The sequence below is a fragment of the Cavia porcellus genome, unplaced genomic scaffold (genome assembly GCF_034190915.1).
Source record: "Cavia porcellus strain 051 isolate PalLab524CR breed Dunkin Hartley unplaced genomic scaffold, mCavPor4.1 scaffold_21, whole genome shotgun sequence".
NCBI lineage: Eukaryota > Metazoa > Chordata > Mammalia > Rodentia > Caviidae > Cavia > Cavia porcellus.
In genome coordinates this window covers 61,163,640-61,286,744 of record NW_026947504.1, presented here as the reverse complement: position 1 = coordinate 61,286,744, position 123,105 = coordinate 61,163,640, and the positions used below count along the sequence as shown (strand labels likewise).

At 43.6% G+C, this 123,105-nt stretch overlaps 1 protein-coding gene across 1 annotated transcript; it reads left to right on the top strand.

Annotated features, from left to right (window-relative positions):
• Positions 1–19,174: 19,174 nt before the first annotated feature.
• Positions 19,175–82,129, top strand: Siah3 (siah E3 ubiquitin protein ligase family member 3). Its single transcript, XM_003477307.5, has 2 exons — positions 19,175–19,444; positions 78,004–82,129. Exons 1-2 carry the CDS (start codon positions 19,310–19,312, stop codon positions 78,667–78,669), a joined length of 801 nt encoding a protein of 266 aa, XP_003477355.3. The 5' UTR covers positions 19,175–19,309; the 3' UTR covers positions 78,670–82,129.
• Positions 82,130–123,105: the final 40,976 nt, after the last annotated feature.

Sequence of the window (123,105 nt, the reverse complement as noted above, 5' to 3'; positions counted from 1 at the left end):
GTGGGAATTCAGGGGTCTGCTTTATTAGTAACAAAAACATGTAAATAGTGTGTATGCTGCTCGGAGTTTCATTTATTTCACAATAAGAATAAAGGCTAAGAAATATGTTTCATCCGAGTACCCAATCTTCATATGTCTGTGTGTGTGCATACAGGAGAACAGAAACATCACGAAGGAGCTGACCTTTGCTGCATGAAGGCACTCTTCCACGTTTACTCTACTTTATATGGTTCAATTCTTTTTATTCCAGTTGTAAACTACTAAACTGATTTCAAAGTTCACCTGATGCATTATGACCTATAGTTTTACCTGCTTTTAGACTAATAAGAAATCACAAAATTCTCTCCTTGTTGGATTAGAAGGGCTATTTGAAGTACTGGAAAAGTCCAGTGTGGCAAAGATGCCTTGTTCTAAGTCAGCCTTTTGCATTTCAACAGCCGAACTTTGCCTTTGGGGAGCCCATCCAAAAGTGACCATGGGGCATGGTACTGCAGAATCAACCTCCTTATAACTGAGAACTATGATTATTATTATTATAAAAGGCCAAATGCAATGGCTTGGGTACTGGGTTTCTATGGTAGAACAACAGGGACAAACCAAGAGCAGCCTCAGGAAACAAGCAGTGACTATTTACAGGTGCAGCAGGGGTGAGGGCACACCTGCAGGACCAGGAGGCTGAGATGACACACAGCCGTATGGAGCACAGCAGAAAGAGCACTGAGTCCAGGGACTGTCCTGTTGTGCTGCGTAAATTACGTGGAGAGGCGCTAGCGATGAAAGAGCCACTTGCTGGCCAGATAACACAGCAGCAGTAGAAACAATCAATAGACAACTAGTGAACTCTGCTTTAGTGCTGAAATTGCTCGTAACATTCCTCTTCAGGCTTTAGCACTAACACTGTGCTTTCGTGTGTGTGTGTGTGTGTGTGTGTGTGTGTGTGTGTGTGTGTCTGTCTGTCTGTCTGTCTGTCTGTGTGTTATGGAAAGTTCAACCCAGGGCTTTCACACTTGAGGTACATCCCCAGCCATCATCATCATCATCATCAATTACTACTATTATTATTAGCAGTAGTAGTAGTTTAAATTTTGGCAAAATTATCACTAAGTTATCCCTTCAGAACACGTAATGCTTCTCTGCTTGCACTGCGGGTGAAGGCTGTCACACTGCAGCTGGATGCATGCATACAGGTGTGCCTGAGCACAAGCGAGTGTGCACACATTTACCCATAAATCACAGAGAGAATGAGCTCAGAGAGAAAGGCCGGTGAAGGAACCCTGGCTGTTAGCAGACAGCAGAGTCGAGCCAGGTGCCGTCTCCCAGGCAGGGGCTTCCGCCTTCCAGCCCCTCCCTGCTCGGGGGTCCCGGCCAGCCGCAGTCTCTCATCAGCAAGGCCTGCTCTAACCTCCTGTATAGGGAAGGCTCCCACATACATTATAGGTAGCCCTTAAAAAGAAAATTGAGGTTTAAGAAGTGAAGTATATCATGAAAGCTTTGTTAAACAAAGACAGTGTGTTCACAGTAATGCACACTTCTTGGTAAAAGCAAAGATTAAGCGGCCGTGGCTTTTTCCTGTCCTACTTGTAAATGTACCCAGAGGGTAATAAGCCATGAGCACATCCAATAACTCTAATAATTGAATAATAAATAAGCGTCGCGTCAGGGCAGCCTGTGTGAGGGAGTAATGCCAACGAAGTGGACATGTGTCCCCAGGGCAGCGCAGAGCAGGGTGAGACGGATCAAAGAGGAAACATTAGGATAACCCTCCATAGATTCCCTGACCCTGGCGTCTGTCCAGGGAAGCGCCCACGTGAAAACAAGAGCACAGCTAGCAGACGGCCAGACTCCTTGAGGCCCTGATGAGCCTGGTGACTGTGTGTGTGTGTGTGTGTGTGTGTGCACGAGCATGCACACGTATGTGTATGGGGGGGGGTGTAGCTTGAGCTCACAACCACCCCTGGCAGCTGCAAGCCAATTGCTGTGAGTATTTAGACCATCACAAAATTGGATGGATTCTGACTCCAGCATCAATCAGCTTCTTCACTAAGAACAAGAAAAATGTTCACGATGAGGGGAAGGGAATTGGGTTATTGAGTTGAAGGAATTAACATAATGGAAGGCAATGAGGGGCTACATGGACTATGAATTCATCGCCATATATAACTCACTCCTGGAAGCGTTTTTTTCCCCCCTTATGATTCCTGGCAGGTTTGGCCTAACAATTTGGGCAATGCACACGGCTCCATTTAAATAAGAAGCAGGCAAGGGGGGGGGGGGCTCCCCCACTGGAGGGAGGACTGTGTGCGACTGTGAGGGAGGAAGGAATATGGGTGCATGTACTGACACGCACAGCACACGCTTCTTGAAGGTGCCAGCAAGCAGGGTCAGAACACAAGCGAAGGGCAGCGTCCCCCTCTCGGGACCCTCGGTCAGGCTCCGTTGGCCGTGATTGACAGAGGCTCCCAGAGCTTTCCTCCGGCCTTGCAGCTCAGGCCGGGGAGTGGGAGAGCAGGAGAGGGACCTGGTGCCAGAAACTGCGGGACAGCCAGCTAATGCGTTAGCGCTTGGCGCACTGCGCTGCCCAGGGCAGCAGGGGCTGCTGAAATGGAAGGCGCAGCCTCTGTGCAAGTCCACAGCGCAACCAGGGCCACGGCCACACACGGACGGATCTAACAGATCCCTGTGTTCTTTCGACACACTCGGCATAGCGTTGCGAGTGCACGGGCCTTTGGTAAGTGAGTACGAAGAGAAACGGGCCAGGTAGAGTCCTCCAGCAATGAGCCTGTGGTTCCCCTCCTGCCACAGGGACTCCGTGTTTGCTGCTCTTTGGGAAACAGTGGCTTTTCAGCCCTCTGCTTTGTGAAATTCCAAGACCACTTCAAGGGCTCTTAACATTTGTTCAGCAAAAACATTCCGTCTCTGACTCCTAGTCGGCAGCTCAGGAGGAGAGCAGGGAAGAGTGATTACACTGAGCTGCCTGCAGCACCCAGTCTGGAAAGTACTGGCTGTCTTCTGGGTAATGCACACCCTGAGCCCTCTGCAAGGACTGTCCAGCACTATCCAGAAGGTGTCACTTCCCACCCTCTTATTCCTTGCAGCACGAATAGCAGCAATCAGAGCCCACAAAAAGGAAGAAGTCAGCTGTCCTCACCAATGTGCATGCACACACACAGCACTCCTCACCAACACACACACAACATGCAGCACTTTCACAACACACAAGCACATAGCACTCCTCAGCAACAGACAGCGCACACGTGTGCACCCTGAAGGCTTTCCTCTACTACCTTTATTTATGTTCACGGCTTCTGGTGTATGGCATTAGCCCCAGAACCTGATTGATTGATTTAGGTTAACAAATTCCAAGGAAATACAGTCTGTCTTTTCAGGGTCACTCAGGGAACTGGATGGCCGCTTTGCTTCACTACAGTACACAAGCCGATCCAGGCACAGATACCTGTATTGGTATCTGTGAGGATTCTGTTTTGAGAGAGACAGACATCAGTCTGAGAACCTACCATCAACACTGATGTTAAAATGCCAGTGGAAGGTAAAAGAAAACAAAATAATTTTCCTCCCCAGATACCCTCATGGGACTCAAGCACTCAGCAAAACCCTTCTAATAAAGAGTAGGCAGATCAGTGCACAGCCAGTGTTAATCTCTGGGAAGGGTACTCCTCCCCTGGTTTAAACACACCAGTAACATATAGTCAGTGTAGAAAAATAGGTGAGTAAATAAAACAACCAAACAAAATTCTATTACCCAGAGAAAACCACTAAATATTTTGGTGTACATTAATCAAAATATTTCCCATGTATAGATAAATTCAACATGCAACATTTTGTGACTCGCTTCCCCATTAATGTGTGATGAATATCTTTGCACATGTAGACACATATACTTATATTCATATATACATACATACATGAATATCATTTTATTATTTTTAACAGCTTATTCTATTTTCAAGATGGAAGAGGATTCATTTATTTGATCCTTTATATGGTTGGGCATTTATGTTGCTTTTAGTTTTTCACTATCAGAAAAATACATTGAGTATCCTTGTACATATATGTTGCACATTGTCTATATTTTCTTGGAGTTTCTTAGAGTAGAATTGCTAGGCACACACACACACATCTCTGATGCATTTGTTATGTATTTGTAAATTATACACCAGGAAAACTTCTGCTGTCCACTTTCAGCACAGAGTCTGAGAGGTCCTGTTCCTGTTCCTTAGACCCCAAGGGACTCTTTCTGAAACTCTGGGTGTCACCTCTTCCTGTGGCCTGTGACCAGAGCATGGTCCTTTCTGCCAGCAGATTGCAGAGGCAGCTCTGCCCTGTACACTTGTTCACTTGTGTGCCCCACACAAAGGAAAACAGGCGGGAGCCGTAAAGGGGAGAAGGCATGAGGGGGCAGTCGGGACCTAGTGAGATCTTGTGGGAAGAGAGAAAAGAGAAGGTGTCATCCTCAGAGAGAGGCAGCCCACTCTGGTTTCCTTCCTTCTTTTCTGTTTAAAAACAGCTATATGTTGTCTACATAGCATCATTTTTCTCAGAGTCACAATACCTCAGCAAAGTTTCATCCTCCTACGTTTTACTTGGACCTAGTGTAACTGACGCAGGTAACTAGCAAATCTTCCCCACTTCCCTGGTCAGCACAGGTAGGACGATCTGCTTCACTAAGGCTGCCCAGATGGCAGACTCAATTGTGGAGCTTCTGGCCCCAAATTCAGGGCTCCCTTCAAATATTTTCCTTTTTCACTTAATATGTAAGAGATTGGAAAAAATACAAATTAGCCCTAGGCTCTGTGGTGGGAATCGCCTTTTGATATGATTCTCAGTGTAGAGGTTTTTTTTTTTTTATGTTTTCTGTCTTATTTCCTCCTAAAGAAAGCACAAACAAAAGAAAACTAATATCTGATCCAAGATATTCTGTGGAAGCTGTACCCCTAACTGTGTCAGACAGACTACATTCATTGTTCAGGTGACTCTTTGACATCATGTTTTCGGACGCACCTAAAGGTTCACTCACAAGGTAAGAATGCCCAACACTGGAGCAGTGCTTGGAGGGTACTGTCAAGGCTAAGTCTGTGTGTCAACTTGCGTAGGCCACAGTATCTGGAGATTTGGTCAAACACTAACCTAGATGTTTCTGTAAAAATAATTTTTAATGAGATTTAACATGTAAAAGAAGATTGCCTTCCGTGATGTGAATGAGCCTCATCTAAGCAGTTGGAGACCTTGAAAACAGAAAGACCGATCTCTCTAAAGAAGGAATTCTGCCTGAAGATTGCCTTTGAGCTTGTCACCCCATCAGCTCTTCCTCAGCCTCCAGCCTGCCTGCTTCCAAAATCACTTTCACCAATTTTTTAAAATCACAATCTCTCCCCTCTCCTGTATCTTCTTGGTCTTTTCTCTAGTGAAGACTCACACGCACAAAACCTCTTGCCAATTTGTAACAGAGCTTCTTGGTCGGGGTTCCTACCTTATCTGCTCTCACTCTTAAATCCAAGAAGCAAGTCAGTGGAGCCCCCGTTCCTTCCTAGTTTTGGAACACTGCTCAAATGAGAATGGCGATCAGTAATATCCTGGATGCTATGGCCAGTCCGTAACTCACCATCACAAAGTTGCCCTCAGCCCCCTATTTACAGTTGAGAGAGTGGGGAGACTAGAGAAGCTGGCTTCCTGACTCCTGCCTGGGCATTACACCTCCCGGGACACAGCAGTGTGCTCACCTAAGGTCTAGGTCCCCTGACTGCATCCCTCCCATATTTGGACCATTTTATCTAGGTGTCCGCATGGCTTGGCTTTTTTATAAAATATTCAGACTGAATTGGGTACAAGCAGGACTACAAGTTCTCTCTTCTTTTGGGCAAGTGAGAACCGCACGAGGACTAGCGGAAGTAAACACTCTAGATGAGGCTTGGACAGGAGACTCTTTCCTTGGGCCCTGAGTCACACCTCTCGGTGTCTCTAGCTTGAGACGATTTAGAATGAGATGCTCCATCTCCTCTTCACGCCATGCTTTCCATTCTCCTCCCTTCCCCTTTCACTCTGCTCCCTCTCTAAGAAGTGCCCCGACTGGAGAGCCCTGGCCAGGACCCTCTCCTGCTGCCCTGCATCTGGGGAGCCTGGCGGTTAGGGTTAGGGTTGCTGCTCGCCCCTGCAGGTCACATGTGCTGTCTCTGGCACATTCCCCACTGGGGCTCCTGTTCCCTGCTTGCTGCCTCCTTCCCCTCCCTCCATCCTTTTCCTCTGCGGATGAAACCTTTTGGAGATGAGAGCAAAAGTAAGGAGAGGAGGATCAATGCGACTCTTTCCTCTCATGTCCAAGCGCAGTAAAAACATAATAAGCATCTTTCCACCACATAAACAGACGCCACTGCTGTCACAGAAAAACATCAGTGTGTTTTTACACTCAAGGGCACAAAGCTGTAAGCAAGTCTGTCCACCACTGTTTGGAGATGCGGAAGGGAAACAGACAAGAAGAACTGGGCTCCCCTTTGGCGCCGGGCAGATTATAATGTGAACAGTCTCATTTGCTCTTTGTTGCTGACACTTTGGTAACACAGAAGTAGGCCCACCCAGATAATGTCCGCTATTTCACAGTCTTTCTTCCTGGGTCCCGAGGAAAGACTTCCAGGATCATCCTGCCTCTTTATTTGTACGGTTTTACCCCTCCCCCCACTGTCTTTGATGCCAGAAGCAGCTGCTGTTGCCTTGGCAACATTACAGAATAAACTTGTTGCTCTTAGACCATCTGTACCCAACCTGCGTGATACGAGGCTGTTTGCTTCTTTTCCTGCCTGTCATCTACCAAAAGGCAGACTCCATCGCTCACATGCGACCTGCTAGGACAGGACTGTGAGGGCCAACAGAGCTCTCACGCCTCTCAGCCTGAAAGCAAGCCCGGTTCATTCCTTCTTGGCTCTTTCCCACAAGGCTTTCATGAAATACTGTTACTAGGGAGACAGGACCCATCAACACTCTATGGTCCAGGGGGATCAGTTCCTTGTCTTATAGAAATAGAATCTCAGTGCATGGCAGCACAGGTCACCATGTGAAAAAGGAGGGGAGGAAGGAAGGAAGGAAGGAAGGGAGGGAGGGAGGGAGGGAGGGAGACTTTTAACGTGTGATTTTTCTGTGTCTGTGTATGTTTACTAACTGTTAAAACCAAATTATTCATTCTCCTATTCCAAAGTTCTTGGGCCTTGAAACACAAAAATAAACTTTTTAGATTACCAACAATCCTGCAACTCAGAAACAATACTGTTACTACTTTTGTATGTTTTCTAAATTTTGTACTACATATTCTTTTTAAATTAATATAGATTTGTTTTCGAAATACAAATGTAATTCATGACTTTTTAAAATGTATGTTGAGCAGTTTTGCATATTGCTTAAAGCATAACTTCTCTTCCTTCCCTCTGCCTGATTAATATCTCTCTATTCTCTCTCTCTCTCTCTCTCTCTCTCTCTCTCTCTTTCTCTAGTCTTTTTGATACGGGGTCTTGCGATACAGTTCAGGCTGAACTTGAGCTCACTTTGTAGCCCAAGCTGGCCTCAAACTCACAATGATCCTCCTACCTCAGGCTCCCGAGGGCTGGGATTACAGGCATGCGCCAGCACGCCCAGAACCTTTCTTTTTGCAATGCATTTGTGAGCAATGGGGTCATTTTTCCTAGAGCTCCTCCATTTTGGATTTTGCTAGTTAGGTTCAACTGTAGTCATCCATTCCTACATTTCCTAAAGATGAGTAGCTGAATCCAGAGGTTTGCTCAGATTCATGCTGGTTACTTTGGCAAGATCCTTCATGAGCAGGACTGTCTGCAGCCCTGGTGACACACACCACCTGGATGTCTGTATCTGTTCAAGCAGCAGCCATTGATCATCACTGCCCAGATCTGTCATTTCATTGCAAATATTTTTTAAAATTCCCCCTTTACTGTTATTTCTTCATTTATTAACTAGAATATTTCTAGATAAAGAAATTTCTCATTCACTATTTGATTCTGTGGAAGCTCATACTGGAAAGGCAGGATAAATACTCGTGTAGTCTCTTTACTTACTAATTATCAAAATAATAAATTAAGTCCCAAATATAATCCAAAGGGAATTAATCCATTTTTAGTATCATTATGGACACATGGATTGAAACATTTTTGATGCGTTTTAATCCACTGCAGTCAGGATCTTAATGATGCTCTAAATGTCCCGTTCTCCGCAGGGAGAGCCTCTTCGTGTTGGCTTCTGAGTATTTAACAAGGCCTGGCTTTTTTTCCCATCTTCATTCATTGCTTCCCTAGTTTCTGGGGTTAAGAGATGATTCAGGTTCATGTTACACATTTTCTGCTCTATATCTAGAACTAGCTATTTCCTAGCTCTAAGCTGTGAGTTTATTAAGCAGGAAATCTGGGCGCTATGGTATTCGCTCTGTAAGGTTGTTTCAGTGAGCAGAGTTAAGTAATATCCTTTCTCCTCCTCTCTTCATCCCCTGCTTCATCTCCTTCCTCATCCTCTTTACCGTCACACCTTTCTGACTAAATCATACCACTCCAGAACATTACAACACAACTTTAACTGTATCCATCTTGCAGCTGTAGCTAATTTACACCAATCATGCCTACAGAATTATGCCTTCATTTCATCAACAATACCCATGCATCAGATTACCACAAAACTTAGTGGCTCACAACAACTGTGAAGACTAATTATGTATATCACAGTCTCTGTAGATCAGCTAATCTTAAGCAATTTAGCTTAGAGTCTGGGCCACAGTCTCCCATGATATTGCAAACAAAATGCTGGCCAGGTCTGCACTCATCCAAGGCTCAGCTAGAGCCAGAGATCTGTCTACCTTGGGGCCTGCTCCCTTAGCGGGCGAGCTGGCTGCCAACAGTTTCCATGCCCTCACAGGAGGGGTTCTGGGTGCCCCCAAAGTGCTTGGTGCTGGGAGGAAGCAGCAATGCCTTTGATGGCCCAGCCTCAGAAATCACACGCCACGGTTTCTATCACATTCTGTTCTTGTGAGTTGCTGCGTCTGTATACATTTAAAGGGAGAAGAATTAGTCTTTACTTGTTAAAAGTACACTATCAGGCATGTTTCTTTTTACTCTATGGCTAGAATTTACATTCTTCTCACATGTAAAATACACTCACCTATTTAAAAGACTCTCCCAGAGTCTCATCCTTTCCAGAATCCCCAGAATAAGTCGGGTCAGGCCCAGGTGTGGTGGAGAGTTCTCAGGTGTGGGCCCTTGAATTCTGCTCCCTAATACAAGTCCTCAGTATCTGAAGACCTATGATCTAAAGAGACAAGTTCTTTCCACCCCTCCTCACATATATTTAACGTAGGATGATGACATAAGCCCAGGAGGACCTTTATAAACCCCACCGCTGCCATTTAAAATGAGAAAATGGGAGACACCCAGCAGTCTATCCATAGCAATCCTGAGATCCATCGGGGCAAATTTTGGAAATTCCTTTGTTAGGACTCAAGCTTGGAGTCTCCATTGCTCCCAGTTCTGGGTTTGGACTCTTGGTTCCGCCCTCCAGGGGGTCTGTTCTTGTGCATAAAAAGCAGCCAATGTTTTCTCCTGACCAGAGTCTCTTCTTGTTAATGGTCTATAGAAACTTGCGTTCCTTCCTTTACCTTATCCAGATTCAGCCTCTTGATAAATTGCCCTAGAATTTAGAGACTTGACTCAACACAAAATTTTTTGACTCAACTCAAAAAAAATTTTTTGAGGCAGCGTCTTGCTTTGCAGTTCAGGCTGGTCCTGAACTCACTAGATAACCCAGTCTATCTCTGAACTCAGGCAAATCCTCCTGCCTCAGCCTTCCATGTGCGGGGATTACAGGTGTGTGTCACCACACCTGGTAACATGAAATACGTGTTCTGTCACAGTCTCTGTGAGTTAGAAATTTGGAGCAGGTCAGTTGAGTGATTTGGGTGGGGAGATTCTTGTGAAGTGGACTAAGGAATTTGGCCAGGGTTGCACTTATCTGAAGGTTTGGCCAACATGGAGGGATCTTCCTCCAAAGAGTCTCATTTACAGTATACAGCTGACAAGTGGTTGCTGGATGTTGGAGCAGGGGGATATTTCTTTTCCATGTGGTCCTCTCCAGAGAGCTGGTGGAATGTCCTCACGGCAGAAAGGCTGAACCCAGAGCAAAGCTTGAGGACTGCGGGACTGCACTTCCGGTGAAGACCTGGCCTGTGGGGTCTCTTATCACTTCCATATTTCCCAGTAGAGGAGTCTCTAAGCTTGGCTCATAGTCAAACAAGGGGCCTTGGGTTCCACGGCTTCCAAGGGCTGCGTTTCCTCCTCAAACGCTGCCACCAACGATGCAGTTAACAAAAGTAATTGCGTCTTTCATACTTTCTGGATTTAGTGTTTCTTATTAAGGATTTGTGATCAAGTTACTGTGCTCCAAATTCACAAAAAATTGCCTGGTGTGCAAATGCTGCCAACCTAAAAGGCAGTTACCTTGCTTTCTTTTGGTTTTGACTTTGAGGATATCTTGTTTTGATTTTTGACTTTATAAAATAACTTTAAGGCACCAAAATCAGATGAAACACGTGCTATATTCAGAGATATTTAGCTTCCTTCTGTACCATCTGCATCCCTTTCTCCTCCATGTTGTTTCCTTTTAGCTATGTATTCTTCCTTTTTAAAACATAAAGACTACTGAAATGCACATTTCCCATTGCAAAGTAAATATTTAAAATTATGCACACTGTTATTTGTATTTTTTAAAATACCAATACAACTAGAATTCATTCCACTATTCAAAATGTATTACTTTTGATAACTCTCACTTACATGGCTAATAGTTACTATTGCACAAATATTTATGGTTTATTCAGTCAAACTCCTATAAATGGGGATAGTCTGGGTATTTCTGGTCTTTTAGCATTTGTTTAAGCTTTTTCACTATTGTAAATAGTGCTGCAATGAATAGCTCTCTGCATACCTTTCTGAATTTTTTCAGACATATAATTTTTTCTCAAATCAATTTTATTTCAAGGAAGAAAAAAAAAGAAGAAAGAACTAAAACGAAATTTCGAAACATGTCAATCAGGAGGCAATAATGACACATACAATGTGCATTGTCATCCCCAAATCATTCACCCAGAGCACAAGACACCTGCATTCAATTGTCCAAACAATACCAGCACAAATCTTTCTCTTTGGTGAACTCAAGAGAGATCAGTAATATAACTATCTTAACTATTTTTATATACATATACATATGTTGTTTCAGCTGCTCACACTAATGAGACAATACAATGTTTATACATGTTCCTAATTTATTTCACTAATTAATGTGGTCTCAAGTTGCATCCGTTTACCTATAAAAGTTTCCACTTTATCTTTTTTGATGGCTGAGTATTGTATAACAATACATCTTTTTATCCATTCCTCAGTGGATAGGTATTTAGGTTGTTCCCAAACTGTGCTGCTATAAACATGGGTGCACATGTATCACTGCGATATGATGTTTTTAATTCTTTTGGGAAGATACTCAGAAGAGGAATAGCTGGGTTAAATGGGACCTCTAGTCCTAGTTTTCCTGAGCAATCTGCACACTGATTTATGCAGTAATTGCACCAGTCTGCATTCCCACCAGCAGTGGAGAAGGGTTCCTTTTCCCCCACAGCTTCTCTAGCATTTATTAGTTGATTTCTTGATAATAGCCATTCTTTCTGGAGTGAGGTGAAATCTCAGTGTTGTTTTAATTTGCATTTCTCAAATGATCATTGATGGTGAACATTTTTTCACATATTTATTTGCTGTTAATATTTATTCATCTGAGAAGTGTGTATTCATCTCAGATGCCCATTTTTGGATTGGGTCTTTAAATCTGGAAGCACTGATATTTTTGAGTTTTTTGTATGTTCTTGATAATAATCCTTTGTCTGAGATACAGGCAAACATTTTCTCCCACATTGTGGCTTGTCTCTTCCCTCTGTTGGTGGTTTCTCTTGCTGTGCAAAAGCTTTTCAGTACTGGGTGAGGTCCCAGTTGTTGATTCTTTGTGAGAATTCCTGTGCAATTGGGGTTTTCATAAAGTCTTTGCCTATATAAATATCTTCAAAGTTTTATCTACTTTATTTTTCTTCCAGAAGATTTAATATTTCTATTTTAACATTAAAATCTTTGATTCATTCTAACTTTAGCTTACTACATAGTGGAAGATATGGAAGACATAACATGATATAGCTGTAATTTTAATCATTACTGTAGATTGTCTAAATGTAAAAAGTACATACAGTTTACCAGATGAAAGATAGTATCCTGTTTTAATTTACATTTCTTTGATTTATAGATACATTAAACATTTTTCTTTTGTTTGTTTGTTTAATACCAGGAATCGAACTCAAGACCTTACTCTTGCCAAGCAGGCACTGTGCTAGATCTATGTCTCTGACTGAACATTTGTATTTGCTGTTTAATCTTTATTTTAAAATCACATTATGGAGGTGTGACTAAGATAAAAAAGCTGAACAAACTGTATTCTAAAGCTTTCCTGCAAGTGTTTTCAATCTGCAGACAGTTGTTAAATTTGTGTTTCTAGCAGAGGGGGTAGTGCGGGCTGGGACCCATGCTCTGCTATTTTGCTAACTCACTTCCTCCTTGTTCATCTTTTTATTTCTTTGTGTGTGTGTGTACTCAATATTTTTGTCCATTTTTTTGTACTACAATTCTTTATTAACATAAATCCTTTATGATAATTGCTGAAAATATATCTTCAAAATTTTGTTTCCTTTTCAATTTCATTTGTTAGACATTAATTTGACACAGTTAATATTTTACATAATCATTTTCCTGTTATTACTTCAAGATCTTTTAAAAGTCCTTTACAAAGTATGTCATTATTTTAAAAGTCAGTTGTACGCTCATCAACCTGTTACACTAGTATTCATTAATTTGCGTATTCTTTCGTACCGCAAAGTGCACTGATCACAGGTCCACAAGCTGGTGAGTTCCATGACATGGCATCCTCATCGCACTAGCTTTCCAGGACTGCCATAATAAAGTGCCGTAGCCTGGGGAGATAGAGCAACAGAAAAGAATCATCTCAGGAGTCTAAGACCAAGGTATCAAGAGAACTTGTTCCTTCTGAGGGCTGTGAGGGAGAATCTTTTCCCTGCATCTCTCCTAGCTTCTGGTGCTGCTTGGTCATCTTTTGTGTTCCTTTGCTTGTAAATATATCACCCCAGCCTGTATCTTCTGGTTTGTATGTGATTTTCATTGTGTGTATGTCATTCTGTCAAAATTTTCTTGTTTTATAAGGTCACCATTATATTTGATTTGGCTCCAGCCTACTGACCTCAACTTAACTTGATGACTTCTATGAAGGTCCTGCTACTAAGTAAGATCATACTCTGAGCCCTGGAGTTTAGGGCTTCAGCACATATTTAGGGGCAGGAAAACAATTCAGCCCACATGACTCATGGAACCAAGAACATGGATCAAAAAGCAGATTATTACTTGCTTTCTAAAAGCAATTATGTATCCCCCTCAGTCATAATGTTCCCACTCTCCTAATTTTCTATATTCTTTAACTTTATGTAAATGGAAGCATGTTCTGTCTGACTTTTCTACCTCAAAACTTTACCTGTGAGCTCCTTCCATGTTACTGCATTATTTCATGAAGCTATAGTTTATTCTTTTTCATGTTTATGTAGAATTTAACAAGGGAAGCAAAAGAAAGTATTTTATCTTCCTTTAAATTATTGGTAGATACTTTGTTTTTCTTCACTTTTAATTATCACAAATGTTGCTATGAAAATCCTTCAGCAATGCTTAAATTTTTGTTAAGTATATGGAGTAGAATTTTGAGGTCATATATGTTTAGGTTTAGTAAATGACAGCAAGTTTCCAAAGTGATTTCCAGCCCATCTGAGGGCTTTGATGTTTTATTTCCCTATCAATACTTAGTGGTAACTTGCACAAATGATTTTTCAGTAAGACGATAAAGAGGATGGTGATCATGACAACCTCTCATTGCCACAGTTATGTAAACTAGACTTTCTGGTCATTTTGCCTATATTATCTTATTTCATCTTTATATGGCATGATTAGCTTCATTTTACAGAAAACAAATCTGAATACCGGGGGATTAGGTAATTTGATCAATGTAACACTAAGTAACATTGTAGCATTTGTCTCATTGCTAATCCAAGACACTTTCTAGTATAGACTAAACCCAGACACGGTTGTTCTGGAAGACACAGGGAATCCCTAAGCCACAGGGCACAGTGTGAAAGGAGCATGTGGCTTCTGTAGAGGCGGCTTAGTGCTGAGATGTGGATGCCGCTCAAAATCTCTGCCTGCAGATTACCACCCTCTAGTGAGACATTAAACACGAACTTTCCTCATTAGGGTCAACTCTGACCGTTAGCCAATGGATAATGATTTTTAGGACTAAAAGAATAGATGAGTGTGCTTTACAGTCTATAAATACAGTGAAATAAACAAATAGTTTTTGTGAAAAGTTAAAGCAAGGAGTCAAATCTGAGCCAGCCAGGGAAGAGCATCCATAGTCCGAGGTCTGTCACTGTTTTTACAGCTGATCTGGATGTGCACGCTTCAGGCCTTCTGCCCACAACTTCCCCAGTGTGAGCTCTAAGCAGTATGGGAGCATCCACCCCTCTAGGAATTTAGCCAGGAGCCAGGTCACTGCTATCAACCCTTCTTCTTTATTGATCCTGATGGTAGTAGAGTGAATGTCAATGGGGGGAAATATTTCATGGAACCGAAATAAAAAATATGCCCCTTCCACCACAGACACACAGTAGAAATGTGTATTGAGAGGTCACTTTGATTATTTAGCACTGAACTAGCTACATCCAGGTATAATATTTAATTTTCACAATGACGCTGGGAAAGAAAGAGTGTCCATGCTCCACATTACAGGCACGGGAACTGAACCTCAGGAAGGTTGAGAAAACCTGCAGGGGTTCTACAAAGAGAGAATAAAACAGTACATTAATGAATTATCCTCGCATGTAAATTTGATTCAATATTCGCAAATCAGTTAGTGCAATTTATCACATCAATTAGCTAAAAAAGAAAAATCACATGATTACAATAAATGCACAAAAGCATCTGGCAAAATCCAGCACCATTTATGGTTAAAACTCTCAGTGAATAATGAAGAGAGGAGCTTCCTCAACTTGATAAATAATATCCATAAAAACCTACGGTGTCTGGGGATGTAATCCTGCGGTAGAGCACCTGCCTGGCATATTCAAAGCTGGAGGTTCCATCCTCATTCCTACCAAACAGCAAAACAGACAGACAACAATGACAGCAAAAAACACGAACAGTTAACATTATTAACAGTAAGAAACTAAAAGTTTTCCCATTGAGGCCAGAAGCAAGAATAATTTTATTTTCCTTTCTTGCCTTAATTATTTTAGCTAGAACTTTCAGTGCAAGAATTAATGAGATAGTCTTTTCAATATATGATGCCGGAAAAATGACATCCACATTCAAAAAAAAAAAGTTTATAGACACATAATTTAAATCCTTCACACACACACACACACACACACACACACACACACACACACACACTCACAATGAATGATGCACCAGACACAAACTATAAAACTCATCGAAGACAACATACAAGAAAATATAGAGGAACTTGGACATGTCAATGACTTTTAAAGTACAACATCAAAGGCATAAACCATGAAAGAAGCAACTGATAAGGTAGACTTCATTGAAATTAAAAACTTCTTTTCTGTAAATATAATGATAAGATGAGGAAACAGGCCATAGGCTGGGAGAAATATTTGCACATCTGTTAAAGGACTAATATCAAAAACACAAAGAACTTTTAAAAATTCAACAAAAAAGGAACAATTTGATAAGAAGTGAGTCAAAGATTTGCACACCTCATCAGAGATTGCAAAAAAAAAGCATATGAAAATGTTCCATATCATTTGAGATCAAGAAAATATGCATTAAAAAACAGTGTGACACCACCACATACCCACTGGAGTAATTCAAAATCCAGAACAGCGACATCAAATGCCTCTGATGGTGTAGGACAAGAGGAAGTCACCCATTGCTCTGAGAATGCAAACAGGCACAACCATTCTGGAGTATATTTATCGCCAAACTGTTGTGCAGTAAATATTCCCTTTCCATGTAACCCATAGAAAGTAGCAATAACACGCCTTTGTATTCACTTAAAGGAATAGAAAAATTATTTCCACATAAAAACCTGCAGATGAATGATTATAGCAGCTTTATTCATCATTGTCAGAACTTAAAGCAACACAGATGAATGGATAAAGTGTGGTATATTCAGAAAAAAAAGAATATTATTCAGCACTAAAATATAAATGAGCTATCAAGCCCTAAAAAGACATAGAGGGACCTTAATGCATTTATCAAGGGAATTATAGCCAACTTGAAAAGCTTACAAACGGTCTGGTTCTTACTAAGCAATTTTCTGGGAAAGTTAAAACTAGGGAGATGGTTAAAAAGTCAAAGGTTGCCTGAAGTTAGGGGGGGAGATGAATAAAGGGGCCCGCAGGAATTTTAGGGCAGTGGCGCTCTCCCGCATGATTCCACAGTAGTGGGTATGTGTCCTTATTCACTTGTGCAAACCCACAGCATGCTATGAACCCTAATGGAAACTGTGGGTTACAATGGTGTCGGTGGAGGTGACCGATGGTGACAAGGTCCTACAGCGCTGCGATGGCAGATGTTGGGAGCAGAAGCAGCTAAGCTTGTGAGTGGGAGAGGAGGCCTATGGCACCTCTCTCCTTTCCGTTTTGTTATGAATCTAAAACTACTGTTAAAAATAACCTTCAATAAAATTTTAAAAATAAAAGAAACACTGATTTCTCTATCTTAAGCACAACCATGGGATTATCAGCACAAAGTAATAGACTGATGTCCTGTTTGATGGCATCCTCAGTTTGCGTGTAATTATTTTATTATAAATAAATCTTTCCAAAAACAGTGAAAGCTTCATCCTCGTGAGATTTATATCCAACAGGGTGAAAAAACAATAAACAAGTGAACAAAAAAATGTAAATGGAAACATAATGAAACAAGACCCCAACATAGTAGTTCCATTCTAACCAAGGACGTGAAAGAAGTGTGGACCTTTCTGAAGTATGAAATGTGTCTTTAAGGAATCCCTGGGTGTCCCAGCTCACTTCTATTTTTTAAAAAGTAAGAAAATAAAAGCACAAAATACGTTTTCCTGCTGAATTGCAGAAAGCATGTCCCAGACAATACAAACTTTAGACAGCAGATTCCTATATTGTAGACCAGCACTCCTTGCTGACAAACCAAGGACTCGTATCTCCTAGAAACATCAATAAGTGTCTAATCGGTTTAAATGGTATCATCTAGTTTTATGCTAGTGCACTTTTATTTGAGACAGGGTCTCATATGTAGTACAGGCTGGCCTTCAAACTCACTTACACAGCCCAGGCTGGCCTGAAACTCAAGGCAATCCTTCTGCCTCAGCCTCCCTAATGCTAGCATTAAAAGCACATGCACCATGCATACACTGGCTCCAGTGCTATCATTGTTTAAAGAGCAACACTTAAATTTTATATACTGTTCTGCTTGTCCTTTAAGATATTGCACCAGTTTTCTTGTTTTTTGTTTTCTTTTTTGATACCTGGGATCAGACTCATGACCTCATGCTCACAGGCACTGAGCTACATCCCTAGCGTGGACCAGTTTTAATTTTAAATTAAAATAGCCTTGGGTCTGTCTGGTCTCATTAAGCATGTACATCCCTCCCCCTCCCCCTTATTTTAATCTGTTCTTAGTTTCCAGGCTGGAGCAGGTCACAAACTTGGCTATCTCAGGTACCCAGTGCTCCCTATGCATTGCAGTCTAAACAGCACAGGCAGATGAGAGCGAGAGGCTTTCGGGAAGGGCAGGTGGAATGGGCTCACACTCAGGCTGATCTGGCCCCAGGCAGCAGTGGATTTGCTCTGACTGCTCAACAGAGAAACAGCCGAGAAGAGGGAAAGCACAGTGCACCTAACTCTCCTGGCTTTAGTGGCAAAAATTAAACAAGCCGTAAGAGCTCATTCTCAGAAACCCTAAATCCCTCTAAGTCCTGCCGGGAGGCTTTCTTCAAGATCCAAGGGTGGGGGCGGCCTTAGGGCTCCACCAGCCCAGCTGGGAAGGCAGTGGAGAGGGAGTGCTGGGTAGCAGTGCGAGGACTCCAATGTCCCTTTGCCTGCTCCAGCACGTAAATGTGCTACTAGCATTTGCAGCAAGAGATGTGTGTGTGTTTTTCTCTCTTTTCTAATGTCTTCAACTACCTCGTGGTTAATTAGCAATTTGCTGCCCACCAATATGCAAATGAATGACAAGCAAAGGTTCTCTGCATCTGAAATTATTTTGCTGATTTACAAGACACTTTCTTCTCTGTGTAGATTTTTCTCTGTGTGTGCATTCATGCATCAGAAATTTCATTATTTTTAGAAGCATTCCTGTGTACTTTTATGCATTAATATAAAAGATTTTAGTAATTACAGTATTCTGGAAGAAATACATGTATGCATTCCATTGCCTCACCTCCACATGCAATGGTTGTTTTTGTTTTGTGGATTTTTTTGTTTTGTTTTGTTTTGTTTTTTTATAAAAAGTAGAGAGAGATTTATTAAGGGACTGTAATCCAAATTACAGAATGTTAGAGCGCAAGATTGAATGACACACATTTGTGCTATGCCAAATTCTTATCTGGAATCAGAGTCTTGTAATATTTGATTTTCTCCCAAGCAGCTCTGGTGAGTCGAGCCATGATCTGCGTTATCCATCTGCCTAGTTTGGAGCGAGGTGTTTTACTATTTGGCGGTTTAAATGCTTTACGTTTTTTGCCAGGGCGTTAAGAAAGGCTCTCATGTTAAATTAAGTCAATTAATAAATGGAGACACATTAAGCAATCAATTTTGTCAGCCTATCTCCCCAGCATTATGTATGGTTGGCTGTAATCACAAGATAAATGCAATGTGCTGATCTATGGTAATGTTCAATAATACATTCCCCGTCAGGCTCAATTCATCAGGGAGTTTCAGTAGGGGAGGCATTTGTTATTGGCTGTCTCTGCACCTCAAGGATAACATTTCTGTCCTTTTGATTGGCTGCCTCACTGCTGCAAGATTCTAACCGTCTTATTTTGATGATGAATATGAAGGCAGGCTAAGCCGGGCTGGAGCGGAGTGTCTCGGAGACTGCACTGCTTCCCGAGCCCAAGGACTTACAGCTTCCTTCACGGTGCCCACAACCCCCCAAAAGTTGTGATGCTTTTCTTTACTCAGTGCTTTGGGGCTGTGCTGGATCTCATTCACCTCCGGTTCCAACACTACAAGGCTAAACGGGTTTTCTCTGCCGCCGGGCAACTTGTCTGTGTAGTCAACCCCACACACAACCTAAAGGTGAGTGGCTGCCTTTCATCATTTTGTATTTATTCCGCTTGGGTTCTAGTTCTTTCTCGGAGGTGTCAGTCACCCTCCAGCATGCACGTGGAGCTCTGGAAAACACTGTTTTGCTGGTGCTAGGATGCATTACAGCCGGGGATGCTTGCTTTGGCTCATTTCTGCCTCTCTGGGTGGCTTGGTGCTCTTGCTGACAGTGTGCTGTTTTCCTGACTGGCAGGAAGCACTGGAGTCAAGGGCCAGTGTCTTTCCCCTGCTGCTGTCAGCTGAGAGGGGTGGGGGACAGAAGTGAGGGTGACGGAATGCCTCTCTCCCAAATATTTGTTTGCAAGTGTTCAGAAGACAGGATTTGAAAAGTTACCCAAATCGCTGTCTGCCTCTGTGTTGAGAAAGGTAGCTAAGTACAGGAATTTCGGAAGTCCCTCTGGCTAATGCAGAAGTAGCTACAGGGCAGAGGCAAGGGGGCGCTTTCTGCAAAGTGTTTACCCTTGACTCTGTGTGTGTGTGTGTGTGTGTGTGTGTGTGTGTGTGTGTGTGTGTGGTATTGAGAGTTTAGATTATTCCTTTTTGCCTGCTAGTTGTGTGCTTTGCATGAAGCACAAGAGGAAGAGGAGGAGGAGCAGGAGGAGGAGGAGGAGGACGAGGAGGAGGAGGGCTGTGTTTCAATTGTATAAGGCGGAGAGCAGCTTGGAGCTGCTGCCACTGGGAGCCCTGCAGGCGACTGATGCTGAGTTACCTCGGCTGCCTCCTGCTTGGCTACCACCTCTGTACCGTTACCTTCAGGTCAATGCTCTTTAAGAGAACATTTAAAACACGAAACCTAGAGGGATGGCTACTGGCGTCGCAGCCGCGCCTGAGGGGTGTATGCATGTCCACCTGTGAGGGGTGGTAGGGAAGAAGGTGGGTAAGGGGTGTGGAGGACCCAGCTGAACTCCCCACGTGCAAAACTCTGAGCCCCTTGGCTGTGCTTTCCGGTCCTCCTCAGTGTACTGAAGGGAGGGGTCGTGTCTGCAGCAGGACCCCCAGGCGTCTCTGTGAAGACAAATCTGTAATTCAGACCACTGTGGGCAGTGCTGTGTATTGCTCGTCACTTTGCAAACTCACCAGTCAGACTGTCCGCAGCTGGAACCCTGCAAGTCAGTGCTGAGGGCTGCCCCTCCTCCCATTCCTCGAAGTCTCTAGGAACTGCCTGGAGCTCCTGAGGTCATTCGCCAAGGCCAGTCCTAAGTAGAGTCTATGGACTGTATTTTGTCTCTACACCTTGCTCTGTCCAGGAACAGGCTTTCTGCAGTCTCCAAACTGTGACTAATACATCTCACCTACCATTCACACATTCATGCTCTCTCTACTCTGTCTCTGTGTCTCTTTCTGTCTCTCTGCCTCTGCCTCTGTCTTTCTCTGACTCTGTCTTTCTCTTTCTCTCTCTCTGTTCTCATCCCACTTTCTTATTTCCTTTATGGCTTAGTTTTACAAATGAGAGTCCTCTCGCAGTCATTCTTAACAAAGCAATGTATAGTATACATATTAAAATACAAATCGGAATTCCATGTTATAGCCACTTTTGAGACACATCTGAACTCTCATATTTTGTCACTTTGCATTAGTTAGTTCCCTGCGGCAAGAAATTTTGTTTACTCCTGCTTTGCATTTTAATACCTTTAAAATTGTTTGTGAGACAGAATTTCTAAAGTTTGAATTTATGCAGTTCATTGGCTGCAGCTGATGATGGGGAAGAACGAGGTGCTAAGGTCTAGGTGCAGGGCTCAGGGAAGCAGTCTATGTATATTTTTCAGCAATGTCTGCCTGATGCTAATCTTCCTGCCCCCATCCAGGGGTCCTGAATCAGGGCTGGATGCCTTAAATTCGCGCTGGTCAGCTGTGTGAGTTCACCCTTGCTCAGCTTTCCTTTCCTCCACAGCCTTGGGAGACCACCAAGAGACACCAGGAGGGTACTCTGTAACACTCTCCTCTTTCCAAAAATGTATGTTTTGGGATGTAATTTTTAGGAATTTCAAAAATTGTCATTTAAAGTCTTTAAGCAAATTAGAAATCATATAAGCAAAAACATAAAAATAGGTGACACACGCTTTAAGGGGCTACTTCCCAGGCTCACTATTTCACATACACTCTCATTTGACTTTTTATTTCCTATTAAAAAAAAACACTTCAGAATTCTGCTCACAAAAGCATTGCTGTGAGTAAAGAAAACACATCAAGTCTGCTAATGCTGCCAGGACTTGGGGCCCAGTACCCAAGATGCAGGGGCTGTTCCCAGGCAGCGGGGCTGGCAGGGTTCTCCACGAGCACTGTGCACGCTCCCAAAGTCCAGGTGGCTCGGTGGGTAAGTTCACGCACTCATCTCACCAGAAGGCAAACAGCCTTTTGCAGTGTCTACAGGAACAACCACTTAGAAGAATTGCTGCCTATTTCTTAGATTAAAAAGTACACAGAAGCTCAGAAAAAGTTCTCTTTCCAAACCTGATTACCATAAGTAGACCACAGAAATGTGTCTTCAGTGCATTAAGCTGTGGTTTATGTTTTTTTTTTTTTTCTTTTTAAGTCCTTCTTTTCTTTTAAAGAAAAAACGGAGAGCTGTGGCAATGTGAACCCAGAATAGCTATTGATCTGTGGTGCTTCCCCGCACTTTGTATGACAGGCTGGTACATGAAATGGTGACCAAGGACGGGGAGACTGCAACCTTGCTTTCAATTTTCTGAGTTGCATGTAGGTACAAAGAAGGTTGGGCAGCCTGTGGTTTTCTTTGTCGAAGCATTTTTAGCTTTATCTTTTACATTTTACATCTTTCTTGAGAATTCTAACAGCATTTAAGGACCTGAGGCCAGTGTTCAATTATAATCAAAATTCACTTACTAGAAAGAGAAATTATATATTTACCATGCTTCTAGAAGTCACCTTGATTCCCAGTCTTATGGTGATTACTCGTTAAGCTGGGATGCCTTGATGCCTGACACCTTTCTTCCTACACCGAAGGCAGAGCCTTCCCAGGCCATACAGATATCCTGTTTATACGCATTACACACTAAATGCACCCTAATGGAAAGGATCCTTTAAAGTAGCTAGGTTTGAGCGTGGGAGACTTCAGCTTTAAGAAAAGTGGTCCCAGTCTGTCCATGGTGCTGTAGAAGGTGGAGCAAATAAGATTCTGTTTCCCCATATCTGTTGGTCTCTGCCTGTGAGGGTGATTCCTTGCACAGAGCAGAGCTCCTAATGATGCCTGCACTTCTCTTTCCCTCCCCATGAAAAGTGGCCCCCAGACAGCCAGCGCTCTTGGCAGGCTGCCTCTGCTTCTGTGTTCTCAGAGGTTATTGCAATGTAGGAGCCAACGGCAAGCTGTGACTCCTGCGGTTCTGGCGCGGGGTCCTGACTCAGCACTCCTTCCTCCCTGTTATCCTTTGCCTGTTTCCAAATCAAGGAGTCCTTCTTTCCTGGCTCCTCTCCCGTAGGCCACTCCCCTGGGCAGCCTTGCCTGCTACCTCGACTGCAGAGGTGCCCTTTGTGGAGTGGGACTGCTGGGCACCACAGCTAGGTTGCTCCAGGAAAGGGTCTGCAGTGTCCACCTGAGACTCTGAAGTCAGTCTTCAGCACTTCTCAAGTGGACAATGGCTAAACCAAGGTGGCTGTAAGACGTCCTCCTCTTAACCACAGGCTCTGATAAACAAGTTTCTGAAAAAAGACACAAAGTGCTTGCTGGCAAACTTCTGAATGATTCCCTCTCTGATACTTCCACCCAGTGCCAGCACCACCCTGCAAACCTCAGTCCTCTCCTCTGCATCCAGACCTGACAGCTTAGTCTCTCCTCCTCCCTGGGGAGAGAAGACTGCTCCTGCCTCCAGCCAGCCAGGTGCCTGCAGCTTTTGCCAGCTATAATCCATTAACCTTGGGATTATCCTCAGAACCACACACACACACACACACACACACACACACACACACAACTTATGTGCATGCATGAATGGAATGGAATGGGAGGGGCTATAGGACAATGGGGTTTAATTTAAGTGTCTGACAGATGCAAAATCTAAAAGGGGGCATTTCAGCGCCATTCCTCGTAGCATCCATGTGCCTGTGTGGGTGGATGTGTGTTGAATGAGTTGGGGAATGGGGAGCTGTATGGGGAGGGGTTCTAGATATCTCAGAGGAGAGAAAGAAAGAGATACGAGTTGCACAGTAAAGCCAAACACTGCCTCTATGATTCTGGGGTAACCTTTGGAAATCCTGAGTCACCCTGGGGCTTCATTAACTCTGCTTGACACAGTACATCAAATGGCAGGAGGAGAGCAGAAGACCTGAGCAGAGTTTTTAGAAATTTAAAAGCAGACTTTGGAGTACTCAGAAAAATGCCTACTTTAAAGCAGAGAAAGGCTTCTGACAGGATTAACAGCTGGTATAAGGGTTTCCCAGGTCTTCTGCGCACAGCCACGTCTTCAGGTCCCACTCCGGGTCCTGTGAACACTTCCCGTCATCTTCCTTTGCCAGCCTGGAGCCCTTTCCCTGCTCATTAGCACCTGATGAAGGGCTGGGAGAGGGGACAGGAGGGGCATGGCTCTGGGCTGGTGGTTGCACACTGTGAGCTTCATTCTTTAGCCTCTGCGGCCTCTTCCACACCCGTGGCTTCAGGGATATTGTATGACACTCAATTCTATTGGGCACAGAGCAGGCATGCAGCTTTTCCGGTTAATGATGATTGTGAATGAGGCTCCTGGGCCACGTAACAGGAGGCTCCAGCCCGGAGCAGTCATTTGGTTAACTGTGTGCAAGTGATTGGGTTGCAGAGGAGACCAAAGCAGGCAGCCAAGAAGAGGGGAGCTCGTTACCTCCATACTGCATTTATCCAGCACCCCCAAGCACACTCCCTGGCGTTCCTTCAGCCACAGTCCCCCAAGCTGCAAGGACTGACATTGAAAGCTTCTGTTGAAACCCACAGAGAGGTCAGAGGGACTTGAACGGAAGGGGGGGGTGATTTTTCAGCAATTAACAATAAGGAGAAAAGTAAGTGTCTTCAGTGAGGTGTTAGCCTTAAGTAGTCACCTTGGCCTGACCGTCTCTGTTTCCTAAAGAGGACAATGACCTGTTTAGAGGTTTGGAGAATGGAGACCTGTCCTACCATGGGGTACATGGCTCAGGGAATGATAGGGAGGATGTCAGAACTGGGAGGTTCAATCTTGTTTTACAATTGAGGAAACTGAAACCAGAGGGGGAAATGAGTTGCCTTTGGCTGCCGTAATGAATTCCTCATTGGACAGCTTAAAAACACAGGAGTGTACTGCCTCACTGTTCTGGAGGCCGGAGGTCTGAAATCAAGGCATTGGCAGAGCAATGCTCCCTCAGAAATCTCTGGGACAGACTCTTTCCTCGCCCTTTCTGACTTTCTCATGGCTGCCTGTGTTTCTTGGCTTGAGACAGCAGTGTGCCCATCTCTACTTTAGTGGTCACATCGCCCTCTCTGTCCTCTGTGTGTTTATGAGAACACATGCGAGTGCATTTGGGGCCCATCTGAAGAATCCAAGATAAACTTCTCCTACCACCAAGCTTAATTTACCCACACCCTTGGAAATGCAAGATAACCGATGCTAATATTCTCAGGGTCCAGGCATTACAATGTGGACTCATCTTTAGGGGCAACTACTGGACTCTCTATATGACTTTTGCAAACTCAACCTATTTACTGACAGAATTAAGATGAGAAGTTAAGAATCTTGATGCCAGATCTATGTCTCTGAACTGCCCCCCAGAAACCTTCAAATGATCCCAAAGTAAGTGTCCCTTGTCCAGGTACGGGGCTGTTGTCCCCCGTGGGGTGGCAGCATGACCTCATACACTGGACTGCGTCCCTTTGCAGATCAGAGCATCAACATCATCCTTCTCCCTTATCCCTTTACTCTCTCTATAAATTTTCCTCGTTTTCTTTTCAAATTCTTTTTTAAAAAAGTACAATGTATGCATGCGTCATATTTTTAAAACCAAATGATAAAGCAGGTGCAGTGTAAAAGAATTTTATTTTGTGCTTGGTGCCTATTTATAAATCCACAAGACCAATGCATGAAGAAGTAACACATATTGGGAAAACTCATGCGCTCCGGGGGAGACAGGTTCCAGTTCAGTCCTGACTGTGTCACTTGCTGACACATGACCTTGAAGTAATGACTTGGCCTCTTAGCAGCTCCATTTCCTCATCTATAAAGGAGAGGAAATAAAGTCCCCTTCTCTAGTGGCTGCAGCATTGGATGAGCTCCCATCAAACAAATGTCTGCAGTGGAGGAGAAGCGGCGGCAGCGGCAGACACTGCTGACACCATCATTAGGACTGAAGTGTTTCTGGGAACTGCTTCTCTCCCCTCCTCCCCTCCTGGCCACCTCTCTCTCCTTCCCTCCTTTTCTGCAAGCCTTGTGTTCAAAATTACTTTCTGCTGTTTGTGAATTGCCTTTAGCTTTGAAGGGAATTTTGTATAGAATAATTTTTGCTTTATGCAGAAGTCAGATTTTTCTTCAATGCTTAGCTTCAAAGGAAACAACAATTCCTATGGTTCTGAGACCAGAAGTCCAGTGGGTGAGGGGCTGGGTCTTGAGAGGACACGACCCAGGTGTGGGATAAGAGCTAGGTGAGCCAGGAGCTCTGTCATTCTCAGAGCCAGAAGGCCTGCAGATAAATCCCCTTCTCCATGCATCCTGAAAACTTGCCCCTCGTGACCCACGCATGGCTGCTTCTCATTAACAGCAGCCTGAGCGGCGCACAGATGGGGGCTCTGGGAGAGGGCCTGGTTCTGAGGATCTGCGTCTTCATGCTCATCGCCAGGGTGGGCAGCCTTGGGAGCAGGGCCTGCAGCTCCCTGTGATCTCCTGTTGCTCGGGTCACTGCACCTTGAGCAAGTGGCTTCTCTTTACACCAGCCAGGGATAGTCGAGGTGATGGGCAGTGGAAGCTTCCGCCCTAACCAGGGAGTGTGTGAGACAGAAGCCCTGACCCGTGCTAGCTATGAGAGGATTATCAATTCCCACTGTTGTTAGAGAATTAAAAGGCCCGATCTCGCCCCTACACCTGGGTTCCTCCACCCCACCCACCCGACGCACTCACTCACACGCACATCCTGAGACCCTCTGGGGCAGGCAATGGTCTCTGCACAGTAGTGTAAGATCCCAGGGCACAGAGCCCAGCAGATGCACACCTGGGCCCAGCACAGTGGGAGAAAGGACGGAACCGAACACGCCCCCCTCCTCACCTATCTGTTACTGCCAGTCCCGTCTCAGGGGAGAGGTGAAGGGGCCTAGCCGTGCTGAGAAAGAAATGGTAATATGGTAGTTGGCTTTGACTTTCAGAATCAAGACAGATCTAAGTTTGAATCTAATGGTGCTTTCCTTGAGTAATATTTCCTTTTTAATTTCTAATTGACACACACCTATTGTATATTTGAAATTCAGCACCTGTATATCATGTGCCATGGTCAAGTCAGGGTAATTAGTATTTCTGCCTCCTTGGATATTGATCTTTTCTGTGTGATGGGGAACAATGGACTTTAGCAAAGCTTTTACCTCATTTTCTCACCTACAAGTGATTGTTGTGGAGGGTAAATAACATGGCAAACATATGATACTCACCATCCAGCCTACTCCATCCATGGTAGCTATAGTAGCAATGCTATTGAGTTCCTCCAACATGTTATGTGATACTTAAAATCTGACCACGTTGTTTGGCCAGATTTCTCAAACCAGATTTTAGGGACTAGGGGAAAGGTACGGCAGTCAAAGGACTTACCTGTCGAGGTACCAAGATTTGAAGCAAAGTGTGATCAAGCTAAGAACTCCAGAGTGATGGTCTAGCTCAAGCTCTGAGTCTAACAAATGAGGCTCAGTGGGATAAAATGATTTGTCCAAGGTTACAGCTGACAGACCTGAAGAAAGGCCAGCTGTAATGCTCATGCTCTGCCTTCGAATCCCTGTTCACCCCATGCTACCACTGCAAGAGGACAGGCACTCTGGGTGGTGCCCTCTGATACATCCTCACGGCAGTGTTGGGCATCTTCCCAGAGGGGCCTTGTCCCGGATATGTTGACAAGTGATAAACCAGGGGTCCTTAAAAAGGCAAATGTGCCTTGTATCCTTAGTGCTGGCACAGATGTGTTGAGGGTTAGAGATGAAGCTCCACAGGAAGCCACTGAGCCGTGCATCCATAACTGTCAAAGAGCAGGATGGATCAAATTCAACCAAAGGCTACATTTCATCTTGACCCTGGACCCAGTGTGAAAACCTCAGCAGAAACCAGATCAGAAACCAGCCTAATGTGTTTCGCAGAGGAACAGGGTCTATCTGGATAATTTAAGATAGTGGTCTAACTGGAAATGTCAGTTGAGCTTGCAAGATGCTGTACTTCTAATACTTTCTTGGTCCTTTAACGTATTTTTAATCATGAATCCACAATGAGGAGGGAATACACGCGGCCAGGTGATCTCCAACACCCTGAGGCATGGCACTCCTGCAGGAAGAGCGATCAAAGAAGGTTGTGGCAGGGCTTGGCACCCCAGGATGAAGCAAGGAGGATCCTCTGAGAAGAGCATATTTGGCGAGGGAAGATGGGGATAGCTTGGCATTGGGAAGGCCCCCACAAAGATGGAACTAAATCCAACTCACGAATGTAGATTTTATAACCGACTCACTAGCAAGAACAGCTACCTGCTGGCTTTGCTACCAGACTTAATGGCTCCTCAGATTTAGCTCAACAAACTTGGTCTAGATGTGCCAGGAAGTCCAAGGCAAGTAGCCCCACAGAACCCCAGTCCTTTTCTGTCAAATAGGAGCGTACAGTTCCATCAGCTCCACATCATGAAGTTTTCTGTCTCAGTTATGCACACAGTGATATCATGACAGTAACAATCAGAAACCATTACCATGTACTGAAGGCATGCTATGTCCAAGGACTCCGTTTAATGCTGATACATTTCACTGTCACTGAGATGTAGTTTATTACTATCATTCTCCACTCTGCAGAAGAACAAAATACATGGAGGTCAAAGAGCCGGCTCAGTGTCACTTTGTTCTTTGTGGGAGAGCTTTTTCTTTATTAAGTGAAAACCTTGTGCTCTTAAGCACCTCTTGATCTATCATCCTTTGAGTTCACTTTTCAACAACAACTTGTTTGGCCTTAGGACTAATATTGAATACATGATATTTCATCTTAAAACATTGAGCCTGAGCCCTGTCTCTTACCCTAGCGTGTATACACACATGCAGGTGTTCCAGTTGTTGCTGGGTGACCCTGGGCAGTGTTCTCCAAGCTGCTTTTGAAGTTGAACACTTGGGGTTACAGTAGCGATTTTTTCCCATTCTCTGCTTTCTGGGATCCAGTAAACTACTGCATCTGAGTCCTTGTCTCAGGCTTTGCTCCGAGAGGTTCCGAATGAAGACCTTCTGTATGTGTGTGTTCTATCTGATGTTTATTGAGTGCTTATTAAGTGCCAAGCATTGTGTTGAGTGATTTACTTGACCTACTTTAAAAAATCTTCTGGGTTTTAAACCCTGAGCTTATGCTCAATTTGCACATGAAGAAACTGAGGCACAGAGATTAACTAACTTGCCCAAGAACTGATCCCATGAATGCAGAATTTAGTTTGTGTTTTTAACTTTTCCGTAAAGTCACCTCTTTTTTGAACTCAGTTTTTTGAACTGAGTTGTCTGCATTCATCTACAAAGAGTCCAGCCCTCTGATTCAAGCTGCATAAAATGAACCATTTGCATAAAATACTTCAAGGAAAACTTTGCCACAACTTTGCCTAAATGCCCAACTCAAAATGATTCTGTTAAAATGGACATCTGTACTGTGAGACCATGTTGAAAACAAAGATGAGTTACCTGGCTTACTGGATAGACACAATGTCTGACTCCCATCTGGGACACCAAATTGTCCTGGAAGCATCTGACTTGCTTCTCAATCACAATGAGGCTCAGAAAGGATCACTGGGAATGCAGATGCCTTCTATGCACTGGGATGATGTTCCATAGGCCACTTTTTCCTCTGAAAAAAAGACAAGAAAGTATCTTTTTATACAAAAAAGTCTCTCTAAAGGAGCATGGCTTTTTCCACAGAGTGCCTGATCTCTTAAAGAACCACAGGCATTTGAAATGTCCTTCTGTGAGCAGCCACACTCCACCACTATATTTGGAGTATTTCCTAAAATCAAATAGACAAGAATTTTTAAAATTAATTTTATTGGTACATTTTAGATATACATAATGATATGGAATTTATATCTGTACTCGATATATTTTGATTTTTTCTTTTCCCTTTCTCACCCTTCCCTTCAATCTCTCTTCCACTCCTTATTTATAAAATCTTTGTTTTCATTTTGTAATTCTTTTTTCCTTTTCACCTTCTTCCTTTGTTTTCCTTCCCATTTGAGTAATTTTTTTCTACTTCCCAAATCTGCCATACATGTGGGTCTTTACTGTTCACACCAGAGAAACCATGTAATATTTGAACATGTGAATCTGATTCATTTCACTTGAAGAATATGGTTCAACGTTCATCTATTTATCTAGAAATGTCTCAAGTTTATCCTTCTTTATGGCAGAGGAGTACTCCATTGTGTTTTTTTTAAATTTTATTTAAGGAAAAAAAGAAAAAAAAAACAGAAAAATAGTACAAGTTATACAGAATTTCAAAAAATAAACAGTGGGAAACACTAGTTAATAGGTTACATATTGTCATCTTAGAAATAGTTGTTCAAGTTACAAAATTAAAGCATATATAGTGGACATTCATACAGTGAGACTGAAATTCTGTTCAATGATCCAACAAAGACTCAGAAATATGGTTATCTATCTTACATGCTTAAATATACATGCAGTTATATCCTTTAGAGCATTTTTTCCTTTCTTTTTTACAATGAGAATTACACATTTTGGGTTTTATTACTCCCACAGTTCTTATTGCTTTTTTTGAAGAGAATAAAACCAAATGTGACATAACAAAACAGAGTCAGTCAAATCAAAAGGATGGCTATAGTACATAATGTAAAAACAGAATATGAGGTGATCAACATTGGTTACCATAATGCTTCTTGCTATCTTAAAAAGAATTGCCTATATCATCAGTTATAATAAAATTGAAAACAGAAAAGAGCAAAACCAATAAAACCAAAACATTGTAAACATTACAGGACTTCAAAAGAAGATAATAGTCAAACCAGAATGGGCATCATAGTGAATCCTATTGTCTTCACAGTTGTTGCCTATACTCTCAAGCTTGGTACTATCAAGCAAAACAGAATAGAGTAAAATCAGTCAAAACAAGATGGTGAGAACAATACAGGGTTTCAAATCAAGTTAATAGGAAATCAAAGTGGGTTACTATAATATATCCTGCTATGTTTAATTTATTTTTCCCTTATCTAAAAAGATAAAAATAAAAAAATAAATAATGAAAAAGGAGATTGAGATAAAAGAGGACATAACAACAAAACAGCACAGGTCAGAACATAACTATTTAAGCAAAATAGTGTTTCGTCACAAGATTTCCCGACATAAAAGTAGTTACCATAGTGTCTCTTTCCTTGAAATCTTTGAATATAACTTCATATACTGTAGCATCAGACATATAAAGACAATGTAAAACCATTCAAGAGAATGACAGTATTACAGGGTATGCCTTTGTATTTTTACTGCTTGTTTCCTTGTTATTTTAAGTTTTTTCATTTCATGCTCCCACATTATAAATCTGTCCTCCAGTTCAGATAATCTATTCTCAGTTTCTTTCAAGCTGTTATTCCAGTTTTCAATAGTTTTTAGTTTCCTGGTAATCTCTTTGAACCTGCTTCATGTATTCTATGTTTTCTCTATTTTCTCCATCAAACAATTCTCCCCTTTTTTTCTGTTCTTCCATTCCACTATCTGTTTTTTCTTGGGAGATGCTTAGCATTTCTTTAACTATTCTACTTATATCTTGCTTTACTTGGTTAAATACTTCACTTTTGAACTTGTCTATGAGGTCCTGGAGATATTGCTTTATGTCTATTGGTGCCATGTCTGATATTGCATGTTTTCTGTCCTCATTCTCCTTTGCATTTACCTTTCCTGGATCAGTGTTCTCAAGATTGGAGACTGAGGACCCTTTCTTGTTGCTCCCTCTTCCCATACTTTTTGTTTCTTCCCTACAAGCGTATATAGGAGGCCCAGTTTCTTTGTCAGTTACAGTTTGTTTGAATTGCACCAGCTAGGTGTTCCCGCCCACTGCAGTGTACTAGGGAGACACAGACCTGGGCAGCTTATGCTGGGCCCTCCCCTCCAGGTCAGTCAACCTGCTGAAGGCTTCAATGCATTAGGGTGCACTGCCAGGTGCAGAGACTTGGTTTGGGCTAGGCTACTGAGTCTTAGTCCACAGCATCACCCAGGTCAAGTGCTCCCCACCAATCCCACTTGAGAGGTGAATATGTGACTGAAGTTACTGCAGCGTCCTCTTCTGGTTAGTCTGCCCAGCCCCAGAATGTCCTCTGTTGGAGCCTCCTAGTCTATGGAAGGGTCCCTGTTCCTCTCTCTCACTGCAGGTTGATGCAGGGCTCCCTGCCAGCTCTGCTCTCAATTTGGTTTGCCCATTCCTGCTCTCAGAGCTTTTGTGTCTCTATCCCTGCTGTGCTAATTCAGATGCAGCAACAGAGGCAGGAAATTCAAGCTGCAGTTTCCAGAGGCTCAGGTTCCAGCTTCGGCACTGAGACTTTAGCTGTTCCAGTCGTAGCACCAGGATTGCATTTCCAGTTGGTTTCTCTCAGCTTAGTTCATTCCTGGGTCGGCAGGGTATATCTCCCCCTGCTTAGGACTCCCCACACCCCACCATTCCTGGAATCTAAGCTGGCTATCTCAGAGAGCCTCCGTAGCTGCTGTTATCTATCCACCATGTTCTCCCAGAAGTCTCCATTGTGTTTTTTAAAAACTCCACACCTTCTTTATTTATTCATTGGTTGATAGGCATTTGAGCTGTTTCCAAGATTTAGCTGTTATAAACTGTGTTGCTGTAAACTTGGATGTGCATACATCACTGTGGTATAATGTTTTTAATTATTTTGGAAATACCAAGCAAGGGAATAGCCAGGTTAAATGGAACCAGTAGCTTTAGTTTTTTGAGGAATCTTCATGGTGATTTCCATCGTGGTCGGACCAACCTGCACCCCCACCAACTGTGGAGAAGGGTTCCTTTTACCCACAGCCCCACCAGCATTTGTTATTGGCTCATTTCTTGATAATTGTCATTTTTTTCTGAAGATAAAATATCAGTATTGTTTTAATTTGCATCTGTCAGTGACCAATGATGTTGTAATTTTTTCATATATTTATTTGACATTTCTACTTCTTCCTCTGAGAAGTATCTATTCACTTCAGATGCCTAATTTTCGATTGAGTCAAATTTTGAGAGTTTCTTTCTTTTTTTAGTTCATCTATATTCTAGATAGTACTCCTTTGTCTGAAGGACATCAGGTAAAAATTTTTTTTCCACTCTGTGGGTTGTCTCTTCCGTTGGTGGTTTCTTTTGCTTCTTAAAACTTTTTAATAAGATGAGATTCCAGTTGTTGATTCTTTGTGATATTTCCTGTGTGACTGAGATTTTGTTCATAAAGTCTTTGCTTATACCTATGTCTTCCAGAGTTTCATCTCTTCTATCTTCCAGAAAATTTAGTGTTTGTTTTAATTTTTAGATTTTTGATTCATTCAAATTTTAGTTTAATGCATGGTGAGAGACATGGGTCTAGTTTTAATCTCCAGCAAAGCCAACTTTTTGGCACCATTTATTAAAGAAGCTATCTTTCTCCCAGTAAAAGTGTTTGGCTCCTTTATCAAAGATAAAGTGGCTGAGTGTATCTGGAGCTATTTCTGCATTTTTCAATCTATTCTGTTGATCCTCATGTCTGGTTTTTTGCCAGTACCATGCTGTTTTTATCACAGTAGCTCTGTAGTATAATTTCAAGTCAGGGATTATGATGCCTCCTGTCTTGCTTTTGTTACCCACAATTGTTTTTGCTATTCTAGGCCTCTTCTGATTCCAAATGAACTGTAAGATTATTTTTAAGAGGGGTGAAATTTTAATGACCATATCCTATCTAATCTATCTCAGCTTCTATTGTAATTTCTATTAAGTCCTTCTTCTAAAGCCTTACTAGCATTAAAAAAAAATCACTAGAGGAAAAGAATAATAAGGAAGTGGTATGGAAGGACTGTCAGCACTAGGCTGACCACAGGGATGAGGGAATCAGACAGGATCCTGCAGGACTGTCACTAAAAGGAGGAGAAATATTGGCAAAAGTTGCCAAGGGCTGCCAAGAAGCCATTGTAATGAAAGACTGACAAGGGCACCCAAGCAAGTGCTCTCATCCTGACAGCGTCCCCTCGCTGCCGTGCTGTCCCCGTGATCTCCGACTGTCTCCTGGGGCAACACTGCTGACCTCATGAGGACCACACCATCCTCAGCCACCCCCACCCGCTCAGGTCCCCCTGTAAACATGAGGGCTGATGAGCACCTCAGCAAGTTGCCTGGTGAAAGCTTTAATGCATTTGTTTATGGTAGTTAAATATGCACCACATACACCCCTCTCCGGTGTGGTTATGGAAACAAGTGCCAGAAACGCACTATTCTCCAAGAATCTGAGAGCAATTAGAAACAGAAAGGCTAGCTTTCAGCCACCGCCCCGCTTCGGAGAGCACCTGGCTGAACAGGTGCACTCCCTGGTGAAGCCTCGCTGGCCTCCCAGCTGGCCTCCCCGGGGGCTCTCCACCGGGTCACTCTGCCTTGACCTCTCCGTCTGTCAGATGAAAGGGTGATGCTCCGTTGGCCCCTCTCCAAAGTGACCCGGGCTTGCAAACATAGGTGTTTACAATTGAATTTTTTACATACTGCCTCTTTTCAAAAGAAGTTAGAGGCAATTTGTGCCAAATGGTGGAGTGATAACATGGATGACACAGGAATTAAATGAGGAATGCAAGTCGGTTAATTGTGCAAGCTTAACCCCTTTATCGTTGGCGACAGAAATTTCATAGAAAAGTAAAAGCCCACAGGTGTATTTTAAACAACTGTCTGGATTGGGGAGTTCATGGGTGTTGAACTCAGATGTAGCTTCAAATTTAGCTCTAATATGCGTAACTATATTACCTTTGGCAAGTTACTGCAGCAGCTGAGTTTCATTTTCCTTGACGGTGCAGGATTGCTGAGATGTGCGTGTGGGAACGCACTGGGCCAGGCGCGGGACACTGCGGGCCTTCATTCTCTCCCTGCCTTCCTCCTTCCCTCTCCTTTCTCCTTCCTTCCTCCACTCTTCTCTGCTCCCTCCTTCTTCCTTCCCTGTTTCCCTCCTTTCCCTCTGTTTCCCACTCTGTTTCGTGTGAAACAGGGAGTCTGGGAAAATCATTCATGTGATTTGATTAGTGAGGTCAAGAAGAATCTCTGGAGGCTAGATGTAGCTCACAAGCAGAGCACTTTTATAAAAAGGATTTCTGGAAATGAGAAATTGAAATTATGACAAAACAAGAGCCTTCTTCTGCAAGGAAGGGACACATGGGCGTATGACTCAGTCAAGTATTACAAAATCACCGTTTAAATTCCCTGAATCTTTTTTTTAATCAGTACTGGGGATCAAACTCGCAACCACACGCTTGCAAGGCAGGCGCTTGTGGCGCTGAGCTAAATCCACAGCCCTTAAATTCCCTGAATCTTGTAGAATTGATGGCATTATTCTTCTCATATATTCCCAGATCTCCTAAAGGCATCTACAAGTATTTTTTTTTTCACATGAATCTGCAAAGATTAGGGACAGCACTTTCATGATGGACCAGGAGGACAGAAGTCCAGACAGGCATCAGGCTTCACAGTAGACAGTCCAGGCATCCCTGGAACCAGCTGTCACTCTGCCTGGACAGCACATTCACCACTAATCAGTTGCAAAATAAAGATGTCACATGTGATTTCCTTTACTCTCTGAGGTCACATGGGTGTGTCCAGGCAAGCGAGATGTGTGCAAAGTGACCAGCAACAAGCATTGCAGGCAACTGGGGCCATCAAGGAGTATCCAGCAGTAGAAGGCTGATCCCTGGTCACAAGGTTAGCAGCTTTCCAAGACCCAGCCCCTGCCTCCTCTCCAAAGGCTTTCCAGACAACAGGTTCCAGGGAGAATCAAATGACTCCCTCTGCCTCATAGGACTGAAGCTATGCACAAATGCATTTATTTGAATATCTGTGACCCTATCAGATGGTGTGTTCTTCAAGAGCCCCTTTCATCTCCAGCACTAGCATAAATGAAATGACCAGCACATGCTAGGTGCTTAGTAAACATAGATCTAATTAATAAATGAAAATTTGGGTCTTTAAGAACAAGGAAAAGAAGTGGAGAAAGCGAATTTATCAAGCTCAAAACCAGGAGCCCGTCTCCAGACATGTGATTTAAGGTAGATTGTAGTTATCAAGAGGCTGTCAGATGCGTGACCAAAGCCAGAGGAAGAGTGACACTATATTTGAAACCCAGGTCCATGGAGTAAATCATACAAGAAAGTACAGAGTGCATAATACTAAGTACTATACTCCAGAGCCACATAGCCTGGGGTCAACCATGTGACTTTGGATTAAGGAGTGTTTGGTGCCTCCGCTTTTCCATCTGTAAAATGGGAAGGAAAATAATTCTAGCATTGTCCTGAAGACTGAAATGAGTTAATATAATGAGCACTTGGAACAATACTTGGCACAGAACAAACGCTATATGGGTGTTATTATCATTACCAAATGCAGAGAGGGCTCATTTGGTCCACAGGTTCTGATGGTGATGGAGCAAAAGGAGTAAGAATTCAGTGGGTTCTGGCTCCCGACGCTGCTGAAACTTTGGCTGCCTAGGCATTGGTAAGCTGTAGACTGGTTCCCTTATCTGCTGGTGAAATGCTTTGCATTTAGCTTTTGAGAGCCTGGGAAAGAGTCACACTCAGGATGGTGCCAAAGGATGTTGGGCCAGTGCCATCAAGTAAACCTGGGGACCTGGGGTTTGGGGCATCATTTTTTTTTCTCTCTGCTTTTCTGTTCCATTTTATAGGCTCTCAGATCTAAATGACAGGAAAGACCCTTCCATTTTTAAAAGAAATCTCCTGTTTATTTAGTCTGAAACACACCCTGACGAAGCAAGCATACTGTTCTAATTGCACACATGACCTCATTCAGGCTTCAGAGCCTCTCTGGGTTCTGCAGTAGAGATATTGTTGCCCCTGCTTTATAATGAGGAAGATGAGTCACAGAGAGGGTAAGGAATGTCCTGGGCTACACAGCGGCAAGTGATTGAAGTGGGACTGTGAAGCCAGGAGCCTGGGCAGCTGTGTCTCCTGCCCTGTCATCCTCCAGGAGGCCTAAGCTTGAACAAATGCACAAGCAGCTAAGCGGGCCTCGCCTGGCCCAGGGTGGATGGGCTTCTGGCCGGTCCCTAAAGGAGGGAGACCTCATAGACCAGTGTGGCAAGCCTGTGGCACACGTATTATTTGTTTTTCTTTTGAGACAAAAGATGTTCATGAATGAGTTGGTTTTTTCTAAACTAAGACTTCAGGTTTTATTACAGTGTTGACACTTTGAGATAAATAAGTGGGTTTGGGGTTGCAATTTGGTTACTCTTTGCCATCACTACTCCAGACTTTCCCAGATTCAGAGACTGATGCTTGGTGGCCCAGCTTGGGACAGGAAGTTGATGTCATACACACAGAGAGCTGGGAACTGCAAGCCTAAGAATGGGCCATGGTCTCAAAGGAAGCAGCCCTGCAACCTGGCAGCCTCTCTGCTGCTAACTACCACAGCTTTCGGTGCTGACTTGTGACTTGCGGTGGTGTTTGAGTCCCAAGGATTTCCTCCCTCTTCTCCGTATAAATAGAAGCAGCCCAGGGAACCCGTGGATGGTAGGAAATAGGCCTGCATGATTGCTGGGTCTCACAATTGGACAACTTTTTCTCTCTCCTGGTAGAAATAAACATTGATACCTCAGTGATGACTAAGACACTACGAAGTGTCAAGCCCAGCATGTTTAGGTACAAAAGCCAGGCTTTTGTTTCAGCTCTGCTGCTAACAAAACCAGTTGTTGAGTCCAAGATAATTCTAGTAAGAAACTGGCACTCGGGGGATTAATTGTTTGGAATGTAATGACTGTTACAACCCAAACTAATGAGAACAGAAGGCTGTTTGCAATGTGAATTTCAGGAATGTAATAAGCTTTGCCACGCTGACTGGTACAGAATGGAAGTGCGCGCGTGCGTGTGTGTGTGTGTGTGTGTGTGTGTGTGTGTGTGTGTGTGTGTTTAATCTCAACATTGGTTGGGCAAAAATAAAGAAAGCATTTTGCAAGAGCAGCTTTTGAGAAGACTAGCCAAAAGCCTGTGCAGACGCCTCAGGAAAACTCTTGATTGATTATTAAAAGCTTGGCTGAGCTCTTCCGGAAGGCCCTGAGTAGAATGGGGCCAGTGAAGCCAAACTGAGCCATCGCCCTGCTGGGAGAGGAGCCTGCTCTGAGCGTGCACTCGGGCCTGTCCCTGTACTTAGCAGCGCTGACCTTCAGCCGGTCATCTCTCCTTCCTGAGGTCTGTCCCCTCCTGCAAAACTGGGACAGATAGCAGTACTTACACTGCCAACCTCCATGGTGTGATGGGAAGCTTAAAAATGAGAAAATAGCTGGCCAAGTGCTCAGCGAGCTGTCTTTATACCACAAGGAGGATGGAGAGGGCTATTTGGATACGTTACCCCTTCCCTCATCCTCATATTTGTTTGCTTAATCCAACCTTTCTCCAAAAGGGATTCCAAGCAACCCTTGGTTTTTTGGTAACATCTTGCAAAGCTAAGACCTTCATGTGGAATAACTCTGCAGGAGTACCCAGTGCTAATCTCCTGCAGGTCTGCCACCCCACGTCTGGTGGGTTTTAAGGCTTCCTCTTTGTGGAGACTGGAAAGAAAGAAGATGTGCAGGCTGGGATGGCCGGGGACCCTGGAAGCCAGGGATAGCGAGATAAGGAGGAGCTTGGGGCCACGATCACTGTTTCCACTATCATGTTCCAGAACCTCAGCATGTCTGAGCAACCTCAGCCCTAACCTGGATTCTGTGATACTATACTCCCCCACCAAAGACGGGAAAACACTACACTAAATCCCATTGTCTGCTAGGTTAGTTTGCAACTCCGACATATTTGGACAAATGGTGTGTGGGTCTCCATGTGACCTTTATCTCATGTGCTGTAAATAGTGGTAGTAGACTGGCTTCAGCCAGATACAGGGTCAGAGAGCTTGGGAGGATGGTGTGATTCTCACTTCATATACATCTTTGTTGGTGAGTGCAATTCATTCTAGAAATATGCTTGCAATCAAAAATACTTGTGTATCAAAACAAACTTCCTGATAAAAAATAATGGAAATGCGGATGATTTGTTTCGCAAACCAAAAATATTCATATAAAAATGATTGCAATACTATACGGCAAAGTAATAAAATACAAAATATAAAGAAAAATAGACAAATTAACCTGCACTTACCTTTGAAAACCTTCATGGTGGGTGTGAGTGAGATAAAAGAGGAGGGTTATTACGTAGGACAACTTTCACTGTCACTAAGGGAACCACTGCTATCTGTTGGCTCAATGGAATCTTTTGTGTGTGTGCAATTTTAACAAGGAACCTATTCAGTGACACTTGCTTCTGCTTCCTTTTAAGTATTTCACAGGATGTGAACACTGCATTGTCATTAAACAGGTTCATCACTCACATTGCGACAGCCTTGCTTGAATGGTGCTTTTCTGCAAAATTTTTCAGTTTCCCACGTTTTGCACATCTCCCAAATCTCATTTGAAGTGAGAGATTCCTCTGCTTTTTCTCCTCCTCCTTCTCTTCTATAGATCTCCTCCATAACCTCTGCTTTTGAGAGACTCACCCACAATCCTGCAGTGAGAGAGAGAAAGGGAGAAGGATGGAGGGAGAGACCCTTGGTTCAGTTGTGATCCTGTGATATTTGGTGTCACTACTCATTTTGCAAGACATCACTGGTTTATCAATTTATTAAAAATGTTTGCTTGTCTTACAGAACACTTGCAAAACAAGTTACTCACAATCCAAAGCGTTACTGTATTTCACTAGCAAACCTAATAGAAAACCACCTCTCGGTGTTCTTTGTGGGAAAAACAAGCAAGACTATTTCATCTAAACTAACTGCTGAGGGTCCATGGGAGAAGAGGGCTGACCTCTGGGCTGAGCAGCATGACCCGTCCCTTCCAGAGGGCAGCGAGTGCTCCGTGCAGTGACCTGAGCTGCGATTACTGGGGCATGCATATGCTAAAACTCAGCCAGCTGCAGGCCTGAAATTCATGCACTTCACGTACAAGCAACTTTGGAGTCCATCAGCTTGGGCTCCTCAGCAATCTGCCCTTGAGCAAATTACTGATCTTTGGAAACCTCAATTGACTCCACTGTGAAGTGGAAAAGACCACCGCAGCTCCCTCCTGGCACTGTGGAAACGCTGAGAGGAATCAGCGCTACGTCAGCGGCAGCTTCGTGTTAACTGCTATTGAATTATCTATGTACACTGTTGTCTGTTGGAAAGCTTTGAAATGGAAGTAGGAGAATTTTTCTTAAAGCACAGTTTTTCCAAAACTCTCCTCCTTCTAACTACTGTCAATACCACTTACTTCACTAAAGGACTCCTTTTAGCCTACACCTGGGTTTAGTTGCTGACCTTCCTGCCAGGTAAGCAGGTTTCCCCTGGCCACCAGGCACCATGGTGCAACTGGACCTCTATCCTAAAGGAAGCTCAAGCAGGAGGCTGCAACAACTTACTGAAGAGACTTTTGTTAGCCTTCACCTTCAGTCCCTGAGTGACCCTTGGTCCTGGCTGTGTTTGACTCATAATACAATGTCTCGGGTCTGATCTAATCCCATACAGAAGCCAAGACTTGGATGGAGACGATCTTGACTGTTTTTCTCTTAGGTAAGCTGAGATAGCAATTTCCAACCCCCACAAAAGTCTGATTATGCCTTCTACATTACACTGCTGTTAAATTAGCTACTCTTAAAGTGAAACTTCAAAAGGAGAAGCAGCCTTCGACAGTGGGGAGACTCTTAGAAACTCCCAGAGTAGCCTTTCTTCATTCATCAAACCTTTATCTTATGCCCTGTGAGGACAAAGGATCATCTTAGGCACTGCAGGCTAGTACCACACATAGATCAGACATGTCTGCATAATTACATGTTAGTTAGGTATAAGATCAGCTCTTAATAACAAAACCTTGAGCAAAGGCGGCTTGAACAAATAGAGGTTCATTTTTCTTGCAAAACAGAATTTGGGAGTAGCTGGTTTCTAGGACTCACTTAGATGCTCAAACTGCCAGTATCAGCCTCTCCGCGATTTTCTTACCCTTTCCTGCAGACTGTTACCTCATAGTGGCAAGACAGTCGCTGCAGTCCTGGTCATGGTGACTGTCTTCAAGACAAATAGCAAGAGGAAGAGTGAGACTGTTTCCCCAGGATTGTAGGGGCCAGCATCTTCTGCAGCCCGTAGCTGCACGGCCCCTGCCACTTCATCCCTTCCCTTTAGGGTATCTTTTGACTCATACAGAGGGCTTATATCTTCCTTAACATGCCCTCAAATTCCTGGGGGAGGCAAATCCATGTTCACTTTGGGAAAACCTTTAACAATATCCATCATGCAAGGAGCTGTGACCGTGGACAAACCCTTTAACGTGGGGTACAGGCTGTAACACAGACCTGAGGCAACGAAAAGAGAGAACTCAGTGTCTGCAGTAACATGGCGGGGATAGTAGGAGGTTTGCCAGGAAGGCTGCTTGGTTGCTGATTCAGGCATGCATGCATCCATCCATCCCTCTAAACATGTGTTTAATATCCACCACGTCCTTGGCACTGTCCTGGGCTTTGGGGATGTATTAGTGAACAAGGTTTATCATCCAGTCCAAAGAGAAATTAAATAAGTTAATAAATAGTAAATAAATAAATATTCCAGGCAATGGTAGATGTTTTACAAAACATTAAAACAGCCTCTCACGGTTTGGGTCATCTAGAAGGATTTTTCTGGAGAAATAGCAGGTGAATGAAAAAATTATTTCTAATTATACCAGGCACAGGGGGAGGCCAGGAAGCAAAGACATGGAGCTGTGTGCTCAGGAAGGGAGTCAGAGGCCTCTGAGTGTGCTGGAGCCGGCTTTGGTCCTGCTGGTTTCAGAGGACAGGTTGATCTTAAAGGAGGCGGCCCAGGGAGAATGGGGAAGCTCTATGACAGGGGAGTGGACAAGGAGAGAGACAGGAGTGTGGAAGAGTCGGATGCCTGGAGGGGAGGTGGCCTGAGACCTGATGGAGGCTGTCTTAACATGCAAAAACAGCAATGACATGCCCCTCACCATGAAGAGGTGAGAAATACACCAGACCCGGAAAACAAGCCAGCAGTCACAGCCAAGCACACTGGCCTCTTGGAACACTCCTGCCCTGGCACCTGCCTACTGCAGGCGTGCGCTGCTGCTGGGGAATGAAGGAGCAGATGCGGAGTCTCCGAGCGGCTCAGGAAAGCAGCGGGCGTGTGCAGAGTTGCAGCCATGAGGCATGCAGCCTACTTGCTCATGAAAATGTCTCCTGCAGACAGTGACTTGTCTGTTTTCCCTGATGTCACCTTTAGCAGGAGAGGGAGCTGGGAGAAGTGGGTCAAGTGGGTTCGCTAGAGAACTGCAAGACAAGCCAGCATGCGTCCCCAGGCTAGGCAGGAGCCTTGGTCCTGGCTCGTTTCACCGTTTTCCCTTCCCTGGAGGGTGAGGAAAGTGGGGTGAGGCTCTGATCCCCTCTGCACACCCAAGCTTGCCTCTTCTCCACCGTCTGCATTCCATTTATTAACGCCATGCTCCCAGATGGAGATAATGATTTAAAAGCTCTAATTTTGTTACATTCTGAAGCCTGGCTCCCATCAAGGCTGATTGTAATGAGATTTGAGAAGGAGCCTGGCTCTTCGCTGGGGTCAGTTCATCTTGGGGAGAGAGTGCTACTATCAAAATGCCAGGGAATTATTAGCACTTTGGAGAAGGGTGAAGAGACCTATGAATGTGAAACACCTAGGGAGTCCTGAAGTGTAAGGTACAATTATATTTCTTATTTATTTTCCCTGGTCTCATCTTTAAGAGTGAAGAAAAGATGGGTAGGTAAGACCTCGTAAAGATCAATAAATATTTATTAAGCACCTATAATACTGTCATGCAGCCTTCCATCTGCATAATGTGTCCAGTGTTCTCCAGTGCAGTCCCATTAACACACTGTGCTGGTCTCTGGCACTCCTCAGTGCAGCCTGGAAGCAGTGTAGGACAAATTAGGTTTTGTCATTATTAGGTATTTATTTCTTTTATTTTCTTTTTTCTTTTCTATCAATGAGGAATCTAAAACTCAAGGAGAATAATTCCCTTTCTCTTATGTGTGGTAAAGCTAGACTATAATCTAGATTTCCAATTCTATAGTATACACTGCCTTCTTTCTGTGCCAGGCTGGATGGGTCCAGGGGACCAAAGACATTTAGCACATAGTCTCTTTTCGAACAGTGACTTTTTATTGGCCCTGAATATTAGATCCATCTAGTAAGCCTTAAAGAAAGACAAAATGCTGAGACCTGGGCCACAACCCCCAGAGACTTTGGTTTAGTCTGATGAAGTCAGGCTCTGACCCTCGGAGCTTGTGGCTCAGGGAAGAGGGGAGGGAATGTGGTGACATGTAAAAGGAAATAGATCTTGTCTCACGTCACTTAGGTCACTTTTTGCTCTGTGGGACAAACAAAAAATTTGAAACTAAAAAGAATTAACTTCAAAAGTGAGTTCAGCCAGTTTCTACCTATATGAATTTTTTAAAAACTAAAACTTAAGTTCATTTAAGTCTAAATTACCTAGTATATAAAATAGAATGTAAAAAGTGACCCTGAATTATAGTGTGATGATTAAACATACGAAAACATACATTTGAGCTTTGTAGGCCCTGCTACGGGGACTAACAAAAACAGTCCCAGGGACGCTATGGGGAGGGAGTGGTAGATAATCCATCCGCCCAAGGTTGTAGCTCGCAGGCCAGGCCTCTGACCCCTAATAGTGCTGCTTGTCAGGCTGCAGAACCCACCTGGATCCAACCACCAGGTCAACACTTGCACGGTGCCTGGCTGACCCTGAAGCCAGGTGTAATTTTTAACTCTGCTTTCACGAGAAAACAGGACTATGCCAACTTCAGAGAGGCAGGAAGGCTTCCTAGTGTCTGCGGATAACAAAAATTTTGAGACCAAAATGCTTCTAATGCCTGGGGAATCACAAAATAGACTAAGCTCTCCAAGGCTGAGAGTTTATATTCAGATACCTGGAGAATTTTCAAGCTGGAAGGTGTATCCATTGTAGATTTCATGAAAGAAAAAGAAAATTGGAAACCCTCCAGAAGTAGAATGAGACTTAAGGTTTTAAGAAGTAGCTATAAAAAGACTTGCCTGGGAAAATAGGGCAGACTTGCCTTGCCCGTGGCGGCTCCAAGGATTAGCTGAAATAGTGGACCAGCACTCTGAAAACTCGGCAGCAGCGATGCTCCGTGCTGGCTGCATATTAGAATCGCCCAGGGAGCTTTCACCCAGCTCCAGCTTCGGGGGCTCTGGCCCACACTGATTAAGTCAGCACTTGGGAGTGGGCCAGGCAGTGGCTTTAGTAAAAGCTCCCCAGGCAGTTGGATTATGCAACTGGAATCAAGAAATCACCACTGTCAAGCATCATGCAAATCTGAGTTATAATTATCTATTATTCAGGTAGACTCGGGACTGATACAGAATGCTGTACTCCTTTCTCCTGAGGTGCAGATAAGAGCTAACAGCTTTACTCTGTAGCAGAAGGAATGGCTTAATCAGAAGATGAGCTCTGTGTCTGAGAGGGGCGTCGAGAGTCCCTAAGTGTTTGTCACTCCGGAAGAGACCCAAGGAGAGACCTCTATAGATGACTGTGGATTCATTTGCTCCTTAATAAAGGAAGTAAAAAGAACCTCACAGAAGTGACATTTAAGGTGGGGCTCCAGATCATGGAGACAGAGGTGGGGTACAAGAAGATGAAAGCTTGAATGAGCTTGAGGCTTTGCCTCCCCAAACAGCAGCAGTTTAAAATCCCTCCACTGCCCTGGGTGCAGGTTTGGGGTACGGACTGAATGTCATTATGTGTCACGTGACTGGGTGGTACTAATGGTCCTAGGACTGACACACCAAAGTACACAAATCAGGTCACTCAAATAGGAGAAATTCGTTGTCTTACGGTGTGGAGGTTGCAAGTCTGAAAATAACATAGCAACAGTGTCACCCACTTTAAGGACTGCCAAGGAAAATCTGTCCAAAGTTTCTCTTTGGCCTCAGGAATTCTTAGCTTGTTGATGAATCACAGCTATCTCAATTTATCTGATTTTAGAAAAAAATAGTGTTCATTTTCGAGATTAGGAAATAAAAAATTAAAATCACTTAGAGTCCTTTCGCCCCGAGGCAATCATTATTCATACTATTTTTTGTTTTTTTCCTTGTCTTTCTGAATCTGTATTTGAGAATGAAAATTTTAGCTCTCTCTTTTACCATATCAATCACCCTTGAGCAATAATTTAGAGCTTAGATCAGAAAAGGCTCAAATTTAAATGCAGTTTATTTAGGTATAAAATAAATCCTCTTGGCTCAAGTCTATTTTCAAATGATAATATGCTGCCTACTATACTTGGAAAAAATAATGACTGATTACTGAGGAGCTAAGTTCACTTCTAAGAAAATTATATTGGGATAAGTCTTCAAATCACATGCCAGAGAGACTGCAATTTTTCTGTTCATTATTCCCCATTTGCGGCAGTGAGATATTATGCAGGTCTGAGTTGATACCCTAATGTCTTCAGAAAAACTTCATGTTTCAGTAGCTGAGCAGGCTCAGGGCTGGTGCCGGGGAGCTTCACCCATAACTCCAGGAGCCAGATTTCTGTGTGTCTCTTGCAGCAGGGGACAAATGTACAAAAGCAAAGGCGGGTAGGAACGCGAAGGTGTGTGTGGTGCTGGGCCAGCTGCTGCCTCCCTCATAAATCACTCCTGGCTGCTACGCAGGCCGGTGGAGGGTGGTGCTGAAAGATAAGGACCAGAGATCAATTTAGCATGTGAAAAAGAGCCTCCAGATACTTCACTCGAGCAATGCTCTCATTCTCTCCCTACCCCACTGCTGAGCAACAGGGGCTCTCCTGACTGCTTTCCATCCCACACTCATTGATTACCAACCCAATAATTGAGAAGTTATCTCTTGGGGGGCTGTATGGAGGTGACGATATAATTAAGAAGGGCACAGTGCTATTTCCCTAGAACTTGCTCATAATTGGCATCTTTGTTAGAGTTAATTAGAACAATGGTTTAAAATCCCTCCACTGGTTTCTACTTTGAATTCTGAGTATTTCATGACACCAACATTCTTTGACTGCCTACGATGTGACAGCTACCGTTCTTAGCCCTAAGGCAGTGTAGTCCAGGCCCTTAAGAAACTGATGGCTTGGCTGTGGAGATGAAATATCAAATAAATATAACACATTCTGTTGGTGGTTAATATACCTATGTGTTGTGTGCCCAGGGAGATACATTATGAGCACTACATCCTTTGGTAATTTTATCTTGCAAACATCGTATGCTGAATTTACCCAGACCTAGATGAAAGGGCTCTTTCACTTGATTTTGACTCTGGTTGCAATCGAGAAATTCAGTAAATGCTGGGGGTAGAGCACTTGGTTAGCATGCATGAGGCCCTGTGTTTGATCCTCAATAGTGGGGAAAAAAACCACAATAAACAAGATGTATGAGACTATGCCTAGCAGAACATGGTGTACTCCTTATGGTACACAGTTTTTGTAACTAGAAGGATCATGTTTTAAAATAATAGTAAAAAGGGTAGCACAGCAAATACATAAAGCAGTAGCAAATCCTTTCTTATCACTGTCAAGTAGCATGTACCACACATACCTATATGTGTTATACTTTTAATGAGTGGTAGCACAATAGGTTTATCACAACAGCAGTGCCACTGACACTTCAGCAGTGTGCTGCACTAGGGTGTGACCACAGCTGCTGCATCACTAGGTGATAAGAAGTTCTTAGCTCCATTCCAATTTTATGGAGTCACTGTCCTGCACGCATGTATGTGGTGGGTCGCTGACTTAAATGCTATGTGGCTTATGACTGTACCTGCACTAATAGTCCTAGGCCTGAATGTCCAAGTGCCTAAGAGAGATCACTTAAGAGAAATTTGTCATCTTACAGCTCTGGAGGCTAGCAGCCCAAATGAAGGCGGCATCTAGGTTAGTTCTCTTATTTGAGCGCAGTGAGGGACAATTTCCTTTGCACCACTCTCTTACTTGCTGTTGGCCTCAGGATTCCAGGTCTTCTCTCTGGTTTTCACATCTCTTTGCTATGAAGTGAGTTTGTCTCTGAGTCCATATTTCTACTTTAAATAAAGACACCAGTCATATTAGTTTAGGGCCTACTCCATTTGATTATCTGCAGGGATCTTGTCTGCTAGTCAGTGCACAAACACAGGTCCTAGGGTTTGTGACCCAAACATCTTTTCTGGGGATGCAATTCCTCCCATAATGGCATGCATATACATGTATGTGCAAAACTCAGAGAAAAGTACATAGGATGGAAAAATAAACCTTAAAAGGAAGGTATGGAGAGAAAGGAGAGCACAGGACATTTTAGGAAGAGGTCATGCTACAGCAGGGAGCAGAGAGGAAGGTCACTTCTCAGAGCATGGGAAAAGCAGGAACATACTGGCAGATGAACCAAGCAACTGGTTGGGTCTCCGAGTGTGATTCCTTGGTTTCTGAGTCGGTAACAGAGGACCACAGACTGGGTAAGTTATAAAGCAAGAGGTTCATTTGGGCTCATAGTTCTTGCCCAACGGCGTTTAATTCCATCGTTCTTGCCGTTAGAGTCCTACGGTGGTATCACACCGCAGAGATGGAAAGTGAGACCTAGCCAAACTGGCTTTTACAGCAGATCTTTCCTCAAGATAGCACATCAGCACATTATCTCACGGATGGATTAATTCATTCAGGAGGGCAGAGACCCTATCACTTCTTAATCTGTTAATCGCTCATAATGAAGATCAAATTTTAGTGTGAGTTTTGGAAGGAATAATCAATATCCAAACCGTAGCACCTAGGAAGGCTGTGTTTCCTGGTAAGGCTGATACGTTTGAGAACACTTGAACCAGAGGTGGAGAGGATGGTAAACTCCTGCAGAAGCAGCTCAGGTAGAGTCTGCTCCTGGAGGGACGGAGGATGTTGGTGAAGGAGGGAGGGGTACTAGGAAAGGGGCTGCGGTCTGGAGTTGCTGGCAACTCTGCCACCCCACAGCAAATGTCTCCACTCTCCAAAGTCATCAGTCAAGCTAACATGCTCTTAACAAAGTCTGTTCTCTTCTCCTACCTTTACAAGCAAAGCCTTAAAGAACCTAGAAGACCAAGTTCAAATCACAGTTTCTGAGTTCTGAGTCTCTCCTCATCAGATACAGCAGTATGAGGGAGGAGAGCTCTGGTCCACAGCACCCTCTTCTCAGCCTACCTCTTGCTCCATGACACAGTTTGGAAGGCTGACATGTGTGGGGTGAGCACCTCAGCCTGCACATCACAGCACCGCATGCCCTCCCCACCAAGAGAGTCTCTTTCCCACCTTCTGACTCAGGGCTGAGCACAGTGGTGGCCATGTATCTCCTCCAGGTGGTTCTTTGGTTTGAATGTGTTACCTCCAAAATTCAAGTGTTGAGATTCAGTGGTCAATGGGATAGGGACAAGGGCCCCAAGAAGTTCTTGTGAAGGAAGATTGGTAACATCTGACTCACTTGCCATTCTGTCCTGGGAGGACACAGCATTTGTCCCCTCTGAAGAATGCTGCAGCAATTGGAGGAAGAAGAGCAAGGGCCCCAGGGCATGTGGACTGAGGCTGCTTCCTATTAAAGAACCTTCCAGAAATCCCATCTACTGGCCTCCATTACACCTCTATGGCCACCCCATTGGTAGGTACAGCAAGCAGGATAATGTAGATTATAGCTTGACGCAGATCACCAAAAAAACTCCCGCAGTATTCTGGAGGAGGTCAGGGAGAATGGGAGCTGACTAGTCACTGTTATTGTAAGTCCCTGACTTACAAAGGAGTTTCATCCCAGGAGAATTATTTGTAAGCTAGATTTGTTCATAAGCTGGCAAAGTGAGTCTTATACAGGATACCTGTGAAAGTTTGTAACTTTAGTGTCTACTGTGCTGGCTAACAACTCCTGCCACATTTTCCTGCAAGGTTTGGCTTAACGGGCACCTCTTACAAGACACAGAGGAGTGAAGGCTCTGGAAAGCCATAGCAGTGAAAGATCTGAAGATGCTGGCATTGAAATTGGAGTGATGAGGCCGCAAGCCAAGGAATACTGTACTACCAGCTCCAGAAGCTGAAGAGCCAAGGAGCAGCTCTCCTCTAGGGCCTCTAGAGCGAGTACAGCCAGCCAGTATCTGAACTAAAGTCAGACTTAAGCCCTCCAGCGCCTTGAGAGTGTACATTTCTATTATGGAAGCCACCAACATCAAGATAATTTGTTACAGCACCAAGGGAAACAAAGAGACTTAATCATCTCTGTCAAAGTCATTATTTAGGCTAACTACATGCATAAACATAGCAAATGCATGTACACATTTGTGTGTCTTAGTTTGGCTTTTTAACAGAAGCAAACCCTGAGACAAGGTCACAAAGTCAAGTAGTTTATTTGTAGGGTAACCTGAAGAAATGTCACTGGGGAAATGAGAACAGGTGACAGTGACATAAAGGAAGTCACATGAGGTGTGTGCTATTGCCTCGGGCAGCTGGGTGCCTTAGAACTGCCCTGCTCAAGGCAGCACCTAGCTGCCATCCCCGCCACTCTGCTCATCATTTGTCAGTAGCTGTCTGGGCAGAGTGGAAAGAACTTTCTTTAGGAAGAGATCTGTGTGCCAGGGAAGGCCAAATGTCTGGAGGACCCAGGCTGGGAACCTGCAAAGCCTGCTGCACTGTGGACCATTTTTCTGCATACAAGCAGTGACAGGGAACAGTAGAAAGAGAATGGCTGGCAAGGTGCAGCAGACTGGGCACTCCATTCTCATCTCTAAAGTGGAAACAGAACGTTGCTGCCTTGTGAGACCACTGAGAAGAGTAAAATATATGCATAAATATGAAATTGTATATGTGTGTGTGTGTTGTCGTCTATCCAAGTCCTGACCCAAAACCTCCTGAAAATATGAAATTCCACAGGTACTCAAGTCATTTTTATAAAATGATGTAGTATTTATACATAAACTGTAGATATTCTCTGGTATACCCTAGATCATCTCTAGATTACTTATATTACCTACTACAATGTAAATTGCTGGATGTTACACTGTTAGAGAATAACACCAAGAAAAAAGTTTGTGCATATTTAGTGTGAACCAAATGTTTTCCAGTATTTTCCTTCCATGGGTGAATGTGGAACCCATAGCTACAGAGAGCCACATATATAACCTCACGTGTGCAAGTGCATGTGTGTGTGCTACCAGGGATCCAGACATTATATTACAAGTGCTTTTAATAAATTAGTTTATTTAATCTTCACAATATTACTCAAAGACCAGTGGTATTATTATTCCTGTTACACATTAGAAAACTAAGGCACTAGACTAAGTGGCAGAATTGGGATTTGGCTTGGTTGCCTGCTGCAAACTCCTAATCATTACATAGTACTGTCTGTTTTCAATGGAATAATATTACCTGATTTAATGAATTAATCACCTGACAGCTAATAAGCATTCAGTATATCACTGCTCTTGTTGCTGGCACCTTGTTAATTACTGCACTGGCTGTTCGAGTAGACGTTTCCTTCCCCAGTTGTTGTACGCTGAGCCAGCGCACTGACTTGGCTGTCCCAGAGCAGATGAGGAGCAATAAAGGCTGTGCAAGTGAAGAGCGGTCTGGCTGCACACTCCTGATGTCAGTGAGCAGCTGCTGGTGGTGAGCTGGCTGATGCGAGGCGGTGAAAGAGGGCGGGCGCTGTGACCTCTAGCTGCAGGAGGCGTAATTATAGGGTGCGTCTCAGAAGGGCTGCTGTCCTGAGGGCTATGTTGACATTTACATTCGGATGAATGCTCTTCCTCAAGGGTTTTATAACTCAGCAGTTCTAATTTATAACAGGACTTTTAAAAATAGATGCACATTGTTTTCCACTTCACCTGTTAGTGGAAATAAGTGGTTCTACACACCTTTTCTTCTTTGGCTGGACTATTACCATATTTCACTGAACAAATCTCTTGGCACTGTCTTTGTTTCAGTCCAGCAGTCAGGATCTAAGGTGAGAAGGCAGGCAGAAGCAGGGCCTGAAGGCTGCTCGGCTGACTGGCACTACTCTGTAGTCCTAGAAGACTTGGACGCCACTCCTTGGAGTGCAGCGTGGTGACACAGAACAGAAACATGAGTTACTGTGGCTGTAATTTGAGCTTCAGCTGTCTCCAAGGTCCAGCAGAGACATGAAGCAGAAGGGCCCAGCCTAGCTGCTCGGCTTCTGTCCTGCCTCCAACTGCCTGTGTAACCTGAGTCAAGCAGCTGCGTTTCTCTGGGCCTCAGTTTCCCCATCTCTTGAATGAGTTTAATGGTGATAACTAACTCACTGCTGTGAGAATAAGTGGGATGAAATAAGTAAGCGCATCAGTGCTGCATGGTAGTATCTCTTGCCTTTTTTATGAAAAGGGCTCCCCCACTACCAGGTAACCTTAACTGCTGTGTGACGGCAGAAGAGATCAGCCCCAGGAAATTAACTGATTTATCCAGACCCTGAAGTCTCATTGCAGGCTCGGGAAGCCTGGAACTCAGAGGAGACTTCCTACTTTGCCCTTTCAGTCACTGTATGAACACCTGCAATCATCAGGAAAAGTTAGGTGTTTCCTGTTGGTAAAATCTAACAGCTCCAAATGACAGACGACCTGAAGCGCCTGTGCACTGATTAGTTAGGTTCTCCAGAGAACAGACCATGCGCATTCACAGATGATTGTCCCCGCTGTCTCTGGAGGATTGGACCCACAGACCCTGTGGATGGCAAAATCAATGCATGCTCAAGGCCTTCATATTAAATGGCACAATATTTGAATATATCTTATGCATATTCTCCTGTATACTTTAAATCATTCCTAGATTACTTGTAATACCTAATACATGCTCATGCTTAGTAAATAGCTGCTTTACTGTACTGGTGAGGAAATAAAGACAAGACAGAGTCTACATGGTCAGTACAAACATACCCGTCACAAGACTCACCATAGTTTTGAACTGCAGTTGGCTGAATCCATGGGTGCAGAACTCATGCGTGTGGAAGGCTGACTGCATGTACACATCCATATACATGTACACAATAGAGACAACAGTCTGAAGATTGGTGCTCCTCTGAACTCATATGTTGAGACCTGATCCTCAGTGGCATAGTCTTAAGAGAGGGGCCTTTATAAAGTGAGTAGATCATGAGTGCTCTGCCCTTGTGACGGGGATAAGCATTTTTTGGGAACTGAAGGAAGTGGCCTTGTCCCAGTGTGATGATGCCTTGATTGTGGAGCTGCCGGACTCCAGAATTGTAAAAAGGAAAAAATGCCCTGTGCTCATAAGCTACCTAATCTAGGTATTTAGGGACAGCTTCAGGAATGGACTAACACACACACACACACACATACACACACACACACACACACACACACACAATCAATTACGGAGTTGGCTCATGCTGTCTGAAGACCAGCAAGTCCAAATCTGAAGGGCAGACAGGCTGGAAACCAGGGGAAGGATGCTGCAGCTGATTCAGTCTGAAAACAGTCTGGAGCAGAGCTCCCTCTTCCTCGCAGGGCCTCAGTCTCTTTTCTCTTGAGGCATTCAGCCGGCTGGATGAGTCTCACCTATATGATGGAGGGTAATTTGCTTCACTCAAAGCCTTCTGACCTACTTATTTGCACTTAAAAATTAGCATATGTCTGTAACACATAATAGTTATGCTTGCTTTGGGCAGTTTGTCTTTCCTATAATATATCTTGATCATTTTCAATTCCTTTACCCTCTTCTCCCTTCTCTCCTCTCTCCCTGATCCCTTTCCTCATCTCCAAAAGGTCTGTCCTCTTGTATCCTAAGCCTGCTGAGTTAAGCATTCATCTCATCTAAAGATATCATCAAGACCAGTGTTTGACCCAGGGTTTGATACTGTGGCCTAGCCACATTAATACATAAAACTAGCCATCACTTGCACAAAGAAATGTCTCTTCTGAGCAAGATCCTAGCATACTGATTTTCTATTTCTTCTGGATCTTTGGAGACAGATAAACTCACGACTCCCAGCAGTGAATCTGAGAAGTGTGTGCTTGAACGGAGAGATTGGGACTCTGGGTTAATGAGAGAGGGAAACCCGGGAAATTTCTGTTGCTTTCTGCACTGTCTCCTCTGTGTCTGTGAGACACATCTTCACCTTTGTATCTTAGAAGCCTTCCTAATATCTTGAGCTAGTGTTGATTTCCCTGTTAAATATTCCCTGGCACTCAGTGCCTAGCCTGTACCACGACAAGCACTTTTCTATAACTTATGGTTTATTTCTTGATAAACAGAACTGTAGAAACTTAGGCACTGTGCTCAAAAGCACCTCCTAAACGGAGATTAAGTATTATAGACTGCACATCTGTAGTCTTTCAAAATCAACATATTGAAGTCCTAACTTCCAATGGGATGGCTTTAGGGAGATTAATTAGGCTTAGATAAAATTGTGGGGGTGGAGTCCTCATAATGATATTAGTGTATTCACTGCAAGAGAATGAGACTAGAGTTCTCTCTGTACATGTGGAGATACAACAAGGCACTACATACAAACCAGGAAGCAGGACCTCCCCACACACCTGTCTATCCATGCCTTGATCATTGACTTCCAGCCATCAGAACTGTGCAAAACAAATGCCTGCTACTTGGGCCACCAGACTGTGGTCCATTGCAGTCCCATGGACTAAGAGGATGAAGGAATGAACAAATGACTCTAAGGCCAGGAGAGGAGACTGGTGGTCACAAAGCTGGTCCGTGCAGCTGGACCAAGAACAACATTCAGAGCACTGGGAAACATTCTCCCAGTTTCCTGGGCACCAAGTCCTTGCTTCTCTTTCTGCACTTGATACCATAAGGGCCAATTTCCCCTCCTTCAGCCTCCCCCCAACTCCTCTATGTGAAAGCATCACACAGTGAGAAAGCTGAGTGCTGCCAGCTGCCAGGATTCCACCTTGAGACGGGCTCACCATGCTCCCTGGGTGTACCAGTCTCCTTCCTGGGGTGGACACGCGGACAGCAAGGGCGGAACACCCCTCCCTGTACTGTCATCCTGAAAGAAGGCCTGGCACGGTGGTTTCATTCCCACTCCTAAAAAGAACTGTGGCTTCCGCGCCTGTGTTTGCTGCCTGCCTGTGAGCCTGTGCAGGCGCTCCAGGGTTCCCCCAGGTGTGCAACCCCCTCCCCACTTCCAAGTCATCTGCAAAGCACTCCTGCCACTGTGCATCAGAAAATCCTCAGAAATTCCTAAGATCCTGTGGAAGGTGTGTGTGTATGTGTACATGTGTATGTTTGCACATGCATCCATATATGTCACAGCAAAGCATGCCATTAGGGAATCTGTAGCCCCGGCTCATGGTGATTTCATGTCATGATAACAATCATTATAATCATTTTAATATTAGTCCCCTGTTGCTCCTGGGTGACTGTGAGGATTAATGGGATATCTTTAATATAGGGCTGTAAATCCTTGGGAGAGAGCCCTTCAGTAGGCACTACTTTTAACTTTGTTTGGGGTGAAAAACATTTTTTAAATATTGATCTGGCCCGCAGATCAATCCATGGGGTGTACCTGGAGGGGAAATGGGGATTAAATAAAGACATGGGGGAGACAGAGAGACTGAGGCAAGTTGAGAGAATCCAATCAAGCCCCATTTTATTCCAGAAGTGATTACATCTTTTATAGGCCAAGGGCAGGAGATGGGACAAGAAGAGGCTAAGGGGGTGAATACAACAGGGTCACCATCACGTCTGGGTATGTGATGTAAGCAGGAGAGGATTATGGTTAATGTAGGCAGACACAGTGCCCATAGGAGAGAGAGAGGCAGGGAGGCAGCAATGGGGCTGTTGTGTGGCTCCCTACAAAATATACTAAGAATTGGGCCACGTTGTCCATTGTCTGCTTTGTCCTAGCCATGGGACCTTGGGCTAGTCCTATAACTTCTGACTCTGATTCCTCAAACATAACATCAATTCAGATGGCTTCTCTGTCCTTTCTCCTGGGGTTTGGGTGAGAACAAGATGAGATACTCCATTTGAACTCCCCCATGGAAAACTAGAAACTTCGGCGTGAATAACCATCCTTGGTCCTGTGTCATCCATCCTCCAGTCCAGTTTCCACATCAGACAGCCTGAGGATTCACCAGAAGTTCTTTAGGATTCCTTGGAACCAGTCCCAACAGGACTGGCTGTTTCTGCCCCAACCCATCACTGCCTGAAGGCATCCAGAGGCTTGGGCTAGGAGAAGGACCTGGGGAGAATCTGATTGGGATCTCTGAGTGCCGAGACAGCAGCTTTCCATAGGAAAGGTCCCATTCAGGTCTATCCCCTCTCATACCTGACCATCCTGGAGGCTCTCTGGTTCCCCAGATAGAACCACCTCCCCTTCACAGGACCCTTTCTCCCAATGACATTGGGTTCCTAGATCAGCAGAACTGAAAGCCCAAAGCAGCAAACTGAGAGGAACCTGGTTGGGGCACTTGGACAAAGATATTGGAAGAAGTGACAATGAAAACATTTGATCCCTGTTCTCCTCTATGGCTTCATAACACTAGGATCCTAAAATGGTTTCCCAAATTGCAAAGAAAGTATCACCCAGTAAAGGTCTAATTTACGGATCATTCAAATATGTTTTCAGAATACCCTACTCCCTATCAACGAAGCCTAGTTATGGTTTTCAAAATCCAGTTAGGCTGAAAATATTCATTCCCATTGAGAAATCTTCATTGTTCCCACCATGACCAGAGTACATCTCACCCCCTCCAACTAGTCCTGCCAAGTTCGGAGAAGAATCATCAGCACCACCACCACCACCATCATCATCATCATCATCATCGCCTACAACCATATGATTACCATCCACTATGTTCCCAGGAATATGCCGATTTTACATGAAATTTTTAATGCTTGGTAATCTCCCTGTGAGAAAAGTTCTATTATTATTTTAACTTTGGACATGAAACTCAGAGGTTAAATAACTTCCCCTAATTTGCATAGTGGAAACCCAGGGCTGAAACCCAGGTTTCCAAACTCATTTGTTTACCTTTTTCCTCACTTTCTCTCTCTCGGGCACACCAAAGCAATCCTTCAACCACATTCCCAAGAAGCCAAGCAATAGATATGCATATACAAGCTGTCCAAGCTCTTCGTTCCCTGACTTTGTTCTTGAATTCTTAAAAGTCTATGCAAGCCCTTCCAGGAACAGTGTATACCTATTTTGACTCCCATGAAAAGATCCATGAGGACAGTGGATCAAAGGACCAAAGCATATTTGCCTCCCCTTATCTCCAGAGCTGCCTGTAACTTATTGGCGGTGACAATGTAGAGCCAGATCTTAGTGTAGAATTTGTTCAGATTAATCATTCTTATAGCGTGTTAATGCTAAATTGCCACCAGTCACATCAGGACAGCAGTGCTTTTTTTTCCTCTAAGAGTTTACTCCTGACTCCAACTTCAGAAGTAGAGAAACCAGCCAGCCTCAGGCAAACACTGGGCTACAATCCAGTCCTACATTGTTCCTAGAATTTTTCTATTTTCAGAGGGTAATTTGCTCTGATTCCAGAATACATCAATACCTTCAAGTCTAAGCCACCAAACACACAACTGGTAGCAGAATTCAAAAAACACCTCCTGAATTTTAAGAATCCAGAGTGGTTTGCAGGAACAGTATATGAGCCAACAACACACACAAGAGTGAAGACATGAGTTCTCAGTACAAATGATTTCTTACCCGAAAGGTACTGGTGCTAAATAGAAATTCATCCATCCATTCGGGGCTGGAGACGAGGCTGGACTACCATCTCTCACCTTCTTAGGTAGGTCAAGGTGCAGGTGCACCCCAATTCTCTTCAGGGAGCTAAGATTCCAGGATGTTAGTTGTGGAATGTTGTGGAATGTCGCTTAACTTAGTTGGACTGTGCCTTCAGCTTGTCACCCCAGGACTGCAATGCAGGGTGGAAACTGGAGGCAATGGTTCAGGGCTAGCTGAACCAAGGAGGCTATGCCAAAGTAACAGTCTTCATCATGGGTTTCTGAGGATATCGGGGTGTGGTTGGGTCTTCAATTTGTTTCATTCTTATTTTATGTCTCCTCTTCAAATGAATTAATTTTAAAATAATATTTTTAATTATAAAAAGTATATACTCTGAATATAAGAAATATAGAAAACCACTAAGAAAAAATTTACTAATAATCTTCTCCAGTGATTCCCCCAATATCTGTCATAGCTGCATTTAGTAATTTTTAATGTAACATACGTGATAGTATTTCTATAAGACCACTTGCATTATGCATGTACAGTTTTACAAAGGCTGTTTAAACATTAATAGTATCACATGAAGGTAAACAGTTAGGGAGCTTTCCTGCTCAGTATTCTTTTATTTAAGTCTTGGCCAGGCTAGAGGAAGATCACCAATTTACACATACACTGCGCTGAAGCTTTCCTTACAGCAGTGAAGCAAGCTGTTTTGCCCCTGATCAGGAGCCATGCTGCCAGTTTCTCCATTTGGCTCTGTCCCCGTGTCTAGTGGGCATACACAATGTATCTGAGGCATCTATTCCAATTCCCAGATTTTGTACATCTGTGCATGCATGCACACACACACACACACACACACAAAGACAGAGAGAGAGAGAGAGAGAGAGAGAGAGAGAGAGAGAGAGAGAGAGAGAGAGAGAACACCATATCCAGTACTGGTAATGATTTCAGACCCATAGCCTATAAATTTTCAGTTTCCTTAAGTGTGGAACAAAAATTATGGAGTCCATTTAGAGGTCCCAGTTCTACGTAGCTCCCAGCATCCCCATTCTCCCCTCCTCCTAACTCGTAGCAGTTCATCCAATTACCTTAAGACAGTAGCCATTGAAAGGTCAAAGTTCAAGCAGGGCAGCCTCAGGATTTATGTTCACTTCAAGAGTCATTGACCCACATCAGCTTCTTTTATGAGTCAGGACCCGGCAGGGGTCATCAATATTGTTTCAATAGGGGTGAAAACATATCCTTCCCCTTGTGGGACATATTGCTGAAGGCATAAACACAGGAAAAGGTCCTTGGCCAGCTCAGTTCTTTCAGGTGGGAAATTGGTACACATTTAAGCGTGCTCACACTTGGAGATACACAATAAAGGTAACATTCTTCTCTTTGTAACTGAATTTAAAACACATTTTGGGTTCCCATTCCATCGAGAACAGAAACAATCTTGGCCAAGTTGGAGACTCTTCACTTTGCCCAGGGTGAAGCTTGTTTCAGAGTCCATTGAAGTGATGGTCTCGTAGATGTTTAGTAATGGGCACTTTGAAAGAAAAGCACACATGCTTGTGTAAGCAAACATTTACACAAGTCACTGTGAACTTCCTCAGTATAAAGGATCTATAAAACAATTTACAAATAATAAATTTATTTACTTTAAATTCAGCATCACCATGAAGAACATCTTGATTAGTTTTGCTGGACTCTTGTATCAGTAATCAGTCCTCAGTCTGTCACCTCCTCTGTGGCTGTCACCTCCTCTGTGAGACTTCCCCAGACTCCAGTTTCTCCCTTTGTTCCTCTTCCAGTTCACACAGCACCATGGATACCTTCTCCGTCCTTAGTTGTCTGTTTCCCAGCCGAAGCCCTCGTAGGATTATACACTATTTAAAAAACAGCTACTCAATCTTCTTTCTCATTTTGTCACCAGGACCTACCACAGTTTCTACCACACTAAAGTGTCTTAAGTCTGATGAATGAATGACTAAATCTAACTCCATATCTTCCAGCTTTAAGAATATCAGTGGATGGTACCTGACCTCTTGCTGTGTACCAACTATTAACCTGAGAAAGACAGAATAAACTGTGCAGCCCACACTTTCAAACCACTTAGAAGATTAAGTCACTCCTGCTTACAGCCCACCAAGCAGGTTTTATGGTCCATGGCTGCTTTAATCTGGACTCCTTGCTCTGCCTTCTTGAGCTTACCTAATGCATATTAATTTGGGATGGCAACACGCTGAATGCAGAGCTAAAGCTAGCTGGGGGCTTCTGTAAGCCTTGCCAAGGCCTCTAAATTCTATTTTAAAATATTGCATCATTCAAGAGCACCCCTACTGCCTGTCCCAAGACAGGCCTGTGGCCCACAGTGACAGCAAATTTAGCTCTTCAGTCTAGATTTTGGTGAATGAATACCTTCACTGAGAATTATCTTAATAATACAAAAGTTCTTTCCATTCTCCTTTCTACCAAGTAACCACATCTCATAATCCAAAGAAAGGACCAACTCAGTAGTCCTTTTAATATAAGAGAAATATAATTCATTCCCAACCTGCTAAATATCAGATGTGCTGAGTTTGTGTCCCCCAATATTGAAGAATGAATTCCAAGACACAATAGAGAAGAAGAATAAGAAAGATTTATTGAGAGATAGCTTCTTAAGGACAGAAAGGGTCCTGAAAATGAACTGCTCTTTGTTTGGAGAAATGTATACAGCAAAGTTACAATATGGGTACAATATGGGTCATACTACCACCCTCTACAGGATTACACGTATAGCTTCTTAGCCAACCTTGAGCCAATAAGGAAATAGGTCAAACAGTAAAGTACGTGGAAAAAGCAAAGGTATTTTGGGGAAGGGATGGGTTCAAATGCTCTGGTCACCTTCCCACCGAGGTGACCGATGCCTATTTGGACTTAATGGTCTAGGTGACACCAATGTACAGTGGCCCCTAGTTTATGAAAACTTCAGTCTTCCCATGAGTCTGATCACCAACTGAATTGGATGAGAACAGAATCAAATTCAATGATTAAGTTCAGTGTTGACCTTATGGGGAAATTTGATTCAGTTTCATCCAATTTGATTTGTAACCAGAATCATGGAAAAAATTAAGTTCATAAACCAGTGGACCACTGTAATCTCAAATTACGTCTGTCCCTTAGGGAGGCTTGGCCACTGCATCTTTATCTTGGTCCTGGTGTTCTACAGATGCGCCTCTGGTCACAATTCTGATGTAATTATTTTTTTCTGCTTTCTTGAGAGCCCAGACCCTCGCTGATTATGTATTCATTTCTATTTAACTTAGCTCCCTATAATACTTTTTGTGTCTCACCTGACAGCACCCCATAAAATTATCATTAAGATCCAGTGGATGGAATGACTTATCACCCTGAATTTTCTTGCTTTATAATAATTTTCTAGTTGATTCTCTTATGTAATGTCACAATTTCTACAAAGGACATTCTTCCCTCCTGCTGTTTGTATCTCTCTATGAGTCAGCATAAGCAGGCAGAATCTCCATTCAAACTCAGTATCGTTGTCCCTAAGTGTGTTCATCTAGACCAGTGCGTGGGACACGGAGAATGTCAGTTAGCAAAAGTTGTCACCTGAGTTATCAATGCACTTGACTTTGTCTATGTTCAAGATTATAGAAGAGAGTAAGCCTGAAAACACTTGTTAAAATCCTAGTAATAGTTCTTGACTACAGAGAGAAGGCATCAAAGGGAATAAAATGATGTGTCGATAAATACATGTTGCATCCCAGCTGTGTAACAGGATCCATATATACACATTTCCATAGTAATTTTCAATCATGAATATTACAACAATACAACCAAAGTATCATTGTTGTATAACTAGGACATGGAACCAAAAGTGTCATGAAAGCCCCTTTTATTCTTCCCATTCTCTTCTGGCTTTCAAGTCCTCCATCCAGGTCACCCCTGATGTGAAAGCAACATATATTCAGTAGAATCCGCACTTTGAATTTTGACCTTTTTCTGTGCTAGCTGGACAGCAGCAGTGAGCTCCGCTCTAGTCAACCAAAGGTCATGAGAGAAAACAATGCTCCAAACCAGACTAAGTGCTGGTAGCTCAGGTGTGTTTTTGACTTACAATGTTTTCAACTTGTGATGGATTCATTAAGACATTGTAAACTGAGAAGCATCTATAATATGCTTACATCTTTCCTCTCCAGTTTTGTTTCTGTCCTGCTGAGGCCACACCAGTCTATGAAAAGACCAGCTCCTCCCTGTGCTCAGGATGCTTCCCATCCCTCAGAGGAGCATTTCTCTCATCCCTAAATCTCAAACACTGTTTCCAGTTCATTTCAATCATCACTCTTTATTTAAGCCTTTCCTACAAGTCAAGCCGGGAAATAGTGATGGGGAAGCAGCCTGCATCACTCATGCATCTGACAGAGCTAAACATGGCTCTGCATAGCGAGATTCAGAGCCAGAACAGTGACATCAGTGACCACATCTGCCTCAACACTTCACATACTGTTCAGCATATTCCAGTTTCTCTAAGGATCCTCACTAATGGCTGAAGGCCTTGCAGAAATATGTCCCTGAGCCCAGAATCACAAAAGACCCAGGCAGAATCTTCCCTTCCCACAGAAAAGCTGTGGAAGCCAGACTTCATGCCTCTCTCCTCGGTGAACGAGGCATCAGGAGAGGTCATCCACAAAGACGATGTTCTCTCATTACCGATTCAGGCCCCATGCAAGCCCTCGCCAGGGCTCTTAATTTCTTGTGTTAAAACAACACATGAAGTGACCCCAGCACAATCTCTAATAGGTAGCATGGGTCAACAATTATTCATTTGTACTAGTGCCTTCACATGACGGGCTGAGATGAAAATTTGTCCTCTTCCTGGCAAGAGCCATAAATTAGTTTTATGCCACTGTTAAACTCAGAGGCAAAGAAAAGAAAAAATAGAGAGACTGGAAGTGGGGGAGGGTTATCATAGAAGGCCTGGCTGCTGCCAACAACAAACCAAGCTACTTTTGGGGCTTGTGGATAAGGGAGCCAGGAGAAACAGATCAATGAAACAGGCCACAAATAAAATGGCATAGTGCTTTTTTGGCAACCTGGACTAAGTCTTATTTTTGTTTTCATCCCCAAATCTGGCAGGCTTGCTGAATGAATGAACAAATAAAGGATTGGATGCATGTGGCAACTGTGTCTCTCTTAGCAGATCTAAATTATTCCACACCCATATGAGTTCTGCAAGGCCAAAGGAGCCTCTGAAAAGGCCGGTGTTTGGCTATATTTTTTGACATGTTATTGTTCCACAAGCTATTAAGAAGAAAAAAATGGCTTACAAGACTCTACATGGACTATTTGGACATTTATATTGAAAAAGGATATTGAAAACAAGCACACAGCAGGATGTTAACAGCACTATCAGGATGGTGGCATTCTGAGAGTTTCTTATTTTCTTCCTTGTGTGATACAGAATTTTCACCTTTGGGGTGACGATATATTATTATCTTCTGCTCAGAAAAAAAATTAAGTTCGAAGTCCACCCACCACCAACCAACAATTACCTGTGGTATGAAAAGAGAAGGTTGATGGAGATCATGTAAAGCATGGGGAAATGGCCCAGGCTTGACTTGGAATATGTTACATACATTTTTTTTCCTCAGAAGATTTATCTTCCTAATTATGCTTTGCTCTTTACCTAATGTTAGGATTAGTTCTAAGTCCCTGAGCTCTCCTGCTAACTAATGAACTAAGTTAAATGGGAAGGAAAAGTCAGCTTGGAATGAAATAAATTATGCACTACAGATAACTCACATGGGAACAATTGAGTGTTTGCGCCTGGCACAGAGAAGGGCAGGAAGCACTCAAATCCTGCAGCCAGGCACTACAGCAGACTCTGAGGGCTTGGGAAAGCTCCTTCTGCATTCTGTACTCAAGTGTCTGTGTGTCTCAGTCAGCCTTCCAATGCTGAGACAAAACTTCTAACTCCCAAATCTTAAAGGTGGGATTTATTTTGCCTGCCCTCGGGGGTTTCCATCCATGGTTGGCTGGCTCCAAGGCAGAAACATCCTGACCGAAGGGCATGGAGGAGGAAATCTGCTGAAGTCATGTCAGCCAGGAGTCAGAAAGCAGAGGAAAATCTAGAGAGGAGGGGACCACAGGCCAGGTATCGTCCCTTAGGTCCACTTTCATGGCCTACCCAGACACACCCAAGAGTGTGCTTTGGTAACCTTTTAGGCCTCTTTCAAGCCAATCAAATTGACAAACAACATTGTCATATCTTGGGTGCAAGCTTGTCGTGATAATGTGCTTACCTCCTGGACATGACAGGAGGATTAAATAAAATGATGGGTGTGATGTGCTTAGAATGGACACTCAGCAAGGGTCAGTCAGTGCATTGTTTGAGGTCTTCCCTTCCGTAATTTGCATTCATAGAACATTTCTTTCTTGCAAATGCATTTAACTCTTTAAAACTCCTTGTATTATCCGCCAACGAGGTAGGTGTCCTCATATCACTTATAGTCATAGAAACTGAGGGAAAAAGTGAAAGGAGCTTCCTTTAGCCATGTAAGGAGTAGAAACACTGGAACACACCTCCGTTCTTCATGCATCTTCTTCCTTTATGTCCTTGTCGCCCACTACGCTATGTGTTCTTTTCTCTATGCATCAGTTCCTTTTTTTAGCTAACACAGGGAAACTTAAGCTTCAACCTGAGTTCCAACCTGTAAAGGCTTGTGAAATTTAGACTGGGAATTATTAGTGAGTGCTTGATCCAGAGCGAGTGCTGTGTGAATTGAGAGTTCCAGCAAAGTGGGAAAACCGAGGAAGCTCAGGCTCATTCTGACTACCTATCGAGGGTGGTACATTCGCAGAGCTCGGCTGGCGGACCTGTTATTTCTGTGTTTTGTAGGGGAAGGTCTTCATGCCATTATCAACTTGCTTTTCATTGGAAATTTGCTTCAGTATTATCAATTTGGAAGAATCTTCTGGCAGCAGTAGAACGGAGAGAAGAGATGGGAAAAAGACTAACATGCTTCCAAACTCCCCTTTCTTTGCATGTAATTTGTGCATAACTCAAAGTAATCAAGGCCACTTAAAGTGGATCCTAGCTCCTTCCTCATCTAATACTCAATAAACCAAACAAGTTTCCATCCACCCAACTCCGTTAACTCTTCTGCCATTCCCACTGGGTTTAAAGAGGAGAGAGGAAAAACAGAAAAGTGGAGCAGTTTGCACTCAGATTAAAAGACAAACTTTGAAGAAAGCAAGAGACATTATGATAGCCATTGTCGATTTCCTATAGTCTTGTTTTGAAGTCCCATCATGCTTTCATTTTGGTTAGTTTATACAATATTGTTTGTGAAGCTATGGGCAACTATTTCGAAGAAAACAAGAGAAATTACGGTAACCACTGTTGATTTCCTGTTGTTGTCCTGTTTTGAAGTCATGTGTTGCTTGCATTGTTCTGTTTTGATTTGCTTTGTTTTGTTTTATTCTCTTTAAAATAAAACTATGAAAACAATCTGACAAGAAGGTAAAATAAAGTAATATTATAAGGTAAAAACAGACAAACTTTGGTACATTAAACTTAGCAAGAGTTTATTTGAGCAGACAGTGAACAAGGCTGCCACAAACTAGAAATGCTTAGGGTTTGCTCTGGAGGTCCTGCAAATAAGACATTATTAGGGTGAATGTGGAGGAAAACAGGAAAAATATCTGTTGTGGTCAGGGTTTGCAGGAAAAAAATTAATGCAACACATTTATAGAATTATTTTATAATAGTCACCCAGAGTTAAACACAAAAAGTACAGGAAATCTGCTCACACACTAAAGACCCCCAAAAATCCAGTTGAGGGCCTGTATCTCCTAGCAATGTCCTGTATGAGCCCGTAACAATGCCTCATGCAAGTCTGTTTCATGGATCTGTGCTGGGAAGTCCCAAAGGTCAGGGGTGGAAGTGAGAAAGTCTGTGCCAGCAGGATGAAGGATCTGTGCCAGTAGGTTCTGGGGTTCTGCACGAAAGCCAGGAAGTGACGCTCAGAGGATCAGGGGTCCCCTGAAAGTACCGCAGCCATCCTCAGTGACAAGGAGATCCCAAGCTCCTCTGACAATGAGAACAGCCAAATTCATGTCAGGAAAGAAGCTCAACAAGCTCCTCCAGAGGGACCAATGACAACAAGAGAGCCAGCAGTAACCAGGAGAGCCAGTGACACTACCTTTTCCTCCCTAGTTCTCATTTTTATCTTGGCAGCAATCCTCAGACGGGCCATCCACACTCGGCACCATGCTGATTCAGTTCAGCTGGTGCTGCAAGTTGACCACCAGTTATAAATCCACCACAATATCAGACTGGCTAACGTCTAAGCAATTGCCTTGTTTGGATTATCCCCCAGAGAAATTCAAGATCATAAAACTAATGCCTAGTTGGCTGCCTATTGTTGGCCAAATTTTGCTTATGAAGGAATTCAGTGTGTTAGAACCATCACAATCCAAATAGCATCTTATATTATTATTTTAGGAGACCTTTGCAGGAAACTGGGCAGGATACAGCCCTGGCCATTCTTATAAACCCCTTCCCAATTTAAAAGCATTTCCTCCTCCTACTAGAAAAGTAAACTCTCTGAGGACAAGGACTACGTTTGCTTTGTTCAGTTGTGTGCCAAGCACCTTCCACAGAATGTAATAAATGCTCAACACATGATTAATGGGATGAATGTATAAGTGGGCTCGCTATATAACAGTAGGAAGCTATGAAATTCAGTGGGCCCTGCAGAACAGCATGGCACTTATTCATGTAGTATTACTTAAAACTAAGAGAAGGAAGCTGCTTCTAAATCCTGAGCATAAAAGCCCAATTAAACTAAGTAGCAGGAATTACAGGAAACCATAAAATAATGCAGAATTTATTAAAGCCAAATCTCCCCTAAAACACAAATCTAAATACCATGAAAAGAAAGGAAATAACTGAACTTCTCATTCTGTACTTAAGAAATCTCTCCCACTCTGCTCCCTGCTCTCCCCATTGTGAAATCTTACCAAGCTACCTGCAGGACTCTGCCTGACTAACAGATCGTGAACAAGGCAGCCCATTACCTCCAGTGTGAAGGTAACAAAGCAGCCTGCCAGGACTGGAAGGTTGTTAAAGAATCTGAGACATGGAGGGGAAGGACGGAGGTCACCAGGAACCTCCTAATTGTTTCCTAAAGGAATGCTGGGGGTTTTGTGAGGGTAAAAGGGGTGCCCAGCTTGATCTAAGCGGACAAGGAAGGGTGAGCCTCTCATTCTTCAAAGTGATGTCTGTGACCCCGCGGCTTTGACATCTCTAGAAACTGGCACAGACCTGCTAAGTTGGAGTCTGCCTTTCAACCCAGGTGATTTGTGTAAAACCCACACGGTGTTTGAGGATCGCTGGCCTAGCACACTCTCAGCAGAGTAGTGAAAGAAGATTTCTGCTGCTTATGAACCACAGGGAAGGTTACAAATTTACGTAAGTGCACAAAGCCAGGTGCTTCACCTGTGCCTTCCCGTCTGTAATGGCCCCAGCCATAAGGAGTGGGGGAGAGAGAGAGAAAGTGAGCCCCAGACTCCCAGAGAATTCTGGCAGTGACCCAAGATGTGAGCACCCAGGCTGGAAAAAGGCTGAGCTACAGCCTGGAAACCTAAATTCCTCATTGTGAGGTGAGGCCAGTTGGAGAGTTTGGAACCACTGTCACAAGTAAGTACTCTCCTACAGGGAAAATATAAACAAAATAGGCTACACTTGAACTGTAGCTACCGTGAATTATGGAAATAAATACATACATGAGGATAATTTGAATTGCCTTGAAGTAGAATAGACTATCTTAGCAACACTAATAAACTTGTCCCTTAGAGACACATAGTGACTGTAATAACTCAAAGATGAATATTGGATGAATGAATTATTTGAGGCTAGTTGGACTGCTAATCTCCCAAGCCCAGAGGGCAGCCATTCTGCCTTTTGCCTTCCTATGCCATCTCCCCAAGCCTCAGATTTTTATTAAATATGTACCAAGCTTCTGGCAAAGATTTGGAGTCAATAAAGCACCTGCCCCCACCTCGCTTACAGGGATTTACTGGAGGCTGTCAGAGCTTGTCATAGCTGTAACACTACAGAGTGATAAGGAGCCATTTATTCAGCAAGGCATCCCCCCAAAGTCTGTAGTGAGCCTCTCTGACCTGACAACCATGCTGTGCATTAGTCTTATTCCTTAGCCTTCAGGGTCAGTCTCAGAAAGGCTGCTGCCGTAGAACCAAAGGGCAAGGCCAGGTATACCTCCTTGTGTCCTGGCTTGTATCTCCCTGGAAGAGTTGAAAATGAGTCCACCATTCTAAATGAACAGCATTCTGGTGTAGTACTCAATCTCTGTCCTTCACTCCCACAAGTTTTTAGCATCACAAGAAACCCATCAACCTCCAGTAGATGGGTTGAGGAGCAAATGAAAAGATGAAAGAAAAGCCCTTCTAGCCTGCTTACTTAAGCCCTGCAAGAATGCCCATTTCCCTGTGCCCTGGAGACAATCGCTCTACACATTTCTTTTCTTTCTTTTTCCTTCCATCGCTCTTTCCCTGCCATGAATTTAGTTAATGAAAACTTAGGGAAGAGTCCAGAGGTAATCCTTTCTTCCAAGAGGGGAGAAATGAGGATCTAAGTGTAAGGACCTGGATTCCAGAGTGGTTTCTAAGGTCTCCCAGAATCAGTCTTTGAGTATCATTTCTGAATCCCAACAGCTGAAAGATATAGAAATGTAGCATGCCATGGAGAAGTGTCTCCCAGTAAGTACACATACTCAGGAATAGCCTTTACTACTGCATTCCTAGCAGCATTCTGGTGTTCGTAGGTCTGTGTAGAATGTGCCATGGGAAATGCTCAGCTTAAAGCATTCTAGGCCTATTTCTCTTGTCAGCATCTCTAACATTTTCCAGACTCCTCCCGTGAACCAATTTCAAAGACTTCCAAATTATATAGTTAGGTAGTGTCACAGAACTTTACTTCCATGGTACCAAAATCCTTCTCATTCATTTTCCCTGTCACTGAAACAAAATACTAGATGCCTGAAATTTAAGGGACAAGAGGATTCCTTTGGCTCACATTTCGGTATATAGGGGGCTGGCTCCAAGGCAAGATGGCGTGTATGACACAGGAGCAGGGTGGAAGAAAAGCTGCTCACCTAACGGCACATAGGAAGTGGGAAGCAAAGGGAGGGAACTAGACCCTTCCAGGACATGCCACCAGTGACTTTTTTTCTAACCAGACCTCACCTAATGGCAAGATCTGTGTCACTCCCATAATCTAACCACCTTTCAAAAGCCCCAATTTTGAGTGCATGAGGCTTTGAGGGATACTCAGATATAAACCATAACATTCAGGAAAAATTTATTTGCTAACAAAGCTATTGGATGAGAGTTGTGGGGAGTTTTAAACATTTGGAAGGGCACTAGTGTTTTTATAAATATATCTAATTTAGACATGGTCCTAGAAATTATGTAGGATGAGTGTCCTTAGTTCCCCCTTCCATCAGCTATTCCACATAATAATAGAAATGATGATGATTGTGATGAAGATGACAAATAATAATAACTACTACTGTTTACAGCCTTCTTACTCTGGGCTAGTCAGTGTTACCCAAGGTTCTTTGTATATCACTCAATCCTTATTTCAACCCTATGAGATATTATCACTCTTACTTTAAAGTAATGAAGGAATTGAAGCATAAAGAGGTTAATTAATATGTCCAGGATTTATACCCAAGTGATTCTGACTTTAAAATCTGTTTTCTGTCTACTCTGAATCTCTTTCCATTTCTCCTTCGTCTAAGGACACACGTCCTATTTTAAAAGACAGACTTCTGTGTAGACCTAATTTACTAATAGTGATTATTTGGAATTAAGATGATCCTTTGTGTAAAATAGCATAATCATGTGCTCTAGATTTGTGTGTCTCTGGTAATGTGTCTTTTACTGTAATAAATTTTTAAAATTTAGACATTAATTGTGTATTTTGATCAGGCCTCATATGTGAGTATAAATTCACCCCTGGCTGCTAATTTGGAGTCAGACCAGGAACCAAGATAGGACCTCAATATTTATATTCCAGTAAGCCAGGTCTGACCCCAAGCACTGTGGTTTTAAAGTCTGGCTGGAGCTGGTTAGGATTGCTTCAGCTTCATGTTACCCTGAACCCCCAAATATGCAGTTCAAAGATACACCCAAGAATGGGGATACATGTGAATAAGTGCTGGTCTCCAGTGCCTCTCTAGACCCCTACAGACTCACAATCCATGGTCTCAACAACCACTAGCAAGGAGAAATCCACCAGATCAAAGGTGTATGAGCTGTGATTTGCTGTCTTTGGCAGAGAGACCCAGGATGGGGGAGAAAGTAGGAGTGGAGAAAGTCACAGCACATTCCAGAGACAGGCCCACTTGAGTCTTCTAAGATAGAATCATTTAATACCTAAAATAGTTTATCCATTCAATAGTTTGTCCATAGATGTGCATAGCATAATCATCTTTTAGGTGACTGGCAAGGTCACTTTCACAGGTTCTAGGAGTTAACATGTGGGTGTGTCTTTTAGAGGCCACCCTCCAACCCACTCCAACTAGATAAAAGGCTACAGTAGTACATCAGAGAGATGATGTAGATGACCTGCCCTAAGGTGGTGGTAGTTGGACAGTGAAAGGTGGTTAGACCATATCAGAGTCAAAAAGGAGACGTTCATCCCCTCCACACATACTTATTGGACATCTTCTATTTCTAAGCAGTGGGCTGATGCCAGAGACACAGCAGGGAAGAAACAGACGCAGCACTCACCCATCTGGAGCTCACATCACTATCCAGCAGGAAGACTGGATGCTGAATACATGTGTTATGTGTTAGAAAGGGACATGCAACTAACAGAACTGATCTAGCCAGAGTAAGGAGTCCCTGAAGAATGAAACAGCTTAGCTGAGCAGCTCTCTGTTGCTCTGGGAGGAGGCCACGGAGAGGGTGGAGAGTTCAGCAGAGTGAGCTGTATTTGTGGAGCTCCTGGTGTGGCTTTGGGGCAACCTGGCCATCAGACTGTCTCAGGCCACCCAGGACTCACCTCTGTCCACTGGTAACTTACTAACACACCTGCTTCCAAAGTTTGCTTTTGCATGTTTGACAGTTTCTAGCAGCCACAGCTCTTTAAGGTTAGAGCATGAACTTCAGCCGCAGCGGCCTCTGCTCTTGAGCAACACTCAGGCTCAGAACCACGGACTGTGCGGACTGGCTGAGGTTGCCCTCCCAGCCAGCTCAGCATACCCCATCACCCTTGTGGCCCTGAAAATCACCCTATAAAGATGTTCCTAGTTAATGAGGCTTCAGGTAATTAAATTTTAACCTTTAAACTGCTCATGCAGGTCCTGGTTTCATTTGCCAATTGCAGATATAAAAGTCTGACTACACAAAAAGTTGCATTTAGGAAAAAGCCTTTCATCTACATGACTTACAAGACTTGTTAGCATGCTCCAAGCCCTGCAGCTGAACAGCAAAGCCAAAGAGTAAATGGAGAGGGAGCAGCAGTTCTCCAACTGTGGGCTTTGACTGCAGACCCACCTCTAACATTCGTAGGGCTCTAGGAAAACGGACAAGTGAAGGCCCACATACTGCATATGTAAATAGTTAAAACTGAAGAATCAAGGTATGAGATCCTGAAAAAAATTTTCTATCCTTCTACCTTAATAATCATACCTTCATAATCAGCTATATGCACAGCTCCCAGCCAGCAATGTTTCACTTTTTTCCAAACCAGGCATCATCCTGCACTATGATGGGCTTTGTGTAAAGGTAAGCAAACTCTACAGCAGGCACATCCAAGCATCACTCATGCCCTGCAGTTGGCTACCCCTGGTGTCCTATGATTTGCACTCTGGAAGCTGGATTCCCGAGGTAGCTTGAATTCCAGGGAATCGACTTACAGGTACTGAGAGGAAACTGCAGCATCCTAGTTAAGCAGTTGGCATGGAAGAATAGGTAGAATGTGGGATTCTGGGTGGACAAAACCCATTAACTGTTGTCCTCATCGGGAGGATAGAGCTAGAGAGAATAGTCTTTGGTAGGGTTGAAGTTTCCTCCCACTGATTGAAAACAGAAAATGAGGAAGGACATGTGAGGTATACTGTCTTTTGTTAGGTCCAGGGGTCTGCTTAGATGAGGTGAAAGTGAGTCTAGATCTATCCAGGAGGAGGCTGGAGTCCCTGGGCTGGTAAATTGTGAGAAGCAGTTTCCTATTTTAAAAAGGAACGCAGAGGCTTTCCGTACTGTGTAAAATGTAAAAGCAAAGAAAGTGCCTCATTAGCAGGAGATGTTTCTTTTGGACACAGCCTAGCACCCATCTCTTGGCCAGACTCTGGTTCAAGCTTTATGTCTCATCCCTGCTGTGTTCTATTGAGGAGCCACCAGGACACTATTCTGATGAGCTCACATCTATAGGCTCATTTGTCCACACACAATACATTTTCTCCAGCAGCTAAAATGCAAGGGCAGAGAGCAGAGCCTCCAATGCACATGATCCAGGTCAAGGTTTTGTTTATGAATCATTCTTTCAGACAGACTGCACTTCCTGAGTCTATTAGATGCCAAACACTGCAAGGTCTGGCCATCACGGAAGCAGCATCGGACAGATCAAATACAACCACTGTTTTCTGTCACTTCCAGCCCAGTTGGGGAAAGAAAGCCACCAACTAGTGGTTTTCAGTGTAAGCTGAGATATATGTGAATTATATGAGAAGATCCTTTGCAGGTCAGAGAGGGAGTGACAGTCCCATCATACAACAGCTGATGGTCTCAAGCATATACCACCACTTGCGACCATGGCAAACATATCTGAATGATACAAAGAATAGAACCAGTGTGTTCCTAATAGAAGGCTAACACATCGATCTAAGCAACAAATACGTGCCAAGCATTGGTTGTGTTGGGCATTGTGCTAGCATGAATCATTTCACGGTCTGATACACTCAACAAGTAGGAAAATATTCATGGACAAATCACATATTCCTGGTTAGCCCAGGGCTAGGATCCAAAAACCAAAGAAGACCCATAGGATCTTAAGCATGGAGACTCAGAGATGTATTTTTTGTTTTCACAACGTGGTCCATGTTTTTCTTCCCATCCCTTCATATAGCCAAGGATAGAATTTATAAGAATATAGTTCAGGAGGATTTTGAGACCCTAGACAAGTGACTTTGTGAACATCTATATGGATCTCTTTCATTTTTTTTCACGTGTGGGGCTTGGTTTTTAAATAGATTTGTCCACCAAAGTTGCCATACTCCTCTTTTTAAAGTAATACTCCATTTCCTTCTATTTTTGACCCAAGGCTCTTATGAGTACTTACTAATGATACCACACTCATTTACAAAATGTTGCTCCCCAGAAAAGAACCCTTGGATGCAATGATATTTCAGAGGTGAGAGTCTAATACACTTAAGACACGGCAACAGACCAGGAGAAGCCTTGACCCAGAGACTGGACATAGAATATTTAAGGAATAAGTTTAGGAAACCATTTGTAAAGTGGGGAATCTCTGAATTTTAACCAGTCTTCACTAATTTCATCAGTGAGAGACCATTCTTAGAATCCATTATGCTGCTTGACAAAGCACTGGTTTCACCAAATGAAGATCTATACAGAGGTGTTAATTAACAGCATCTGGTGTGAATCAGAAGTATGGATATGAAATGAGGCAATTGTACTCATTATCTCTAGGATGTGATCTTTTTAAATAAAATGTTAGACGATCACCTCAAAATGTGAATTCCTGATCTAGATATTGGCAGCCCCCAGGGTATAATTTAAAAATATATACATATATGTCACAGTCTTTGTGTTAAAATATTTTAAAGAAAATGGCAGGCATCCTGCTGTCCAAATGAGGATGTGATCCACTCATGAACTGAATGTAACTGGGAACCGAATTTAGTACTGGAGGAAAGGAGCATGAGATACATTCAGATATCCCAGAGAGTAAAATCTCATTCTTACTTTTCTGATTTCTCAACAGCCCATTCTCTCTCTGTTGTTGTTTTGTTTTTTTCTTATGCTTGTGCAACAACTGACACCCCAGGTTTGAGGAAAAGGCATGAAGATCCAGGGTACCCCGGGAAAATTGAATGGGCAACATTTAGCTTTCCAGAAACAGGATTTTTCAGCACTACATTATCTGGAAACTGAAGCAGTCACAATTATTCTCCTGCACAGACCTTACTTTGAACTTGGTTCAAGCCTTGACTTTACCCCAACATTCTAATGCCTGCCTGAAAATGTTACTCCACCCCCCCCACCCCCTCACACACATCCTGCTCTTCCTCCTTTGTGTGAAATGTATTGATAGAATTTTTTCTCTTCTCCACTTCACCCAGGAGTAAACACCTTAGCTAATTAATACAAATAAGAGCAGGAGCAAACTCAAAGTGAGAGCCTGTCATTTAAAATTAGGTGCAAAGTCCTCTTTCCAGTGAAATGCATTAGCATGGCTATGTTCCTGGAGGCAAGTGGATAGGAAAAGCAATTCTCTAAGTGATCTTGCTGACCATGGGGAGCAGAGCTAGAGAGAAGGTCATGTGGATTTCCAGGGATACGTTTCCCCTTCAGAAGCCAGGATTCAGAGGGATGGCCATTACCAACCAAGGGAGTGTGGCTGATCAAATTAAGAAATGTGTTTTCAAATTCAATTACACCCTCAGTGGAAGTGGCCTCACCAATGCTTGGAGAAAAAAACTATACTCAGTCTATAAAGCCTAACATTTCTAAACCCAATTTTGCACATTATTCTAAAGGTTAATTCAAAATCTTTTTTCCAAATGGGAAGTTAAATACAGCCAATAGAAAGAAAGCATTTGCTGACTGACTGAGGGGTTTATCAGTCAGTAAGAGTTCATTAGTTTTAATTAGTGTAATCACTAATGTTGCATTAACAGTTTAATGAAGGAAAGTAATTACTCACACATCCACACTATTAGATGGCAAGATTAGAATTCATTTTCCAAAAACGATTAGCATTTTACCAATTAAAAAAATCCTTCTCCCTGCCAGCAGCCCTGTGACCTCCTTTGCCCAAGGATCATTTAAATGAAACATATTTTGCATCAGAAGATGGAGCAGGAAAAAATGAAAAATTAGGGCTCTGTTTATTCCTAGTGCCTCCTCCCACAGCGCAGCAAGTACGCAGGTCATGATGAGTTAATAATGTCCCACTCTATTTGCATAGTCATTCGCTTTGGTCTCTTTGGATTATATCCCTTTGTAACTGGGTAGCAATTTTTTAACAATATGACAGATAATGAAGCCAAAGAAGAAATATAAGACTCCAGGTGGGGTGCTCCATTACTGGTTGGACAGTTGGACCTTGTTCGGAATGTCAACTTGGGGCAGGCTCTGCTGGCAGCCGGGGGCATCGTGCTGCCCACAGGGGCACAGGTCTTGCACCTTCCTGCTGCTCTGCCCTCTACACTGAGGCATCTCATCCTCAGGTTAGCTTAATGGACAGTGCTGCAATGTGGACCAGTTATTCTCCATTTCCACCAGATTCCCCTCTGTACCCGTCCTTTGGAAACTTCTAGTCACTTCTTAAACATCCTGTGTGCTTTCTTATCTGGCTCTCTCAAAACTGCTGCTCTCCCAGTTGGCAAGTCTTCTGCCAGTTTTCTCAGAGAGGTCGTTCTTCATGCTTTACTGTGTACCTGTGTCGCCTCACACTGGCCCCAGTGTCTACCCCTCAACTTTGTACTGTTAGAGCCCCTTGTGCTCAGGTCTTCCTTTAGTATGGGGGTGTGGGGGTTTCGTGGTGCTCTCTAGACTCTAAAATCCTTGAATCCTCAAATCCTGTGTATAAAATGCCCTAGGATTTGCATAAAACCCACAAACATCCTCCAAAATACATTAAATCATCTCTAAATTATGTATGATAACTAATATGGTGTGAATTATATAATTTGTTATTAGATTATATACTGTTTCAGGTAGAATGACAAGAAGAAAATGTCATACACTTTTAGTACAGATTCATTTTTTTCAAATATTTTTAATCTGTGGTTGGTTGAAGTCATGGATGTAGAAAGGGTCCACTATACAGCACTTTGCATTGTATTATAATATACACAATACTAGGGAGCTCGTGCAACAGGAACAAGGATCCTCTTCTCTATTCTCAACCCCTTGCACTTGTTGAACAAATGGTTCAAGCTGTGGATGCATCTCTCCCTTCCCTCACTTGGAAGCCCCATCGAAGCCCAGCCTAGGAGGCCCACTCCTTTCAGACCAGCAGCTTCACATGGAAGGAAACAGACATTTACGTGCGGCTGGCCATCTCATCTTCACCTGTCCGCTTCTCCCATTACCACTTCCAAAGGAAGCCAACCCTTGCTAAGTACATGCCCTGGCTCCTCTTGCTGGCAGGCTTCTTGGGTGGGTTACCCATGAAAGACACTGGCAAGACTGGAGAGAAGAGACAGGACCCCAAAGTATCTCCTCCCATTTCCTCCCTGCTGTGATGTCCCAATGTTAGCTACGCAGATCTGAACAGAGAAGGTGGGGAATGGCCTGGAGAAGGGCCTCGGAGGCCGACTTACCCTGACACCACGCGAAGTGGGATTTCAGGCCACTGTCTCATCTGGGATCAGTGTTGAGTCAGGAGGCTCCAGGCTCGGCTCTCGGCAAGGTCTAGTTCTCCAGGATTTCACAGTGGCCTGCGTTCAGCCAGGAAACTGCCTGTGTGTAAATGGTCATTTGACTGGAATGTGGAGAAGCAGGCATCCTCCAAGGCTAAAAGGCCCCCAAATCTTCCCCAAAAACTGCACCAAAATGGAAAGGTTGCCTTGGTATATCACTTTTTATTTGTAATGTCATTTTGCTGCTTTATTTCATACAATCTGCTAACAACCTTTTGACCTAAATATTTTGCCACTAAGAAAACTGCTTTAATCAAGGTTGCTCGGCAAGTAAAGAGGGAAACAAACAAGAATCTCTTGACATTCTTGACACTGATTTTCCCAGTCTGGGCTCTCTGACACCTTTTACTGATCTGGGCTCCATCCCCAACCTCATCCCTTTATGAGTTGTGTGATTTGGGGCAAGTGACTCTGCCTGTCTATGTCTCAGTTGCTTCATCTATAAGGCAAGCACAATATGTTTCTCTTGCAGTCATTGTAAAGACGGTGTGAGGACAGAGAGTAGAAGGGGACAGCATTTGGGGTTTTCCATGGCAACACAAGACTAGGTGCTCTTGATCACGGAAGAGCAGGGAAACTGCAGGCTCTGGAGAGCACAGTGGAGGGCCCTTGAGCCTGGCTGAAGAAGTGTGTGAGCCCTGAGCTTCTTCACCCCAGCATCTGGGTGAAGAATGCCCAGTGAAATCATGGCATACATCCCCATCTGGCCAGTGGTGGCTAAACAAGACTTATTTTTTAAAATATAATAAATTAATCTTTGCTGCAAAAGGTAAGTGAAACAATTATCAAAATACACCTACTTTACACAGTGTCTATCATAAGTAGATGCTACATATAGCTAGCTCCTTCCCCCATATTTAGCACAAAAGGGAAGTCAGACGAACACTAACAGGTTTTAGAACCCAGCCTGTTGCATCATAGCTGAAGACACACTGTCACCCTTGCGGTTCTGGGGCCTGGTGGAGGTGTAGGAGAGGTGACAGCAGAAGGATCCTGCTGCTCACACTCCTCGGGGGGGAACACATACTGGAAGTTGTAGCTAACAACTCAAGAACAGTACTCATCTGATGCCCACCTGCATCTAGGCCATCTCCACGGCCAGGTGGTCATCTCAGTACACTGTGTGCATGCGCACATGCTAATGTACAAGCGTGTCATGAATGCATGAATGTATGCTGTCTATGTGGTGCCTGTATGCATGATATATAAACACATAGACACCTGTGTGTTTTTATATGCATACATATTTGTATCTGTTGTGTATCTGTGCATGAGCACACATGCATGACTACATAGTGTGCACATGTGTGAGTACATGTATATGTTTGTATAAGCCCTAAAGATAGGGAAGCCAGACAGGACTTCCTGGTTAGCCACAAGAGAGAAAAACTCTGGCAGCCACAGTGGTGAGTATAAAAGTTAGATTTTCACCTCACACTCTGTATTGTGGGAGTGAACAGAATCAAGGTGAAGGGGCAGATGCCAAAGACACTTGAGGTCCAGGACATATTTGGAGAACTAGGGCAGAAGGGACAATCTCTACCTAAGGGTAGCTTAGGAAATCGCTACCAGGTGAGGGCTTCATGCCAGGAGTGCTCTGCAGAGCTGCCACATCCTCTGCAAGACCCAGATCCTGCAGGCTAATTAAAAGCAAGAAATACTCAGGAGAGGAAAGGGCAGGAACTGAAAGCAGGCGTGACTGAGAGTGGGGGTAGGGGGGTGTCCCTATATTGAGAGTCATGAGATGTGAAGATGAATCTAGTCCATCCCTTTCCAGTTCTGTAACCTCAAGCATGCTACTCCTGAAGCCTGTTCCTTCAGCTAAAAAATATGAATCATAGTTCTCATGGCACACAGAGGACCCTTGCCAGGCTGTAATTAATTGCAAGTGTATCAATGCCTTTCCAGCCACACCAAGAGACTCCACGTCGCTCTTGCTCATAGCTCTATCCCTGATACTTGCAGGTGCTGGTCACAGCAGGTACTCGGGACCTCCTGATCAGCATGGCACCTGATCAGGAGGTGCCATCACCGATCCCAGTGCTGTTGAGGGGATTTGTGGGCACACTGCCATGAGGAACAAAAGGTCAGGCGATTATCATGGCAGAGAGTACCTCCAGGTGAGCCCTTGGGAAGCTGCTCTGGAGCAGAGAGCCTGGAACATGACAAAAGTGTGTAGTGGTGGGCCAGTCTCAGGAGTCCCAGATGGGGTTCCCTAATTGCCACTATGCTCCAAATACACACAATGGGCTCTGTCTCACAATGGCCTGAGGACTGGGGGAAAAGGGGACCCAAAAATCATGGTTCCTGCAGCACTGGAGCTCAAACAGCTACCACAGAAATTTTGTACTAAAAATAACAATAATAGAATTTTTAAAACCTGTTGACCACCACTGTCTGCACAGAAATATCAACAATGTCAAAAAAGCAAATGTAAAGATTTGTGGTTGTTGTTGTTCTTGTTGTTCTGATGGCCATAACGGTGCATGTTATTTGAGAGAGAAAATCACCTATTTGCTTAAGTGGCTTTTTAAAGAATCAGAAAGACATGAATATTGTATTTTCTTGGACTGATTTTTCAGAATCTCAGCCCTCACCTCCCACCATATTCCTCGCTTTTTATCAAAATATGAAATATTCTCCGCACTGGACAGCCTGCCTGCCTTTAACACTTGGGACACCACGCAGGCTGCAGGCGGGGAAAGAGATGGGCCTTACGTCCCACTAATGCTCTGCTCTTCTCTTCTAGTATGTGTCCAGTAGACGGGCCATCACTCAGAGCACTGCGGAGCAAGGCAGCTTCCACCCTCACCATCTCCCCCACCACCGCCACCACCACCACCACCACCACCTGCGGCACCATGCCCGACCGCACCTCCTCCACCACCAGGAGGCAGGGCTGCATGCCACCCAGGTGACGCCCTGCATGTGCCCCTTGTTCTCCTGCCAGTGGGAAGGCCACCTGGAGGTGGTGGTGCCCCACTTGCGGCAGATCCACAGGGTTGACATCCTCCAAGGAGCAGAGATCGTCTTCCTGGCCACGGACATGCACCTGCCTGCACCAGCCGACTGGATCATCATGCACTCCTGCCTCGGCCACCACTTTCTGCTGGTGCTTAGGAAGCAGGAGAGGCATGAAGGCCATCCCCAGTTCTTTGCCACCATGATGTTGATCGGGACCCCTACCCAAGCTGACTGCTTCACCTATCGTCTGGAGCTCAACAGAAACCATCGTCGTCTCAAATGGGAGGCCACCCCAAGGTCTGTCCTCGAAAGTGTGGACTCAGTCATCACTGACGGGGACTGCCTCGTCCTCAACACCTCTCTGGCTCAGCTCTTCTCTGACAATGGCAGCCTCGCCATAGGAATTGCCATCACTGCGACAGAGGTCCATTCCACGGAAGCTGAAATGTGAGGCCAGGAGCCACTGGACATTCACACACAGCCACCAAGAGACTCCGACAATGCATCTTTGGCCTCCAGATGTCTGGACACCAGACTCCTTTTGATTTTCTTCTTTTTCTCCATCATTTATTTACATTTCTTATTTTTTTTTTTTTATTTTTTGGTCTCGGGTATTTTGTTGTGTTTAGTATTTGTCTGCCATGGGCATTATGTTATGTAAACATCCTGATTCAAGATCTTGTTGTGATGTCTGTCCTGCTTTGTTGGTGTAGTTTTGTAGAATGTTTCGATGATTTAATCAGAATAGTTATTTCCCACCCCCACCCCCCAATTCCTTTCTCCACTGCTTCCCAGAGAAATAAAAGCCACCATCATCATAAGCAGACACCCAAGCTGAAAGGTGATTTAGCAGCCTAATAGCTTCTTCCTTCTTCTTCCCATCAATTTCAGAGAGAGCTAAATCAGCCCTGTGAGAAGACAATAGTTTCGGGGATGGCAGCTGACTGGCTCTGTGACAGTTCATGTTTCAGACCAGCCAGGCACACCTGACATCTCAGGAGCCTCAGGGTTTGAAGCCAAGCTACAGGGACACAAGGGGACAGTGTCTCTTCAGCAGACAAGTGACAATAGCTATCTGGGCTGCGGAGCAGCCATACACTGAAACCATCCTTTGTCAGGCCCTGGTGGCCTTGCTTCCTGCCTGGCTAGTCGCATTCTATTCTAGAATCAAAGTCTTCAAGTTCCTGGTATTTTTTTGAAAATTGCTTTGCTCTCTCTTGAGCAAGTGACAGAAAAGGGTGGGCAAGATGTAGGGGCAGAAAAATAAATAAATTTGACCTCACCTCGAGGTCACTCCCTCCAAATTATGGAATCCATTTGTCCTCCCAAGAGTCTTCTTATACCAAGCAAAGGACCTGCTTCATTCTTGATACTTGCTAGAGCAGGAGCATAACTGGGATTAAACAACAAGAACATATGGGGTCACACCAATGACCCTGGACAGGGAGGGCCGGCCGCCCCATTCACACTCAGGGGCTTCTCTTCTCTTCCCTTCCCTTTCCTGTCCTTGCCTTCTAAGCTGCTTGGTGGCCCATCTAGCATGTAAGCGTCACACCCATATGCAACACTGTGCTCTCCTGGGCGGAGTGGTCCTTTAGGTACCCTTTATCTCAGCCCCGTTAACTGGGTCACAGCAGTGAGTCCTCAGTGCTATCCAGCAGACTGCCCTGCTCGGCTGTCAGCAATCTTTTCTCATCTTAAATAATTTTTCCTGAAAAACAGCACTCTTTCCCCAACAAGTCGGTGATTCTGCAGCCACTTTTGCTGTCAACACACACCAACGCACCAGAAAAGAGGTCCCAATGAATAGATGTCTTTGATTCACCCAGTCTCTTTGATTCACTCAGTAATCACTGGGACAGGGACTTTATCCTGTCAGACTCCTGTAAAGGGACAACAAACATCACTCATAATTGAAGTAAAAGTCAGGCTCTCCAGTCTCAAGACAAGGACTGCACCCAGCTTGCTATCACACATGCTGCCCCGTACACTAGCTACCCACCTCCAACCTCAGTAGTGACCCAGGAGCCACCCAGGGCTGTGTTAGGAAAGACCATCTGCCTGGCTTCTTGCTTAATCCTGAGGCCTTTTCCCACAATTCTCTACAATCCTCTCAGCTATAACCCTGGTAACCTCTGGGAGCCACAGCTCATCTACTGTCTTCTCATGCTCAATTGTTTTAAAAATATTTATAAAATATCAAGATGAGCCAGATAAAACCTCAAGAAGAATATAATTAACGTTCACAGGGCCTTAGGTGTCCTGCAGACATTGCCTTTGCCTTCTTGTGCCAAGTGACCTGAACCAACGTGGGAATAACTTGAGGTTATTGTTGCATGCAATGTCGTATTCTGAATGTGATCATGGATAGGACCTTCTATGCTACTTCCTAGACATCTGTGGAATAAAGATGAGGAAGCGTGTTTTTGCCTATCTGTAGGGGTGTTCCCTAGGAAATCTTTTGCTCCACATCCACATGTGAGGGATTAAAAAAGAAAAATTAAACAACAATGAATCAGGAATAGAAAATGGTAACGAGAGACAGAGAGACACAGAAAAAGCTTTATGACTCCTAAATGTCCCTCATTTGAGTCTCAGATTAATCCTCATCAATAACCTCAATGTACTAAAAGAAAAACAAACAGAGGTTCACAGGCATGGCATGAGCTTCTTGAGGTTACACATCAAATGGTTCAACCATGAACTCAAATCAACCAATTGCAAACTCAGTTTTCTCAAAACAGGAAGACTGATGGAAATAGTCACAGTCAACCTCATTAGTGGACTTTGGACCTGAGAATTAACTGGGTGTTTACTCTTGGTTGGGAAGTAGGGAGAAAAAGATAAGTGGATTTGCTTTTAAAGACATCTGGTCAACCTGGAGCAGGATTGGCCCAGAGAGGAGACAAGAACAAGCACTTGGAGTCATCAGTGTCCACAAGTCTTTTCTCTCTCTTCCTCAACCTGGCATTCTTAGATTCCCCAGAATCCCTCACAGATCCCTGGGATCCGATTAGTTTCATTCACTATTCAATCAAGGTGCTAGATTTAACATCAACTTCTAAGGAATATTTGCATTTTAAAAGAAGGCCTGGAGAGACAGCACCCACCAGTGAGAGATGAGTTGCCCACATTTGAACTTCAGCCTCTGTAAGAACTATTTCCCCAGGGGCTGCAGCAAGGTGCTGGTGCCTTCCCCTTGAGGCTGAACCCACATGAATGGGTGATAGTAAACAGAGGTTGATAGTAAACTGAGGTACAATGAGGATTGTCTTTATTAATCTGTACCCACCTGGATTTGCACTTGGTATAGACTCCATCCCTACCTGTGGTTACTGCAGACATTTAGAAATGGATTAGGATAAGAATCATGATGGTATTCATGACTGCCATTGACTAACAGTTTATTATATGACACAGAGAGCGAGCAACTTTGAATGTATTATCTTGTGTCACCCCATCAGAAACTTATGAAGCAGGTACTATGTTACAGGTGAAAAACATCTACGTGAGAAATAAGCCAAAAGGGGCTAGGTAACTTGGTTAAAGTCACTCAATTAGCAAATAGCAGAACTGGCTCCAAGTTTCAGTCTTATGCCAATATCAATCATGCCATTTCTATGAATTTATTGACCCAAATTTTTGAAGAACTCAGACATAAAGTCTGAATGGCATAAAAGCCTTTTAGTGTTTAGTACTAAATGTGCCCTTTTATTTCTCTTTTTTTCCCTTTTATTCCAGTCCAAAACCCAGAAGTGTATTAGAACTGGCTTGTATTGTGGTTGTTAAATTTTTAGGAGTTTTGCAAGTTAATTATGTACAGCCATTGTTACAAATTTAATGATATAAATTTACAATTAAATTATATTTAATGCAAAGATAATAAATACTCAAAACTCATCACTTCCTAATCATTTTACCATTCTTTGTTTTCTGTGGTCCTGAGGTTATTTGTATTTATCAGATCTGTAGGATGAACATGCTAAAAACAGTGGTGTTCTATAGCTCATCTTCCAACTCTACATTTAGTGACTTCATGGTAAGGGTTTAAAACTAGTCATCATGGGAGAATTTACACCATGGAAAATGCTTCTCATGGACATGTTACCCATTAGAAATGCTATAAGCCATTCAGAGAGAGAGAGAGAGAGAGAGAGAGAGAGAGAGAGAGAGAGAGAGAGATCCAGTTCATAGATATTTATTGCCGTACTGCTGCCTAGACCTTGCCATGCACAGAGCAGGGTGGGAAGAGGGGTCTTTGGAAAGAGGACCAAGAACTTGTGAGCCATAACAGGGCACAGAGACAGATGGTCAAACAGCAACTCAATAGAAAAGTACAAACCAACTGGAAAAACGATTCTGATGCTTCTAAGCAGCTTCAAGATATTGCCTGCCAAAAAAGCACCCCCATCCTACCTGGACTTCCTTTCATGGAGTCAGTGCTTACTGGACTCAGTGCTTTTAGTGTATAAAGTCCCATTTAAAGCTTTCTTGGAATCATGGCTCACATGTAGGGGCCTTGGGAGGTATGGGGCCATGTAGGCCAAAACATAATCTAAAGAAATGTTTTATTTTGAAAGTAGAGATTGTAAGCATTGAACATCTTATACATAGTAACTAGTAGTTTTAAGCAACACATAAAATACCAGCACAAAAGTAGGACTCTGATACAGCATGAAGCTGGTGGAGAAAGAATAATGTCTCCAGGGATATCATGGAACGGCAAAGCCCAGGACCTTTCTTTCCTGCCTCGGTGACTATGACTGTTAATTGTGATGTGTCAACCTGACTTCTGAAAGAACCATCTAGCCAATTAGCAGAGCTCTGAGTGAGTCTGCAGAAGACTGACTTTTAGGCCACAAACTAAGGAGGGAAGACCCATCCTGGAAATGGCATAAGCTTGTAGTCTGGTCAATAAAACAAAAGAGAAAGAATAAAGATCTGCCCTTTTATTTTGAGAAATATCGATCTTGGCATAGCATTTGGACGTTTACCTCCAGTTCTTTCAGGGTTCCAGTGTAGATCCAGTGTGGACTCTTTGGCTCTCTGACGCAGACTTGCACCAGACGGAAGTGATCTCTAGATCTTTGACCTTTGCCTGGATCCTTCATCCCCCCCAAAGTGCAGATAGCCAGTTTTTATTCTTTTAGGTCTAGTCTGGCAGACAGCCACTAAGACTCTTCGATTTCTGACCCTATAAGCCTACCTAGTAGATCTGTTTTATAACCATACATATATTAAATTTGTTCCTCTAGTCAATCGTAACTAACTATTTTTCTTCACTGTAACTTAACATAGACCCTGCAAAGTATGGCTCCCATTTAGACAAAAGTCAAAGGATACTGCAGGTTGTACCTGGAAGTGAGCAGACCTTCCACAGTTAACAGTGAGCCCCTGACTCCAATCCTAGTGGCTTCTACATAAAGAATAGCGGAAACAAGGCTTGCTGAGACTCCCACTTGGATCCTGAGTTCTAGTAGAAGGAGAGGGAAACATAAGCTAGACATCAGAATTAGACTTTGCTCACAGTTCAGCTCCAAGAGCATTGAAAGGGTTTTGGCCCAGACCAGACACTGTAGCCAGAAAAAGCCTCAGCCGGAACCAGGGAGCTCCTACGTCTATCCCCCCCCCCCCCAGTTAGGAATCTACCCCTGGCGCCAAATGTGTGCCAATGAAATACCTGTGCATCTCTAATGGCCCTAGGGCACTACCCTAAGCTTAGGCTACTTATATACCCCCCCCCCCACCAAGCCACGTGTCCGCTGGAGAGATCGCTGGACTCCAGCAGCCCGGGGTTGTCGGTTATATCTCTCAGAATAAAAGCCTCTTTTGTTTCATATCTTTTGGAAATAATGTCTTTTTGAAATAATCCTATCAAGCATCACCATGCAGTCTCCTAGTCAGATTGTCAAATTTCAGATTATTTGTTCTGAAAATTTTCTTCAAGAGTTAATGAGCCCCCATTATATTAACCTGGAGAATGTCCAGTTGGAAAAAAGCTTCCCTGAACTGAGATCCAGAGAACCTATTGTAGATGAACACTGATTTCCCCCATACCCAATTATCACATGAATGACCCACATGGTTATGAATTTGTCTTTTTCCGTACTATATGAAAAGAATTCATCTTGAGCACACAGTACTATAAATATCCCTTTTCCTTTTTAATGCTTGTTTTAGGTATGGAGACAAGAAAAATTTTGAAAGAGAATCAAGTGGCGATTTACTTACCTTTGGATTAATTTTTCTAGGCTTTCTTAAGATGTTAAAGATAAGAAAGAGCAGCCAATTTAGAATGCTACTTTATCCCTACCCTCCCTCGTGGAAAAATATCATTAAGTTGCATTTGACATTGTTTCCCTCAATCCCTTGGAGTTGTGTTTTTGTTAGGGGTGGTAGTGGGTCCCCCACCACACACACACACACACACACAGGCTACTACACAACATGAGGGAATAGCACTAGTATGTAACGGGGGAAAGTACAATTATTAGAAATTCACCAGCTGCCATTTTTGACTTATGTTTCATTATCTTCCTCCCCATTTCAATTTGGCCTCCATCTTAAAGTCATAATTGGATGTAAGGAAGAAAGGGCTACCAAAGATGAATAGAAGCCCTGGAAACCGACTTGCCCCCAGCATCTGAAATGAGAGACCAAAGCTTTTCTCTCTGCATTGTAAAGACAGATCAGGATTCACCCCCCCCCCTCCATACCTCCCAAGGCCCCTTATCTTAGCTGTCTGCTGCCTCTGCCTGACAACACTGTCCCTGAAATTTATTTCTGGGTCTATCAGATCAGTTGTCAAAGAAGCCTTCATGGCTTAATTCTTTAATTTCAGGCCACTGTTAGTTACTTGCAAGATCAGAATTGAGGAGGTTCTAATCCTATTGCCTGTCAATTCATTTTAACCTCAATCTTCTTCCCTACCTCCTTCACCCAGAACCTGTTTCCTGCTCTCACAAAGGCTTAGAGAAAGTACCTTGAATGGATCTGAGTGATTAAAACTGACCGCATGGCCAGCATGAATATGCATGAGCCAGGGCACTTTTCAGGCCTCCAGGCTAAGGATCATTCTGCACCCCACAAGGGCCCAGTTATTTGATCATTCCCTCAGAAGAGCCTCAAAGGCCTGCATAAGGTTACATAGTGCTGTGGAGGGTGCCGCTGTCCCAGATGAAGAGAAAATGATACCCTCCCCAAGCCAGCTGGGAGAGGGAGGCCCAGTCCGCCCCACCCTGGGTTCCGGGTTTCAGTTCCCAAACGTCAGTATGCTAAAGAATTACTTGGAAAATTTGATTTCTCAGCCCCAGACCTAGAGATCCTGATTCAGGAATAGAGCCCAGGATTCTGATTTTTAACACTGTCCCTCATGGGATTCTGGTGGGATGTTTGCGTGGACAATAGCCTTGCCTTTGTAAGAGGGAAGGAGGCAGGAAACGGGTGAGTGCGGAGGGCAACGGCTGCATTCCAGTGGAGAAGCTGGAAAATCAGAGTCCAAAAGGATGGAGAAGAAGATTAAGCAGGAATCCTTGGTACCCACGTTAGAGGGGACTCTCTTCATCTGCCATTTGGGAATGGCAGTGGGGACCGAGGAGCAACAGAAAGGAATTAGGCAGGCAAATCAGGAAATGAGAGCTCATCAGCTATGACAGATGAACCAGCCCAGTGTGGAATAGTCCTGAATGTGTCACACAGCGACAACCACCACAGCCTAATGCTGATGATATGACCGCAACTGTGCAAATCTTCCCCTGCGCAGAAAGGCTTCATCCTGCAAATCTCTCCCTGCTCAGGATGGTAATTCATATTTAAATCTCTGTCCCCAGTCCTGTTAGGAGCTCCCCAGCAATACTCTGGGGAGGCCCTCATTCATCTTGAAAATCTCCCCTGACTGCTTGAGCAGGGGGCTCCATTCAGGGACCTCCCTGGGGAAGGTGAATTATCAGATCTCCTACTCCTGCGGCTCAGAGCTAAGCCCCACTAAGACTTGCCTATGAGGTGAGAGAGAAAGAAATTGCTGAACTAGTTCCTTATTACCTAGAGGGAGACAAGATAGACTGCACTCGCCCTGCAAGGAGCCAGTGGGAAAAGCATCTATTAAGTATCAAAGTTGGGGGCTCTGATTACCACCCAGCTAGAAGGTAATTGAGTCTTCCATTCTCTCTGCCTCTTTCTGGGTTCCAATTTCACTCCCATTAATACACAGGAGGTGGACATTTCTTGATTTTTAGATCTGACTTTACAGTGTTAACTTTTAAAAAAATGACACAGAAGTCAAAGGAAATAGCATTTGTTTGGAAAGCAAAGAACTGCAAGTCCAGTACACTGACTCGTGCCCTGCACAGGGTCCCATAAAAAAAGTGCAAAGCAGTCTTTAAAAATCATTTTAAGAGGCTGGGGATTTAGCTCAGTGGCATAAGCGCCTGCCTTGCAAGCAGGCGGTCGTGAGTTCGATCCCCAGTACTGATAAAAATGAAAAAGACAAAAAAAATCGTTTTAAATACGGTATTTCTATAAGAGTTGATTTTGGAGGCAATTCACGGTTAAGCAGAAATCCTAAATCCCACCCCCATTCTGAATAGTTCCAGCTGAGAGATGTTGAAAGCCAGAACACTGACTTCACCTGTTTATTCAAGTCCATTGGAACATTCCATAGTTCCATCTCTACCAGGTTTAAGTGTAATTCCCAACTCCACTTTAGAAACTCTTAGACTTAGGTTTTCCATTTTAAACAACCGACAATTCTGGAAATTATAGATTTTTAAAAGTCGCACATGGTGTCACACACCTATAATCCTGCAAAGCTTAGATCGAAGGATGGCAAGTTCAAGCCCCAAATAGGCAATTTAGCAATTTAGTGAGACCCTGTCTCAAAAAAAAAAAAAAAAAAAAAAAAAAATTTACAATAGGTCTATTCAGTGGGAATGCCCTTGGTTTAAACCTCAGTACCAGGGGAAAAAAATCAAACTTTCTCAAAATATCCCAAAACAATTTATTAAAGTCTCCTGGAAGGCTATGGGCCTAAATATCCAGCTCTACCTCTTTAGCACCCCTACGAAGGGGCTTTATAGAAGAGTAAAAAGCTTTTTGTCACTGGCAGAAGTTTAGAGAGAAAATTGTCGTCATCAGACATGATCTAAAGAGATTACCAAAACTGTGATGTGGAACCTAAACCACCTCCCATAGAACAGGATTGTAGATTTGCTGACTGCGATCCAGAAAAAGACATTTTAGGATACATCATTAAGAGGCTCAGAAAAGGTTCTTAGGCAGAAATTTCAGTACACACTCAAAGAAATAGACGGTAGACCCACAAGAAAGAGTGGTACACTATTTCCTGGGACTGAGAACTGCTAGGCAGCTCTTAAGTGGGTGGAACCCCAGGAAAAGGTAGCCCACCCACCAGAAGGGCACTAGGCCATTGTACAAGTATGAGCCTAGTTTTGTTTTGTTTTTTGATAAGTAATTTTAACATTATTTAAGTTCTCTCAACCTGTTGCTTTATCATAGAATCAAATTCCTGCTCTCTACTTTCTCAATTAAGCCTATTTGTGCACTTTGAGTATTCCTGAGGAATTTGGAGGTGTGATGGATCTGAAAAGTAAAGAGCATTACCTTTGCAGCATTTTCTCGAATTTAAGCACTTTCTCTGAATTACCTATGTGGCTTTAAATGGGTTCCCAAATTTGCAGCTTCCTTAAAATACAATTTTTAATTAAGATTTTTTGTTCCCTCCCTATCTATCTTTCATTTCTTCTTTCCACTTCAGAGACCACACACTAAGGATGAGGAAGAGTCGCAGAATAGGCACAGGGGTGCATAGGAAGATATAGAACACCCAGTTAAATTTGAATTTCAGATAATCCATAACAAAATTTAATATAAGAATACCCCATGCAATGTTTGGAGCATGTTTACAATAAAACAGCCTTTACTGTTGTCTTAGTACTTTTCTCATTGCTGAAACAAAATATCCAGCAACTAAAGTTAAAGGAGGAACAGTTTCTTTCAGCTCACAGTTTGTGGAGGTTTCAGTCCATAGTCATCAGGCTCCAAGACAGGGCAGCGAGGCCAAGGAGCGTCACAGAGGACAAACAGTCCATGGCAAGCAGCAGCAGAATGTCTTTCTTTCCTTTTATGCTCCATCCAAACTACCCGCCTTTTGGGTGGTGCCATCCACACACTTGCAGTCATACTCGGGTTTCTCTTCAGATCATATAAATCTTTCACCTTTTAAAAAATGGGGAGTGGATTGGATTTGTCTTGTGGTCTATAGTTGGACACATAATCGCTAACATTCAAGCAAAGGCAACAGGATTATCAGCTGCTGGAAGTGGTAGAAAAGATATACTCAAGAAGAAAGGGGCTGGATGGGAAAACACTGGAGAAGGAAAAGAATAGTAGGATATACTTTAATGAGGTAATTCTTACAGTCTTTATCACTCTGTAGCTCCATAATCGTTCAGAGATGTGGTAGAGTAACTACAAACCATACAAGTATTCTGAACTTTTTCCCAAATATATGAATGAAGTCAGAGCCCTGTTAGAATCTTAACCCAGGTACTTACTTCCAAGATTCTACAGAAGCTGAGCAGACCACACAGAACCTTACTCTTGTGACTTCTCTTGAAATAAATGATGGTGACATCTTCAGTGTGATAGTGACCTATCACTAACACCAGGATGAAGTCTGGACTATAACCAGGAAGGAAGGGAATTGATTAGGACTCCTGCAAGTAGATTCCCTGAGTCAGAAGACAGTCAAAACAGCAGGACTCTATCCTGAGAAATCGGATTCATCATGAGAGATGATGTCTTTGGGAAATGATACTACAGTACATGCCCCTGCTCAAATATCTTTGTTGTTTTGAAATGGACTCAGGATTTGTTTTAATTAGCTGTGGTTTAATCAAGTAAGATAATATCAGACACAGAGGCAAGAGTTTATTAAGAGAGTAGGTTTGCCGTGCTATGCAGGGCCACACCAGGAAGCATCAAGGTCAGCCAGGACTGAGGGATGAGAGGAAGCATGGGCAAAGCTTTGCTTTGCTTTCACAGAAGCAAGAAGGGAGGCAGAGTGAACTGCTGAGCAGTTGCAGGATTAGCTGATTCGAACAGTGTGGGTGGGAGATGCTAAAGGATCCAAGATTGGTCTCTAGTTATATCTACCACAGGGGTGATTGGGGCAGGGGACAGTGTTCCAGCCTACAGGAGCCTAATGGAAGGGGCAGGGTATGGAATCAAAATCGATGGGACTTGAGACCAAACTTGTGCTCCCAGGCAAGTGGTCTGCTCTCCCTAGAAATAAACCAGCCCTGGGAAGGTCAGTATGACCCTCAGGTTTGCAAGGCCCAAGATGCCAATGCACCATAAAATATTACAAATGAAAAACATAGCTAGTTATACACCACCCATGGAAATGTTTGCTGTAAGTGTCTGAACAGAAACTCTTCTTTTAGAGAAGGTCCTATGTGAAAGGATTTTGGCCCAGACAGGACACTGTAGCTGGTAAAGCCAAGGAGCTCTATCTCCCCCACCCCTAGGAATCTACCTCTAGCACCAAACTAGTGCCAATGGGTTACCTGTGCATCCCTAATGCCCCCCTCAGGCACCACCCCTAACCTAAGCTACATATAGGCCCCCACTCCACGTGTTCCATAGAGAGATCGCAGACCCCGGGGTGAAGATGCCGTGCCCCAGGGGGTCGGGGGTGTCTCTCCCCGCATTCTCAAAATAAAGGTCATTTATGTTTCATACTTCTTATCCTTTCAGCCGCCACCGGTCCCCCACAGTTCTATCACTATGTGCTGAACAAGTTATTATCTTTGGAGAAAATTCTCCCTTCATACTTGGCTGGCCAATCACAGTGCTGGTGTGGAATGAGGCTCATTCTGAGGTAGGGGGAGCTGCAAAGCTCAGAGGCAAATCAGTTCACAAGGTGGAGCTGTTCAGTCTGTGTGAATAGTGCCTCCTGGATCAGGCAGCACGTAACTGCACAGCTGTACACCATAGCTCTGAGTGTGGGCCTCCCGCACACACAAGAAAGGGAAGTATAACTTTTAAGGTTTATAGTGGCCAACAACAAAAACCACTGTAGCTAGTTCAATCAGAAAACACTATTCAGGGTCGGGGATATAGCTCAGCGGTACAGCTCCTGCCTGGCAAGTGGTTGATACCAGAGTTCAGTCTCCAGTATCAAAAAAAAAAGAGAAAGAAGAAAAGAGTAGTCAGTCGTCCTCATGAAAACTAGAGAGCCACACAGTAGAGAAAATACACAGCTGCTGCACACAATCAGCCAATAGAAATGGCACTGCTGCTGCCTTCTCTGCTAGGCACTGTGATGCGAGGCACTGGACACTAGGTTGGAGCTCCTCTCCAGTTGCCAGGAAGCCCCTAACCCTGCCACCAGGCCTGGCAAAAGGTCAAGACCCTACACTATAGGATGAGTCCTAAATTCTAAGGAACCTGATGAGTATTGGTCTTAGCTTTCCGGCTCTGTAGTTCAGAAAACCAAACTGGAAGATGATGAGGTTAACAAGCCAGTTTACACTGAGTGCCACAATAACAAAGGAGAGACTTGGCATCCTAGGGACAAATCCAAGGATTAGAACCAACTACCACAGAGACATCCTGGAGTTCTTTGGCTGGCCCTGTGCTCCTGAGGGCTGGGGAACAGTGGTTGAATCACTTAAAGATAGAAGCACCAGACAGCATTTTGCCCACAGATATATTCATGAAGCAATGAACTAAATCATGCGCTAAGTGCCACATATAATATTTATTACTTTAAGAATCCCATTGTGAATCCTTCCACAAAGTGAATAACCATCCTTCTCTATTTCTTTCATGGAAAATTGAATTTAATATATTGAACTTTCTTAAATCAAGGCACACCATCCCATTGGAGCCTTTTAGAAGAACAGAACATCGCAAATCTCACAAACAAGGGCCAGGATAGAGCTCAGCAGTGCAGCGCCTGCCTGGCAAGCGCAAGGTCCTAAGTTCAATTCCCAGTACCCCCCAAAAAAATCCGCACCAACAATGCTGGAACTTAGGACTCTGGGAAGCAAGCAAGCACCTCCCCTCCCTGGTAAGTGGTGGCAGTGTGGTCTACTGCAGCCCTCCCAGGGGGAGAACCAGCAGTGTCTCCTGAGATCCACGCCATGTTGGAACTGAGGACTCTGGGAAGCCAAACAAGCACCTCCCCTCCCTGGTAAGCGGAGGCAGGGTGGCAGACTGCAGCCCTTCCAGGGGGAGAACCAGCAGTGTCTCCTGAGATCCACGCCATGTTGGAACTGAGGACTCTGGGAAGCCAAACAAGCACCTCCCCTCCCTGGTAAGCGGAGGCAGGGTGGCAGACTGCAACCCTTCCAGGGGGAGAACCAGCAGTGTCTCCTGAGATCCACGCCATGTTGGAACGTAGGACTCTGGGAAGCCAAACAAGCACCTCCCCTCCCTGGTAAGCGGAGGCAGGGTGGCAGACTGCAGCCCTTCCAGGGGGAGAACCAGCAGTGTCTCCTGAGATCCACGCCATGTTGGAACTGAGGATGCTGTGAAAACAAATGACCATCCTGCCTTAGCAATAGTGCTTAGCAATAGTGAACCTACTCTACATGGCCTAGAGTCAAATATCCCACTTCCCCTATCCTCCTTCTCCTACCCTCCCTGCCCATTAGCAAATGGGGACCAGAAATCTAGCATCTCCTGGGAGGTTGGCCATAGCAAATAAGGGGGACTTCCTTTTACCATTTCTTTGAAGGCAAATATTTTTATTATTGTTTTTGCTCTTTTCTGATTAACGGTACTGCTCTATTCAATATTCTGTTTTGATAAGTTCTATAGTGTCCTATATTTCGTCTCATTTTGTTATACGTGATTGAAAGAACAACTATTATAAAGATACCAAAATATACTGTGATACCTATTACTGTTATCCCGGTAACCTGCTGTGAAGCTCTGTACCAATTTCACTGTACGATCTTAGTTGGCTTTATTCTGACTTGTTCTGTTGTATACTTTCAAAATTAAAAAAAAAAAAATCCCCACCAACAGAACCAGAAGAAGTCAGTTTTAATGTAGTAGGCATAAGTGCAAATGGAAACTGGCACCTATGGTGGCCATCATTTAATTCTTACCTTCCAAATTAAGAACTGGAACTCATCAGTTTGGACACGGTAGGAGTGAGCTGCATGAGTCTAGTACCTGGCTGTGCCCACTTAGTAGCTAAAGCCCTCGGGGGTTTCATGTCGACTGCAGATCGCAGGACCCTGCATTCACGTGTGCTATAAATACTCCGCACGGAGCCGGGTGATAGGAATAGGTAATCAATGCTCTCATAAAACCAGTGCGCAGATGGCAATTAACACCTCATGCGGTCCTCAACATGCAAAGCAGAAGTGCCAAGACAGCAGTGTGGAGGGTGGCAGCAGTCGCCCAAGGTTTGGCTCCTGTTTCTTGTTATTATTTTACAATATTTTTGCCCCAAGAAGCTAGAGGCCTCAATTTGCCGAATATAAAAGATTTCTCCGCCCTCTTGTTCACATCTCAGCTCATAATGGAGATGGATTCTTCTTAATAGATTCATGTACTCCTTCTTCAATATCTTGTCAAATAATAGCTCAGTCAAAGCAATAACAGAGGAGGAGTCTACACTCACACATCTCCCAGAGTCCAGCAGGAGGAGGGGGCTTGTTTACTGCATTGTCTGGAGCAGAATCAAATTATTCATGGGCCATTTAGATGCAAATGTATCATTCACTTAGCAAACTCGCTGCATATGCAGACAATTTAGCCAAACAATGGATCTATAAGGACAACCTCTCTAATCTCCAGTATCAACTGTGTCTTTTCAAAGGGAATTTGCACTTTCTTTGAATTGATCAAACCTGACAAGTAATTTTTACCTAATGTTTAGGCGAGCCTCTTCTCCCTTCTCCATCTGTAGGTAAGAAATCCTATTTTCTGCCAGTGCCAAGGTAATACAAAAGGCTATAGAAGCAGGTTACGGAAAAGGAGATTTTATGCCCACAGTCTGTTGCCACAGAAAATAAAGCTATTCTGATAGATCTGTTTGGTTTCTTTGAAATTACAAAATGTTTTCCTTCGATACACCGTCCATCCTGGGACTAATCATTTATGTTTCCCTAGCTACAGCAGGAGAGGGCCCTGAAGAAATCTAAGTCTTTCCTGTACAAAGGAGGAATATGTCTTACACACTCACCCAGAAGGGATGTCTAAGTCCCTGTCCAGAAATTGTAAAAGAGCCACCAATGTTCCAACTCTTGCAATCAATGAAAACCACATTAGAGAAAGAGACACCAAATTTGAAAACTCAGCTCAGGCTGGAGTTCATTATCCAAATGTCAGCTTGATTCAGTTGCAGTAAACAATTGGATGAGTGGGAGACAGAAAACTAATAAGCACCAGAGGAAGGGGGTAGGATGGAATCAGGTGGGTTTTTCTGCAGCAGGCTGAGTGAGGGTGGCTGAGGGACTGCCTTGCCTTTCCGGTGAATCTGGAAAATCAGCTGCTAAGTACAGCATGCTAATTTCACAACTAGTCTCCCTGGCTTACTGTCATGGTATGAAGTGTGTAATTTTAAGAAAAGAATTTTCCCCCCTTTTTCCATGTCTAAATGGAGAAATGACAACCTGTGATCTGCCTGTCCTTCGGCCTGATCACTGTGAAGAAAGCACTTATATATTTCCCATAGTTACTTCCCATTTCACTGGAAGACCAACCAATGCCTCCATTCAATACACAGTAATAACATGCCAGTGTTGTGTACCAGGAATTCTTAGATAGTGCATTTTAAATTTCTTAAGAAAAAACCCAAACTTCTTGATACTGACACAGGCTGTGGAGGGTGACAATGGACCAAAAGTTCCTAACAGGAGCCATCAGGAATAGGGGAAGTCTTGCCAAACTGAACTTGGATTCTTGCTGAAGCCAGGTCACCTGGAGGGAGAGGGGTTTGGCTAGACCTTGAGAGTGACGAGCTATCAGGAGTGGGGGATTCCCACTCACCTGACTCAGCGGGATTCTTGCTATAGCAGGTGATGCAAATCCCACAAGGAAGACACTGAGGCCCGAGGTAGAAGTCTAATTGAGAAGAGGCTTGGATTAATGTGACACAAGGTTATCTCAACACAGATACTAAAGCCCTTACTACTTGGATTTCAAACTCGCAAGCTCTATGGAGGGTGTAGCATGCACGAGGCCCTGTTTTCAATTCACAGCCTAGTGGGTAGGAGAATATGAAAGCTACCATCTTATTTCAAATTTAGTGGCCTCTTTTCGGTCTTTTTTGCTCAAAGTCTGCCTCATTAGATGCTGTGAAGCTCACAGGTTTCCAAGGCTGTGCTGAGCACTATGCAGAGAGGCCCGCTGGGCATCTTGAACTCAGCAGACCTGATGTCAACATTTCCCTGCACCTCTGACCAGCACTGGGCCCCACTGAACCTTTCTTGTGGTCCCTGCTTGGGAAAGGCAGCATCTGCCTCTCTGTCAAGGGCCTGGAACTCCAGTGGCATTTGTTTGTTTGTTTGGTACCGAGGATCACACTCACAACCTTGTGCTTGCCAAGCAGGTGCTTATGCCACAGAGCTAAATCCCCAGCCCCTTTCCAGTGGCACCTTAAGCCCATCTTTTTGTTCACCTCCCTTTTCCAGTGCACCTCCCTGATTCTTCCTCTTCATCCTTGGTTTTCCAAGACATGCCTCACATTTTAGAGAAAATATCGCAAGTGGCACCATCACTGAGGTTTCCAAATTGCCCCATAAAATACCCCACGTCGTGTACTCTCATTTGTCACCTTCATGCTGACATTGGCATGGATGAAAATCCCTGACTACTTCATGTCAAAGATATGTACTTTTTTGTGAGAATGGCTTTTGATCTGTTTCTCCTTTATGCTATACATACTGCTTTATAACTTCTGAAATCTGGAGAATAGATGGGCTGCATTTTTTGTAACCTTCATTTCAGATGGGGTGATAGATGCTATACCTCTTGTAATCCACAAACGAGCCTCCCAGAGTCCCCAACCTTGAGTCCAAAAATGGGGCAAAACATGTTTTAAAAAGCAGCACTGATTTATTTTATCCTGGGCCCAGCGACACAGTGCAGTTGGAGTTTGCAAAAGCTGTGTGTCTCTCTTAAAACTTGCAGCCTTTTTGTACATATCACAGTTTACAAAGTAAGGGGTTATGGGCGTGGATCAGGAAATCTGCTAAGGAAGTGTTTTCCTTAGCAGAGGACAGAGTAGTCTAGCAGCAATTAACAATCCTTTGTCAGCTTTTTTTTTTTTTTTTTTTTCCTTATTGGTACCAGGGATCGAACTCACGACTGCCTGCTTGCAAGGCAGGTGCTTATGCCACTGAGCTAAATCCACAGCCCCTTGTCAGCTTATTTTAGCACCACATCTGTTATTTGTAGAAGGCAACAATGGTTAACATATCAATTAGGTTAGGTTCCCAGGGATTTACAATTCTTTACAGAGGGGAGCATTGATTATCATATCAATTAGGTCACCCAGAGGCGGGGAAAAACACATACAGAACAGTAGGCAGCATTACAGGTACTTTGGCATAATACAAACATAATGAAGCTTTTTTTGCTAGTGTATAGCAATACTGTCTTATAGCTCATATTTAAATTTTCTTTTCCAAGTCTGCTGCTTCTTTCTAGATTCTTTTTTTGTTTGGGTTTCATTTTGCTTTGTTTTGTTTTCTGAGACAGGGTCTCATTATGTAGTTCAAGCTAGCTTCAAACTTCCTGCAGTGACCCGGCCCGAGGGTCAATCCGGATCCGAGGGGCAGTTTCCTGGGAAGGAACAGGGATTAACACAGACAGGGCCAGAGACAGAGAGATGGAGACACAAGTCGAGAAAGTCCAATCAAGCCTCATTTATTGATAAAGTGGTCATGGCTTTTATAGGGCAGGGGGCAGGCCGGTGGGACAGCAAGAGGCTGCGAGGTGATCCCTGATGGGTCATCGTCACGTCCCTGTACATGACGTAAGTAGGAGAGGATTATGGTTAATATAGGCGCATCATGTGCCCATATGAGGGAGAGGCGGGGAGACAGCAGCGGGCCAGTTGCACCACTCCCTGCACTGCAGTCCTTCCCCCTCACCCTTCCAAGTGCTGGGATTGCAGGCTTGTAACACCACACCTTGCTGTTCCAAGATTCTTACCAGGATACTGAAATAATCATCTGCACCCTACCTCAATCCCTGTATCCAACTTCTTGCCTTTCCAACCCCCTATTTGCACTGCCAGAAGTCTTATCAGGTGACATTACTCATTTCTACAAAATCTTCCATGGCTCCCCACTGCCTCTAAATCACCCCTATCTTTAGTGCAGTGTGTGAAGCCATCACAAAGGGGCCCTTGCTATTACTCCATCAGTGTCCCTGCACATGTTCACACATACCCCACACTCCTGTAGGAGGCGATAATAGGTCAGATTTCTGAGCTGAAGACAATGAGGAATAACACAGGAGAGCCCTCTGCCCTCCCTCTATTTGTTGCAGAGCATCAATTTATAAAGACAAAAGATCTTCTGCTTTCTCTCCAAGAGAATGCAAGTTAACCCCTGAAGACCACATTGAATCCCTATCAGCCTGGGGATAGTTAACAAGCTTTGCTAACCAGCTTTTTTCTTCCCAGAATTTGTCACCCTAAAGACCCAACGACCTTCTCCTTTTGTCTATCACTTCTCTACCAACCTACTTTTTGCTGAAGAGGTAGAATCCAAACCCACTTGTTGAGAACAACTCATGCCTGGTTGTCAGCCATGTATGTGTGAAATGTACATGATCATACACTGGTTTTTCTCTTGTTGCTCTGCTTTCTGTTACAGGGGTCCATTGCAGCCAAGAGCTTATAAGGGCTAATGAAAACCTTTTTCTTCCTTGCATGTCAGTAACCAGGATTAACCCCAGACCTTTGCTTAAACTTTTCTTTCATATGAGTGTGCTTTTCCACTATCAAGACAACAGGACAATGCCAGCTCATTAGCATCTGCACAGGGCCACCCTGCAGGAACCCTCTCTGTCTCCAGCTTCTATCTCCACTCCACTCCTGCATAGTTTACTGAACTCAGCTGGCACATTGGTCCAATCCTCCTCACAGGGGAGGAGTTTTGTTGTCTATATAGTATTGCCATGACCCATGCGACTCCTAAGGTTCTTGGGGTAAAGGACCATGAGAAGATGAGAAAATCAAAGAAAAGACAAAGCTGGGGTCAGGTGGAGCCCTTATCCTCCTGACAGGAAGAAAGGAACTGCTCAACCAGTGCAGCATGTTTATTGATACCCTCCAAAGAAGAATGTCAGTTTCAGCCCCACTGCTTAGCAACTCGTTTGCCTGGCAGGCCTGGGCCCCTTGTCTTCTTGGTGCTGCAACAGCTTGTTTACATAACTTGTTTTGGTCTCTCTGTTTTTCCTGGGCTGGCCTTGCTTTAGCCCCACAGATGTGATCAATGTCCAGCTTCAACAGCTCCCTACAGTATGCCTCTCCCCCTACAGGTGCCAGTTCCTTGAGCTAGATTGTCTCACTCATCTTTGTAACGCCTTATTACCCAAATCTCTGACATAGCAGTTGCTCGAGAAATGATTGCAGAATTAAGTGGAAACAACAAAAGAAGTTTCTGGAGAAAGGTCAGGCAAGACAAGGGAGGAAGGCAGAACTGCTGTCTCAGTATCCTCCTAATGGATCTAAATTCAGATCTCAGAGCTCCCCCAGGAAAGATCTCAGACATTCGCATCCCATTATTCTAACTGAAATTAAAAGCAGGCATCAATAAAAGAATGAGAAATACATGCAGAGTCTTCTTAAAAGGATACATTCTACTGCCAACTCAGAACTTCAGTGCTCTCTCTGCCCACACTACGCTCCAGCATCTCAGGGTGGTCACCAGCTGGGAAGCTCCTGTAGTAACTTGTGTGTTTGTCATCCCAGATTTGTATCTGTTCTCCACAGTATCTCTGGGGCTCAACACAAGGTCTGGCATACAACAGAAAATCAATACCTCTTTGCTGAATTGAATGGAGCCCCCTGACTGTGTTGCTCTGCATATTTCATGTGAGCATCTACCACATGCCAGGCATCCTCCCCAAAGGAGGACAGAATCCCTGCTGTCATATATTGCAAAGGAGAAAAACAGGTTTGTAAAAGACGCACATATATGAAAAAAAGAGTATGATTACTACCAAAGGTGATAGTTTGGAAAAAAATTATAATTCTCCCTTTTCTCATTAACCTGATTGGGTTATTCAAATTATACAAGTGATTTCCTGTGGCCCATGATCAGCCAATATCTGAGCAAAGTTAGGATGCTGTTAGTGAGGAAGAAGCAAGACCAATAAACTTTTGGATAACATTTAAATCCGTCTCTCATCAGCCCTATGTTCATGTCACTGCTTCTTCTCAGATCTGCTTGATTCAAGTTATTTGCAAACATCTCCATCTCCCTTTGTGAGCAGGAAAATAAAAACCATCACTTCTTTAGTCCTGCACACAGACGAGCACATAGCAGAAGCTCAATAAACATTTCCTACTTTTAGTAAAGCTGACTGTCAAGGTTAACTACAGAGAAACAGTACAAAGAACAGCACAAGTGCCTCTCTGAAAATACAATTCCACGTGATTCACTTCATGCTTGTTTTTGTTTTAATAGTACCCACTGAGTTCCTGCTGTCATTCAACTATCTTAGCCCACTAGCTTCTTGGTCCACTGAGACCCATTTCCACGCCTTAATTCCAGAGTTGCCACCTATATTGATAGCAGCCTCCCCTGGGGTTCACTGGGACCCACATAGAAGCTGGTGAATAGGGCTCCACACAATCTGCCATCATTTTTGTCCATATCAGAGCCAAGCCTGATGACTAAAGACATTTAAAATGTGAGGCAAGGGAGGAGCACTTGAGAGCCCAGACCAAAGGCTGAGCAATTGTTTTCAGAGTGTAATGGCAAATTGTCCTGCTCCTCCTCTCTACGGAATGTCGGAGGGAAAGAGGGTGGGAGAAAGAGAGGAAGAGAGAGGGCACCAAAACAGCACAAGCAGGGTACGAACAGGAGATGGGAGGGACGGGAGGAAACTAGACCAGAGTGGAAATTCTCCAGCTTCGGGCCACCCAGAACCACCTGATATCTTATTTAAAGCCAGGTTCTGATTCCACAGGACTGTGAAGTCTCGAAGTCCACATCTTAAACCAGCCCCCATATGACGCCAGGCCACTGGGCCCCACATCACACACTGTATGACAATGAAGATGATTTCTAAGGCCCCTATTGCTCTGAGATGGGGAGCAGGTGGCGGCACTGACTTGAAGATGCTGAGAGAAGAAATCTTGATTCAGGTTACCCATTTCCCCAAGTAAAATGAGAGATTTTATTACTCTGTGAGACCAAGAGAACTCATTTGGGAGGTAACAACAACTTCTGTCTAACAGCAAATCATCATTCATCATGTGACAGACAACATGTTGCTGCTGTATTTGAAAGCACCATCCATAAGTTGAGTGCTGTCAGTCCCACTTTACAGCTGAGACAACTGAGGCTAAGGCAGGCTTCTGTGACTTGCCCAAAGTCTCTCAGTTTGAAAATAGCCAGATAAGACTGAATGCAGCAGGTAAAAGCAAAAAAGCATAGTACATAGCCACTGCCGTCCATGGCTAGGTTTAAATGAAGACTCCATCATCTCCTGTCTTCAGTGGAGTATACAGTGGGTGTTCAGTACCAGAGTCTATTGTCATTGTCACTGTTGTTACTAATAAAGGAAAATTTCAAGTTATGGAGACTCTTAGAGGGGATGCTTGTGGGAACTGGAAAGGTGGAGGAAGAGGGAAGAGAAAAAAAGGAGAAGGGGAAGAGAAAAAAGAGGAAAAGGAAGGTAGGAAGAAAGGAAGAAAGAAAGAAAACAAGAAAGAAAGAAAGAAAGAAAGAAAGAAAGAAAGAAAGAAAGAAAGAAAGAAAGAAAGAAAGAAAGAAAGAAAGAAAGAAGGGTTGGGATGCTATGCAGCCTCCTGGCCAAGATTCAACCTCTGCCATGCGAAGGTTAAAAGCAGTGCCCCTTCCTCCTGCCCTGAATCAATCACCCCTTCCAAAGCACCAGATACCTATCAGGAAAGATGCATACAGGACAGGAGCTTCACAGCCATCATTAGCATCACAAGCATTTACAAGGGATGAGACAGATTTCCTGTGTCAGGAAGAGGACCAGGAAGGCACAGCTGAATACTACTTCCTGGCTGCTCCGCTCAGCAGAACAGCACAAGTAAGACCTGGAGCACAGGTGACTGAGGGCCTTGTAAACTGGCACAGCACAAGGAAAAGGGCAAGGAGAAGGAGGCATCTGAGTTAGATGCCAATTTAAGGGGGCCACTAAGCAAGTCAGTAATCAAGATAAGTAGTATTTTAATGCAAAACTGCAGTTGACTGTTTACATCCTTTTCAGAACTCAAAGATGGAAACCCTTGTGCTAAGATGATGACGTCAGAGTGTGGGGGCTGTCAGAGGTAATTCAATCTCAGGAGCAAGATTTGGGGCCTTAGAAAAGAACCTAAAAGCTCTCCTTTTCCCCCTTCGCTATGTGAAGGCATTGTGATCAGGTGGCAACACATGAGGATCTGTGTCCTCAGCAGACAGGAACCCACCTGTCCCTTGATCTCGCTCGGGCCAACTCCCAGAACTATGACAAATACATTGCTGCTGTATGTAAGCCGCCCCGTCTAAGGCATCCAGTTATAACAATTCCCTCAGACTAGGACACTGTTTTAAGGCAAAATATTTAAAATTTTGATTAGTTTAAGCATATGAGTTAAAATATTGACACGATGTTTTTTCAAAATGAAAATTAACATAAAGAATCCATGATGGAAATTATAGTTAAAAATGAGTCTGGCCCTGTGTTTTGTACAATGCTAGGTTCCTGGCTTATTTTGTGTGTTCCCAATCTTGGTTAACCAGGAGTGCAGGAGAGACCTAGGCCCCAGTGTAACTAAGGAAGCGGTGCCCTGGTGTGACGAGGGAGGTGTCCTGAGATCCACAATTTCTTGCTGGGCCTTAGGAAACTGGAGCAATATTCATGGAAGTTAAAATAGTAGTTTTGGTTTGAACCTTTCAAAATACACACACTCTTTAATTCAGCAATTGCACTTCTAAGAATGTAGCTCTTTTTTCCTTTTTTGTTGCCAAGAATTCATCTTAAGGAAATAGTATCAGATAACTGCAAAGTCATTCATCATTGCAGTTTATGCAAGAGAAATATTAGAAGCCACTTAAATGGCTAAAAAGAAAATATTATCTTTGAAACAAAAACAAAATACTTATGTCTAAAATATTGTTCTGTCATTTAAAATTATACTGTAGGAAATTGTTAATGATATAAGAAAAGCTCATGATGTGCTATCAAGAAAAGAAAGTAGCTTAATAAATATTTATGAACACTGTCACTAAAGGGTGAAAAATGATTGCCTTTGGGGGCAACGGGATTATTATGGTGGTATATGTTATAAGTTTGCATAATCAACACTTTCTAACAGGAATTGCTCCTATGATCAGAAGACATATTTTTAAGAACCAAGAGAAGGGGTGTGGTAACATATGCCTATAATCCCAGCGCTCTGGGAGTTGTAGACAGGAGGAGCACAAATTCAAGCCCAGCCTCGGCAATTTAGCTACTTAGTGAGAACTTGTCTCAAAATAAAACAATTAGAAGTTGTTGGGGATGTGCTGTAACTCAGTGTGAAGTCCAGTCCTAATCCCAGGGAAGGAGAGGAGGAGGCAGAGAGAGAAGAAACAGTATATTTGCAGATTTCTTGTGCTTGGAGCTTAGAGTTTTGAGAAAAGGATGTGTCACGTGTGATGGCCTAAAAGGGAAGTGAGGAGAGTTTGCCACCAAAAGAACCAGCAACGTGCAGAGGGACAGATCTGGGGACTAGAACATGGAGCCAGAGTCACCCAAAGACAGAGGTTCTTTGAGCTCAAAGTGGGGAATAGCAGATCATATAGCCACTCATTCCATGAAGCCCTAATAATCCCAAGTCCTGTGAGAAGAATTCTGTGCCTTGCTCCATCAGGGAATGAAAGGAGCAATGGGTATAATTTAGAAACCAGGGGGAAAGCTCCAGCAGCTTCTCTGATTAAAACCACAAATCCACAGCTCTCGACCTAATCCCTTGGTGAAAAGATTAGCACAAGTCAGAGTCCTGATAACTCCTCCTCTCTCTTTAAATTGCATGTAAAATTTCAGGTATCTCCTTGGAGACCCCAACCCTGGCTATTGCCCTTACTCTGTCACTAATTGGAAAACCTGAATAAGAAAGTAAACACTGCTGATTCTGTAATAACCTGAATAAAGGAACAGCCAGCTTTGTGTTCCCTCACAGCTCTGTTCCTTCACCGAACATACATGCATAGTTTGAAAAGATGAATGATGGGTACTATTGTAAGCCCTTGATATCACAGCATATTTTATTATATTAATAACGGCTATATTGAGAGATCATTTGGTCCAGAAAAACCTTTGGACTTCTGTGGGTTAGGAGAGAAGTTTTGCAAATTTTAATGTCTGGCTTTGGGGACATAAAGACATGCCAGTTTCCTTGCCCACAATGGAATCATTAAGCCACAGCAGGAGGAGGAGGCTGTGTGTAGACACAGGTCCCTAAGTGAGGCTGTAGTTTCTTCCTGCCTTTTGTCCTGTGCCATTGCACATCTGTGGGGTACCAGGAGGCTGTTGTTGTTTGAGGCGGAGGAGTTCCAGAAGCATCCATGGAAGAGGAAGGTTTGGAACACTTCTGTGCAGAATAGATGAGGTGGAACCTGACTCTGCTACCACCCATGCACTGCCTCCCTGGCATCCAAACTGGTCTCCAGAGCCAGAAAACAATGTGGCTGGCCACAGCCTGCCTGCAGCACCTGCAGAAGACCCAGCCACCCACCACCATGCCAGCAAAGAGTCTGCAAGAAAGAAAAGAGACATCCTATGTCCTCATCCGTAGGTGGCCCTTGCCAATACTGCAACCCTAGACGCCTAATGCAGAATCCATTAATTTCCTAGAATTTTCCCAGAATTATCTCTAAGTCTCGCCTGCCTTTGTTGCTGATTTCTGTAGAGTTAGTGAGGTGTGAAACTCGAACCAGGCCATGCAAAACATGGTATCAGGTTTTCCCTAATTTCATCATTCTGCATTGCCTTTTCCTGCTTTAACTGTGAAGGTATTAAAACACTCCAGCCTATTAAATTAGCGAGCAACCTTGTGGAAATATAATAGAGTGATGTTATCAGATATAACACACTCAGAAAAGGCATTAATGAAATTTTAATGACAAGTCAGCTTATAATGATATTACTAGTAATGATTCTATTCCCTCTAAATTCTGTTCAAATAACTGTCACCACAATGATGCTCATAGTCAGCAGAGGTGTGCATTAGTAAGAAAACCAGACTGCAAATAGATAAAGACAGTTGTTTCTGTGTGAGAGTGGCAGAGGCATAACTGGTGAGGCTGTCTAAAGCTTTCCACACAGGCAGGCGTTTTTCCCTTAGTGAGCGTCTAGCTTGAGATGGGATTACAGACGCACCTAGAGATGAAGCAAGGGTGTGGCGTCTGCTGCATGCAGGGCCGCCTCCCATAGCAAGGTCCAGGACACTGTACGTGATGCCATTTTCCTTTCCTGGAATAAGTTTTGGGCAGTGGACAATAATTGAACCAGAGAATGTTCAGGCCCAGAAATAAGCCAGGAATCTCCCGGCAGTGTGTCAACCTGCCAACCTCCTCAGGAGAGGAAGTGCTAAACGACAAACTGTAACTAGAAGGCAAAAGAAGACGACCCTGCTGGACATGCGTGGCGTCTCTGACGCTGCCTTCCATTTGGCAATGTTCTTCCAGGTCAGAATAACAGCGGAGGCTTATTAGAACAGTCTTTCCGAATTTTAATTTAGTTCATCTGGATTGGGGCCTGCGATTCCTGTTTTTGTCACGAGTTTCCTGCTGACATAGATGCTCCTAGCCCATAGACTATCCTTTGAGGAGTGATGTGACGTGGTGTCCCCGTGATCCAGACACTATTACAAGGGCTTTATGTATAGTGTTTACTCATCAGAATAAAAAATTTTTAGTTGAGTATGATTATTTCTCCCCTTTTGTAGATGGGGAGAGGTAGATACAGAGACATTATGCCAGTGGTGTAGAATCACACAGGGAATATGGAATAGAGCTAGGACCCGGCCCCAGGCAGTCAGGGGCCAGAGCCTGGTCTCTCTGGTAGCTGACTTTACAACTCAGGTTTAATTCCTACACATGCAATTCTTCATGTTCCCTTATCCTCCATGAAGTCCTCAGTACAGACGTACCTTTCCACTTGTAGGGATTGCTTCAACACATTTTTTTTTAAATCAGTACCAGGGATCAAACTCATGACCGCCTGCTTGCAAGGCAGGTGCTTATGCCACTGAGCTAAATCTCCAGCCCCACATTTTTTGACAACACTTTTCAAGCAACTGCTTCCAACTAACTGGTCCTGAGATGCATTTTAAGTTTGTAGGGTATCTATAGTCACACTGTTCTAAATGTTCCCAGTCCCTTCTGAGATTTTAGGGAGCAGATCCTGCTAGAAAGGCCTGGGAAGGCAGGGAATTCAGAGAGACAAGTACACACACAGCTTGACTGTAATGCACCCACACTGCCACACACTACACATTAGATACACTCTCATTTCAAACAGACCTTACAAGCGTATGAGTTATATTCTTCCTTGGTGGAAAGAAAGGGATGAAAATAGAAACTAAGGTTCTTTCAATCTCCTGCTACATGACTGGCCTTGGACATATGTTGCCTTATTTAATCCTCATATCAGCTTGGGATACAGAAACATTACTCTCACTTTAAAAGCATATCAGACCCTATCCAAAGTCATAAAGCTTCCCAAACGGGAGCTGGCATTTGAATTGACATCTCTCTGACTCCAAAGTTCATATTCTCCCATACATCACTGTCCCCAAAAGCTATTGTTGCAAAACTATTCCAAATTTAGTGGCATAAAATAACAATCCCTTATGCTTAAGAATTCTTAGGTCAGAAATTCAAAAGGCCACAGCAGGGAAGGTTCTGCACTTCATGATTTCTGGGGTTCCATCTGGGGTGACTCCAGGATGGCTATGGAGGGATGGGCAAGGACAGAGATGACAGTTGAGAGTGGAGTATCCATTCCCAAGGGGATTTCTTCACTCATAATCTGGTGATGGTTTGGAAGGGTTCGAGATGGATGTGCAATCTGAGTTCATTTGGAGACCTCCATGTGGCCACTCTTGCAGAGTGGTCTCAGATAGTCAAGTAGCTCAGGGCCCAAGCATGAATTTCCACCCAAACGTGATGTAAGACGAGTGACATTTAATTTACAGTCATGAAGCATCATTCCACCTTACTGTATTGCTACATTGTTGATCACAGCACACACTCAGTTTCAGGGGTGGAATATAAATCCCAACTCTTCATGAAATATGTGCCAAAGAATTATTTCCATACCTTTAAGCCAGAATCATGTTCTTTTATCTTGTCTCATCTTCTCTTCCCATTTCCTCCCTTTTTTTCTGTCTGTCTGTCTTTCTTTCATGTTGGGGGTTAAACTCAGGGTCCTGCACATGGTAAATAAGCGCGCTGTCACTGAGCTACATCTCCACAATCACTTTCATACAGATGAACCAACCTTGTTTGTTGCCTCACCTCTTGGGACCTCACAGATTCCTTTAATTTCTTTTTAAATTTGGCTTCATTACTTTGTTTTTGTCTCCATGTTGGAAATTGAATCCAGAGCTTCACACTGAAGTGCATCCCCAATCCTTTAAATTTTTTAAAAATTTTAAATCTTATTTTAAAGGGGATAAAAAAGAATAACACCAATCAAAACAAACCATTGTAAGAGATACAGGACTTTAAAACATTATGAAATCAACAATAGTTACCACGATGCCTTTTGACGTCTTCAAAAGAGCTGCAGATAACTTCAGATATAGTAAAAGTCAAATGGAACAGAATAGAAAGACACAATAAAAACAAAACAATGAATGCAGTAAAGGATTTCAAAAGTAGCCAATAGTAAATCCAAAATTGCTACCATAATATATGTTGCTAACCTTGAAACAGCTTCTCCTATCATCAGATTTAACATAATCAGACAAAAGAGACTAAAACCCAACCCAACCAAACAATGAAACAGTATAGGACTTCAGAACAAGACCATAGGGAATCAACAAAGGCTACAGCTCTGAGACGGAGATCCCCCCTTGATGTGTCACTGCATACCACTATTCTCTGAACCTATGATCAGACTACTGGCCCTAGACCTGCAAGGTCAGTGAAACACCAAAGCACCACAGCATCCAACTGCACTTCACCTTGATAGCTATCATCACAGCCTGTGTTTCTCTGGATCAGCAGTTGCTTCTGGGGGTTGGGGTTGGGGGAGCGTTGGTAGTCATGTTTGCCAGCCCGCGCACCTGAAGGGGCTGTGTCTGGCTGTTCCCAGTCCAGCAGTGGCCCACGCGTGGCTCTGGTTCCCAGACTGGGCTTGTTTGCTGGTGCAGTCATTGTTCTTTCTTCTAATTTTTTTTGAGACAAGTTTGTGCTAAATTGTCCACAGTTGACTCCAACGTTTCATCCTCCTATCTCAGCCTTCCAGCGTGGAAAGATTACAGGTGTATACCACCATATCCTGCTATAGAAGGCTTTTAATAACTCAGTCCAGGGTAGGAAGGAGACCAAACTACAACAGAGGTATACTTAGACCCCCATCCAAAAGAGAATCACTGAGCAGTGAAACAATGTCAGTAAGATGAACTGGCCTTCCCACCCGGTGGGAAGACCATGTGTACTGGATTCTCCTGGTTAACATCGAGCCTTGCTGTTGAATGCCAATGTAAGGATGTTGCCAAAGATCAGAAACCTTTTTCTCCCCACTTTGGTGCTAGGGATTGAACCCAGGGCCTCACGCACACTAAACACATAGCCTACCACTGAGCTACACCTCCAGCCCCTTCTCACACCTTCTTAGATCTACCTGCATTCTACAGGGAGCAGCCACCCCCATTTCAAGAGTGATAGAATGAAAGCTTCCACAGGGCTCACATCAGCTGTTATCTCCAAGACAGCCTTAGTTTCCAGGGCATGCCTTCAGTGGGGACACCTGACCCCCAGGAAAAGCTTCTGTTAACCTGAATTGAGGCTCTAGTCTCCTCCCACTCTTCCTCACAACTTCACATCACAAAGTCCAGAACTTTGAGGGCCAGACAAGGAGCCAAACGAAGCCATTCACTGTTCAATACTGCTGACAGGTGAGAACACAGATCATAACTGATGGAGATTTGATTGGGCAGAAAACCATTAAATCGATGTGAGCAGGAGCTGCAGACCCCTCAGACTGAGCTCAGTCAGAAATGTCCGAGTGAGAAATGCCTGCTCTACTGGTTTAGTGTTCTTCACCTCCCCCTGTCCCCACGTGAATTTATATCGATCTCCGCTTCAAAGCCTCTCTCCTAATGTTAAGGATTTACAGCCTTCCTCTCTTCCTTTTTCCCCTCCCTTCATTCTTTGCTTCTTCTTCCTCCCCTCTCCCTTCCTTCCTCCTTTGCTTTCCTCCTTCCTTTCCTCTCTTTCTAATAGTTCCTTAATTGTCCAGACTCTCAGAAAACATTTGTGAAAAAAACAGACAAAAAATCCCTACCCAACTTTTGTCTGGTTGAGAAAACACAAGACCAATAATTATAAAACGAGTAATTGTCACAATAGTTAAAATGTGATGAGTGCTGTAGGGAAATCAGGACTGAGTAAGACGATTACACGTTTGTAGGTTGGTGATTTTTTAAAGTGGGTGGCGTGGGATGAAATCACTGTGAAGGTTTTTGAGCGGAGAAATGGAAGCAACAAGAGTTATCCGTGAGGCCCTTGAAGAAAAACGCACAGAGCCAGGTCCTCTGGGGAGGTGCCTGGTGTGATGGCTGAATGGCAAGGAGACCACGTCACAGAGGCAAAGTGAGCAAGGACAGATGCTGAAGATGATGTCACACAGTTATGGAAAGGCCTGATTATGAACTTTGACTTTTATTCTGGGAGAAAGGGGATGGGAGCTGCAGAGTTTTTTAGCAACATGGTAGCAATCTAATTTAGATTCTCAGAGAATTATCTTGGCTGTTGTATTGAAAACAGACTAAAGTGGAGGGAAGTTTAGAATCAAGGAGACCACCTATGAGGTCAGTGTAGAGCAAGAGAGAGAATATGGTGGCCAGGACAAGTGTTCTCACAGGTGCAGGGATGCAGTCAGATGCTGGGTGTGACTTGGACAGAGGGAGCGGAATTTACAGTAGATGAGCTCTGGGCTGCAGCAGGCAGAGTGACAATAAAGGCTACTCCCACGTTTTGGCCCTGAGCATTTAGAAACCTGGAGTTGCACTGCCCCAGAAGAGGAGACAAGAAGCTGTGATTGGGGGCCATTGAGTTAAGGATATTCCCCTGACATCTAAGATGAGACACCAAGCAGGTAGATAGTGTTGGCGCTACCTATGAGGAAACTGGCCAGGATCGACCATGTCTGGAAGAATACCTGAATGTCCTCAAGGCCTGCCAGCACAAGCAGCTCTCCCTAAAGAGAAAGATGGAGGCTTTCGTCCAAACAAGATAGACAGTCACAGGATGGTCAACTGATCCGTGCAATTCCTTGGCAGCTGCTGTGTGGCAGCATCAGGGCAGGCATATGAGGACAGAGCAGGAAACTCAGATGTGAGTTCCTTCTTCAAGCGGTCTTTGAATCCCCGATAGAACCGGCAGACTATGTACTGGGCACTAAAGAAAACACAGGAGATGCCTAGATCCAGCCAAGAATTACCTATATAAGGAGAAAGACAGAAGCCTGTGAAAACTTGATCCCTGAAAAGTTATGACACTGAACTAATGCAAGAGAAAAGCAGGCAAACCCCTGCAAATGACATCTCATGCAGAAGGGTGATTGAAGATTTAAACACAAAATTGGGGGAAGGAGGTATCCACTTGGGTTTAAGGGACCTTTCTGTCCAGGGTCTAGTTTTAGAGCAATCCATCCCCAGTTCTCATAAGCCTTCCAAGATGCACTCTTCTGTTTGCAGATAATGGACTTTAGAAATCATTTTAAACATGCGCACTAAGTCAGTGGTTTTCAAACACTAGTATTTTTAGAAACTTGTAAAAATTCAGGCTCCTGTACCACATCTCAAGGGGTTTCAATGAAATGATTTTCAGTCAGAAGATCCTAGAGCTACATTCTGAGAAACATTTTCAAGGTATTCTGGCTATCACCCCTGTGGTGGTTTTTTTTTAAAAAAAAAAAAAAAAGACTAACAGACCAGGATCCAGGGTCTATTGAAAGTACCCCTCCCACGAGAGTAGAGGACCAGTGCTATTCTAATCACCTGCACACTTGAGAATGAGCAGGTGGGCTGCCAGCTCCCAGAGGATTAGATGTCTTTGAGAGGAGAGGGAAGCCAACAGAATTTTAGGGATCTTTGCTTTGATATCAGTCTGATTCTCGATGATTTACTGATTGTCTCCGAACTCAGAAGTCTATTTCAGCAACATGTCACTATCACACCTTTCCCACTGATGAGATTGAAAACAGGGAATATGGTTTAAATCCGTTTTCTGGCAAATGCAAAGGATGCATTCACCCATCACTGGTGCTTGGCTCTTTATTCAGGAAACAGCAAGAGGAATCAATTAGGTTGGACTCTTCCTTTTCTGCTTTTGATGCTTTTGTGTGTTACAACTTTAAAATCAACTGTTTACAGTAACATGACAATATCAGCCCTAATCCCAGACTATTTGACATAGCTTTCTTTGAACATTCTTTGTTCTAGTCTATTTATTTCCTGACCTCTTAAATTTGAGGTACATGTTGAAATGTGTTAACAATCATTCTCTGAAAAAGGGGAGGTAACAGGCCCATGCTAACGTGTGTCTCAAAGACACCACGTATGGACTTGAGCAGAGTTACACATTGGTTGCTAATATAACTCTAGCATGTCTGAATCAAAGACAACATCATGGCAGATTAGTGCTTTCCTGAGTTTGTGCCTGTTTCAAGAGAACAACTTCTTTAGCACTTGCTGAGACTAAAGGGTAAAGAATTGAATCTGCCACAAATCACAGGCTAATCAGGAGTGCCACAAGAATATGAAGGCAGATCTGTGTGACTACAAAACCACTTTCCTTTCTTCTTCCTTGGGGAAAGCACGCCAAATTAACCATGTTTCAGTTCAACCTTTCCTCCACAACTAGTCCGCTGAGAATTAGTACCTGTGCTACGCTGTCAGCTCAGAATCACATGTGAAGGAAAGTCCCTAGTTGGTTAAAAGATACACCTTGCACACACCAAAAATAGTACAGTCAAAATTAAATGACTACCTACAGAAAGGATAGATGTACATGTGTAGGCTTATATACACCTAGAACTTCACCTAAAGGATTTACAAGCATTGATTTATTTTATCATGTGTGATGGTATGAACAGCTACACTCAAGAAGACGAGACACAACGGTTAGTCATTGACTATTTCCTACCATTTTGCTTCAAAAGCCAACAGTGCTTTTATTCTTGGTTTTGATTGCTTTTAGTCTGTTTTCAATTTGATTTCTATGTATGAAGATATGGACAGCTATTTTGAAGAAAACAAGAGACATTATGATAGCCATTATGGATTTCCTAGTGTTTGGTCTTAAAAGCCCTTAAGGCTCCCATTCGTGTGTTTTGATTGCTTTTATACTATTTTGATGTGTATTAATTTACTGTGTGTGAAGGTAGGGACAACTGTTTTGAAGAAATCAAGAGACGTTATGGTAGCCACTGTTGATTTCCTGCTGCCTTTTTCTGAAATCCTGTGTTATTTGTATCGTTTTACTCTGCTCTGCTTTGTTCTATTTTGTTTTGCTTTGCTTTGCTTTGTTTTGTTCTCCTTAAAATAAAAAAAAAATCTAATTAAATGACTACTGCATGAAGGGTTAGGAAGGAGATTCCAGAACTCCCTTTTGTAAAATCATAATCAGTGGATGCTTTGTAGGTGAAATATTTATACGTTGTTGGTCCCTTGAAACCATGACTTTGCTCACCTTTTAAATCACTGCAAACAAAAGCTGCCCTAAAAACTCACTGTGTGCCAGTGATACAGCACCACTGTCACGATTCCTGGAACTGGCAGGTGGACGGGGAACGAAGACAGAAGGGAAACAGGAAAATGGCCAAAGCAGGCGCTGATAATAGGAAAACAACCAGCTAAATTGAGTGCTTTCTAACCTAATGCATTTAAGTCAGACTCAATAAAGCTTGGCGCTGATCGCTGTTTGCTGTGCTATGAAGCTCTGAGCAGATTCTGCTTAGCACAATGGGTCTGTTCTGAAACCCTCCTTCTCATGCTTATCCAGACTGGGAAACATGGAGATCACTATGTTGCTTCCCAACCACTGCTGTTTCTGCTCCACAGGGCAATGTTGGGACTTCTCTTCCTGGTCTCCGGTTTAGACCCAGGAATCATCTACTAATTTCAGTAGAGCCTCTAATTGCTTGTATAAGAACGTCCGGTGCATTGTTTTCCCTTGGTGTGGCAGCTGACCACTTCAGGATCGTGGCTGCTCTGCTATCTTGGGTCTTTGAATGATTTCTATAAACAGAGACTCCGTGACAACTGGGAGAGGCATGTAAACATCTGTCCATCCCCATGACCAGTGGGTACATAACACACATGAAAAATAAACCTTCACGTTTCAAGTCCCTGAGATTTGAAGGATTTTTCTTACTTCAATATATTAAGGCCTGCAGGGATTAAGTTCAGCCACCAAACTTTTGAACTAGGAGTCAACATGGAGGTTTATGGCTGCAGGGGGACTTCACCAGTACCACCTCTGAGGAATTTTGAGTGCCTTAGATTTCTGGTGTCATGTGAGGACCTCTGGTTCTGGAGAACTGGAAATCAAGGATCCAAAAGCCCCACTTAAGTTTTTTCATATTTGAAAGCTGTGTTATGACGGATGAGTGACTTTTAGAGCCCATATGCCACGACTCCCTGCAGAGACACTCAGTAGACGTTAATATAGACTGAAGAATAAATGACTAACTTGGACAAGTCGCTGTGTTTGCTGCTCTCAGGTGGCCGGGATTATGAGCAGCCATTCTGGATTGAGACTGATTAGGTTCAAATCCCAACCCTATCATTTGCTAGCTCCACAAGCTATGCATAAATTGTTTAATATCAGTTGTTTTCAGCCATGAAGAGGAAATAAAACTGCTACTACTGTATGGGACTGTGGTAAAGAATAAACAAATCAGCATGAGCAAAAGACTTGGGCCAATGCCTAGCACACATTGAGTGTCATTAATCAGCCATTAATATTATTAATTCATCGTTAATGTGACCAGTAGTTTTTTTTCTTCCAGAAGTGAATTTTCTTCTTTTGTTGTTGTTAGACTGATAAACTGAATGTGCATATAAGGAATTCTTCTCAACAGTAAAAGACATTTTTGAGTGGAAACACATATTTTAAATGTATTTTTTTTCCAGTACCAGAGAATGTAGCCAGTCTGCTGTGATCATTGGAATGACAATGCCTTGGCCAATCTCAGTGTAAGACGCCAGGCTGCCACCAAGTGCACTGTGCATGGAGCCTGGATGCTCTGTGACCCCAGAAGCAATAAAGTAGCCACTGTTCTTGGCTCTAAACACCAGCATTTTAAGAGATCGCCTTGCTAGATACATTATTCATAGATGGCCAGCTCTGTATGATGTACTAAGGCATCCACAGCTTTTGAGGCTGAGACAAAATTGTAACTTGTGAGTGAACTGACTGCTGCATTTTTTTAGGAGTTATAGAAAAGCTCAAGGGACACTTAGTGGTCACCAACATTTTTCAGGAAATACTAGGTCCCACTTGGCTTCTGGAGGGTCTGTTGCCAAGGTATGTAATACCCTTTGGAGGGATTCCTGGAGCTCAGGACGCTCACAAACACCACAGGCTACAGGAACATCAAGCTTTCCTTTCTGGCCCTTCTTCCAGCTGCCCTCGGAGGAGGCAAGGACCATTTCACGGCACTTAAAATGTGGAGCCTTGGCAGTTGGAGCTGCCCTAAGACGTGACAGTTAATCGCCCCATGTTCTGGCTAGCATTCTGGCTAGCAAATTGGGTCCCTCGCCCCAAATGTGAGTCTAAGTTACAGTGAAGGAGGAAAATAAAGTAATCTGCATTTCAATCCTGGACAGCTCTGTTTACTTGCTTATTTTTAATCCAATTTATTGAGGTCACGTGTATACACAATAACACTTTGCCTGTGAATGTGTGCAACTGTCTAAGCACTGACAAAGTATATAGTTGTGCATCGCCACAGCTGTGGATTAGGTTTTTTTTTAAGTGTTTATACCGAGGAATTAAATCCAAGGCCTTTCTACAGCTGCACCCCCAGCACTATTTTATTTTTAGACAGACTCACTAAGCAGCTAAGTTGCCTCTGCTGAGCTCGAACTTGCAATCCTTCTGCCTCTGTGTTGTTTTGATCCAAAAATTCAGAAACTTCTGGTGGGATCCTCCTGGAGACGCCAGAGAATCTGCTTAGGATCACAAATGTAACTCTGTTCTCTGACGTCTTGGTTTTCATTTTTGCCCTTCAATCCCTTAGACAAGTAATTAAAAACATTTTGAACACTTACAAGTAAAGGGCATGTAAGCCCCAGTGTTCTCTTAGGCCGTAGGAGACTGACACGGTAGCTTTCAACTCAGCAGAGTCCTTTATACATGGGCTAATCGTGCCGTTTTATTGTCTGCATACTTCATTTTCTGTATTCCTGGGGCTGTGACATCTGGGGCCTTTCTGACCCTAGAGAGACTGCTGTTCCCAGAGCCAGCCCATTCCTAGAGGCAGCGAAGACCTGCCAGCCAAGTGTGCCTTCATCTCCAAGCCCCGCTCCAGCTCCTCACAGGGCTCTACCATGGCTCCCCCGCCCTGAGCACCCAGGGCCAGTGTCAGGTACCTAGAGACGGCCCCTGTACCCCACAGCCTGCTTAAGTTATCCCGTCCCAAGTCTGCCTCCCCTGCCAGCCTGCCTCATAGAAACCATGTAAGGCCACATCTTCCTCCTGCTCCCTCTGCCTCCTCCTGACCCTCATGCCACCTTGCATGGCATGGCCCCTTCCCTTGGGAACGATGAGTAACAAACTATTTTCTCAATGGCATTCATAGTCTATAATATTCTAATGACCTCACTATCATTAATAATGATAAAACCTATATTTTAAACAGTAGACATCCATTTGTAGTGGACATTTGGTAAAGCACAAGTCTGCCTGACTACTTGGAGGTCGGTCACTAAGAGGCATGTCAATGACTCCCTCCAATGCGCTTCAGAAATAGCTACAAGAATCAAGTATACGGCTGACTCTTAGTCACAGCACTGTGAAAAATCTAAGCACTTGTGAATGGCTTTGTGAAAAGTATTGTAAATTTATTTGGATGTTTACTGAGCACTATTTATGTACTAAGTAGTGCCACCTGGTTTATAGATATTCAAAGAAAAATAAGCTATGTCCTAGACCACCATGAGCTTCCAGTACAAATAAAATAGTAACTGTGTCTCACCTTATGGTCTGTAACATTTAGGTATCATTGTGCTTCTTGTTTTTTAGTTATGGTGTCATGAATGGGAAAAGAGGGGGGCTCGGCGGACTCCAGTCATAAGGCTCCCAGAAAGGAAGCCAGAGTTATTGACAAACATCAGGGACAGATGAAAAGCCTTCCTTCTCTCTCCTTGTTTCCTGAACCTCCAGCCTTTGGCCTACCCAGTTATTTCTATGGTTAGTGTTACCCCACAGTTCCAGAGACATGGTTTGTTTTGTTTTGTTTTGTTTTTTTAGAACATGGTGCCAGCATCTTCTGGATTGCACATTGCAAGATTTGCACATTTGGCACCCCTCCCTCGTTCACTCTGGTAGGATGTCCCCGGGCAGGGCAGTGTTGGCCAGGCCTGCTGGTCGTGACTGCTGTGTCATAGGCACTCTTCTTGGCTACATGGGGTTAGACGGTGGCGTCTGACTATTTTTATCTAGTAAGTGGTCAACAGCAGGTGTATGTGTTACTTGCCACGAGGCTGAACTTGTAATTGGGTAGAACACTCAGAACTACAATATCCAGTGTGGCAATCACTAACCACATGTGGCAGTGAGCATTGACATGTGGCTAATTCAAACTGGCATGTGCTATAAACACACGAGATTACCAGCTCCGTACCAAACACTATGTGTGTATAAACTCATTAACATTTTTCAATCTGTTATATGCTAAAATTATAATATGAAGTAAAATAAAATACATTACTAAAATCATCTTTGTTATTTTTCATTTCACCTTTATAATATGGCACTAAAATTTACACTTGTATATGCAACTCATATTTGTGGCTCAAATTATATTTCCATTGTGCAGAGCTGCCTAGAGCTCTTTTCTCTGCTACAGTGACCAAGGAATATGCTGTATAAGGTCCTCCTGTCAGCCCGGGTCCTGCAGTCAGGACAATAATGACGTAGAGTATCCCAGCTGTCCTCAGAAGACATTGGTACAAACAAAAGGTAAACCTATTATTAGTCTAAGCAGTCAAAGAGTGGGGTTTGTTCACTACCAGCTCTATTTGAACTGCTACAAAGAGAAAGACACCGTCAGTCAGTCTGCATGGAGGTAGAGCAGGACACATAACAGAAAAGGGACACAGAAGAGTACACACTATTCATATTATGATCTTGCCTGTGATCATTGCTGCAAACGCTCACACAAAAACATAAGCACTCACATATGCCTTTGGTTTTTTTTTCACATAGAGGAGGAACCAAGACACAAAATGCCGCTTGCCTGCACTGTCTATTGGTACTTCAGGCCACCAGTGCTAGAAGGACATGCACGGGTCTCATAAAGAGCATGCCCCAGGGGGATAGCTGGGCTGGCACTTCAGCTTGGTGTGTAGTTTTGCACGTACTGACATGTTTTTACTCCATTCTTCCCCATGGAGCCACTTCTGAATTTTACTTTTAGGGCTTAACAGTCACCATGATGCCTCACTCTATCTGCATCTTTGAATCATTCAAGACTCATGGGAAAACCAATCTGGAGGATGAAAAGCTGAAGGGAATTCTGCAAAAAGCCACAATACCAGGCTTAGTCATTTGGTCCTCCAGGGACACTGAGAAAGAGGAATCACCAAGACCATTGGAAAAGGAGGTGTGAGTGAAGTCTCTGAAGATTAACTTTCCAAGAACCAGAAATCCAGGCTCCCCCACTAGTTGCACATCAAGGCTCTGCTACCGCTCTCATTCCCTGTTTCAATTAGAACCATTTTGGTTGTAAGTAACAGAGCTCTTCCTAGTAATTTAAAATAAATATTTCTCCTTCTTATGTAACAAAAAGTTCAGAGATAATCCAGGGCTAATGTAATAGTCCAGCCATGTTACTTTCTTTTACCCTCCAAAACAGGTTGGTAAATTGCCTCATTGTTGTCAGATGGCTGCTTTCTCTCCAGGTATCATATTTCCCTTTAAACCAGGAAGGAAAGGAAAGGGGAGGAGCCAGCTTCGGGCTCATTTCTGCATTAGGAAGAGTGAAGCAGATGCCCTGGTTTAAAACTTAGGGAAGTGGCATGCTTTGGAGAAAAGAGTATAGAAGATGCAGAATGGATGAACCTTTTTCTTCAGAATCAAGGGGCTTTGACTCAGGGTTTCATCAGCTTGGAAGAAGGAGTACTTTTTGCAACTTTTCTGCCCAAAAGAACCTCTTTTTGTAATGAGTTTCCAATACAAGTAAAAGTGTTCTCCACGCTTGTGGCATTTGACCTAGTTAGACTTCATTGAAGGTGTCTGCTCCACACTCTTCCAAAGACGATGTCCTTAACCAGCTGTAATGTCATTTTTATAAGGAAAAGTGATCAACAGTGTGTCAGTCAGTTTTCCATCACTATGACAAAATATCTGAGAAAAACAGCTTAGGGAAGGTTTATTTGGGGTCACAGTTTCAAAGGCTTCCATGGTCACTTGGCTCAGTTGCTTCTGGGCCTGGGATGAAGCAGAACATGACCAATATTGGAGGAAACAGTTCATATTGTGGCAGTCAGAGAGCACAGCGGGAGAACCAGTGAGGAAAGGGCCAGTAAATTAGACAGACCCCAAGGTCACACCTTCATGGTCTACTTCCTTCAAGTAGGCCCATCTTCTGTCTCTATCACTTCCCAATAATGCTATCAAATTATAATCTCATCTGTTAACCCATAGATGAAATTAGAATCCTCATGACCCAACCACTTTTCAAAAGTGCATTAGCAACCAAGCAGTCCTTGAGGGACTTTTTGAAAGCTTTCTGGATTGGACTCAAACTATAACAGTTTGGAAATAGTGCCTTAGGGGCTAGAGTACATAGCTCACATCGACTTATTCCAGTCTGTCTCCAGTCCTTCCAAATCCCTCTCCTCATCTCTTCCCCACTCCATCATCGCCAACAACAGTACCACAATAGGTTCTTAGTCTGCTGCCAAAATTCACCCCTAACAAAACCTGGGTAGATAATGACATGGTGTTCTGTGCCTGGGAGCACGTGATACTGATACACTGCTATGAAAGTATCAAAAGCTTTCCTAGAGCTTAAGGGCCATTGGTAGTTATTGGACGAAGCCAGTCTTGCACCTCTGTCCCCCACCTCCATTCTAGCAGTGGGTTGGGGTTTTCCATCCCTGCAAAACCTGACAGGGAGCTGTACCTGTCCATTCTACAAAAACAACTCTCACAAATGTCATTTCTGGTTGGGTAAATTGCCCTGCAGCAAAAAAGAGCTACTGCTAATTTAGTGTTCACTTCTCATCAACTGAAAAGTTTTTATTTTTGGAGAGAATTGGTGAGCCATAATTATTATTGATCTCTGTGACAGCAATCAGAGAAAGCTTTCTCGTGTGTCCTCCAACAAGCAGGGCCAGAAATAGATGCAGTGTCTTTTCTCAGCCAATCCTGGCTTATTCTTGCTCTAAATTAATTTTATAGCTGACTTGCTTCTACATAGTGAATGTGGGTGTCCTAATCCTTTCCCTGTTCGTATTTATGGAACCCTAGCCATATAGTCTTAAGAGAATGCTTTACCTGACTTTCAACAGATGGATGTTAATGGGATATTTATTTACAGAGTAAAATTAAATTGGGGCTGCATCTTAATGCACAATTTACATAATCAGCTTTGTTCTGAACTGATAAGCTGTTTTCAGTAGCACTTGGGACCTTTCTGTCACAGCTGACTCAAAGCCGGAGCCACTAAGAATGGAGATTAAACAGTTTCCTAGAGCTGGAAGTCTTGATGAGGATCTATTATCCAATCCTGAAGACCTCTTAATTTCTCTAGGCACTGGCATGGGATCAAAGATTCATGTTAGTTTCTTGCCGTATTTCAGGACCAAAAGAAAGACATTCAGCTTGCACTTGGAAATTGTTACAGTCATGGGCAATCTCCATGCTCTCTCTCATTCTTGTTTTTATAGTGTCTCAGTTCCAAACAATATGCCATACCATGTGTTTTGTGAGCCCAGATGAAATCTTTGTAATGATGTAACACCTGGAGCATAATGTTTATCTCAAATGAGAATAGATTATCAACGAGATAGAGGCAGAACCTGGAAGGTTAGAGGGGCAAATTGCTCAAGAGAAAAAGCAAAATTGACAAAACTAGATCCTTAATAAAAACAAAACAAAAAACCTACTGTTACCTTTATACCCACAGATGGCAGTGCAATGAGCAAATGCCATGCAGTCACCCAGGCCGTCTGCTGGTGACCAGACTCCCTGGTGGGCGTATTATTCCTTTTCCAGAAGTCAGAACAATGAACTCTTGCTTAAAACCCAAATCTGCTTTGTTTAATTCCTGCTGTAACCTTAGAAACAGCCACTATTGTCATTCCTCCCTCTTTAACAGAGTCCTAGAGAAGTTGAGTAATTAACCCAAAAATCCCCTGCCTAATTAAACAGAATAACCAGGAATTGAGCCTCATCTATTTGCCTGCAGATGCAAAGCACTTACCCACCACGCTGCGTGCAGTCAAACAGAGCAAACATTGTAGGCAGTTCTGTTAGTAATCCTGAGGTTCCCATTAATTAATAGAAATAAAAGGATGTTTAAAATAAGACTTCCACTCCTCAGGGTTATATTTGCTAACCTTGAACATTGGGCAAGTACACAAAATCCTGAAAAGGAAAGCTTGTGTAAATTATTTATTCACTTTTTCACTCATTTATTCATTACAAAATGGCTTATTCTAAAATCAACTATATTTAAAATGTAACACAGAGGTCAAATCCATATCCTTTGGGGAGGAACCTATGTACACAATTGAGATCTCAACTAATTTGGGATTTGGTGACATTAACTGATTGTCTAAATAAACCCCCGTCAAGCAGAATGGTTAGTGTACATGAAACGTTCCTAAAATCCTCTAAGATCATTAGAAGTAACCAAACCAAAGAGGAGAAATACATAACTGGGATTCGGTGACCTCGAACTCTACTATTCATTAAGCGCGTGACCCTCAGCTCCAAGGCCTATTTCACAATGACCTGAAAGGCTGCTGACATCCTGTTAATACTTAAAAGCCCACGTTATTCCCATCACAGACTCCCACACTCGCTGAGATGATTCAGAAGAAGAGATAAAGTTCACGAAAGTGGTTCCATTACCCTCTATGGCCAGCAGGGTGAGCCCAGCAGACTTGAGCAGCAAGATCAGGAATGGTCAAACTCCCCCTGAATTCTTCACTTCCTACGCAGGGTGTCTTTCATTGGTCAGGAAGCTGACGGCCCAACGCTTTCAAATGGACACTATCCAGTACTCAGACACCAGGCCACTGTCACCTCATGGCTTTGCTAAAACTGGCCTCATTTGTCCCCTTTCTCTCCTTGTACCAAATGTTTAGATGATCTCTCTCAGAGATATTTTATTTTCTCATAAAGAGCCTCTAGAGGTACAGTGCTTACATTTCAATTGTGTTCCTAGGTGGCTGCAACTTCACAGAAAAACTGCAAGCTGAGAAAGAGAGAGAGAGAGAAAAACCCACTGTCATGAATTGAAAGGTGAGTCCCCAAATAACATGTCCATTTTCTAACTCTTGGGACCTATGAAGATGACCTTTTGTGCAGAAAAAAAAAAAGAATCTCAAAATAAAGTCACCGTGGATTAACCATGTTGGGCCCTAAATCCAGTGGCAAAAGACTTTAAAAAATAAGAAAAGACACAGACACAAAACCACCACCTAGAAATGGAGAAAAGACTATAGCAAGGCATGGAAAACCAACAACAACAACAAAAAAATGCGCCAGAAGCTGGGAGAGACAAGGAAGGAAATCTCCTGGAGACTGAAGAGGGAGCACGGCACTGAGCAAACCACTTCCAGACTTCTCCGAGGACTGGGAGAGAATAAATTGCTGTTGTTGGTGTCTTTTGTTTTGTTTTTGTTGCACAGAGGACCACCTCCAGCACTTCACACATGCTAGTGAGTGTTCTGCCACTGAGCTATATTCTCAGTCCTTTGTATTCTTTGAGAGAGGGTCTTACTAAATTGCCCAAGTGGCCTTGAACTTGTGGTCTTCCTGCCTTTACCTCCCAGGTAGCTGAGATTTCAGGTGTTTGCTATCACAGTTGACTAACTGCTGTTGTTCCTAAGCCACCACAACTGTACTAACTCGTTAGGGCAGTCTACACTCACCCTGGGGAGAAGCACTTCTATAACCAACAGATATCTTCCTGCCTTCTGCCCCAATGGGGGCAGCAGTCTGGGCACATTGTCCTCATCCTTATATGGCTTCTCAGAAAAAGGACTCAACTCAGAAAAGGCCCACGAAGTCCTAGTCTTGTGCCACTGGAGACCTTGCAAGCCAGGACTCCATACGGTAGCTTCTCTACTCACCCTACACACCCTCATTGGAAGCAGATGAGGAGCAAAGCTCAAAGTTCCTGAGATTCCATACTGGAGGAGTAGATCATTGGGAACACTCAGAGGGATAAATCTGTAGCACTGGGATCTCTCTGAAAGAGAATGATACAGTTTCCTAAAATACGGACAGCCCGGACACACCGTGAACATGTGAAAGAAGTGAAGAAACAATGGGATTAAAATGAGAAAATAAACATAGAGACAAACACATGCCTGCAAGAACTGAAAGTAGCCTGCAAGACAATTTCTATAGGTAGATGATGCAAGACTTACCACCCAAGCTAAATTAGTCAACAGGGTGCACATGGAAGAGAAGCGCACTGTAAAGGCCATTTGTCAAATAATTCAGAAAGAAATAGAAAATTAGTCTTGCAGAGTAAAAGAGTCTCCTCATTTAAAAAAAAAAAAAACATAACTGCATTTGATGTTTTTGTGAGTGAAATTTAACCCGCAATTGCCTAAGTGTCTACTTCCTTATATAAACCCCGATTCCTAAGGATCCCTAGACAGGGATTTCAGCAGCCTGCAGTGTCTGATTCCTCTGGTGCCCCTGGAGGCTGCCTGCAGATGGCATTTGGTCAGGCCCCAGGATTTCTCTGCTGCCTCATCTCTAACCCTAACCTTCCTTTCCTCAACCCATCATGGTTCCATAAGAGGATAACCTGTTGTGAGGGCTACCAGTGGTCACTGGAATAAGCTGACCCCTGCAGAGTCAGCTAATCAGCTTCCCAGGCCACAGTGTATTATGCTCATCTGTGAAACAGAGGCAGGTGAGATGCTCTGAGCTTCCGGCACTCAGTTCCAGTGACCCTCACAGAGAGGGCTTTGCCAGAGTATGTGCCATACCCTCCTCGGAATCAAGTTTGTCCAGGCTTTGCTCAAGTTCCTTCACTAGGGTGAGCCATCCCCTCAGAAAACTGGTGTCCTCTTATATTCTGCTTGCCTGCATCATCTGTGTGAGCAACATGACAGGAGTCATAGGCCAACAGGAAATAACACCTGGGACTTTGTAAAGGATATTTCTATTTCCACAACCCATGTGGAGGTAATTAGGAGCATGCTGTTTAATCTTTGTTGCCTATAGCTCTAAGATGAATCAGCTTTTTCCACTTAGAGTGTTAGACCTTCCTGTCTTCTTATGGTGACCTTGCAGATCCTGCCTGTGCCTCTATCTTGGCTTTGAACCCATCTCCTCTCATCTTCTCCTCACCACTCAGCATCAGCCACCCCAGGGCCTTTGAATACACCATCCCCTGCCTGGAAAAGTCTCTCCTGACTCTTTACATGACAGGTCTTTCTCTTCATTATGTCTCAGCTCAGATATCTCACCAGGGCCTCTCAACTTCTGATCGCTAGTCCACATGTAAGGGCATTGGAAATTATCACTCTATCCTCTCAGAAAAAGAAAAATTTAAGACTAAAAATGAACAATTTTCCTTAGATCTATCAGAAAGTTGAAGTCACAGGACAAATCACTGCCTCAATAATTAGAAGACAGACAGGTAGATACAAAAAATCATAATCTAGGGAAAGAGAATTCTTACTGGAACCAATGGCTAGGTAGGAAAAGCTGAATTGCAATTGATGAATTATTGAAGGCTTACTGTGAAAGTTCTGTGAGTTAAAAACTCCAGGGAAACTCAGTCCAAGGTGGAGGCGAGACTATTATGCTGAGTTTTGCATCTAAGAGGCCCACCAGGTGCTCACCTGTGGGAGACTGCCAAGCCACGTTCCCCAGAGAAATGAAGTCCATTGTCTCCATCTTTACCTGGCTTTACTTCAACTCAATTTACTGAGATATGCAGAGCTGGCTATGTAGAAGCAGACGTTCCCTTAATCAGCCAAAAGAATGTGATTGAGTCTGACTGAGAC

Excerpts from the sequence above, each read along its gene's own strand:
- Siah3 (XM_003477307.5), top strand. The coding sequence starts at position 19,310 with ATGCTTTTCTTTACTCAGTGCTTTGGGGCTGTGCTGGATCTCATTCAC. Across the intron at positions 19,445-78,003 it reads ACCCCACACACAACCTAAAG|TATGTGTCCAGTAGACGGGC; the intron begins GTGAGTGGCTGC and ends CTTCTCTTCTAG.